The following is a 144,179-nucleotide window of genomic DNA, read 5'->3' as shown; positions in this document are numbered from 1 at the left end:
GGTCTAATATGCGAATGGACATCTTGGAGCCCATAGAGGCCTATAGCTAAAACCAGAATATCCTGTGATAAAAACTGGAAAGAAGCTATCTGTAAAAACGCTCTGATATGTGTGGCTAAAACAAAGAGTTAAACCTTTCATTGATTTAGCAGGTTGAAATCACACTTTTTGGAGAATCTGCAAAGAAACTTTTGGGAGCCCATTTAGGTCTAGAGTGAAAAACCTAATATCCCACAATAAATAATAGAAAGAAGCTATCTATGAAGACCCTAGGCATTGTGTAGATTCTTCTCAGAGAGTTAAACCTTTTTTTTGGATTCAGCAGGTTTGAAACACTCTTTTTTAGAATCTGTGAATGGACATTTAGGAGCCCATTGAGGCCTACAGTGAAAGACTGAATATCCCACGATAGAGACTAGAAAGAAGGTATCTGTGAAAACACATTATGATGTGTGGCTTCATCTCAGAAACTGAGATTTTTTTTTTAACATGTTTGAAAAACTCTTTTTGTTGAACCTGTGATGGCACCTTTTGGAGCCTATTGAGGCCTAAAGAGAAAAACTAACTATCCTATGATAAAAACTAGGTAGTAACTATGTGTGAGAACATTTTGCAATGTTTGGATTCAACTCACAGAGTAAAACATTTCCATTGATTCAGCTGGTTGAAAACACTCTTTTTCTCAAATCTGCAAAGGGATATTTGGGAGCCTATTGACTTTTATAGTGAAAAATACACATCCAGTGATAAAACATAGAAAGAAGCTATCTATGAAAATGCTTTGCAATGTGTGTATTTATCTCACAGAGTTAAGCCTTTCTTTTGATTCAACAGGTTGGAAACACTTTCTTTGGAGAATCTATGAAGGACATTTTTGAGCCCATTGAGACCTATAGTGAAAAACTGAATATCCCATGACAAAAACTAGAAAGAAGCTGTCTGTGAAAATGATTTGCAGTGTGTGGATTTATCTGACAGAGTTAAATTTTTATTTTGACTCAGCAGACTGGAAACACTTTTTGTAGAATCTACAAAAAAACATTTGGGAGCCTGTTGAGGCCTGTAGTTAAAAACCGAATATCCTGAGATAAAAACTAGAAATAAGCTGTCTGTGAAAATGGTTTGTAATGTGTAGATTCATCTCACAGAGGTAAACCATTATTTTGATTCAGCAGGTTGGAAACTCTCTTTTTGTAGAATCTGTGAAGAGACATTTGAGAACCCACTGAGGCCTATAGTGAAAAATAACACACGATAAAAAAATACAAAGAATCTGTCTGTGAAAATGCTTTGAAAAGTGTGGATTCATCTCACAGAGTAAACCTTTCTTTTGTTTCAGCAGGTTGGAAACACTCTTTTTGTAGAATCTGCAAAGAAACATTTGGGAACCCATTGATGTCTATAGTGAAAAACCGAATATTCCATTATAAAAATTAGAAAGATGGTACCTGTGAAAACGCATTGCAATGTGTGGATTCATTGCACAGAGATAAAGCGTTCTTTTCATTCAGCAGGTTGGATACACTATTTTCGTAGAGCCTGTGCGCAGACATTTAGGAGCACATAGAGGCCTGTAGTGAAAAACTGAATATGCTACAACAAAAACTTGAAAGAAGCTGTCTATGAAAATGCTTTGTGATGTGTGGAATCACCTCACAGAGTTAAAATTTTCTTTTGTTTCATGTGGTTATGAACACTCTTTTTTTTAGGATCTACGAAGGGACATTTGAGAGACCACTGAAGTCTGTAGAGAAAAAATGACTATCCCGCAATAAAAACTAGAAAGAAGCTATCTGAGAAAATGCTTTGTAATGTGTGGATTCATCTCACAGAGTTAAACTATTCTTTTGATTCAGCAGATTGGAAACACTCTCATCCAAGAATCTATGAAGGACATTGGGTTCTCATTGGGGCCTATTGTGAAAAACCATTTGTTTTGTGATAAAAACTTGAAAGAAGCTTTATTTGAAATGACTTTATGATGTATGGATTGACCTCACAGTGTTAAACTTTTCTTTTGATTCTGCAGTTAGAAACACTCTTTTTGTAGAATCTACAAAGGGACATTTGGGAACCCATTGCAGCCTATAGAGAAAAACTGAATATCCTGCAATAAAAACTAGAAAGAAGCTATCTGTGAAAATGCTTGGTGACATGTGGATTCATCTCACTGATTTAAACTATTCTTTTGATTTAGGATGTTGGAAAAACTTTCTTTGGAGAATCTATGAAGTACATTTGGGAGCCCATTGAGGCCTATAGTGAAAAACTAAATGACCCCCAATAAAAACTAGAAAGAAGCTATCTGTGAAATTGCTTTGCAATGTGTGGATTCATCTCATGGAGTTAAATCTTTTGATTCAGCAGGTTGGAAACACTGTTTTTGTAGAATCTGCATAGGGACATTTGGGAGCCCATTGAGGCCTGTAGTTAAAAACTGAATATCCCATGATAAAAACTTCAAAGAAGCTATCTGTGAAAACGCTTTGCAATGTATGGATTCATGTCATAGAGTTAAAACATTCTTTTGATTCAGCACGTTGTTGTGAACACTTTTTTTGTAGAATCTACGAAGGGATATTTGGGAACCCATTGAGGCCTATAGTGAAAATCTGAAAAGCTGGTGATAAAAATTAGAAAGAAGCTATTTGTGAAAAAGCTTTGTGATTGTGGATTCATCACACAGAGTTGAAAGGTTTCTTGGTTTATCAGGTTGGAAACACTCTTTTTTCAGAATCTAAAAGAAACATTTTGGGGGCCATTGGTCTATATCTCTGTTTTGATACCAGTACCATACTGTTTTGGTTACTGTAGGCTTGTAATATAGTTCAAAGTCAGGGAGCATGATACCTCCAGCTTTGTTCTTTTGGCTTTGGACTGTCTTGGCAATGTGGGCTCTTTTTTGCTTCCATATGAACTTTAAAGTAGTTTTTTTCCAATTCTGTGAAGAAAGTCATTGGTAGCTTGATGGGGATGGCATTGAATATATAAATCACCTTGGGCAGCAAGGCCATTTTCACAATAGTGATTCTTCGTATCCATGAGCATGGAATGTTTTTCCATTTGTTTCTGTCCTCTTTTATTTCATTGAGCAGTGGTTTGTAGTTCTCCTTGAAGAGGTCCTTCACATCCCTTGTAAGTTTGATTTCTAGGTATTTTATTCTCTTTGAAGCCATTGTGAATTGGAGTTCACTCATGATTTGGCTCTCTGTTTGTTGCCTATAGTGAAAAACCAAATATCCCCCGATAAAAAATATAAGGAAGCTATCTGTGAAAACGCTTTGTGATATGTGGATTCATCTCACAGAGTTAAACCTTTCTTTTGATTTAGCAGGTTGGAAACACTCTTTTTGTAACATCTCTGAAGGACATTTGAGAGCCCATTGAGGCCTATGGTGAAAAATCAAGTATTTTGTGATAAAAACTAGAAAGAAACATGGTGAAACTGATTTACGATGTATGCATTCCTCTCACAGAGTAAAACTTTCTTTTGATTCAACAGTTTGGAAACACTCTTTTTGTAGGATCTGTGACCTAAAACCATAAAATCCCTAGAAGAAAACCTAGGCAATACCATTTGGGACATAGGCATGAGCAAGGATTTCATGTCTAAAACACCAAAAGCAATGTCAACAAAAGCCAAAATTGACAAATGGGATCTAATTAAACTAAAGAGCTTCTGCACAGCAAAAGAAACTACCATCAGAGTGAACAGGCAACCTACAGGATGGGAGAAAATGTTTGCAATCTACTCATCCATTAAAGGCTAATATCGATAACCTACAAAGTACTAAAACATATTTACAAGAAGAAAACAAACAACCCTATCAAAAAGTGGGCAAAGGATATGAACAGACACTTCTCAAAAGAAGACATTTATGCAGGCAACAGACACATGAAAAAATGCTCATCATCACTAACCATCAGAGAAATGCAAAACAAAGCCACAATGAGATCCCATGTCACATCAGTCAGAATGACAGTCATTAAAAAGTCAGGAAACAACAGGTGCTGGAGAGGATGTGGAGAAATAGGAACACTTTTACACTGTTGGTGGGACTTAAATCAGTTCAACCATTTTGGAAGAAAATGTGGCAATTCCTCAAGGATCTAGAACTAGAAATACCATTTGACCCAGCCATCCCATTATTGGGTATATACCCAAAGGATTAGAAATCATGCTGCTATAAAGACACATGCACAGGTATGTTTATTGTGGCACTATTCACAATAGCAAAGACTTGGAACCAACTCAAATGTCTATCAATGACAGACTGGCTTAAGAAAATATTGTAGGGTGGAGCAAGATGGCCGAATAGGAACAGCTCCAGTCTCCAACTCCCAGCGCGAGTGACACAGAAGACCGGTGATTTCTGCATTTTCAACTGAGGTACTGGGGTCATCTCTCTAGGGAGTGCCGGACAATCGGTGCTGGTCAGCTGCTGCAGCCTGACCAGCGTGAGCTGAAGCAGGGCGAGGCATCGCCTCACCTGGAAGCGCAAGGGGGAAGGGAATCCCTTTTCCTAGCCAGGGGAACTGAGACACACAACACCTGGAAAATCGGGTAACTCCCACCCCAATACTGCGCTTTAAGGAAACAGGCACACCAGGAGAATATATCCCATACCTGGCCGGGAGGGTCCCATGCCCACGGAGCCTCCCTCACTGCTAACACAGCCGTCTGCGGCGATCTATACGCAAGGCAGCAGCGAGGCGGGGGGAGGGGCGCCCGCCATTGCTGAGGCTTAAGTAGGTAAACAAAGCCGCTGGGAAGCTCGAACTGGGTGGAGCTCACAGCAGCTCAAGGAAGCCTGCCTGTCTCTGTAGACTCTACCTCTGAGGACAGCGCACAGCTGCAGTCCATTAGGGGAAAGAGCAGGGCCGTTGCAGACGTGAATGACTCTGTCTGACAGCTTTGGGGAGAGCCGTGGATCTCCTAACGCGGAGGTTGAGATCTGAGAACGAATAGACTGCCTGCTCAGGTGGGTCCCTGACCCCTGAGTAGCCTAGCTGGGAGACATCCCCCACTAGGGGCAGTCTGACACCCCACACCTCACAGGGTGGAGTCACCCCTGAGAGGAAACTTCCAAAGAAAGAATCAGACAGGTACACTCGCTGTTCAGCAATATTCTATCTTCGGCAACCTCTGCTGCTGACACCCAGGAAAACAGGGTCTGGAGTGGACCTCAAGCAATCTCCAACAGACCAACAGACAGTCCTTCTGATTGTCAGATGGAAAACTATCAAACAGGAAGGACACCTATACCAAAACCCCATCAGTACGTCACCATCATCAAAGACCAGAGACAGATAAAACCACAAAGATGGGGAAGAAGCAGGGCAGAAAAACTGGAAATTCAAAAAATAAGAGCACATCTCCCCCTGCAAAGGAGTGCAGCCCATCGCCAGCAACGGATCAAAGCTGGTCAGAGAATGACTTTGACGAGATGAGAGAAGAAGGCTTCAGTCCATCAAACCTCTCAGAGCTAAAGGAGGAATTACGTACCCAGCGCAAAGAAACTAAAAATCTTGAAAAAACAGTGGAAGAATTGACAGCTAGACTAATTAATGCAGAGAAGATCATAAACGAAATGACAGAGATGAAAACCATGACACGAGAAATACGTGACAAATGCACAAGCTTCAGTAACCGACTCGATCAACTGGAAGAAAGAGTATCAGCGATTGAGGATCAAATGAATGAAATGAAGCGAGAAGAGAAAACCAAAAGAAAAAAGAAGAAAAAGAAATGAACAAAACCTGCAAGAAGTATGGGATTGTGTAAAAAGACCAAATCTACGTCTGATTGGGGTGCCTGAAAGTGAGGGGGAAAATGGAACCAAGTTGGAAAACACTCTTCAGGATATCATCCAGGAGAACTTCCCCAACCTAGTAGGGCAGGCCAACATTCAAATTCAGGAAATACAGAGAACGCCACAAAGATACTCCTCCAGAAGAGCAACTCCAAGACACATAATTGCCAGATTCACCAAAGTTGAAATGAAGGAAAAAATCTTAAGAGCAGCCAGAGAGAAAGGTCGCGTTACCCACAAAGGGAAGCCCATCAGACTAACAGCAGACCTCTCGTCAAAAACTCTACAAGCCAGAAGAGAGTGGGGGCCAATATTCAACGTTCTTAAAGAAAAGAATTTACAACCCAGAATTTCATATCCAGCCAAACTAAGCTTCATCAGTGAAGGAGAAATAAAATCCTTTACAGATAAGCAAATGCTTAGAGATTTTGTCACCACCAGGCCTGCCTTACAAGAGACCCTGAAGGAAGCCCTAAACATGGAAAGGAACAACCGGTACCAGCCATTGCAAAAACATGCCAAAATGTAAAGAACATCGAGGCTAGGAAGAAATTGCATCAACTAACGAGCAAAATAACCAGTTAATATCATAATGACAGGATCAAGTTCACACATAACAATATTAACCTTAAATGTCAATGGACTAAATGCTCCAATTAAAAGACACAGACTGGCAAACTGGATAAAGAGTCAAGACCCATCAGTCTGCTGTATTCAGGAGACCCATCTCACATGCAGAGACATACATAGGCTCAAAATAAAGGGATGGAGGAAGATCTACCAAGCAAATGGAGAACAAAAAAAAGCAGGGGTTGCAATCCTAGTCTCTGATAAAACAGACTTTAAACCATCAAAGATCAAAAGAGACAAAGAAGGCCATTACATAATGGTAAAGGGATCAATTCAACAGGAAGAGCTAACTCTCCTAAATATATATGCACCCAATACAGGAGCACCCAGATTCATAAAGCAAGTCCTTAGAGACCTACAAAGAGACTTAGACTCCCATACAATAATAATGGGAGACTTCAACACTCCGCTGTCAACATTAGACAGATCAACGAGACAGAAAGTTAACAAGGATATCCAGGAATTGAACTCATCTCTGCACCAAGCGGACCTAATAGACATCTATAGAACTCTCCACCCCAAATCAACAGAATATGCATTCTTCTCAGCACCACATCGCACTTATTCCAAAATTGACCACATAATTGGAAGTAAAGCACTCCTCAGCAAATGTACAAGAACAGAAATTATAACAAACTGTCTCTCAGACCACAGTGCAATCAAACTAGAACTCAGGACTAAGAAACTCAATCAAAACCGCTCAACTACATGGAAACTGAACAACCTGCTCCTGAATGACTACTGGGTACATAACGAAATGAAAGCAGAAATAAAGATGTTCTTCGAAACCAATGAGAACAAAGATACAACATACCAGAATCTCTGGGACACATTTAAAGCAGTGTGTAGAGGGAAATTTATAGCACTAAATGCCCACAGAGAAAGCAGGAGAGATCTAAAATTGACACTCTAACATCACAATTAAAAGAACTAGAGAGGCAAGAGCAAACACATTCAAAAGCTAGCAGTAGGCAAGAAATAACTAAGATCAGAGCAGAACTGAAGGAGATAGAGACACAAAAAACCCTCCAAAAAATCAATGAATCCAGGAGTTGGTTTTTTGAAAAGATCAACAAAACTGACAGACCGCTAGCAAGACTAATAAAGAAGAAAAGAGAGAGGAATCAAATAGTCACAATAAAAAATGATAAAGGGGATATCACCACCGACCCCACAGAAATACAAACAACCATCAGAGAATACTATAAATGTCTCTACGCAAATCAACTAGAAAATCTAGAAGAAATGGATAATTTCCTGGACACTTACACTCTCCCAAGACTGAACCAGGAAGAAGTTGAATCCCTGAATAGACCAATAGCAGGCTCTGAAATTGAGGCAACAATTAATAGCCTACCCACCAAAAAAAGTCCAGGACCAGATGGATTCACAGCTGAATTCTACCAGAGGTACAAGGAGGAGCTGGTACCATTCCTTCTGAAACTATTTCAATCAATAGAAAAAGAGGGAATCCTCCCTAACTCTTTTTATGAGGCCAACATCATCCTGATACCAAAGCCTGGCAGAGACACAACAAAAAAAGAGAATTTTAGACCAATATCCCTGATGAACATCGATGCAAAAATTCTTAATAAAATACTGGCAAACCGGATTCAGCAGCACATCAAAAAGCTTATCCACCATGATCAAGTGGGCTTCATCCCTGGGATGCAAGGCTGGTTCAACATTCGCAAATCAATAAACGTCATCCAGCATATAAACAGAACCAAAGACAAGAACCACATGATTATCTCAATAGATGCAGAAAAGGCTTTTGACAAAATTCAACAGCCCTTCATGCTAAAAACGCTCAATAAATTCGGTATTGATGGAACGTACCTCAAAATAATAAGAGCTATTTATGACAAACCCACAGCTAATATCATACTGAATGGGCAAAAACTGGAAAAATTCCCTTTGAAAACTGGCACAAGACAGGGATGCCCTCTCTCACCACTCCTATTCAACATAGTGTTGGAAGTTCTGGCTAGGGCAATCAGGCAAGAGAAAGAAATCAAGGGTATCCAGTTAGGAAAAGAAGAAGTCAAATTGTCCCTGTTTGCAGATGACATGATTGTATATTTAGAAAACCCCATTGTCTCAGCCCAAAATCTCCTTAAGCTGATAAGCAACTTCAGCAAAGTCTCAGGATACAAAATTAATGTGCAAAAATCACAAGCATTCTTATACACCAGTAACAGACAAGCAGAGAGCCAAATCAGGAATGAACTTCCATTCACAATTGCTTCAAAGAGAATAAAATACCTAGGAATCCAGCTTACAAGGGATGTAAAGGACCTCTTCAAGGAGAACTACAAACCACTGCTCAGTGAAATCAAAGAGGACACAAACAAATGGAAGAACATACCATGCTCATGGATAGGAAGAATCAATATCGTGAAAATGGCCATACTGCCCAAGGTTATTTATAGATTCAATGCCATCCCCATCAAGCTACCAATGACTTTCTTCACAGAATTGGAAAAAACGGCTTTAAAGTTCATATGGAACCAAAAAAGAGCCCGCATTGCCAAGAGAATCCTAAGTCAAAAGGACAAAGCTGGAGGCGTCACGCTACCTGACTTCAAACTATACTACAAGGCTACAGTAACCAAAACAGCATGGTACTGGTACCACAACAGAGATATAGACCAATGGAACAGAACAGAGTCCTCAGAAATAATACCACACATCTACAGCCATCTGATCTTTGACAAACCTGAGAGAAACAAGAAATGGGGAAAGGATTCCCTATTTAATAAATGGTGCTGGGAAAATTGGTTAGCCATAAGTAGAAAGCTGAAACTGGATCCTTTCCTTACCCCTTATACGAAAATTAATTCAAGATGGATTAGAGACTTAAATGTTAGACCTAATACCATAAAAACCCTAGAAGAAAATCTAGGTAGTACCATTCAGGACATAGGCATGGGCAAGGACTTCATGTCTAAAACACCAAAAGCAACGGCAGCAAAAGCAAAATTGACACATGGGATCTAATTAAACTAAAGAGCTTTTGCACAGCAAAAGAAACTACCATCAGAGTGAACAGGCAACCTACAGAATGGGAGAAAATTTTTGCAACCTACTCATCTGACAAAGGGCTAATATCCAGAATCTACAAAGAACTCAAACAAATATACAAGAAAAAAACAAACAACCCCATCAAAAAGTGGGGAAAGGATATGAACAGACATTTCTCAAAAGAAGACATCCATACAGCCAACAGACACATGAAAAAATGCTCATCATCACTCGCCATCAGAGAAATGCAAATCAAAACCACAATGAGATACCATCTCACACCAGTTAGAATGGCAATCATTAAGAAGTCAGGAAACAACAGGTGTTGGAGAGGATGTGGAGAAATAGGAACACTTTTACACTGTTGGTGGGATTGTAAACTAGTTCAACCATTATGGAAAACAGTATGGCGATTCCTCAAGGATCTAGAACTAGATTTACCATATGACCCAGCCATCCCACTACTGGGTATATACCCAAGGATTATAAATTACTCTACTACAAAGACACATGCACACGTATGTTTATTGCGGCACTATTCACAATAGCAAAGACTTGGAATCAACCCAAATGTCCATCTGTGACAGACTGGATTAAGAAAATGTGGCACATATACACCATGGAATACTATGCAGCCATCAAAAAGGATGAGTTTGCGTCCTTTGTAGGGACATGGATGCAGCTGGAAACCATCATTCTTAGCAAACTATCACAAGAAGAGAAAACCAAACACCGCATGTTCTCACTCATAGGTGGGAACTGAACAATGAGATCACTTGGACTCGGGAAGGGGAACATCACACACTGGGGCCTATCATGGGGAGGGGGGAGGAGGGAGGGATTGCATTGGGGAGTTACACGTGATATAAACGTCATGCACATGTACCCTAGAACTTAAAGTATAATAAAAAAAAAAAATAAATAAATAAATAAAAGAAAATATTGTACATATACACCATGGAATACTATGCAGCCATAAAAAAGATGAGTTCATGTCCTGTGTAGGGACATGGATGCAGCTGGAAACCATCATTCTCAGCAAACTATCACAAGAACAGAAAAGCAAACACCACACGTTCTCACTCATAGGTGGGAATTGAACAATGATAACACTGGGACACAGGAAGGGGAACATCACATACCAGGCCCTACTGTGGGGAGGGGGGAGGGAGGTGAGATAGCATTAGGAGATATAGCTAATGTAAATGATGAGTTAATGGGTGCAGCACACCAATATGGCACATGTATACATATGTAACAAACTTGCATGTTGTTCACATGTACCCTAGAACTTAAAGTATAATAAAAAATAAAATTTAAAAGAAAAAAGAAAAACTGATTATCTCCAGATAAAAACTAGAAAGAAGCTATCTGTGAAACTGCTTTGCAATGTGTGCATTCATCTCACAGAGTTAAACCTTTCTTTTGATTCAGCAGGTTGGAAACACTCTTTTGTTAGAATCTGTGAACTGACATTTGGGAGCCCATTGAGGCCTCTGGTGAAAAATGGAATATTCCTTGTAAAATGCTAAAAAGAAACCATCTGTACAAACGCCTTGCAGTGTGTTGATTCACATCAAAGCATTAAACCTTTTTCTTGAATCAGCAGGTTTAAAGCATTCTTTTTGTAGAATCTGTGAAGAGATGTTTTGGAGCCCTTTAATGCCTATAGTGAAAAACTAAACAATATGCGATAAAAACTAGAAATAAGCTATCTGTGAAAATGCTTTATGATGTGTGGATTCATCTCACACATGTAAATCTTTATTTTGATTAAGCAGGTTGGAAGCACTCTTTTTGTAACATCTATGAAGGCCATCTGAGAGCCTGCTGAGACCTATAGTGAAAAACTGAATATTTTGTGATGAAAACTAGAAAGAAGCTATCTGTGAAAATGTGTTATGACGTATGGATTCATCTCACAGGGTTAAACCTCTCTTTTGATTCAGCAGGGTGGAAACACTCTTTTTGTGGAATCTTCGTGAGACATTTGGGAGCCTACTGAGTGCTATAGTAAAAATCCGAATATCTTGTGATAAAAACTTAAAGAAGCTATCTGTGAAAAATGCATTGTGATCTGTGGATTCATCTGATAGTGTAAAACCATCCCTTTTATAACGGAGTTTGGAAACACTCTCTTTGTAAAATCTACGAAGGACATTTTGGAGCCTATTGAGGCCTATAGTGAAAAACGGAGTATTTCATGATAAAACCTATAATGAAGCTATCTGTGGAAACACTCTGCAATGTGTTGATTCATGTCACAAAGTTAAACCTTTCTTATTATTCAGCATGTTGGAAACCCTCTTTTATTAGAATCTGCAAAGGGACATTTGGGAGCCTATTGAGGCCTCTGGTGAAGAACCTAATATTTTCCCCAAAGTGCTGAACAGAAGCTATCTGTGGAAACTCTTTGCAATGTGTGCATTCATCACACAGTGTTAAACCATTTTTTTGAATCAGTAGGTTGAAAGCACTCTTTTAGTAGAGTCTGTGAAGAGACATTTTGGAGTCCATTGTATCCTATAGTGAAAAAATGGAGGCTATGAAACAAAAACTAGAAAGAAGCAATCTGTGAAACAGTATGGCGATTCCTCAAGGATCTAGAACTAGAAATACCATATGATCCAGCCATCCCATTACTGGGTATATGCCCAAAGGATTATAAACCATGCTGCTGTAAAGACACTTGCACACGTATGTTTATTGCAGCACTATTCACAATAGCACAGTCTTGGAATCAACCCAAATGTCCATCAGTGACAGACTGGATTAAGAAAATATTGCACATATACACCATGGAATACTATGCAGCTATAAAAAAGGATGAGTTTGTGTCCTTGGTAGGGACATGGATGCAGCTGGAAACCATCATTCTTAGCAAACTATCACAAGAACAGAAAACCAAACACTGCATGTTCTCACTCATAGTTGGGAATTGAACAATGAGATCACTTGGACTCAGGAAGGGGAATATCACACACCGGGCCTATTATGGTTGGGAGGGGATGGCATTGGGAGTTATACCTGATGTAAATGACGAGTTGATGGGTGCTGATGAGTTGATGGGTGCAGCACGCCAACATGGCACAAGTATACATATCTAACAAACCTGCATGTTGTGCACATGTACCTTAGAACTTAAAGTATAATAATAATAAAAGAAAAAAAAGAAAATATTTTGTGATATGTGGATTCATCTCACATAAGTAAACCTTTCTTTTAATTCTGTAGGTTGGAAACACTGTTTTTGTAGAATCTGTGAAGGGACATTTGGGAGCCCATAGACGCCTATAATGAAAAACAGAATATCCTGTGATTAAAAACTAGAAGGAAGCTACATGTAAAAATGCTGTGCAATGTGTGGATTCATCTCACAAAGTTAAACCTTTATTTTAATTCAGCAGTTTTGAAACACTGATTTTGTAGAATCTGTGAAGGGACATATGGGAGTCCACTGAGCCCTATAGTAAAAAACTAAATATTCCCAGAAAAAAACTAAGAAGAAGTAATCTGTAAAAATGCTTTGCTTTGTGCAGATCTAAGTCAGAGAATTAAACCTATCTTGTGATTCAGCAGGTTGGAAACACTCTTTTTGTAGAATCTGCGAAGGGACTTTTGGGAGCTCTTTGATGCCTATAGTGAAAAACCAAGTATCTCATGATAAAACCTAGATAAAAGCTATCTGTGGGAACACTGTGAGGTGGAGATGCATCTCACAGAGCTAAACCTTTCTTGTTATTCATCAGGTTGGAAACCTTCATTTTTTAGAATCTGAGATGTGGGGTTTGGGAGCCTTTTGAGGCCTATAGTGAAAAACTGAATATCCTGTGGCAAAAACCAGAAAGAAGCTATCTGTGAATACACTTTCTAATGCGTGGATTCATCTCATGGAAGTAAACTTTATTATTATTATTATTATTCTTCAGTCGGTTTGAAACACTCTTTGTAGAATCTGCAAAGGGATGTTTGAGCGCCAGAATATTCTGCAATGAAAACTAGAAAGCAGCTACCTGTGAAAACCTTGCACTGTGTGTCATATTTTGCTGGGAATAATGCTCAAAATCCTAAGGAGATTAAAAACTCCAGCAAAATATTCTTAGCAAAGCAATTTTACTTTTGTGCAGAGGGGTGCTTCTCCTTGGCCAGTAGCCATGGATCACAACTGAACATTAAAGAATAAAGGATTGATCAGGCTATTTGAAGAGAAACCTCATCATATCCCACAGCTTTCCCCTTCTTTTTGTTTTTTAAATAACTCTTTCCTTTCAAATATTTTTTAGCATAATTTGGTTCTGTTGTTCTACTTGATCTTCTAGAAGGAAAAGGTCATTTGAATGAGGGGTAGGAGGATCATAAGAGGTTTCAGTGAGAGCTGTTTTAATAAATCTTTGTATTAATCCTCAAACACAGCGTATAGTACAGCATCCTACAAGAATAAGCAATCCTATTCCGATGGCCAGAGAGATGAGGATTGAGGACATAAGTCCCTTCCATCTGTTGAACTAACTTCCCATTAAATTTGGGAAGGAATCATTTAGTCCAGAATTTTTGGCTAGCTCGTTTGATAAGGCAGTAAGACCTTGTAATGCTTCAGTTACGGTCCCGCCAGGAGCAGTATTATTAGGGATATAAGTACAGCATTGGGTCCCAATCATCACACAAACTCCACTCTTCTTTGCTAGTATAATGTCTAATGCTATGCTGTTTTCCCAGGCCATTTGACTGGTGGGTCCTAATTTTTTAGCTATCCCTTTAATAGCATCTCTAGTATAATTAATAAATCATTGTTGACTGTAGTAAATGTAATTTATCCAATTCACACTTTTATTTACAGTTAACCACCATAAGAACATAGTTTCAAATCTGGCTGTTATTTGATTTAGGGCTCTAAATTCATTTGGCACTCCTCTTGGGACCCTAACGGCATCTATATAAACATGAGAATCAAAGGACCCACGGGGGGCTTCTTTTGTTTCACGATGTTTGGTTCCTACCTTTTCTGGTTGATGATATGTCAGAGTAAAAGCAATGGTCAATTGAATTAGAGAACAAATTTTGCTCCAGTTATTTGGCAGAGTGTCCTGTATTGGCCCCTACCACACATCCGCTAGAGGACAGCTAAAGGCAAACTGATAGGTAAGCTCGTGGAAGGGCTTAAGCTCACTGCATCCCGTTAAGGCTCCCAGAAACGCCAAGTTTTCTCTGTGTAGTGAGAGACACGAAGTAAAATTGGCATTGGGAGATGGACGCTGAATGGTCCTTGGGGGCTGACCCAAAGGGTGTTGAACCTCAGGGAACAGCAGAGAAAGAGCTTGGCATGATTTGTTGCCCCAGGCTGAGGGGTTTTGGAAGAGAGCTACCATACAACTCATGCCTGGTCAACTGAAGACCATCCAAATGGATAGAGGAAAATCTGGGCCTCTCGTCTACCTTGTGCACAAGTATAACATTCACTTTTGTTTAAAGTGCAGATGGAATATCTAATCCATTCCATCCAAGCATCTGTATCTTGATAGCCTGTCTCTAGAGCTATAGTTGGCCTTAAGTTTTCTTCCTCCACAGCTGTTGCCTTGGCTGGGTCATTTTGGAGATGCAAGGAAGACATTGGACTCACTATACTTGGCGAGAGCATTGGGTTTCACGTGTCTCCTGGACTCTGGGTCTGAATTCCCTTATTATTATTAACCAGTGGTTTAACTAACCTTAGAGAGAAGATTCCTATTGGGTCCTGTCCTTCAATGTCTGCTCCTAACCCATACCACTCAAATATAGAGGGTTCTTGGGCCATTGTCTGGGAATTATTTATAATCAGCAACAAGGGGTTACAGTGTAATGGCTTACAATTGGTGGGGTGGGACCATGGACTAGTTGGAGTTTGTTTTTGTCCCCATAACCTGTTTGAAACAGGAGGCTTGACTGTCCACCCTTTGTACTTAGTAGTCCATCAAACATCTGCCCAGTCACTACAGGGATCTTTTAAAACTCCATACTTCTACTTGATTGACTTTGCAGTATGAACATAGATACTTAACAACATGGGATAGCTTTCTTTGAGCTTTTGAGCTTGGTTATCTCCACACGGGATAACTAAACAGGCATTGAACTGAAGCGTTAAAGGACGGCTAACCGAGTTACATTGCTGACATGATGACCTTCTGTTCAAAAGGAAAAAGAAAATAAACAAGTGATTATGAGGCTCTTTATAGAGTTAGTTTTGTGGGGGTGAGCGCTGGAGTGACAGTCCATGATTCTGGAGGTGGTGGCACCTTTTTGACTCCAGTGTGATGAGTACTTCCTCTTTCCACTGTCCAGACTGCAGTCTCAGTAGTTAGGGGCACTAGGTAGGGACCTTCCCAGACTGGTTCAAGTTTCCCTTCCTTCTGCCCTTTGATGAGGATGTGGTCTCCAGGCTGATGCTGATGTGTTGGAAACTCCAGGGGTGGCACCTGTGCTAGGAGACCTTTAGTCTTAAGGGAAGAGAAAGTAGAGGATAGACCAAGTATACAATTTTTGAGGAACTGATCTTTTGTTTCAAATGTAGGGATGTCATCAGTGGAGTGTATGTAGGGCAATCCATAAAGCATTTCATAAGGGGAAAAGCCAATATATCTCCAAGGGTCAGTCCAGATTCTTAATGAAGCAATAGGAAGACATTTAATCCATGGCAATTGAGTTTCTAAAACTAATTTAGTTAAGAGGTTTTTTAGAGTCTGATTCATCCGCTCTACCCTTCCTGAGGAGGATGGATGACTGGGCTAATTTCTTAATGACATGTGCACTGAAATGGGTTTCATTATCTGAATCAACATTTTCTACTAGTCCAAATCTGGGTACGATGTTTTCAATTAACGCTTTAACTACATTATTGGCAGTTGCACTTGAGAATGGGATAGCCTCCAACCAGTGGGTAAAGTAGTCTATTATTACTAATAAGTATTTTAGGAGACCAATTGGGGGCATTCCAGTATAATCAATCTGGACACTTTGAAACAGTCTCAGCCCCAGATTCCTTCTTCCAAGGGGTGATTTCCTTAGAATCTGCTTATTAGTCCTTTTACATATTAAGCAACTATCTACAACTTATTTAGCCAGGGTGTAAATTCCTATACATCCATAATCCTGGAGAACTGAATTGCACATTGCTTGGGGTCCCCAGTGGGTCCCCTGATGTAATTGAGACAAGACCTCCCTCATGAAAGGCTTTGACAACATCTCCCTTTGATCTGGTAATATCCATTTCCCTTCTGCATTCTCTTTAGCTCCTATTCTTATTAACTTATCTTTTTCAGCGGAAGACAAAATGGGAGCTACAGTAGGAGAAGGAAGGCATGGAGTTAAATGAAAAACATGCATTTTGGAAGAAATGGCAACTTGCTTTGCTATCTGATGTGCAAGATTATTTTCCCAACTTGTGAAAGGCAAGTCTCTTTGATGCCCTGAGACATGCACAATAGCTATCTCTTCCCACAATTGGAGATTGTTAAGGACATGGACAATTAGTTCTCCATGAACTAAATCTCTGCCTCTACTATTGAAAAGACCTCTCTCCATCCAAATTTTTCCAAATGTGTGTGCCACCCCAAAGGCATACTTACCCAAAAGGCATACTTAAGGTCAGTATAGATAGTTCCTTCTTGGGGGTTGCAAATGTTCTGAAGCTTGGCTGAGTGTGAACAGTTCACACGTCTGGGCAGACATATTATTAGGCAGTCTTCCTGATTCTACTTCTTCAAGCGTTTCTCCATCAATCACTGAATACCTATTATGTCTTTTCCCTTCAATTACCCAGGAGGACCCATCTATGAATAAGTGCCGCCCTGTTTTGAAGAGAGTTTCTCCTAAGTCTGGTCAAACTTTTGTATGATAATAACATCTAAAGAGGTGTGCTCTATTTTTAAGTTTGGACCCCCATTAAAAAGCCTGCCAGATTAAGTGAATTATCAGTAGTTAATATTAAATTATCCTTTTCCAATAGGACAGACTCATATTTAAAAACCCTTGAGTCATTGGTCCACCTTCCTGTTTTCTGATTTAAAATATCTCTAACTTGGTGGGGCATGCTTACTATTAATTTTCCTCCAAAGATTAATATCCTACTTTCTTCAACTGACACTGCTGTAGCTGCGATGGATTGGATACACTGGGGACACCCATGAGTGACTAGATCCAAGACCTTTGACAAGAAGATCACAGGTTGTCAATGGCCTCCATTCTCTTGGGTAAGCATTCTTAGAGATACCCTCTTTTGGCCGGGCGCGGTGGCTCAAGCCTGTAATCCCAGCACTTTGGGAGGCTGAGATGGGTGGATCACGAGGTCAGGAGATCGAGACCATCCTGGCTAACACGGTGAAACCCCGTCTCTACTAAAAATACAAAAACTAGCCGGGCGAGGTGGCGGGCGCCTGTAGTCCCAGCTCCTCGGGAGCCTGAGGCAGGAGAATGGCGTAAACCCGGGAGGCGGAGCTTGCAGTGAGCTGAGATCTGGCCACTGCACTCCAGTCCGGGCCACAGAGTGAGACTCCGCCTCAAAAAAAAAAAAAAAAAGATATCCTCTTTTTTATGTTAACAAAAAGGTGAAATGGCTTTTATAGGGAGGGTAGAGGTAGAACAGGGGCATTAATGAGCATTCCTTTTAATTCTTCAATTTGCTGGATATCCTCAGAAGTCCACAAGAGACAATCAGGCTTCTACTGGGCACGTTTCTCAAATAGAAGTTTACCTTTTTGTTTGTTTGTTTGTTTGAGATGGAGTCTCACTCTGTTGCCCAGGCTGGAGTGCAGTGGCGCAATCTCAGTTCACTGCAAGCTCTACCTCCCAGGTACATGCCATTCTCCTGCCTCAGCTTCCCAAGTAGCTGGGACTACAGGTGCCCACCACCACGTCTGGCTAATTTTTTGTATTTTTACTAGAGATCGGGTTTTATCATGTTAGCCAGGATGGTCTCAATCTCCTGACCTCATGATCTGCCCACCTCGGCCTCCCAAAGTGCTGGGATTACAGGTGTGAGCCACTGCACCGAGCCAGAAATTTACTTTTTAATATATATAAGTCAATCCATGAACGGCAATATTCAATTAGTCCTAAAAATTTCTTGAGTTATTGTTTAGTTTGAGGCAGGGGTAAGGAAACAAGTCTCTCCACTCTTTCAGATTTTATTCTTCATTTACCTGCACTGATTAGGTGACCTAAATATTTAACTTTAGGTTCTGCATACTAAAGTTTCTATTTTGAGACCTGCAATCTCTCACATTGCAAGTGATTGAGAATATATGTACAGAAGTTACCTATTTCCTTTATATCTTTACCAGATATAAGAAGATTATCTATGTACTGAAGCAGGCATATCTGCTTAGGGACTGTAATTTTCTCTAGTACTTGCTATAGGACCTGACCAAAGAGATTGGGAGAGTCTTTGAATCCATGAGGCAAGACAGTCAATCAACATTGTTGTCTCCACCCTGAATGGGGGTCTTCCCACTCAAAAACAAATATATCTCAGCTATCCTCAGCCAAGAGGCATGCCCAGAATGCATCTTATGAATCTATCATAAGATGATTGTATAAAATTTTGCTAAGAATGGTGTAAGTGTTAGGAACAATAGGGTGAGTAGTCTGGACTATTTGATTAATAGCTCTAAGGTCTTGTATTAATTGATACAACCCATCTGGTTTCTTAACAGGCAGCATTGGAGTATTGTAAGGAGACATACAGGACTCAAGAAGCCCATTTTCAATGGGACTCTCAATTATAGGCATTAGCCCTACTCTTCCCTCTAAAGGTATGGGGTATTGCTTTCTCCTTACTATTTCCCCAGGAGTTTTTGTTTTGATATGTGTTGGAGGGATTTGGAGTTGCCCTCTATTTCCTTCCTTTGATCAGACATCAGGATGAAAACATTTCTCATCCACAGCAGTGAGTAAATATAGTGAAGTAAGGAATCCATTAGGGCCCACTTGAAGGCCTATGCCTAGCCTTAACATTAAGTTCCTTCCTAATAGAGTAGTTTCTGCATCAGGAATTAATAAAAATTGAATATGAGTAAATCTATCTTGATATCTGACTTCTCTGCTTTCAAAAATTTTTGTCTTAAATCCTTCTTCTTTTACCCCAGAGACTAAAAGTTCTTCTTAAGAGCAGGAAAGACCAGGTGGAGGGAAACAAATGGAGGAGCATGAAGCCCCTGAATTGACTAAAAAGGTGATAAATTCACGTTTAGGTCCCACTTCCAAAATTATTAAGGGCTCCTAGTAGGACTCAAAATAAAAGGTGGAGACCCTGACTCCCCTATTGCTCTTCAAAAGTCATCAGTGTGAAAGTTTCTCTCTCTTTCTTTAGTTCAGGACATTCCCTCTCGAAGTGACCTGTTCTTCCTCATCTGTAACACTTCCATAACATCTATCTTGTCCTTCTTCCTTCTCAGTCTTAGCATTATCTCCCCTTGTTCCCCTATACTCCTTAGGGGGCTTATCAAATGAGGGCCTCAACCCTCTGGATGGAGGCTTGGGTCCCCTCAAGGAGGGATTAGGCCCCTTACAATCTCTGGTCCCTTGAAAGCCCTGCTTAGGGATAGATGGATTTGGAGCTATCTGTTGGAAGGTGGATAACTAAGTTTTGCCTTCTTACATATAGTTTTTGAGCCTCCCTGAGCAGTTTATTCAGGGATGGTCCTCCCAATTTTCTATCTTTTTAAATTTTCTTGAAAGTCTGGCCAACTTTTAGTAGTGAAGTGAAGTTGTAACATTCCTTGTCCAAGGAGGTTTTCCAAATCAAGGCCTGCATATTGTCTCATTTGCTCCCTCAATCTATTTAAGAATCTAGCGGATCCCTCATCTTTTTTCTGTTGAACATCAAATGCTTTAGAAAGATTTTGAGTTTGGGGTACTGATTTTTGTATTCCTTTTATTATCATCTCCCTTGGGTCTTGCATATTTTCCCAGTGATTTGCATTGTTATTGTCCCACTAGGGATCTCGAGCGGGAAATTTATAGTCCACAGGAGGAACATTTTGACCGGGAGGGTGCTCATGTTCCCAAACCACCATAGCAGCCCTCCAAATCATACTTTGTTCCTCCCCAGAAAAGAGGATGCCCAAGATGGACACCAATTCAGCCAAGTGTATATTTGAGGCCCTAGAAATTTATCAATTTGATATTTTACTCCATAAGCATCATCCAGTAGTGGCTTAAGCTCCTTTTTAAAATTCTGGACTTCTGAATTAGTCAATGGGGCATTTACAAAGTCAATAGCCCTCCCCTCCCCTCCCCTGTGGTACCTCTCTTAGTGGAAAGAAAGTCAGATCTGGTTCTCCAGGTGTGGAGGGAAGTGGAAAGTTTTGAATTTCCTTTTTACATTGCTCTCTGTCATGGTGAAGCCCCTTTAATGAGGGATACTTAATAGGTTGGGGGGAGGGCAGGCTCACAAGATGGTAATTCCACAAACTGGGGATTATAGGGAGGGAGAGCAATATGAGTAGAGGCACCACAAGCCGGGGAGGGATCCGCAGCAGCGGTTGGGGGAATAGAACACCGGCAAGTAACACAGGCAAGGCAGTGCCTTGAAACAGCCGAGGAGTAACCCGAAACCGCAGCTGGAGGGACAGCACAGGCTGGAGCATGGCCTGAAATGGCTAGGGAGTAACCCGAAACCGAAGCCTGAGGGATGGCACAAGCTGGGGAGTGGCCTGGAATGGAAACCGGGGGAGTGGGATCTGGGACAACTGGAAGAGTAACGCAACCAGGGGAAGGACCTGAAACGGAAATGGGAACCAGAGGGGAGGGATCAGGGACAGCTGGAAGAGGGATGCAAGCAGGGGAAAGACTTGAAATGGAAACAGGAACCGGAGTGGGGGCCGGGGGACAGCCAGAAGAGGGAGGCAAGCAGGGGAGGGACCTGAAATGGAAACGGAAACTGGAGGAGTGGGATTGGGGACAGCCAGAAGAGGGACAGAAGCAGGGGAGGGACCTGAAATGGAAACTGGAGGAGTGGGGTGGGGCACTGAATGAAGATGATCTAGAGGATCCCATGTGTCAGTGGGTGTGGGTTGTCTAGCCATGGGGACTCTTTCCCTTCCAGAGAGGTTCGTTTCTGCCTTTCTCCCTGCAGATTCTAAAGGGTAAAGGAGGACAGGCCCCTGCCACCAACAGAAGGTGGAATCTATTTCTTCCCAGGAGACAGGGCTCTTATCATTAACATGCTCGATTAAGAGCTGACAAATTTGCTCCTCATTAGACCCAGCTTTTGACCAGAAAAGTCAAGGTTTAAGGATGGGTTCTTAAACCCAAATAAAACAACAATATTTTATCGTGTGCTGTTTTCGTTTATACCTGGTTCTCTCATTATTTTTCCAATACTTCAGCATAGGCCCCAAGGGGTTATCAGAAGGAATTTCATCACTATCTAGATTCCTTAGTTTTCCTGTCTTAATTGAAACATTCCCCACCCTACAGGTTATGGGGGTGGGGGGCTCCAAACTCTCTTATTAGAGGTGTCTAACCCCCTATTTCTATAGGCTCACTAAGGCTTTTAAGAGGGTGTCCAACCTCTTGTATTAGAGGTGTCTCACCTCCTGATTTCTGGAGGCTTATTGACATTTTTAAGAGGAGGTCTAATATCCCAAGATAAAAACTAGACAGAAGCTATCTGTGAAACTGCTTTGTGATGTGTGGATTCATCTCACAGAGTTAACCCTTTCTTATGATTCAGCAGGTTGGAAACACTCTTTTTGTAGAATCAGTGAAGGGACATTTGGGAGCCCATTGAGACTTATAGTTAAAAAGCAGATACCTGGCAATAAAAACTAGAAAAAATCTCTCTGTGAAAATGCTTTGCTGTGTGTAGATTCATCTCACAGAGTTAAACCATTTTTTTTGATTCAACAGGCCTATAGTGAAAAACCAAATATCCCACAATAAAAATTTGAAAGAAGCTAGCTATGAAAACACTTTGCAATGCATGAATAAATCAAACAGAGTAAAAACTTCTTTTCGATTCAGCAGGTTGGAAAAACTATTTTTGTACAAACTGCGAAGGAACATTTTGGAACCCAAAGAGGCCTGTAGTGAAAAACCAATATCCCACAATAAAAACTATAAAGAAGCTATCTGTGAAAGTGTTCTTCAATGTGTGGATTCATCTTACAGAGTTAAAACTTTCTTTTGATTCAGCAGGTGGGAAATAATCTTTTTGTAGAATCTGTGTGGGGCCATTTGCGAGCCCATTGAGGCCTATAGTGAAAAAAGGAATATCTTGCAATAACTAAAAAGAAGCAGTCTGTGAAAATGCTTTGTGATGCATGCATTCATCTCACAGAGTTAAACCTTTCTTTTGATTCAGCAGGTTGGAAACACTGTTTTTGTAGAAACTGTGAAGGTGCATTTGGGAGCTTACTGAGCACTATATTGAAAAACCAAATATCCAGCAATAAAATCTAGAAAAAAACTATCTGTAAAAAGACTTCACAATGAGTGGACTCATCTCACAGATCTAAATCTTTCTGTTGATTCAGCAGGTTGGAAACACTTTTTTTTGTAGAATCTGCGAAGGGATACATGGGAGCCCATGGAGGTCGATAGTAAAAAAATGAATATCCTGCAATAAAAACTAGAAAGAAGCCATCTGTGAAAACGCTTTGTGATGTGTGAAGAAATGAAATGGTTAAACCTTTCATTTGATTCAGCAGGTTGGAAAAACTTTTTGTAGAATCTGTGAAAAAGTATTTGGGAGCCCTTTGTGGCTTATCGTGAAAAACTGAATATCCCATAATAAAAACTTGAAAGAAGCTAGCTGTGAAAACACTTTGCAATGTGTGAATGAATCAAACAGAGTTAAACCTTTGTGTTGATTCAGCAGGTCGGAAACACTCTTTTTAGACAATCTGTGAAGGAATATTTGGGAGCCCATTGAGGCCTGCAGTGAAAAACAAACATCCTGTGATAAAAACCATAAAGAAGGTATCTGTGAAAGTGTTGTACGATGTGTGGATTCATCTCACAGAGTTAAAACTTTCTTTTGATTCAGCAGGTTGGAAACACTCTTTTTGTAGAATCTGAGCAGGTACATTTGGGAGCCCACTGAGGCCTATAGTGAAAAAATGAATATTCTGAGATAAAAACTAAAAAGAAGCAATCTGTGAAAATGCTTTGTGATGGATGGATTTATCCCATGGAGTTAAACCTATCTTTTGATTCAGCATGTTGGAAACACTCTTTTTGTAGAATCTACGAAGGGAAATTTGGGGACCCATTGAAACCTGTAGTGAAAATCAAATATCCGCGATAAAAACTAGAAAGAAACTAACTGTGAAAACGTTTTGCAATGTGTGAATTCATCTCAGAGAATTAACCCTCTCTTTTGATACAGCAGGTTGGAAACACTGTTTTTGTAGAAATTGTGAAGGGACATTTGGGAGCTTATTGACACCTACAGTGAAAAACCAAATATCCAGTGATAAAAACTAGAAAGAAGCTATCTGTGAAAATGCTTTGCAATGATTGGATTCATCTCACATAGTTAAACCTTTCTGTTGATTCAACAGGTTGGAATCTTTTTGTAGAATCTGCGAAGGGATATTTGGGAGCCCCTAGAGGCCTATAGTGAAAAATGTAATATTTTGCAATAAACACTAGAAAGAAGCTATCTGTGAAAATGCTTTGCAATGTGTGGAAAAATCACACAGAGTTAAACCTTTCATTTGATTCAGCAGGTTGGAAATACTCTTTTTGTAGAATCTGCGAAGGGACATCTGGGAGTCTATTGAGTCCTACAGTAAAAAACTGAATATCCTGCGATAAAAACTAGAAAGAAGCTATCTGTGAAAATGCTTTGCTGTGTGTGGATTCAACTCACAGAGTTAAGCCTTTCCTTTGATTCAGCTAGTTGGAAACACTCTTTTTGTAGAATCTGCAAAGGGACATTCGGGAACCTATTGAAGCCTATAGTGAAAAACTGAATATCCCATGATAATAACTAGAAGGAAGCTATCTGTGGAAACACTTGGAGATGTGTGGATTCACCACACAGAGTTAAGCATTTCTTTTGATTCAGTAGCTTGAAAACACTCTTCTTGTAGAATCTGTGAAGGGATATTTGGGAGCCCATTGAGGCTTATAGTGAAAAACTGAATATCCTGCGATAAAACTAGAAAGCTATCTGTGAAAATGCTTTGCGATGTATGCACTCATCTCACTGAGATAAAACTTTCTTTTCATTCAGCAGCTTGGAAACACTCTATTTGGAGAATCTCTGAAGGGACATTTGGGAACGCAATGAGGCCTAGAGTGAAAAACCAGTATCCCGCAATAAAAACTAGAATGATGCTATCTGTGAACATGCTTTGTGATGTGTTGATTCATCTCACAGAGTTAAACCTTTCTTTTTATTCAGAATGTTGAAAACATTCTTGTTGTAGAATCTAACAGGAGCATAGAGTCACAATGATAAATAAAATGGGCTTGAGATATTAAAGGCATGGGAGAAAGACCTTACAGATATCTTTGAGAGTGGATGAAATAGGATTGACAATTCAACTAAGAAAATTGAGAGTGATATCCCCTTCAAAATAAGCCAGTTGACAGAAGAGGAAGCAGAATGAATTGTATATCTAAAAATCACACACTTACATAACAATCCATTCGTCAGTATGTGAAACACAGTGGTGGGCATTTAGTTGAGAATTAAAAGAGAAATAGTAATATTTTCATGGGAGGGCACTTTATAATGTCTTGACACAGTTAGATATATACTAGTAGGTTATTTATATCTTAAATGCCTATGTTTTAATGCTTTATTTTGTTTTTATTGAGGTGAAATTCACATAACATCAAATTAACCATTTCAAAGTGAACAATTCAGTGTCATTCAGTACATTCACAATGTTGTACAATCACCTCCTCTATCTAGTTCCAAAACATTTACAGCACCCTACAGTAAAACCCTGTGTCTGTTAAGCAGTTACACCCCACCCCTCCTGACAAATACCAATCCATTCTTTGTCTCTATGGATTTACCCATTCTGAATGTATTATATAAATGGAATTATACAATATGTGACCATTTGTGTCTCGCTCCTTTCACTTAGCAAAATGTTTCCAAGGTTCATCCACATTGAAGCATGACTTCATTCCTTTTCATAGCTGATAATATTCCATTGCATGTATATCTATCTTACAATTTGCTTATTCATTCATCCATCCATGGACATTTGGGTTGTTTCTACCTTTTGGCGATTGTGAAAGTGCTGCTATTCATGTAAAAGTAATTAATTGAGTGCCTGTTTTAATTTCTTTGGGGTATGTATCTAGGAGTGAAGTTGCTGGGTCAAATAGTAATTCTATGTTTAAATTTTTAAAGAAATCCCAAATTATTTCCCACAGTGGCTGAACCATTTTACATTCTCACCAAGAAGAGATGAGGCTTTTAATTTCTTTACATCTTTACCAACACTTGTTATTTTCTGGTTTTGTTTTTGTTTTTGTTTTTGTTTCAGTTATAACCATCCAAGTGGGTATAAAGTGGTATCTCCTTTTGGTTTTGATTTGCCTTTTCCTAATAACCAATAATTTTGGGCATCTTTTCACTTGCTTCCTGGTTGCTTGTATATCTTTCTTAGATAAATGTCTATTCAATTCCTTTGTCCATTATAAAATCTGGTTGTCTTTTTGTTGATGAATTATAAGAATTATTTATGTATTCTGGATACCAGGTCCTTATTGGATATGACTTGTAAATATTTCCTCTCATGTGAATTGTATTTTTTCTAAATAAATTAGATACATTTAAAATTATCTTTATATTAACCTCAATTTCACTCCCTTGTATTTTCATATTCACACTCCTAATCTTAATAAGTCCTTGGGAACAAGTTGCTCATGGGAACATTAAATTTTTACATGTATTATGAGAGAAAAATGATTGAGAACCACTTTTTTAGACCAAGTGTCTAGATTCAAGAATAGGATTATGTCTTTCTTCTTCCTGGATACTAAAAACTTGTACAGAGTTATGAAATAATAGCAATGAAGGATGCCAACTAACCTAACATGAATAGGAAGTCTCCTGTAATTAAAATGATAGTATTTGAATAGCCTTCAACACATCCTGCTGACATTTCTATCAGAAGTTAAAAGTATTAAGGGAAACTACTTCTGTAAACCTTATGGCTTAAACTGCATTGTTTATAACTGTTTTTATTGCATTAAGACTCTTAAATCCCAACCTAACGTACTAAGTTCTCAATTATTTCATTTGGATGCAGTTTCCTTCTCTCTATCTCTTCGCTCTGCCCTCTGGTGGATTGACTTCTTAGACAAGTTCTCCTTCCTAAGTGCAAGATGGCTCAGGTAGCTCTCCCAGGTTTAATACAGAAGGAGAGATGAAGACTCCAGTACCTCAAATACATGCTGGCTCTGACTGACTTAACTTAGGTCATGTGCCTGTCACTGAACCAATTACAAAGGCCAAAGAAATTCAATGAGCTCATTGACTTAGGCCCGGATCTAATTCTCTACCCCTGGAGGATGGGTGCACTGCATCCTCACCAGCATTTGGTATTGTCAGATTTAAATTTTTTAATTTTTATTTTAGTCGTTCTGATAGGTGTGAAGTGATAGTTCATTCAGGTTTTGGTTTGCAAAACCCTAATAACTAATGATGTTGAACATCTTTTCATGTGCTTGTTCATCATTTGTACATCTTTGAGATGAAATCTATTCAAAGGCTTTGCCCAGATTTTCATTGGGTTGTTCATATTTTTATTGTTGAATTGCAAGAGTCCTTTACATATTCTGGAAACCAGACTTTTACATGATGTGCAAATATTTTCTCCCATTCTATGGACAGTCTTTTCACTTTCTTGGTAGTGTCTTTGATGTGCAAAAAATCTTAGTTTCAATGAAGTTTGTTATCTGTTTCATTTTGGTTGCTTGTGTTTTTCATGTCATGTGTCAAAGTCTCATTTCCTGACCAGGGTTCTGATGTTGGCAGAGCACACTTGCCTTGGTTGAGAGTTTAATCTTCTGTGAAGCTCTGTCATGGTTATAATTAAGTCCTGATTCTGCTCCTCAGCTTTCTCTGACCTCCAATTGCAGGAGATGAGAGGCTCTTTATGTGTTACCAAGGAGGTCCTCTGACATTCACACTGGGCTTTCAATTGCCAGTTAATCACGCTTGGCCCTTCTTTATCCTTTTTCAAAGTGTCAATTAGCCACCCAGTCCCCCTGTCTTTATAGTTTCTTTCTTCTCCCCATCCCATATTTCCCAAATGCCTGCTATGTATCTCACCAGCTAGTACTTTCCTTCCCACCAATATGTCTTCTGGTTCACCAGTATATATGTTTTAACTTTTGTGCTACTTCCTTGTGCCAGCTGCTACCTGTGTTTTATCTAGCACAAGTGAGGGGGTCCTCTTTGCCAGTCTGGTAGTGAGCCCTTCAGCTTCAAAGCCCAAGCTCAATCTGCTTTCTTATACCACCCTTGTTACCAACTCTCCTGAGTTGGGTTCCCCAGGAACCAGACCCTGAGAGGGAGATCGGTGTGCACAGGTTTATAAAGGAGTGCTCCTGAGATTTGCACCAGTAGAAGGGAGGGGAGGAAGCAGGGCAAAGAAGAGGGAGATGTTAAGCTACTTGCAGTTTGAATGAAGGTCTTGGCTCTGCAATTGTAATGACCCTTCAGAATTGTCCCTCATTGGGATGGAGGGACTGGGAGTTTATATCTCTCCATTGACAAGTCATTCAATGTGGGCTACCCTGGGACATTGACTCTGGGCAAGGCAGTTCTCCTTAGCCATGGTAATCCTTAAAGAGAGCTGACAGCTGAGGGCCATCTGCCACACTAGCACTGATATCAGGTGGGGAAATAAGTTCTATAACTCTGAAGGAGGATCTAGATGATGCATCACAGCATTCACTGTAACAGCAAGATCGTTCATCATCATTATCAGTAAAATTCAATTATCATGTATCTTTTGAGAAGCCCTTTATATAAGAGCTTTTAAATCTAATTTTATCTCTCCCACTAACCCACCTGCCTTGGCCTCAAAAAGTGCTGGGATTACAGGTGTAAACCACTGTGTGTCTGGCTAAAAAACCCTATTGCTGTTAGCCATCACTTCTTCTCTCCATCCTCAGAGGCAATGAGTAATCTACTTTCTTTCTCTGTAGATTTGCCTATTATGGGCATTTCATAAAGTATGAATTATAGAGTATGTGCTTTTTAAGACTGGCTCCTTTTAGCATAATCTTCTCAAGGCCCATATCGTAGCAAGTATAAAACACTTCATTCCTTACCATTAACTTTTCATTATATGGATTGATCACATTTTATTTATCCATTCATCAATTAATGGATATGAATAATGTTGCTGTGAACATTCGTGAAAGTTTTTATGTAGACATATGTTTTCGTATCTCTTGGGTATAGACCTAGGAGAGGAATTACAGGGGCATATGATAATTCTATGTTTAAACTTTTGAAAAACTGTTTTTTAAAATTTAACTCTTATTTAAGTTCAGAGGCACATGCGCAGGTTTGTTATATAGACAGGTAAACCTGTGTCATGGGGGTTTGTTGTGCAGATTATTTCATCACTCTGGTATTATGCCTAGTACTCACTAGTCATTTTTCCCAGTCCTCTCCCACCTCCTACACTCTACCCTTTGATATGCCCCAATATATGTTGTTCCCCTCTATGCGTCCATGCGTTCTCATCATTTAGCTCCCACTTCTAAGTGGGAAGATGTGGTATTTGGCTTCCTGTTCCTGTGTTAGTTCGCTAAGGATAATGGCCTACAGCTCCATCCATGTCCCTGCAAAAGACATGTTCTTATTCTTTTTTTATGGCTGCACAGTATTCCATGTGTATATGTACCACACTTTTTTTTCATCCAGTCTACCATTGATGGGCATTTATGGTTGATTCCATGTCTTTGCTATTGTGAATAGTGCTGCAATGAATGTACACACACATGTGTCTTTATGATAGAACAATTTAAATTCCTTTGGGTATATACCTAGTAATGGGATTGCTGGGTTGAATGATATTTCTGTTTCTAGGTATTTGAGGAATTACCACACTGTCTTTCACAATGGTTGAACTAACTCACAATCCCACGAACAGTGTATAAGCATTCCTTTTTCTCCACAACCTTGCCAGTATCTGTTATTTTTTTTTTTCTTTTTTCTTTTTTTTTTTATTATACTTTAAGTTCTAGGGTACATGTGCATGATGTTTATATCATGTATAACTCCCCAATGCAATCCCTCCCTCCTCCCCCCTCCCCATGATAGGCCCCAGTGTGTGATGTTCCCCTTCCCGAGTCCAAGTGATCTCATTGTTCAGTTCCCACCTATGAGTGAGAACATGCGGTGTTTGGTTTCTCTTCTTGTGATAGTTTGCTAAGAATGATGGTTTCCAGCTGCATCCATGTCCCTACAAAGGATGCAAACTCATCCTTTTTTATGGCTGCATAGTATTCCATGGTGTATATGTGCCACATTTTCTTAATCCAGTCTGTCACAGATGGACATTTGGGTTGATTCCAAGTCTTTGCTATTGTGAATAGTGCCGCATTAACATACGTGTGCATGTGTCTTTGTAGTAGAGTAATTTATAATCCTTTGGGTATATACCCAGTAGTGGGATGGCTGGGTCATATGGTACATCTAGTTCTAGATCCTTGAGGAATCGCCATACTGTTTTCCATAATGGTTGAACTAGTTTACAATCCCACCAACAGTGTAAAAGTGTTCCTATTTCTCCACATCCTCTCCAACACCTGTTGTTTCCTGACTTCTTAATGATTGCCATTCTAACTGGTGTGAGATGGTATCTCATTGTAGTTTTGATTTGCATTTCTCTGATGGCCAGTGATGATGAGCATTTTTTCATGTGTCTGTTGGCTGTATGGATGTCTTCTTTTGAGAAATGTCTGTTCATATCCTTTCCCCACTTTTTGATGGGGTTGTTTGTTTTTTTCTTGTATATTTGTTTGAGTTCTTTGTAGATTCTGGATATTAGCCCTTTGTCAGATGAGTAGGTTGCAAAAATTTTTTCCCATTCTGTAGGTTGCCTGTTCACTCTGATGGTAGTTTCTTTAGCTGTGCAAAAGCTCTTTAGTTTAATTAGATCCCATGTGTCAATTTTTGCTTTTGCTGCCGTTGCTTTTGGTGTTTTAGACATGAAGTCCTTGCCCATGCCTATGTCCTGAATGGTACTACCTAGATTTTCTTCTAGGGTTTTTATGGTATTAGGTCTAACATTTAAGTCTCTAATCCATCTTGAATTAATTTTCGTATAAGGGGTAAGGAAAGGATCCAGTTTCAGCTTTCTACTTATGGCTAGCCAATTTTCCCAGCACCATTTATTAAATAGGGAATCCTTTCCCCATTTCTTGTTTCTCTCAGGTTTGTCAAAGATCAGATGGCTGTAGATGTGTGGTATTATTTCTGAGGACTCTGTTCTGTTCCATTGGTCTATATCTCTGTTGTGGTACCAGTACCATGCTGTTTTGGTTACTGTAGCCTTGTAGTATAGTTTGAAGTCAGGTAGCGTGACGCCTCCAGCTTTGTCCTTTTGACTTAGGATTGTCTTGGCAATGCGGGCTCTTTTTTGGTTCCATATGAACTTTAAAGCAGTTTTTTCCAATTCTGTGAAGAAAGTCATTGGTAGCTTGATGGGGATGGCATTGAATCTATAAATCACCTTGGGCAGTATGGCCATTTTCACGATATTGATTCTTCCTATCCATGAGCATGGTATGTTCTTCCATTTGTTTGTGTCCTCTTTGATTTCACTGAGCAGTGGTTTGTAGTTCTCCTTGAAGAGGTCCTTACATCCCTTGTAAGCTGGATTCCTAGGTATTTTATTCTCTTTGAAGCAATTGTGAATGGAAGTTCATTCCTGATTTGGCTCTCTGCTTGTCTGTTACTGGTGTATAAGAATGCTTGTGATTTTTGCACATTAATTTTGTATCCTGAGACTTTGCTGAAGTTGCTTATCAGCTTAAGGAGATTTTGGGCTGAGACGATGGGGTTTTCTAAATATACAATCATGTCATCTGCAAACAGGGACAATTTGACTTCTTCTTTTCCTAACTGGATACCCTTGATTTCTTTCTCTTGCCTGATTGCCCTAGCCAGAACTTCCAACACTATGTTGAATAGGAGTGGTGAGAGAGGGCATCCCTGTCTTGTGCCAGTTTTCAAAGGGAATTTTTCCAGTTTTTGCCCATTCAGTATGATATTAGCTGTGGGTTTGTCATAAATAGCTCTTATTATTTTGAGGTACGTTCCATTAATACCAAATTTATTGAGCGTTTTTAGCATAAAGGGCTGTTGAATTTTGTCAAAAGCCTTTTCTGCATCTATTGAGATAATTATGTGGTTCTTGTCTTTGGTTCTGTTTATATGCTGGATTACGTTTATTGATTTGCGAATGTTGAACCAGCCTTGCATCCCAGGGATGAAGCCCACTTGATCATGGTGGATAAGCTTTTGGATGTGCTGCTGAATCCGGTTTGCCAGTATTTTATTGAGGATTTTTGCATCGATGTTCATCAGGGATATTGGTCTAAAATTCTCTTTTTTTGTTGTGTCTCTGCCAGGCTTTGGTATCAGGATGATGTTGGCCTCATAAAATGAGTTAGGGAGGATTCCCTCTTTTTCTATTGATTGAAATAGTTTCAGAAGGAATGGTACCAGCTCCTCCTTGTACCTCTGGTAGAATTCAGCTGTGAATCCATCTGGTCCTGGACTTTTTTTGGTGGGTAGGCTATTAATTGTTGCCTCAATTTCAGAGCCTGCTATTGGTCTATTCAGGGATTCAACTTCTTCCTGGTTCAGTCTTGGGAGAGTGTAAGTGTCCAGGAAATTATCCATTTCTTCTAGATTTTCTAGTTGATTTGCGTAGAGGCATTTATAGTATTCTCTGATGGTTGTTTGTATTTCTGTGGGGTCGGTGGTGATATCCCCTTTATCATTTTTTATTGCAACTATTTGATTCTTCTCTCTTTTCTTCTTTATTAGTCTAGCTAGCGGTCTGTCAATTTTGTTTATCTTTTCAAAAAACCAACTCCTGGATTCATTGATTTTTTGGAGGGTTTTTTGTGTCTCTATCTCCTTCAGTTCTGCTCTGATCTTAGTTATTTCTTGCCTTCTGCTAGCTTTTGAATGTGTTTGCTCTTGCCTCTCTAGTTCTTTTAATTGTGATGTTAGAGTGTCAATTTTAGATCTCTCCTGCTTTCTCTTGTGGGCATTTAGTGCTATAAATTTCCCTCTACACACTGCTTTAAATGTGTCCCAGAGATTCTGGTATGTTGTATCTTTGTTCTCATTGGTTTCAAAGAACATCTTTATTTCTGCTTTCATTTCGTTATGTACCCAGTAGTCATTCAGGAGCAGGTTGTTCAGTTTCCATGTAGTTGAGCGGTTTTGATTGAGTTTCTTAGTCCTGAGTTCTAGTTTGATTGCACTGTGGTCTGAGAGACAGTTTGTTATAATTTCAGTTCTTGTACATTTGCTGAGGAGTGCTTTACTTCCAACTATGTGGTCAATTTTGGAATAAGTGCGATGTGGTGCTGAGAAGAATGTATATTCTGTTGATTTGGGGTGGAGAGTTCTATAGATGTCTATTAGGTCTGCTTGGTGCAGAGATGAGTTCAATTCCTGGATATCCTTGTTAACTTTCTGTCTCGTTGATCTGTCTAATGTTGACAGCGGAGTGTTGAAGTCTCCCATTATTATTGTATGGGAGTCTAAGTCTCTTTGTAGGTCTCTAAGGACTTGCTTTATGAATCTGGGTGCTCCTGTATTGGGTGCATAGATATTTAGGAGAGTTAGCTCTTCCTGTTGAATTGATCCCTTTACCATTATGTAATGGCCTTCTTTGTCTCTTTTGATCTTTGATGGTTTAAAGTCTGTTTTATCAGAGACTAGGATTGCAATCCCTGCTTTTTTTTGTTCTCCATTTGCTTGGTAGATCTTCCTCCATCCCTTTATTTTGAGCCTATGTATGTCTCTGCATGTGAGATGGGTCTCCTGAATACAGCAGACTGATGGGTCTTGACTCTTTATCCAGTTTGCCAGTCTGTGTCTTTTAATTGGAGCATTTAGTCCATTGACATTGAAGGTTAATATTGTTATGTGTGAACTTGATCCTGTCATTATGATATTAACTGGTTATTTTGCTCGTTAGTTGATGCAGTTTCTTCCTAGCCTCGATGGTCTTTACATTTTGGCATGTTTTTGCAATGGCTGGTACCGGTTGTTCCTTTCCATGTTTAGGGCTTCCTTCAGGGTCTCTTGTAAGGCAGGCCTGGTGGTGACAAAATCTCTAAGCATTTGTTTATCTGTAAAGGATTTTATTTCTCCTTCACTGATGAAGCTTAGATTGGCTGGATACGAAATTCTCGGTTGAAAATTCTTTTCTTTAAGAACGTTGAATATTGGCCCCCACTCTCTTCTGGCTTGTAGAGTTTCTGCCAAGAGGTCTGCTGTTATTCTGATGGGCTTCCCTTTGTGGGTAACCCGACCTTTCTCTCTGGCTGCCCTTAAGATTTTTTCCTTCATTTCAACTTTGGTGAATCTGGCAATTATGTGTCTTGGAGTTGCTCTTCTGGAGGAGTATCTTTGTGGCGTTCTCTGTATTTCCTGAATTTGAATGTTGGCCTGCCCTACTAGGTTGGGGAAGTTCTCCTGGATGATATCCTGAAGAGTGTTTTCCAACTTGGTTCCATTTTCCCCCTCACTTTCAGGCACCCCAATCAGACGTAGATTTGGTCTTTTTACATAATCCCATACTTCTTGCAGGCTTTGTTCATTTCTTTTTCTTCTTTTTTCTTTTGGTTTCTCTTCTCGCTTCATTTCATTCATTTGATCCTCAATCGCTGATACTCTTTCCTCCAGTTGATCGAGTCGGTTACCAAAGCTTGTGCATTTGTCACGTATTTCTCGTGTCATGGTTTTCATCTCTGTCATTTCGTTTATGATCTTCTCTGCATTAATTAGTCTAGCTGTCAATTCTTCCACTTTTTTTCCAAGATTTTTAGTTTCTTTGCGCTGGGTACGTAATTCCTCCTTTAGCTCTGAGAGGTTTGATGGACTGAAGCCTTCTTCTCTCATCTCGTCAAAGTCATTCTCTGACCAGCTTTGATCTGTTGCTGGCGATGGACTGCGCTCCTTTGCAGGGGGAGATGCGCTCTTATTTTTTGAATTTCCAGCTTTTCTGCCCTGCTTCTTCCCCATCTTTGTGGTTTTATCTGTCTCTGGACTTTGATGATGGTGACGTACTGATGGGGTTTTGGTATAGGTGTCCTTCCTGTTTGATAGTTTTCCGTCTGACAGTCAGAAGGACTGTCTGTTGGTCTGTTAGAGATTGCTTGAGGTCCACTCCAGACCCTGTTTGCCTGGGTATCAGCAGCAGAGGTTGCCGAAGATAGAATATTGCTGAACAGCGAGTGTACCTGTCTGATTCTTTCTTTGGAAGTTTCCTCTCAGGGGTGACGCCACCCTGTGAGGTGTGGGGTATCAGACTGCCCCTAGTGGGGGATGTCTCCCAGCTAGGCTACTCAGGGGTCAGGGACCCACCTGAGCAGGCAGTCTGTCCGTTCTCAGATCTCAACCTCCACGTTAGGAGATCCACGGCTCTCCCCAAAGCTGTCAGACAGAGTCGTTCGGGTCTGCAGCGGCCCCGCTCTTTCCCCTAATGGACTGCAGCTGTGCGCTGTCCGCAGCGGTAGAGTCTACAGTGACAGGCAGGCTTCCTTGAGCTGCTGTGAGCTCCACCCAGTTCGAGCTTCCCAGCGGCTTTGTTTACCTACTTAAGCCTCAGCAATGGCGGGCGCCCCTCCCCCAGCCTCGCTGCTGCCTTGCGGATAGATCGCCGCAGACGGCTGTGTTAGCAGTGAGGGAGGCTCCGTGGGCGTGGGACCCTCCCGGCCAGGTGTGGGATATATTCTCCTGGTGTGCCTGTTTCCTTAAAGCGCAGTATTGGGGTGGGAGTTACCCGATTTTCCAGGTGGTGTGTGTCTCAGTTCCCCTGGCTAGGAAAAGGGATTTCCTTCCCCCTTGCGCTTCCAGGTGAGGCGATGCCTCGCCCTGCTTCAGCTCACGCTGGTCAGGCTGCAGCAGCTGACCCGCACCGATTGTCCGGCACTCCCTAGAGAGATGACCCCAGTACCTCAGTTGAAAATGCAGAAATCACCGGTCTTCTGTGTCGCTCGCGCTGGGAGTTGGAGACTGGAGCTGTTCCTATTCGGCCATCTTGCTCCGCCAATCTGTTATTTTTTTACTTTTAATAGCAATGATTCTGACTGGTGTGAGATGGTATCTCATCATGGTTTTGCTTTGCCTTTCTCTAATGATCAGTAATGTTGAGCTTTTTATCATATTATTATTGGCCACATGTATGTCTTCTTTCGAAGTGTCCATTTATGTCCTTTGCACACTTTTTAATGGGTTTGTCTGTTTTTCTTTTCATTGTAAATTTAAGATCCTTATAGATGCTGTATATTAGACCTTTGTCAGATGCATAGTTTGCAAATGTTTTCTCCCATTCTGTAGGCTGTCTGTTCACTCTGTTGATCATTGCCTTTGCTGTGCAGAAGCTAGTTTAATTAGATCCCACTTGTCAATGTTTGCTTTTGTTGCAATTCATGTCTTTGTCAAGAAATCTTTTCCCATTCCTAGGTTGAGAATAGTATTGCCGAGGTTATGTTCCAGAGTTTTTACAGTTTGGGTTTTACATTTAAGTCTTCAATCCATCTTGTGTTAATTTTTGTATATGGTGTAAGGAAGGGGTCAAGTTTCAATCTTTCTGCATATGGCTAGTTAGTTACCCCAGCACCATGTATTGAATAGAGAATCCTCCCTTCATTGCTTATTTTTGTTGAAGATCAGATAGTTGTAGGTATGAAACCTTATTTCTGTGTTCTCTATTCTATTTCCTTGGTCTATGTGCCTGTTTTTGTACCACTACCATAATATTTTGGCTACTGTAGGCCTGTAGCATAGTTTGAAGTCAGGTAGTGTAATACTTCCAGCTTTGTTCTTTTGGCATAGAATTTCCTTGGCTACTCAGTCTCTTTTTTGGTTCCACATGAACTTAAAAATATTATAGTTTTTTTCTAGTTCTGTGAAGAATGTAAATGGCAATTTAATAGGAATAGTATTGAATCTATAAATGCTTTGGGTAGTGTGGTCATTTTAGTGATATTGATTCTTCCTGTTCATGAGCATGGAATGTTTTTCTATTTGTTTATGTCATCTCTGATTTCTTTGAGCAGTATTTTGTAATTCTCATTGTAGAGGTCTTTCACCTCTCTGGTTAGCTGTATTCCTAGGTATTTTACTTTTGTGTGGCAGTTGCGAATGGGATTGCATTTCATATTTGGCTCTCAGCTTGACTGTTGTTGATGTATAGGAATATCTGAGGCATTTGCACAATAATTTTGTAAGCTGGGACTTTCCTGAAGTTCTTTATCAGCTTAAGGAGCTTTGGGGCTGAGACCATGGGGTTTTCTATATATAGGGTTATGTCATCTGCAAATAGGGATAGCCTGACTTCCTCTGTTTCTATTTGGATGCCATTTATTTCTTTCTCTTGCCTGATTTCCCTGGCCAGGATTTCTAATACTGTGTTGAACTGGATTGGTGAGACAGGGCATCCACATCTTGTCCTGGGTTTCAAGAGGAATGTTTCCAGCTTTTGTCCATTCAGTATGATGTATGCTGTGGGTTTGTCATAGATGGCTCTTATTATTTTGAGGTACGTTCCTTCAATACCTACTTAATTGAGAGTTTTTAACCGGAAAGGTGTTGAATTTTATTGAAAGCCTTTTCTGCACCTACTGAGATAATCATATGGTTTTTGTCTTTAGTTCTCTTTATGTGATGAATCACATTTACTGATTCATGTATATTGAACCAGTCTTGCATCCTAGAGATGAAGCCTACTTGATCATGGTGGATAAGCTTTACGATGCACTGCTGGATTCAGCCTGCCAGTATTTTGTTGAGGATTTTTGCATCAATCTTCATCAAGAATGTTAGTTGGAAGTTTTCTTTTTTGTTATGTTTCAGCCAGGTTTTGGTATCAGGATGATGCTGGCCTCATAGAATGGGTTAGGGAAGAGTTTTTCCTTCTCAATTTTTTGGAATAGGTTAGAAAGAATGATACCAGCTCTTCTTTGTAAATATGGTAGAATTCAGCTGTGAATCTGGGCTTCAGAATTCAGTTCTGGGCTTTTTTTGGTTGGTTGACTATTTATTACTGACTCAATTTCAGAGCTCATTACTGGTCTGCCCAGGGATTCAATTTCTTCCTGGTTCAGTCTTGGGAGGGTCTATGTGCCCACGAACTTATTCATTTCTTCTGGATTTTTTCTAGTTTATGTGCATAGAGGTGTTCATAATATTCTCTAATGGTTGTTTGTATTTCTGTGGGGTCAGTGGTAATATCTCCCTTGTTGTTTCCAATTGTGTTTATTTGAATCTTCTCTCTTTTCTTCGTTATTAGTCTAGCTACTGGTCTAATTTATTAATTTCTTTCAAAAAACCAGCTCCTGGATTCATTGATCTTTTGAATGGTTTTCCGTTTCTCAGTCTCCTTCAGTTCAGCTCTGATTTTGGTTCATTCTTTTCTTTTGCTAGCTTTGGAATTTGTTTGCTCTTGGCTCTCTAGTTCTTTCAGTTGTGATGCTAGGTTTTTAACTTGAGATCTTTTAAGCTTTTTGATGTGGGCATTTAGTGCTATAAATTTCCCTTGTAACACTGCCTTACCTGTGTCCCAGAGATTCTGGTATGTTGTAGCTTTGTTCTCATAGTTTCAAAGAACTTCTAGATTTCTGTCTTAATTCCATTATTTACCCAAAAGTTATTCAGGAGCATGTTATTCAGTTTCCACGTAATTGTAGGGTTTTGAGTGAATTTCTTAGTCTTGATTTCTAATTTGATTGCACTGTGGTCTGAAAGAGTAGTTGCTATGATTTCAATTATTTTTCATTTGCTGAGAAATGTTTTGTATCCAATTACGTGATTAATCTTAGAGTATGTGCCATGTGGCTGAGAGAAGAATGCATATTCTGTTGCTTTTGGGTGGAGAGTTCTCTGACGTCTATCAGGTCCATTTGATCCAGTGCTGAGTTCAGGTCCTGAATATCTTTGTTAATTTTCTGTACTGATGAGCTGTCTAATATTGTCTGTGGGACACTGAAGTCTTCTACTACTGTTGTGTGTGAGTCTAAGTCTCTTTGTAGGTCTCTAAGAACTTGCTTTATGAATCTCAGTACTCCTGAGTTGGGTGAATATATTTGTATAGTTATATCTTCTTGTTGAATTGAACTCTGTCATATAAGGCCCTCGTCTTTTTCGATCTTTTGAAAAAATGTTTTCTAAAGCTGCTTTATCATTTTACATTTTCACTAGCAGTGTATAAGGGTTCCAATTTCTCCAAGATGTGTTGGTCTGTAACACTTTTGCCAAGACTTTCTTATCATTTGTCTTTTGATTAGAGTCATCCTAGTAAGTATGAAAGGGTATCCCACTGAGGTTTTGAATTGCACTTTCCTAATAAGTAAGATACTGGGGAAACTTTTCATGTGCTTATTAGACATCTGTGTATATTCTTTGGAGAAGGGTTTATTCAGGTCCTTTGCCCATTTTGAAATTGAGTTAGTTGTCCTTTTAAAGTTGAGATGTGAGAGTTCTTTATATATTCATAATATCAGTACCTTGTAAGATATATTATTTGCAAATCTTTTTTCTCATTGTGTGCATGGCCTTTTTACTTTCCTCATGGTGTCCTTAGAAGCACAAAAGTTTTTAATTTTGATGAAGTTCAGTTTATTTGCATATTTTTTGTCACTTGTGCTTTTGGTGTTAAATCTAGGAAACCATTACCTATTTCAAGTTCACAAAAATGTATGCCTTTTTCTTATAAGCCTTTATTTACAGTTTTAGCTCTTACACTGAAGTCAATGATCCATTTTGAGTTATGTTTTGTATATAGTGTGAGGTAGCAGGGCAAATTTATCCTTTTGCCTGTGGATATCCAGTTGTCCAGCACTATTTATTGAAAAGACTATTCTTTCTCTGATGAATTGCTTTGGCAGCCTTGTCAAAAATCAATTAACCAAAAATGCTTACATTTTTATTTCTGTGCTCTGAATCTTATCTTATTGATCTACATGTCTATTGTTATGCTAGTAACACATCATCTATATTACTGTAGACTTGTAGTAAGTTTTAAAATCTGAAAGTGTGAGCTTCCAACTTTGTTGTTATTTTTCAATATTGTTTTGACTTTTCAGTGTTCCTTGAATTTCTATGCATGACTTTTTATCTGTTTTGCTAATTGCTGTATTCCTAGAGTCTAGCACAGTGCATGGTACATAGCAAGTGCTCAACAAGTAGTGTTAGAACAAATGAATGCATTGTCATAAAATAACAATAATAAAGTAGACATCTTTAAAAAAATTTCCTGCTTAGCATTTCTTTCCTCGATTCTTCTGGAAACAGCCTCATGTCTTCTTTTGAGTACTGCCCCTTCTTTACTAACTTTATGTTGTTCCTTTGGGGCTCCCAATCCTAGTATCCAATGGCCCCAGAACAAGTTACATGATTCAGTCCTGGCCTACTCTAGTCCATCGCCTGCTATGCCATAGGCTTAGATATAAGCACATGATTTAAGCCCTGCCAATCAAGATCCTGAGATCACACATTTTAAAGAATGACCCTAAACTGCAAGATAATATATCCTTACCAAAATGAGAAGTGTGTGAAACCACACACAAAAAAAATACTCAAAACCACCATCACAACCAAAACAAGTCAAAACATACATAGAAGTGGAAACAAGACAGTGAGAGGAGTCCCATTGAGTTCTAGTTCCTGGATCAAGTTGACCCTGAGGCTAGATTATGTTTGTGGAACTTGGCAAGATTCTTGGTTGCACACAACAAAAGTGACTCTGGTTAACTTATACAGATGATTCATTTAGTGGGAAAGCACTGGGGAGTTCATAGAATGTATGGAAAGGTTGAAAACCCTAGCTTATGCAAGAACCAAGCAGTTTAGAGCATAATTTAAGTCTTGCCACAGAGATGGGCCACTTAGGATGCTGCCACTGACACCAGGCCAGTGCTCCAGACACTTCCTGCACAATGCTGGACTCTGCTACCTCTGAATTCTCTGCTTTTCCGTTAGACCCTCAACTTTGCTGGAGTCAAGTGACTATCTCTAATACACTCTTGTACCTTTGCACCACATTGTAAAGGTGCAAAGTCCTGGGCAAGAGTATCTGCTTTTTTATTACATGGTCCCAGGCAAGCCACTGAGGCCCCTTTCTCAGTGTCAGGGCCAGTGCTCAATAAATACATTTTCTTCTATTAGTATACCTGCTTTGCCTTGTTTTGATTACTCCTTTTTTTTTCTTGCCTAAGCTATATAGGTTGAACTTTTATCATTTACAACAAAAGTAATCCGACTAAAGGAAACAAAAATAATACTGAAAGCCACAGCAACTTATGAAATTTTATGAGGTACCTGAATAAGCGTTTTACATGCCGTATTAATTTCTTATGACTGCTATAACAAATTACCACAAATTTTACTGGCTCAAAACAGCACATATTTATTGTCTTATAGTTCTCGAATCAGAACTCCAAAATGGCTCTCATGGGATTAAATCTAGGTGTTGTCAGGGCTGTGTTCCTTCTGGAGGCTCTAGGGTAAATCTGTTTCCTTGCCCTGTTCAGTTTCTAGAGGTCACCATGTTCATTAGCTCTTGGCTCCTGGCTCCCTCCAGAGATCGCCTTACTCTGACTCTATCACATCTTCTTCTCTGATTCCCTCCTTCACTTCTAAGGACACTTGTGATTACATGAGGCCCACAGTGAGAATCCAGGATAATCTCCCCATCTCAGGGTCCTTAATCACATCTACAAAGTCTCTTTTGCCATTATTCTGTCTTTCGTATTATGAATTGTCTGCTTAAGTCCCCACAACAGGCCTGTGAGGCAGGTGGCGCTATTGGGCCATTTTAGAGATAGAAAAACTCTTGCCTAGAAAGGCGGTATAACAATGTCCTCTGTTGGGTGGAAGAGCCAAGTTCAAACCTTGGCTATTTCATTGCAAAATCTAGGTGTAGCATCTTTTTGCAACCCCCACCACCTGGCTTCAATAGATTTGCTGGTTCTATAGTTTTGGGGGAGAAAGTGTGAATAGAATCTGATGGATGCATTGTTTTCATGTTTATCCTCTTATAGGATGAATTGTGAAAAGAACGACAGATACTCTCAAAACCCTTGGATCCCAAGATGCTGGGAAGAATAGCAACCTAATTCTATGATTCTTATGCCCAAATATTGGTTTATTCAGCAGCCTCTGTAGTCTAGCCTGGGTCTCAGTCAATAGAGTCTGGCTTATTAAAAAGGGACATGAGTCTCAAACACCAGCTCAAATATCAGCCTCAAATACCAGCCTTTTAAACAAAAAGCCTCAAACACCAGCTTCTTTAACAAAACTAATAGCAATGGTGGTGGCAGCAGCAGCAACAGCACGAGATGCAGCAAGAAGGTGAAATTCTTCAGGCCCTGGAGTTGCAGGGGAAGGATATGCTGCAAAGAGTGATTGCTTTTAGTATGAGAATAATACAAAGACCAATGGGAAAGCAGACTGTTGCTGGATGACAAAAACCACAGAGGATTTTGAGTTGCCTGACACCTCTAGACAGGGCCCTAGTGGATATTAAGCACAGAGTGAAAGTCATCTTTAACATTCAGCAATAGACTTTCAGATCTGAAAAGCATCTTAACCTAAAGGGGGCCCACTGGCACTCAACATACTGAGACAGAATAAAAGCTGCAGACTCTTTTCCTCATGAAATCAACCCCTCTAGCTATCCATAGACAAATTCTAGAGTCATCAGACTCAAATCGGAGTCATCTACTAACGTAAGTATAAGCCCGAGACTGCATATAGAAATACTACCAGTAGAAGCCTGTGGATGAACTTGGAGGGTGATGAGAGAAGTACAGAAAAGCCAATCTATCCCTCACTATTTCACCACATCATCCAGCCACGGTGGATGAAATGACTACTGGCAAAGAATTTGTCAACTCTTGATTTGTGAAATATTTACTGAGTTTCTATTATCTGCTAGAGACAGTGCTAAATCATTAACGATAGAGTTCTTGCTCTAAAGGAGAGGGAGTCATACAGAGTAGAAGTTTCTATCATGGAAGTATGAGGTCTGGTAGAGACAATGGAGGCTCCCTGGACTTTGGAGGAAGGAGAGTTGGACAAGCTTTGCTCTATGAGCTGTGACTTTCCTGGTTTCAAGGGACAGAAACCTAACTTGAACTACAGAGGGGGAAGGATTGCCATGAGACCAATGCCCTGGAAGGGCAGAGAATTGGCCAGGCCTTGGGAGTGATTGAAACCAGAGGCTAGAAAGTCATCATCAAGACAAGGCCATTGCATGGGCTGTTCTCTGTGTCTGGAAAGCTCTTTCCTCCAATTTAGTTTATCTTTTGCTCATCGTTCATGTGATTCCAGTCACCTCCTCAGTGAAGCCTCCCCCTCCTACCACTCAACTCCCTGACTGGATCACACCCAGATTCCTGGCTGTTCCACTCAAGTGTTTGGGCAAATTAGAAAAAGGTGATCCCTTTGGCTAGACAGCGCCAGTATGGGAAAAACAGAGTGCCCCCTTTTCTAAGCAAACACAGCTTCTCACCAGGGTTCTTGGCTTGATGAGCAGAGTATAAGTAACATTTCAGCCTGCTTGGCCCCTTTGCTCATGCTGTTTTGTGCAGTGCACAAATTGCACAACTGTATATAGCAACTGAGCCAGATTCCACATCTCTCAAAAAAACTGTGCACTTTTTCATCTCACTACTTGTTAAAATGGTAGTTTTACTTTGCTTACATGATTATTTAAGGCAAGCCTCATGAAGGCAGCAACTGGGTACATTCTTGCTCAATGTACAATGTCTAGAGCCCAGGACAGTGTCTGACATATTGAAGGCCCTGGATAAATAATAGTTGTTTCATGAATGAAATGAGTATGTAAGGAAATGAGTGTTTCTGCCTATTTCTCTTAGACTAGCTTTTTCTATGAGGTGGGAGCCATAGTTGTTGGTAGCTATGAGCTCATAGCCAGAGAAGGTTGCTTCTCCTTAATTCTAATTTTTAGAATTCCAGGAAAGGATATTTATTGGTCCAGCTGAGATCACATGCTCTCTGGGAGTGGGAGTCTCCCTGACTGGCAACCCCTAATAAAACTTAGTTGCATAAATGGTGGAGTAAACAGTTTCCAAATAGATAAAGGAGTCCTTCTCAGCCACAGATGGGAGGGCTAAACAGAAACAACTCCAGATGTCCCCCAAACAGCCCACATATGTCCACAGGCTGGCCACTTCTGTGTCTTCCTTTCCTCACCTGTGAAAGGAGAGAATGTGCTGAGCTGACCTCTGAGATTATCTAGCCCCAAGATTCCACTCCCTTTTGTTCTGGTTCTGGTTCTCCAGCAAAATTCTGTTCTAGTACTGGAGGCAGTAAGTGGAAAAAGACATGACTGTGGGGAGCCTCAGTGAAGGAAGGCTTAATGGAGGTGAGCTTTAAGCTATGGCATCAAGGTGGAGGAGGATTTGTATACCGAGAGTGGAAGGAGGGGAGATTTTGAGAGTTGGAGCCTGGCTTGGGGAAGTATATTAGGTTTTGGTGTTGAGCCATTTGTTTGTTAGGAGTCTCTCTCTCTCCCCCCTCCCCCACCCCCGTCTCTCTCTTTTCTTTTCTTTCTTTTCTTTTTTCTTTTTTTTTTGCTGTAAATGTGTTTGTAAGGGATAATAACTTGTCCATATTTTTCCCCTAACCAAGAACGGCAAGCCAATCATTCAAGGATCTGAGGGAATGAGACACTGGAAAAGCAAGTTTTGATAAGGGCAAGTTAATCAAAATAGGTCCTAAATACAAATGTCTCTAGGGTATCTGAATTAGGCTGTTTCCCTTGAGGTCTATACTTCGTATGTGTGCTGGGGGTTTTGGAGGGCAGTAGTTTGTGCTCCAGTAGCACAAACTGAGAGCGCTTCAGGGAGGCAGGGAAGAAAGAAGCATCTCCATTTCATGATGCTAAAAGGACATGAAGCTCTTACACATACACAACTGGCCCTATACCCTTCCCTAGATCATTAAAATAGAATAATTTTGGCACTCGTCTATTCTCCTTCTGAGTCTTCAGGCTTCTTCTCTGTGGCTTTCTTCAAGGATGTTGCTCAAGCTCTTTTTAATCTTCAGCCTATTCACAAGATTAGGGAACAAAGAGTGAGGTTTGCCTTTACTTGCTGAGAATGGGCCTTGTCCCGAAAATGGGAGCAGTCTGTCCAGGAGGGCCACCCACCAGGAGCCATGGTCAGAGGCCCTGGGCACCTGGGACAGGAATCTGGAAAGGGAGGCAGAGGCTCCCAAAGAGGATGTGGGAGAATGGGAGCAAATGATACACTTCTGATCCATGCACAATGGCAATCCTTTAAAGTCGCGTTGCCTGCAACTACACTTTGCTACTTAGGGACCTACTCTTACATATACCAACTTGTGGTCCTGTTTCCAGATCCTCTAATCTGCTTATCAAGGAAGAGAATAAAGGCCCATACCCTGATACTGGGGAAACTGTGTTTCATGTTGCCCCTAATGGGGGGCAGAGAGAACACAGGAGATTTGCCGTGGACTCCAAAGACTATGCTAGGTATCTACTGATGCTAGAAAAACAAGCACAGCTTTCACATTAAAGAATTTGGAGTCTGTGCTGGGGATGCAGGTAGCGGGTGGCCAAGCAGCCCTTTGTAAAATGTTATCAAAGAGGCAACACAGCACAGTGAGTAAAAATACCGATCTGAAGCTGGTGTGCTAGGATTTCATTCTCTGACTTCCACCACTTACTAGCTGTGTGTCTTTGAGAAAGTTACTTTACCTCTCTGTGCTTCAGTGTTTTCACCTATAAAGTGGGTTTTACAAAAATATCTACCTCTTGGGATTGTTGGAAGGATTAATGACTTAACATAAGTACTTGAAACAGTACCCTGGTACAAAGTGAGTGGTACACAAAATATTTGCCAATATTTCTATTCCTCAATCTGTTATCTGTGGATTTGAAATGTTTCTCAAAGCTAAAGTTATAAAATGTGAATGGAGGTTCAGGAACCACTGAGGTTGTGGTGATGGTGCTTTGAAGTCAGAAAAAGTGCTTGTGAGATAGAAGAGTAAAGAATAAGAGATAAGTTGTTGTGGGGGCCCAAGGCTGGACTTGCAGGCTAAGATTAGCCTGTGGGGTGGGGACAGGGTAGCTGGGAGGTCTGGAGCATTTCTGGGGCTTGAGGAGCTGCTTGAGGCCTCAGGTTGAGGGTGAGGGGATGCCATGATGAGATGAGAGAGATGGCAAAGGGAGACCATGGGTGGGGGTACCCAAGTCTGGGTGTGGGTGGCTGCACAAGAAGTAGTTTTGACTAGACCCCTGTTTGGAACTGTAAGTGGGTAAAATTTGGAAAGAGATGAAATCTATTCTTGGCATTTCGTCTCCAAGAGCTCTTCTCCTCTCTTGCTTCATGTCCAGTACCTTCCCACTGCCTTAAAATGCTGGCCCCCAAAGCCAAGCCTTCCTCCTCCCACTGCTCTACAGCCTGAAACTGTTCACTTCACCCACCAGCCCCCTAACGGAATTCCCATCATTTGAGTGCAGGCTCGGATGTCGACCAGACTCGGAAGGAAAGCTAACAGAGTGGAACTAATCTCTCACTAACAAAATTACTGATAGCCATGGATTGTTCCCCAAAGCCCCTGGCTTTTAAAAATGAAATACTTGTTAACTCAAATGTTTAATCTAGGAATTCTTAACTCAGGAGCCGGTGGGGTAGGCATGAGAAGGTTGCAGGCCTCTGATAATCATCATTGTGAATGATTATTAAAAGGGGTCTGTGACCCCTGAAATGTTAAGGGCCATTTGCTTGGCTGAGGCAGTATAACAAAGTAAAATGTAAGCATTCGGGTTAGTTGGAAATAAATATTTTTCAGTGGGGTAAGCTAGTGGTTTGCATGTGTTTGTGTGCATGCCTGCAAATGAACACATGTGTGTGTCTCCAAATTTATTTCTTTTTCAATTTTGGAACCATAGATTTTTCTTCAATGCTTTGATTCATTGCATTTCTCCCACCAGCATAGCCCCTGTGGTAGATTCAGTTGGGGTTCAGATCTGAGTGTTGGGCAGAATGGGGTGGATGAGGTGGCTGTAACCTGGTTGTAGGGTCTGGAATCTGCTTACTCATGGGTTTTTGACGTACTGCATGTTCTTCCCCCCTAGGACAGGAAGTTCTTACGTCCATAACACATTATCATCACCAAGGAAGTGAGCACATATTTTCCACAGCTCCCATCCTCCTTTCCCCTACCCCATTTCCTATTGCTGTCTGCCTTCCCCACCCACTTCCCTGAATGCTTCACTTTGCCATAATGAGATGCTCAGCTGCCATGCAGCCACCGACAACCAGAGATGGATGGGGTCTCCTGTACTGCCCTGAGAGGGATGTTAGAAAGACACTGTATTCATGGTAGCAGGCTAGAGAAGGCAAGGAGAAATGAAGAGCCCGATCATACACAGATACCATTATTCAAATAAAATGATTATTCTTTCATGCAGCCCCTGCTAACTGGAGTAATTGAAGCAATGCTATATTTATGGAAAACACTATAAAGGTCACACATTGTTTAGACTCAATTGGAAAACTGCACCTTCTGAGATCAAATTTAATGCAGCATCATTAGGACTTGATTAGCTCAATGCAGAATAAGGTGAAAATACTCAATTCAGAGAAGAACATGTGGTAATGAATGATATATTTTTATTCAAATACTTTGTTAATTCCCTAGGCAGGTGTGATTTCCATAAAATAAAAGGTCCTGAGTAAAAAGGAAAAAAGTCAGTTTAAGAATTCTATGGCTGTACTGGAATAAAATGTTAGCAAAAAGACTTACTAATGCTACCCTGATAGTGATGTGTTTAGAAATCTTAGAAGTTAGAAATAATTTACAAATAAATGATATTTTCTCCATATCCAGGAGAGGCAAAAAAAAAATTGCTAAATGAAATTAAAATTGAAACACAGATGTCACATCTAAGTATAATTGGAAAATTCTTAGCTTTTCTAGAGATTTCTAAGATGGCTTCTTTCTAAAGAAAGAAATCAGAATTTTTTAGAAAATTTAAAAGTATAAGGCTAGGTGCTATTGCTCATACCTGCAATCCCAGCACTTTGAGAGGCTTAAGGCAGGCGGATCACTTGAAGTCAGGAGTTAGAGACCAGCCTGACCTACATGGTGAAACCCTGTCTACTAAAAATATTAAATTAGCCAGGCATGGTGGCACACGCATGTAGTCCCAGCTACAGGATGAGCCACGAGAATCACTTGAACCCAGGAGATGGAGATTACAGTGAGCCGAGATCATGCCACTGCACTCCAGCCTGGGTTCTCAGTGATATGTCAAAGGTGAGAATTTATAACATTCAGCAGAGCTTCATTAAACACACTGAATAAATAATCTCATTTGCTGTGGGAATAAGGCCAAAGGGTAAAATAGATAAGAATTTAGTAACCTGGAAGTAATCCTTCTGACCCATACTTTTCATTATATACATCTATAAAAGGAGTCTGAGTGGCTAGATGTTCATCCTAGAAAGAGGCCTAGTTTCACTTTATTTATTTATTTATTTATTTATTTATTTGAGGCAGGGTCTCATTCTGTCACCCAGGCTGGAGTGCAGTGGTGTGATCTCAGCTCACTGCAGCCTCCACCCGTAGGGCTCAAGGGATCCTCCCACTTCAGCTGCCCGAGTAGCTAGGATTACAGGCAGCTGCCACCACACCCAGATAAATTTGCATTTTTTTGTAGAGATGGGGTCTTCCTGTGTTGGCCCAGGTTGGTATCAAACTCTTGAGTGCAAGCGATCTGCCCACCTCGGCCTCCTGAGGTGCTGGGATTTCAGGCATGAGCCACCAGTCCCAGCCTGGTTTCACTATCTTTTGAGAGCATAATAATCTCTGAGGTGTATAGGGGCATATATTAACCTGATTAAAAAGAGAAGGAACTGGCCAGACGTGGTGGCTCATGCCTGTAATCTCAGCACTTTGGGAGCTGAGGCGGGCAGATCACCTGAGGTCAGGAGTTCGAGACCAGCCTGGCCAACACGGCAAAACCCCGTCTGTACTGGAAACACAAAAATAGTCAGGTGTAGTGGCGTGTGCCTGTAATCCCAGCTACTTGGGAGGCTGAGGCTGGAGAATCACTTGAACCTAGGAGGCAGAGGCTGCAGTGAATGGAGATCCCACCACTGCACTCCAGCCTGGGTGACAGAGTGAGACTCCATCTCGAAAGAGAGAGAGAGAGAGAAAAGGAAGGAAGGAAGGAGAGAAGGAAGGAAGGAAGGAAGGAAGGAAGGAAGAAAGAAGAAGGAAGGAAGGAAGGAGGAAGGAAGGAAGGAAGGAAGGAAGGAAGGAAGGAAGGAGGAAGGAAGGAAGGAAGGAAGGAAGGGAGGGAGGGAGGGAGGGAGGGAGGGAGGGAGGAGGAAGGAAAGAAAGAAGGAAGGAAGGAAGGAAAGAAAGAAAACCAGCAAGAAAGTAAGCAAGCAAGCAAGCAAGCAAGAAATGCCCAGCACAGGAATGTTAAAAACAGGGAGTCTGGCTACTTAGGGGCATGTTCACTTATTAGCTGGACAGCAAGTTACCAAAGCTCTTGAAGCTTCAGTTAACTTATCTGTAGATTGGGGATACTATTAGTTATTAGTACTCCACTGGATTGTTGTGAGATTAAGTAGATTGGTTCACCAGTACAGTACTATCAGAGTAGTGCCCGTCACATAGGAAGCATTAAGAAAGAATCTGTTGTCACTTGGGACAGCAAATTCAATTGGTCATATTTGGAGAAAGAAAACTATCCTGCCCTTTATGGATAAATTCTCCTTTTTGAGGGGGTTTATTTTCATTTCCAAATCCTAGAAACTCACCTAGCCTGACTTTTTATTACTAAAGGAGTTCCGCCAACTCTCTCACTGTAATCTAAGGCCAAATTAATTCCTCCCTGTACTGTGTTCTTTCTTATTCTTTTTAAATCTTACCAGGAACACATTTATCTGTCTGTGCAGGCCCAACTTAATTTCAGTCTTGAGGACTATGCTATTTTTCCTTCTACTCCCAATCCCAACACACACAGGAAAAGCATGCTACAGTGGGCTTAGCAGAATTTAGGGGAAAGCTTAACATTTGATTGAAGAGCTCTGCTGTTTTTTTTTTCTCTTACTAGACTTCTCCATATCACATTCTAATCTAGGCTTAGGGCATTTCAAAATATATCTGATTAAAATTAATATTGTACAACTAATAAAGTAGGAAAATTCCAATTAAATTAGGTATCATTAACATGAAGTAACTTGCTTCAGTATTACCCTAAGGCACTAACTGGGTGAAATGAAATAGCATAACGACTGCATCTCCAAATATCTCTACCCATCACAGTCCCAAGATATTCAATTATTAATTTTCTTCTCCAGGGATTCAAATATAAATGTACAGAAGTATAACATTATTATCTCAGTAAACCTCTCCATGGGGATCATGTTCTTTGGGGATACTACCAATGAGAAAAAAAAAGTAAAGTATTGAATTATATACTGAAAAAATCCTGAATGAAATTCATAAAAAAGAAGGCAACATTTCCACCATGAAGCAGACTTGTATTAGATTGGCATAGTAACTTTCAGATGGGAAGGGAGAGTAGTTTACCTATCTTCGGAATTTGAAACTTTGATATTAGACAGTGTGGTACAGAGGATAGACCCAGACTAAGAGTTGGGAAACCTGAATTTAAGCACTGTTTTGTTATCAACTAGCCGAGTGACTCAGATTAGACATTTAACTCCTTTGGACCTCAAGTCTCATATTTTTAAAACGAGGACATTGGATTTGATAATCACCAAGGTTCCTTTCCAGATCTAAAATTTCATGTATAGTAAACATTCATTTTAAGGGGTATGGTTAACCAGTGCCTACTACAATATTTGAAAGCATTGTACTAGGTGCTAGGCAAATAAAAAAATAACTATAACAAGTTTCCTGAACTCAAATGTTTATATGGTATGGATTATTTAAATGACCAGCTAATATTTGCAGAGCATTATGTAGTCATTTTACTATACTTCATAAAATGTGGCGGCAGTGAGGCTCAGCCGACTAGGAATGAGCTTCGCCTCTTAATCATTAGGCTGTAGCTGACTCATTATAAATATAATATAAATATAAATATAAATATATAATTTACCCATATAAAGATCTGGGTAAATTACCTCTAAGTCTGTTTTTTACTTGAAAATAATCATACTGACTCAACTGAAAGCAATGTTGAGAAATAACAGGTTGTACATTCCATAAATTTTTGTGGACACCATATATATGCCAGGCCAGTGTTGGGAGCCGACCCATCCTTCATCTAGCTTAACTCTTATACACATTATTATAAAGTATGCTGCAAATAAATTAAATAGCAAATGGCTAGCTATAATTAATTGTGGGCTTATTGTAAGTTAGAGGTGTCACGAAGGAAGCCTTTTTCTGTGCAAAATAACGTGTCTCAGCCTTTGAAATACCATAGTAAACGGTAAAAAAAAAAAAAAAAACACATAAATATTACACATACAAAAGATCTGAAACTTGCATAAGAAGACATATAATTTACTATTTCCTAGATGTAGATTAAGCTGAAACATAAATAGAAGAATGCAGAAGCAGCGTCCCTGCTCAGAGTAAAGGCGGATATTCTTACTGCTAGATCTGCCCAACAAGCAATCCACTATCTCAAGAGTTTCAGAGGTACCTACCCATCACTGTGGGGCCCCGCTGAGGCACTGTCGTGATAAAGGTGATCAATAAGGATGTTCTATGAGAGATTATTGTCTTGAGAAGGAACCTGAAGTAAATAATAAATAACTTCAGGTACAGTTCTGAGATTCCTAAAGTGATCCATAAATGTTTGAATGATAAAAATACAATATAAATAAAATTATAAGGATGTAATTTATTAAAGAGAAATTAGAGATTAAGATGGAGGGAGCGTTTTAGCATGGGAGTGCTGTGGGACACAGAAACTGGTTTGTCTGAGCCCCTTCCAAATAGCATAACATCTGTGTCCTGATTTAAAATCTAAATTTCAGAGCCTCGAAACCCAAAAGCCTTGGCTGTAGAAATCTAAAACCAAAAAGACCATGCGTTCTGTTACCTGTGATTTGTGGTGTCACCTACTCTTTGAGGTTCCCAGATGGGGCAGGGCCTTGGGATATGGTGATGCCTTGTAGGTATGTTGTTGTTGCAGTTGGTGGTGGGGATGGGGATGGAGGCAGGGTAGGGTGGGGGTGGGTTGGGGTGGGGGGAATCCTCCGTTAATATCTCGAAATATTATTATCTTGCCATAACGCAGTGTGTTAAGTTAGTTTCAAGTATTTAAAAACCAGGGCAGAACTCGTGGAAATGGTGCAAATTCTTGACTTAGGGTCAGAAGAATTCACCAAAATTAACGTTTCTGTGTGCCAAATAACAGCCAGTTTCAATTTCTGGACGGCCTCTCCGCGTGAGTGACAGGTTTTCTTAGATGCCGCGGGCGGTCTTTCGCGGGCTGGTGGCCTGTCCCCTGGACTCGTCCATGTGTCAGGCTGAGTCCGCAGCTCAGAGCGCGGCCCTGTATGTCTGTCTGATGTCTGGAACATACAGATATGTGTGACAGACAATGCTCGTGGCATTCGAAACCTCTTTAACAGATGTTTGTGACTAGAGGAAAGAAGTGTGCGAACTCTGGGAAACAAGTGTGCGGACTCTGGAAAAGAAGTGGATTTCGAAAGTGGAGAGGGGATGGATCTTCGTAGGAGAAATGGAAATTTGCTCCTCACCAGAGGGTTTGCTGGAAATGAAGACGCGGCAATTCTTAATGCAGTTTCCTGCGGTAGGAAACAGCGGGCAAGGGAAGTCCCAGTTCAAGTTCGGAGCGAAGTGGGCTCCTGCAAGGAGCCGCCCGGAGGCGTGGGACAAGTGGCAGGAGATCTGGCCGCGTCGCGCCGGGTGCTAGGGACGAACGCACTTCCCTACTTCCAGCAGCGGGTACGAGCCGCCCCAACTGCGCTGCCCTGCTCGATTCTTTGGGAAACACTTCGCGAGCTTTGTTTCAGACGCCGACCCATCTTTCTTGGTGGGTCTGCAGCTCCACCAATCCCGCCCGCCACTGGGCGGGGTTTCAGGGTCAAGGTGGACCAATTTTCCAGCTTCGCCTCTACACGCGCTCTCGGACCCCTGGGGATGACTGACAGCAGCCGGACCCAACCCGCTGCTCCGGAGCGTGGCCTTCGCCAGGGGCGTTACGAAGACAAGGCCCCAGGACCAATCGTATTGGCCCGTGGGGGGCGGGGCCTCGCTGCCAGCTGCAGACCGGCGCTATCGGCACTCCTTTTGTCAAATGAGAGACGCGGCGGGGCGGCCCCTCAGCTGCGGTTTAGCCAATGGAGAAGGCGAGATGGGCGGGCTGGGAGTGCCTGGCGGCGGGTCCTCAGCTCCGAGCCGAGGTGCAGTGAGCTGGTGGGGGGACCGCGAGGCGAGCGCGGAATCCTGGGCGGCGAGCGGGGTGTGAGCTGCCTGAAAATGCACTCGGATGCCGCCGCTGTCAGTGAGTAGCGGAGAGCCAGCCAGCGGGTCGGGGCCAGGCGGCTGCCAGCACTAGCCACTCGCCCCATGCCTCCGGTCCCGAAACGCGCCGGGAGTCCTTACCCGGGAGCCACCCCTTCCCCTCCCGGGGTCGGGGCGGGCGGTGACGCTGCGGGCGGGCGGCGTGGGGCGGGGGCGGGCGTAGGGGGAAGGGGCCGGCCTGCGGGGAGGGGGGAGGTGGGGGGGGACTGGCTCTGTTTCAGTGTTGGGGGAAGGGAGGGCTGGACTTGCGATGAAGGGCCGAGCCCGAGTGTCCGGGGTGCTTGGAGATGGAGGCGGCGTTGGGCTCTAGCGGGCAGGGCCGGGAGGGTGGCACCGGCGAGGGGAGGGAGGGAGCGAGCGAGCGAGCGAGCGAGCGGGGCACAGGGGTGAGGATTTCCAAAGGCCTGAGCGGTGGTGCGGGCGGCTCAGTGAGAAAGGCGGGTGAGTGAGAGGGAGTCGCGGGGTCGGGGACAATTGGAAGAAGGGCTGGTTGGCGGGGGTGGGGGGAACAATGGGGTGGGGGAATGGGGGCAGCGACAGAGTGGGGCAGGAGGGCGGGCGTGGGGATGAGGGCTGATGTAACGGGAGAGCGAGGTGGTGGGAGGGACTGGGGTGTAATGGTAGTTGGGGAGTCCGGCGAGGCGGGAGGGGCGTTGGAAGGGCGGTGGGTAGCGGAGAGTGGTGGGAGGGGAAGATATTGAGGTAATGGGATGGGGCAGGTGTACAACGGTAGGGAGATTGGGAGGAAGAGGAGAAAAAGGTGGGGAGGATTTAGGGTGGCAGAGTGGGGGCAGGGGTACAGAATATGAAGTGGGGGTGAGGGGCTAGTCGGGGAGGAAGAGGAGGTGGGGCGGAGTTGGCCAGGAGGAGGACTGTCATGTCCAGATTCGGTCCGGAGCCGGGCTATGGGGGTGTCAGACTGTGATTAGGGGAGGTGCTTCCTCTCCCCGTCGAGGCAGGGTCCCTTGAGGGGGGATTCCAAGCTTCAGGGTGCGGAGAGAGAAGGGGGCGGGGCTGAGGTGGAGGGGGTGGGGCTGAGGTGGAGGGGACCAGGTAAGTGCCCCAAGGTTGGAACTGGCCGCGGTTCCCCTGGGGCGGCGGGAAGCGAGGTCGGCGCTGGTGCGGGCTCCGGCGGTGGGACTAGGAGGCGGGGCAGGGGTGCGGGCTGCGGGTTTTCTGCCGCAGGAGCCGCAGGAGTCGGGCCCTGAAGGCCAGGTCCAGGGCTTGGCGCGGGGGAGATGTCGGGGTCCCTGGCAGTCCGTGGGTTTGGTAGTCTGTGACGCAGTTGTCTAATTTCTGGCTATTAGGTGTGGGGGTTGGTACCATGAAACCAGCTTCCCTGGAGGGATGGCTGGGCCCTAGGCCGCGTGCCACGCCCGGGGGGCGCTACTTCTCCCAGGCGTGCTGGGAGGGCGCTTGAGGGGTTTCCTTTAGGGTTTGTCTCCAGTCAACGGGTGTGGAGGGGAAAGGTGGTCCCGCGGAATTCTGGGACTTGTAGTCGCGGCCGCGCCGGACCGCGGTTGGGTTGGGTGCACGTGGGTAACTGTGGAAACGAGTCCCGGCCTGCAGCGCGCCCTCGGAGCCTTCCTGCTCGGCGAACTTGTGCTTTATTCCCCGGCCAGCCCCTGCGCGCTCTCGGGAGGCGATTGAGTTCCCAGAGACGGAGTGGCTCCCCAGCCATTCTCCCTTGCGAGAGGGAGAGCCCAAGCCAGGCGCAGCCCTCTCAGGCTTGGGTTCTTGATCCCAAGTGAATTTCCCCCTGCATTTTGTTGGCCTCACTCGCGGAATAAACGCTTGGTCTTGAACCATCATACGCACAGGTTGTGGGAAAACATTCAAGAAGCAATACAATGTAAAGCAACCTTTAGAATGGTGTATTTAATTATGGCATCCAGTGTATGTAAGCACTGGGTTCAAACATTGCCTTACATAAATACGAGAACACAGTGGAGGTAGATGTAACCCTCGTAAAGATAATGTAGACTGTGTGTTGGTATTTCTTGGGGTGTTTGAAAAAAACCCACTTGAAATGGATGATGGAGGTGGCTTAATGGAATTTAGGGTGGAAATACGAAAGTGAGCAAAGGTGATATGTGATGTCTTCAATTTTCGAAGAAACTTGGAAAGCAAATGGGAATAGAAGAAAACTGTAAGAAGTGGAGAACCGTAAGACTTTTTTTTTGTTTGCTTGCTTTGTTTTTAGCTGCAGGCTGCAATTCCTTCTCTCCTTAATATTAGAAACCTTCCTCTCCTTAGGTAGACTCCCTAAACATCACATCCTTCACCAGTTCGCTTTACTGTTTGCAGAGAAGGCACTCCAGAATCTGTAATGTAGAAGGCTAAGATTAATGCAGAGATGATAGATTTTTGTATGTAAAATATAAGGTATTATGAAACTATTGGCAACATGGTCATTAGAAGAATATTGTAATTTTTCTGATGATAAAAATATTACCAAGAAGTCCTAAGGTTTGTAAATCTTTTGGTGTGATTACAAATATACTGAACTTGGATACTTGATTGTTTGATGGTTCTTTTCATGATGAGTGAAAAATTGGGCAATGTGTGTGGTGTTCTTGTGGAGATCATTTATATCTATCTGTCGTATTTTACATAATCTTGTGGTGAAATATCCAGGAAACTCTTGGTAGTATATAAATATGTACAAAAATGTGCATTTAACTCTGGAATTTTTTCTTGCAGAGGGTAAAGTGATGGGTTGAAAAACATGCAAGAGCTATAATTGTCTTCAAAATGGTGTTTTTAAAGAAAGTATGAAGCTAGTCATAGCTTTCCCTTTTTTTTGTTCTGTTACATCCCAAAAAGCAGGTGCTTTTTATACACATACAGCCCACCTCCCTCTATTCCCCAAAGCCCTAGGCTCCTACACAGTATCACTGTACACTTTCTGCTCTGGTTTTTAGGTTCCTTTTTGATTTTTGGCCCTTGGGGAGGGCCTTTATTTTCTTGTGAACCTAGCTGTTCATTTAAACAGGTGGTTCTTACACATTACCTAGAATTTTTGACTGTTTTATATTAAGAAGGATTTTTAGGTAATCTTGTCTGTAACATTGCCAGAAAAGAAGGCCTGCCTCATTTTCTCTATCTTCTTCTCTGTTCTTAACCTCTATGTACCTCTACTGACACTTAATCATACTTTTTCAAACTTTATCATTATCTCTTTTTCTGTTTTTATGTTAAGTTGCTCCCAGCAGCTCTTCTTGGCTTATTACCTTCTTCCTGGCTACATGTTTACATTATTATCTCAATCATCATCATCTGCTAATTATAACTAATAATATCTAATAACCCTTCTAACTCAGCAGTGTAAAGATCAACCTGTGAGAAACTGACCTCATCATGATCTCTTGTTGTATCAGTTAGGATGCCTTTGCCAATACAATGTTCAAATTAATGGCTTAAATAATAGGGCTTATTATTGTTCAGTGGCAAGAAACCTAGAAGTAGTTGGTTCTAAAGCTGGTGCAATGGCTTAATAATGTCATTAATGATCTAGCCTCTTTGCATCTTTTTCTTCTTCTAATTGTTTTAGCTTTTATTCCTCAGGCTCATTTGCCTCATGTCTGCAGTATGATTGCTCTAGCACCACATATCATGCCTGGATTGGAAAGCAGGGAAGGTGCATATTTCCTTATAACTCCCTGTTAACGGAGAAGTCTTTTGCAGAAACTCACTTTGGAGAGTTCCATTTCAGTGTCATTGGATCGAACTGATCTCATGCCACTGCTAGCGGTGAGGGAGGCTGAGGCAGTGAATGTCTGGCATTTTCCAGCATCTCTTGTAGGATATGGCCTTTGATAGGGTGGAAGAAGGGTGAGAAGAATGCGCTGGGTTGGCAGCTTGCAGGTTATATCCCTGAACCAGCTACTTCGGCCAGCTGTCTCTGGCTTGGTCTCAACCTTTATGTTGATTTAATTTCTGCCTTATTCTAAAAAGAATGAGGGGTGACTTGCTAAATATAGATAAAATCCTATCAAGAGAAGGAAAATTTATATATAGACTTATAAGGTACACAGAAACACTTGCCATATGTTAGAAATATTTGGCACTGAGCTTCTTAATAGTCAAAACAAAGAAGAGAACAAAACTAACAAATTTTATTCATTTGGTAAATGAAACTACAGTAATTTTAATAACCCACACTGAAATCCTGGACATTTCTTATCCTCTTCTTCCCTGGTCAGTGGCAAGGAGAGATTGCATCTCTTCCCATGCCCGGCCTCTCTTTCCCATACCTATTGCGATGGCCTTATGTCTGAGACAGCCTTTCTTACCGTGTTACAATAACCAGCAATACATTTGTCTTCCTTTTTTTTTTTTTTTAGAGGTGGGGTCTTGTTATGTTGCCTAGGCTGGACTCGAACTCTGGGCTCCAGGGGTCCTTCCACCTCAGTCTCTGAGTTGCTGAGACTATAGGTGCACACCACTGTACCCGTCTCCAGCTGCCCTCAGTGCTGCTGTTTTAGAATTTTTCTTTACTGTGCTCCCTCTCTGGCAGACTCTCTCCTTCCATGGAATCTCTGAAGCAGTGCTTCCTTCTGTTACTCAGTTTTGTGTTACATAACAATAACTGCTTGTTTACTTTTATTTACCTTCCCCAATTAGATTATTACTTTTTTGAGATCTGGGACCATGTCTTACCTAGTATCCACTTTAGCATCTAGCATGATGCCTTGCATAGGTCCCCAAATATGTATTGAATTGAACTTAAATGATCAACTATTGAATAACTTGTGCATTATGTAGGAAAAGTAATTCTTCTTGCTGCTGTTGTCTTTCATTATCTTTAGATTTTTCTTCAAGGAACACAAGCTTTCACCTATTCATTCTTTGCATTTTTTAGACAAAGTCAGTTATATGCAAACTAGTATTTCTTTTTCAAATATATGCAAATATCAGTTTTAGAGAATGTGGCATGGGGAAATTCTCAAGGAGAGAGTAAAATGCTGGTAATGTGCTGAGGGAACAGAAGGAGCGTTTGTGAATGTGCACACATCCATTTCTGGTCTCTCGTGTCAGCATCCTACCTGCAGAAGGTGAAGGCAGCATTAACAGGTCTGATGTTAAGGGGCCTAGAGTGTCCTTTATTTTATATCCATATTCTGGTCCTAAGGATTTATTTCTTAAGTTAACAATATAGTGAGATCGCTGAAAGTCTTTCTTCATTTAGACTGTAAGTTGAAGTTCAGATTTACACAGTAAAATTTTCTTTGATGAATCATAAATGCTGGTAAGTTTTTATAGTTGGTCAACTTCAATTGGTGTTAATTCTTCTCATAGCTTGCTTTTTTCTTTTGAAATTTACATTAAGAAAAGTACCTCTTGAGAAGTATTCTAAGCAGAACATGTATTTAAAAATGTGTTTTAAGAAGAAAAACACTGAAATACATTTTAAATAGAATTAGGTATTTTAACAATCATTGTATGACAGTTTTAGATGTAGCAAAGTATTTGCTACTGCAGGTTTGAATTGCTTTTAATCAGAAAATGCTGTTAATGAGTTATGGTCAATCTAGGAAGATAGGCTTGTCGCTTATAACTAATGTACTGAGTAAAGCACTAGATATAAAAAAGACCCCAGCCCTCTTCAAATAGCATTACCTGAGGTATCATTTATTCTAGTTCTGCCTTTGAGGATTTTTTTTTTCCTTGTGAAGTCTTTTGCTGGCCTGTATTAGTAGATTTGCAGAGATGGGGAGTAATCCATTTATATCTGTAATGGACACTGTCAGTCTTGTGGGGCCCTGACTCTTTGTCTGGTTGAAGAATTCTTACCCTAGCAGGCAGATCTTCTCAGACACACTCACCTGAGACTGTGAACCTGAGGCTGGAGGCAAGGAAAGAAGAGTAGCCCATGTGACCATTTTCTGGAGGGATGCACAGTGGTGGCTGCCGTGCTGCTTCTAGAGGCAAGGTCTAGTTGTGGCTGCAATGATGATGCAGTCTGCTGTGTGCCCTTATAACCAGGGGGAGATTCTGCAAACTGTCTAATAGCACTCCCCCTTTTTTATAAATCCTTTTTTGTTTAAATTAGCTAGAATTAGTTTCTGATGCTCTCCACTAAGAATTCTAATACTTCAGCATCCAGACTTGTCACTGTTGCTGGTCAGATATGTGGTTGAAGCCCTTGTGAAGAGCAGTGATGTGTTTTTTTTCATCCTGGCTGCCTGTATATTCTGGTCAGAGGTGACCCAGAGGACTGGAGGAGGACACGGTCGGTACCAGCTGTGGGTGTAGGAATTGTGTTTGCTGGTGGTCAGGCAGGACTCCGAACCACACACTAGCCCAACACACTGGGTCTCATCATGTGCCACTTTTTACTGCTGCTTTTTCCTAATTCTTTGTCTCCCAAAAGTTGGGATGCCTAGGAGCTAATACGTAACTCCTTGTGCATTTTTTTTTTTTTTTTGGCTCTATGGGAATATTAGCTACAGAAATATGTGTGTGTGCGTGTGTGTGTGTTTTAGTGGAATGTTTATTTTGTTTAGCCAAAAATTACATCTGATGTACCAAATACCTTTTTAGTCAACGTTATTCAGGTATAATATTATGTATTATAAAATTGTACTCATTTTAAGTGTTGTTTGGTGAATTTACTAAAGATATAGAACATTTCATTACTCCAAAAGTTCCCTTGGGCCCCCCTGTAGTCAGTGCTTCTCTCCCTGCCCCACTACCATAATTGTTGGCTTTTAACATATGTCGTCTTAGGCCTCCTCCATGTTAGTTGATGAATTGTCCCTTTGCTGTTCCTGAGGATATTACAGTATAATAAAGGCATGATAAATCTCTCATTTTTACTGAACTATGACATCTAAAGGAAAACTATCAGTGCTGTATAAATTATCAATCTGATAAATAATACTTTGCCGCATGGAAGTGTCTTGAGTTAGATGACTTGTTCTGGTGAGCGGCTTTCCAGTGGATGGCTTTTCTGGCTTCTCTGTGGCCTGTAGACATGCAGGGCTCGGGTTTTCTCCATGGATGTGATGATGTCTTTTAATTGTTATTTGGGTCATGTTGGGAGGCAGGAAAGCCAAAATGGCTGGATTCAAATCCTTGCGCTGTCATCTCCTAGCTGAGGGACTGGAGGAGAGTTACCCAGCTGCTCTGTGTGGGCTTCAGAGCCCTCACACCTAGAAGTTACCTGTTGAAGGCTGTGGAGTTGTTCAGTCACCAAGTGTTTATTGGGTACCTACTACGTACCTGCTCTTCATCTTTCAGGAAGTTTTCATTCTAGTGTAGGGGCCCTGCTCTTCATCTTTCATGAAGTTTTCATTCTGGTGTAGGGGAGGGGGCAGATAATAACAAGTAAATTGTGTAGTATGTCAGATGGTGATAGGTTATGTAGAGAAAAACAGCAGGGAAGGAGTGCATGCAGGCACCCCTGTGTGCGGGCGTCGGGTGGGGTGGAGGGTGTTGTAATTTTAAATAGCGGAGCCAGGAAAGGCTTCACTAAGGAGGTTTTAAGCTAAGCCCTGATGGAGGTGAGAGGCCATTCCAGGCAGAAAGAACATAAATGCAGAAGCTCAGAGTGGAGAGCAGGCCTGTATTTGAGGAACAGTAGAGGCTGGGGTGCTTAGAGTAGAGATGTGGGGGCAGGCGGGGGGAAGAAAGTAGGAGGCAAGATTATAAGTAGTCCCAAGGATTAAATGAGATGAAACACATAACATGTTTTTGTTGCTTGTAATTACTGTGTGATGACAGTCTCCTAGGTAGACTTTAAAAAATAACTCTTGAGAAGAAAAGAGGTTATAAGAAAGAACAGAACCAAATGAGGCATTCCCTCACTCAGCCATTCAGCAGACATTCAAGGGTTTTTCTGCTGCCAGGTGCTGCTGTCACAGGCAGGACTGCGTTGGGGAGACCGGGGCTTCAGGAGCTTCCTTCAGTGAGTTCAGTGTGGAGACAGAGAAGGAATTGGATGCATGGTATGGTGATGCCTGCTAGGTTAGATGGATGCCCAGGGGGGCTTTGAGAACATGTGGGGAATGGTTAGCAGTTGTCATGTGAGTTTTAGCTTTTGACGTTTTATGATGTGAAGAACAGGATCTGTGTGCATGTGCAGGTGGCACATGGGGTCAGGTGGGAGCTTTCCAAGGCCAGCGACAACATGGTGGGGACAGAGAACTGTAGCAGGAGAGGGTGGGTGTTTCGTAGGCTAGAGTGGAGGGGAAGGTGAGGTGCAGGGCTAGGCAGGAGCTGGTGGCAGGGGTGGGGTGGGGGGCGGTGGGAAGGACTCAAAAGAGGCACCAGGAAGAGAGTGTATGAGTGGAAAGGAACTGAGAGAAGAAAGCTCTGAAGTGGGGCACAGGGAGGGAGGAGGAGCAAAGGGGAATGGGGAGGGACTAACACGAATTCAGTGATAATCTTGGATTTGCCTCATCTGCTTTGCCTCCATTAACTCATTTAATCCTCACAGCAGCCCTCAATAAGTTAGGTACTGTTATTATCTCCATTTCACAGATGAGGAAGCTGAGGTGTAGAAAGGATAACTCACCTTTTCAAGGTCGCACAGCTTATAAGTGGTGATTTGAGATTCTAACTCAAGCATTCTGACTGTGGTCTTGGTAACCCTTTACTGCCACTGAAATCATTCTTAACATTTTGTTTGTGCTTTTCATTGAACCCTGATTGGAACACTCACTGCATGTATATTGGAATTCTTTTTTTTTTTCTTTTGTCACTGGCCTATGAATGATGATCAACAGAGCCAGTTGATGTGATTATCTCTTGGTTCTTTTCTTCTTGGAATGAGTCTCAGCAGGATCAGGATCTGGGATTTCTGAGTCTCTTCTTTCCCATTCTTCTTCATCCCCTCTCATTTTTGCTGGTTTGCTTATAATGAGAGTAGGCATTTAAAAACTGATTTTAAGTGGGAAACTGAAGAATTGTGGCAAAGTATTTGCATACTCTTAACTAATGAAATAGTCATTTTTAGTTTTCCTAGATTTTATTTAAATAGACTTGTTATTTTTAAATATAGGAGATCTCAATGACATTGCAGCAAAACTAGAAAACAACTACTAACATCATTTTTGCTTAACATTTTTGAAATTATTTTTCTCTTTTTTTTTCTGTAGGTTAGAGTAAGTTTAATGTCTTGTCCTACATATGCAGTTCCCAAAATTAAACCACAGATCACTTCTTAATTATTAATTAAACAGGAAACGGGATAGTTGTACATTTAAGTCCAATAGCTAGTGAATTAGTAGTTTTAAACACCATCACCTTGTGATCTCTTCTGCCCTGTCTTTTTGCAGTTCTAGGTTCAGTCTGTCTCAGTGTTTTCTACGTTCTAGTAATAATAGGGATGAAAACAATTAACCTTGGTTGGCACATAATATGGACCAGCACTGTGCTAAGTGCTTGACATGCACCATCTCATTTAATAATCCTCACGGTAGCCTCACAAAGATGGTTCTGTTATTTCGGCTTTATGGATGAGGACATGGGCACAGTGAAGTTTGGAAGCATGTACAGGGTCACTCAGTTAGGACTCAGTTGGAGCTCTGACTCCAACCCAGGGCTTTCTGTTATCAGAGCTGATTGACATTCTTTAACCAAAATCTGGGCTCATTTAACATTAGTGAAATGAAAGGATTTTTACTCTGAACTACCCAGTGATTCTGTGTTCTTCAGTGGGTAGCACAGATTATTTGTGCTCACTTAGGGCCCTTTGTACCATGTCACATTGGGAGTGCAGCCAGACTGGGTGTCCTGAAGTGACTGAGTCCCTTGGGATAGCACCAGCAGGCACAGGCAGTGTGGTGGGCGATGGATGGATGCTGCCTCCCTTGGGCGGATGGTTTCTTCTTGCAGCCCCCTTTTTGAGTCCTGCAAGAGGAAGAAAAAGCCAGCAGCATTATGCTTGGATGGCTTTAATTTTGGATCTGTGTTCAGTGAAAATGCTGAGTCACTTTGAATGACCTGCTCCCTTATCAATTTTCTCCCTTGGCTTTTGGCTTTTGTGCCTTGTAAATAGCAAATATTTATTGATGAGGAGAATGAAGTTAGTTAACACCTTCCTCACCTGCTACTTTCAGTTCTTTCGGTTTTTACCCTGCTTTTCAGCTCTGCAGTCTTTTTCCTGGACCTTGGCCTTTTCATCATGTGCTGATAGGGTATGGTGAATGAGTTAGATTCCTGTCTAGCGGTGCTGAGGTTGTTCCAGGAGTGGATTGGCTACTGGCAGGCCAGGGATTGAGTTGAGAGTCGGGGATAGAATCTACTTCTCTGGTTACATGTTAGAATCACCTGGGCTGCTTGAGAAGCACGTGGTGCCCCACACGCATTTTTATTTGATTGATCTGGATTGGGACCCTGGTATTTGGTGTTTTTCAATCTTCTTAAGTGATTCCACTGTGTAGCCAATGGTTTCATTTAAATATTAATAGCTTAATTAGGGAGCTGGGTTTATTTTGGGCTGTGGGGATGGGGCTCAAAAGATGCAACAGCTCCCCCATGGGCACCGCACTGGGCAGATTGCACAGACCCTTCCTGCTCGCCTATGACATAATAGCCAACACTTGGTAGTGCTTCCCCTGTGCCGTGCACTGTTTGAAGCACAGTGCAGCATTAACTCATTTAATCCTCATGATATCCTTATGAGGCAGGCACTGTGATGATCCATTTTGTAGAACAAGAAATTCCTACTTGTAGCCATGAAGGACATGTAGTATGAAACTGACCCATAAACCTAGGTTTTGGTTTTTCCTAGGTTTACAGTATAGAAAACATTTCAGATCTTTGTGTTTTAATAATTTAGTCTCAAATGTGAATGTATTTGTTTTTACAAATGAAACTGAGACCTGTGCCATGTCATATAGCTAGTGACTATCAGTTAATATACAGAGTTGTAAATTGGTATTGTAAATCATTTAAAACACTACTTTTTTATGGTTTTGACATAGATTTTACTTTATGGTACATTTTATATTTCAGGTTATTTGAGATGTAACTCATTTTTAATGTGATCTTTTTTACTTAAAATTGCATTTTGTACTTTTTGAAAACATATGTACTATGATCTTTGAGTGTGTATTAGATCTTCACTGACTTGTGATCTGACCTGCCTCTTCACATTCTGGCTACTGTAACTCTCCAGGATACTAAGCAAAACTAATAGCAACATTTTAAGCATGCTCAAATCTGGCCATGGTAAAACCCAAACTCAGCACTCCTTCAAACCCCCATGCATTTCTAGTCTCCCCTTTATAACCAACTTACTGAGCAAGTTGTCTTTGCTTGAAATAGTCTTGTATTTCTTCATCATTCATACTATTCTCAGCCCACTTTGTTCTGGTCTCAGTTCTGTCATTGCAGTCTTCTCTGAGGTCACGGAGTAACCTTCATGTTGCTAAATTTAGTAACTATTTTTAAAGCATTTATTCCCCCGTTTATTGGTACCTGCCTTGTGCTAGGTTTGCGCTGTTGTAGGTACAGGTTGAATACCCTTTATCTGAAAATATGAAACCCAAAATGCTCCAAAATCTGAAACTTTTGAGTGCTGACATTACACTTACAGGAAATATTCATTGTAGCTTTTCAGATTTTTGGATTAGGAATGCTCAGCTGGTAAGTATAATACAAACAACAAAACCTGAAGAAATCTGAAATCCGAAATGCTCTGGTCCCAAGCATTTCTGATAAGGGATACTCCAAAATATATTGGGATAGAGTAGTGAATAAAGCAAAAGGAAGTCCCTATCCTCATGGACTTTGGGCTCTAGGAAGAGTGACAAAGACATAAATAAATATATAATATAATGTCAGGATCATGGAAGACTTCCTGTTGTATGACTCTACTAATATAAAATGTCTAGAGTAGGCAAATCTAGAGAGACAGAAAGTAGATTAGTGGTTGCCTAGGGCTGAAGAGGGGTGAAGGGAGAAATGGGGAATGACTGCTAATAAAAAATTTTATAATTAGATTGTGGTGATATTTGCACAACTCCGGATATACTGAAACAATTGAATTTTACACTATAATGAGTGAATTGCATGCTATGTGAATTATATTTCAACAAAGCTATTAATATCAGGAAGGTGTAAGTGCTATGAAAAAAAATCTAAATCCACTGGGAGATGGAGATACTATTTTGCATAAAGAAATTAGATGAGACGTCTCTGATGAGGTGATATTTAAATAAATATGTCAGGAAAGATAGCTGTTGAGCCTGTGAACATCAAGGGTCAAGGAGACCGAGGGGCACAGTAAATGCAAAGGCCCCGAGGTAGGAATTCACTTGAATATCCACGAGTTGTGTGGCTAGAATGGAGTAGGCAAGGATAATGTATTGGGATGACTTAGGTCAGATCGCGTAGAGCCTTGTGAGGACTAGAATTTTTTTTTTTTTCTTTTATGCTGCAATAGCAAATACAACATCTCAGTGATTCAAGTAAGTGGTTGTTACGCATCCTTTGTGGGTTGGAATGGGTGTCTGCTCCACATCGTTGACATTCTCATCCCTAGTCTGTGTGAAACTCATGGGAAAAGAGGGCATGTATTTCTAGAAGGAAGGAAACAAGGCAAATCTAAACAGTGGCTCCCAACCACAGTGCACCCTTGGCTTTAACAATTTTTGTTTTCTTTTCCCATATCACGTTATAAAACTGACTTTTCAGGAGCCTGAGCCATGTGACCCATGGCTTGAAACACCCTTAAGCTAAGCATTCTCTGGTGAATCCCAGTTAGAGAGGCAGATCCCTGTACCTCAGTTGTGTTCTTGTTCTGTTCCAGAGACATTTAGATGAGTGCCGAGGTTAGACGGTAACCTTTAATTTTGTCCAGTAATGTTTTGCTTTTTTGGCAATAACATGGTCATGATTTTGCCCTTTCCTTCTGCCACCTTTACAGGTTTATTTCGTCCTTTTCATCATCATCAAAAAGCATTTATTAAGACCATAATACTATTTAAAACTTTTATACCTGAGAGAATTGCTCAGCTGGAGTTTAATAATAAAACACTTTGATGACGCTTTAGTGACCAGAAGAGTGAATTGTGCTTAAAAATAGAAATTTAACATTGATGTTAAATCTTTTCTGTACCATTATTTCCCTGGGGGGAAAATGGTGAATTGTTTTAGACTCAGCCAGTTTAAAAATTTTTTTCTGGCTGGGCGCGGTGGCTCAAGCCTGTAATCCCAGCACTTTGGGAGGCCGAGACGGGCGGATCACAAGGTCAGGAGATCGAGACCATCCTGGCTAACCCGGTGAAACCCCGTCTCTACTAAAAAATATATATATAAAAAACTAGCCGGGCGAGGTGGCGGGCACTTGTAGTCCCAGCTACTCGGGAGGCTGAGGCAGGAGAATGGCGTAAACCCGGGAGGCGGAGCTTGCAGTGAGCTGAGATCCAGCCACTGCACTCCAGCCTGGGCGACAGCCTGAGCGAGACTCCGTCTCAAAAAAAAAAAAAAAAAAACAAAATTTTTTTCTTTAATATTAAATTATTTTAAATGTGTGCTTGCTTATTGGCAGCTTTGGGTAGGAAATGCTGCTTTTTTCATATTACAGAGTGTGAAGATAGATTGATATTTTTGCTTTGATTGGAAATAATTTAGAATGGAAGAAGTAGCCTTGGATTGGAAGTTAGAAGATAGGAGTTTTGCCCAGCTTGGCCATAGCTAGCTCTCTGACTCTGCTCAAGCTAATAAAATGAGAATTGGACAAAAGAACATGAACCATTGAGTGCCTCACTCGCTCTCATCTCTCACGTGCAGTCCTGTTAGTTTTTCCTTACACTGCAATCACATTTTATATAGTGATTGGTTCTAAAGTCCCTATGTAAGGTGAAGATCATTGGTGTTAAAAATACCATTGGAAACACTTGCAGAAGATTCCCCTTTGGAAGCTGCCTCAGAAGAATCCAGCACAGCCCATTCCTTCCTCCAGCATTGGAATAGATCGCTGGCTGTTTATTTGAGCACCAGTTGAGCATCTGGCCTTGGCTTCAACTTCAGTTTAGGGACCATGTTTTATGAAAATACATCACTTTAAATACTCAACTCATACCATATTGTGAGATGCACAAAATCTGATTGGCATGTGGAAACAGACCAATGGAGTGACTATTCACGTGTCACGTCTCATGCTCATTAAGTAGATGAGGGGTGGGCAGTTAATGAGACAACTGAAATTTCTTTTCATCTTGCTTCTTCCTTTTTTTCTGACCAAATGAGAAGAGTTGAATTTGTGTGAGCTAAATGTCTATTTTCTGTAACTCCAGTGTACTCAGAGTCTCTCCTCTCCACTTTTACAGCCACTGTCTAACGGCCCTAATCCTTTCCCACCTCAGTCACTTCTAGTCATCTCCATAAATGGCCACTCTAAATTCAGATCACCCATCATCTTTGCTGCACACTTGTCCTAGAGTGATCTTTTTAAATAACTCTCCTGATCAGAACACTTCCATGGCACCAAGACTCACAGGAGTGCTTCTCAGACTTCCCACCAATGTTTTCTTGTGCAGAGTTTGGTGAATTAACTTGTCTCAGGGTTCCGGGAGCACAGCTTGATGTGGGAATTATGTTTGTTCTCATGTAAGATTGTCATATTATTGTTGATTAGAATTGATATTGCTGGAATGTGCCATGCCTGTCATTACGTTTGCATGGTCTCTGGTGCCCCTGTTCGAAGTACAGATCCTTAGGAGATGAAATCTAAATGCTCAAGCAGGATTCACAGGCCCTTGTGGAGCTTACATTCTAATGGGAGAGGATGATGACAAATATATAATGTCAGATGGCATTAATGCTGTAAAGAAAAGCAAAGCAAGGTAAGATGATAGAGTGAAGAGGGGGCTCTGTTGATCTGGCAAGGTTATGTGAGGAGCTGATTTTTAAGAATTTTATCTTAATTGACAAATAATTGTATATATTTATGGAGTACAATGTGATGTTTTGATATGTGCATAATTGTGGAGTGATCAAATCAGGCTAATTAACATATCCATCAAAGGTGATATTTAAATGGAAACCTGATGAAGTATGAGAGCAACCATATTATTATTAGGGGGAAGAGGACTCAAGGTAAAGAGAACAGCACGTACAAAGGCCCTGAGGTGGGAGTGTTCTTGGAGTGTTAGTGAAACAGTAGGAAGCTCACTGTGGCTGAGTAGAATGAACAAGGGGAAGATGGGTAGAAGATGAGATTGGAGAGATTAGTAGATGCAGAGTGTACAAGGCCCTGAGCCCATAATAAGTTTTCTTTTGCTTTGAACAGCTTCCCCTTCCATCTGTAACTGTTGGGTGAGGTGGAATTAATTTTAATTTGTTCTACATGCTAACCAGTTGCCCCTCTGTTTACTGAATTATTGTCTCTTCTCCATTGAGTTTGAAATGCCACTTAATTATATGTTGTGTATGCATATTTATACGTATATGTTTGTCAGCTTTCTGTCATTGATTTTTCTTCTTGCACACATAGTATAACATTTTAATTACTGTACCTTTATACCAGGTCTTGGCAGACAACGAACGACCCATGGGGCAAATCCAGCCTACCACCTGGTTTTTATAAATGAAGCTTTATTGGAAAGCAGCCATATTTATGTATTGTTTATGGCTGCTTTTGAGCTACTATGGCAGTGTAGTTGCAACAGAGACTGTATGGGCCAGAGATCTGGAAATATTTACAATCTGGCCCTTCACACAGAGTTTACCGGGCTCTGCTTTATACTGTGTATTGATACCTGATAGGGCAAGTTCATCCTCATTCTTCTTTTTCAACAATTTCTTGGCAGGGCTAACATGTTTATTTCTCCAGATGAACTTTAGAATCAGTCTTCCAAGCTTGCCTGACTTCCTTCTTTTCCCCACCTCTTTTCTGGGGTGGAGAACTGGGGAGCCAGCAGAAGAGGAATTTTGATCGCATTAATTTGTGGTTTAGTGAAGAGAGAAGTGATTGCTTTACGTTGGGTCTTTCTATTCCAGAAATATCTCTCTATGTGAATATCTTTCAGTAAACTTTTATTGTTCATTTTGAACAATAAAATCGTACATATTGGAGTTTATTCCTATATGTATTATTGCTTTTTGTTGCCATTATAATTGAGATCTTGTCCCAGTTATATTTTACAAGTGACTATGGTATAAAGGGAAGTTTTTGCTTTTTATCGATTTAAATTCTGTTTCTAACCCTCTTATGAGAGTAAACTATTAGGACTGTTAATTTTTGTTTCTTTCAATTGACAGTCATTGTCTGAACTTATCAATAATTGTTTTATTAATGTTTATGTCTCTGCCTATATTGTGGAGTTCTCTTACCTAGAGTAGTTTGGGGGAATGGACCTTGACACCCTCAGTGGCATTCGTTTTTTTTCTTTTGTGTAGGTCACAGCAAATGGTAGTTAAAACAAGCCAAAAAAACAAAAAACAACCAGATAACCCAGACAAGTTTATGCCCAATCTGCAGTTGTTGTTAGTTTTAAGAAAGTCCGGAAGATAACGTAGACAAGCTATTTATCAAGCAGGCTCTGCCTTTGCAGAGCTGATTGCTGCTTTTAATACAGACTATAGAGTTGCCGTGTCACACAGGAGAGTCAGACTCAACATTGCTTTACTTTGGAGAGCCATTTGATCATGGAATGCAGTCAAAACCTAGCATTTATCCTTTGGAATTGAAATATGAGCAGAAGGAGATTTTTATGTATCAGTTAGTGCTTTCCAGAATACATTCTCGGTAAAGCATTTGATCTTTATCCTTAACATCTATGCCTTAAGGAGGTGAAATCTACTTTAGATTTCAAGGTCTATTACTTGCCATGAGCATTGAACACATGAACTGTAAATCCAATGTGTGTTAACCTTTGTGAATCTATCTTTTAATGCCAATTTTGTCTTTTTTTCTCCTGAATTTGTGTCTTCTTAACTTTTCCTTATGTTGATGAGACAAAAGAAAAATTATCCATGTTACTGGTTTCATTTTTTCCTTTTCCTTTTTGTTTTTTTGGTTGAAGTGATGATGGTGTGGTAGCAATAGGGATTGGATATAGAAATGGAGAATTGCCGACATATATTATGTATTTGTAAAATGAACCTGTTTACTCTTGTTGCCTTTAAGTAAAGTAAAACTTCATATGTGGAACCTGATTTTAAACATAATATCTGTATTTTTGTTCCTGTGTGTTGTGATTATCTGCAGTCAACATTATGAACATCAGTTGCTGGTATATAAGTAGCAGTGCCATTCTTGCATTACTATAAAGAAATACCTGAGACTGGGTAGTTTATAAAAGAAAAGAGATTTAATTGACTCACAGTTCTGCAGGCTTTACAGGAAGTATGGTGCTGGCATCTGCTTGGCTTCCAGAGAGGTTTATAATCTTGGAGGAAGGTGAATGGGGAGCAGGCACATCACATGGTGAAAGCAGGAGAGAGAGAGGGTGAGAGGAGGTCTGACACACGTTTAAATGACTGAACCCCGTGAGAACTCACTGACTGTCTCAAAGACAGCACTAAGCCATGAGGGATCCCCCCCGCCGTGATCCAGACATCTCTCACCAGGCCCCACCTCCAGCATTGAGAATTACAATTCAACATAAGACTTGGATGGAGATATATCCGAACTCTATCACCATCATAGGCTATAAAGATGTACCAGGCCACCTGCCTCAATTACAGAGGAAGCTCTGACCTTGGGATCATTGATGTGAGGCGAGAATTGGACTGAGGAAAAGCTAGAGACTATTTTAGACAGCTGTGTGGTATGGAGAATGGTATAAGTAAATATAGTGGGAATTGATGTCTTTTATTGAGCACTTACTATGTTCCAGGTATTGTAATGGGTACCTGACATACCTAGGCATTGTAATAGGTGTCTGATAAATATTTTCAACCATACAACAACATTAGGAAGGAGAATTTTTTATTCTCATTTTACAGATGAGAAAATTGGGAATTAGGTTAAATAACTGGTAGACCTGAGAGTTGAACCAGCTGTTAAGACTCCAGACTCAGGTTGTCTGGAGTCTTAACAGCTGGTTCAAATCTCAGGATCTAGAACTAGATGTACCATATGACCCAGCCATCCCACTACTGGGTATATACCCAAAGGATGATAAATTATTCTACTACAAAGACACATGCACACGTATGTTTATTGCAGCACTATTCACAATAGCAAAGACTTGGAATCAACCCAGATGTCCATCTGTGACAGACTGGATTAAGAAAATGTGGCACATATACACCATGGAATACTATGCAGCCATAAAAAAGGATGAGTTTGCGTCCTTTGTAGGGACATGGATGCAGCTGGAAACCATCATTCTTAGCAAACTATCACAAGAACAGAAAACCGAACACTGCATGTTCTCACTCATAGGTGGGAACTGAACAATGAGATCACTTGGACTCGGGAAGGGGAACATCACACACTGGGGCCTATCATGGGGAGGGGGGAGGGGGAGGGATTCATTGGAGAGTTATACATGATATAAATGATGACTTGATGGGTGCTGACGAGTTGCTGGGTGCAGCACACCAACATGGCACAAGTATACATATGTAACAAACCTGCACGTTATGCACATGTACCCCAGAACTTAAAGTATAATAAAAATAAATAAATAAATAAATTAAAAAAAAAAAAAAAAAAGACTCCAGACTCAGGTTGTGAAGCAAAGTGGATTTTTGACAGGAATAAAGTGGTTGTGTGTGTGTGTGTGCGCGCATGTGTGTGCACACATTTGAATTATCTTGTGTGTAGGAAGGGCAGTGAGCAGAATATAGGGTTGAAAGGAAGGGTTTTGTGGAGTGGGGTGGTGAAGATGTTTGGAGTATGAGTTGGGCCCAGCCCACAAAAGTCCTGGAATTCCAGATTGAGGATAACTTGTTTCTTGTCTTGTCTACTTCTTCCATATTTATATAAAGGAGGGAGAAAGATACAACAGTTTTGGTTTATTTAGATTCTCTTATGGAAATTTTGGGAGTTGAATTAACAGCAGGGTGGTGAAATGACAAAAGCATAGCCTGGAGAGTTAGAAGAGACTTCATTGCTGGAATAGCTTTTAGCAAGCCCCTTTTTCTCTCCCCTCCCTTGTCCTCAGTGAAAAGAGAATGCAGAGCCTAAAGTTTTCTGTTTTTGCTTTTTGTCTTTTTGGTAGCCCAATAGTTTAACTTCATATTTTAAGGTGATAATGGAATGTATCATTTGTCTTCCTATATTTAATCTGAGAGAGTACAAAAAAGGGGCTACGGCTTGGTAGTAGATCAGGTGGGGAGGTGCAGGAGTTGGATGTTCAACCTCCTCAGCACCTCTTGCTGGTCCTGAGATGCCTCTTGCTGGCAAGAGGGTTGTTGCTTCTAGCTTCTACCCCTGTTCTTGTTTAGTAAATATAAATGTAAATAAATAAGTATACAATGCACATACTTTTCTAAACCTCTGTGCAGTTGTATTTAGATGAAAAATCCAGATTCTGAGCCACATTATGTCATCATTTACCTTAAGCATGGCTAGGCTATTCGGATGCTAAGAAATTCATGCATATCTGTATTGGAGGGCCATTTAGAGCTTGAGGCCCTGCTCTGGCTGTCTCTCAGCACAAAACACTGGTTTTTGGTACCATTCTAGATGGCTATGACTGTGAACAGTGCACATGCACGTGTATGTATACAGGTATGGCCTGCTGTTCCTGACACCGCATGTGAATGTCAGGGGCTCTGCTTCCGCCAACCCCTCTGCCCTGCAGACCTACTCAGAACTGGATGCCCAACAAGCTTTAGAAGAGAAAGTAAAGCTTTCTAACTGTGAACAGGGAAGCCAGCTTGCTTTCGGGGTTCAGAGTAGCAGCCCAGAGGATCCAGCCCACGCACAGACACCTGATGTTGTAGCACCTGCTCTTTGGGTCTGTTCTTTGGATCTGATACGTGTCCTAAATAAAATGTTTCAGTAAAGGGTGCTTTTTTTCTTTCTTTCCCTCAGAGTAGTATAACTTAGAGGGTTACAATATCTTTTCATGGTCATTTTCATACTAACCTTTACTAATAGGAAAGAAGGAACTAATGTAAATCCTGATATTTTATGAAAATACTTCCGGTGGTGCTTACATATGAAATTAATAATAAACTTTCAGCTTACATTTTTATTGCCTAATATGTATGCAAACATACTTTACTTGAAGTTGAGGATGCATGTGGTGGCCCACACCTTTAATCCCAACATTTTGGGAGGCTGAGGCAGGAGGATCACTTGAACCCAGGAGTTCAAGACCAGCCTGGGAAACATAGAATGACCCTGTCTCCACAAGAAAAAAAAGAAAAGAAAAATTAGCCGTGCATGATGGTGCACACTAGTAGTCCCAGCTACCCTGCAGGCTCAGGCAGATCACTTGAGCCTGGGAGGTTGAGGCTGCAGTGAACCTTGATTGCACCACTGCACTTCAGCCTGGGCAACATAGTGAGATCCTGTCTCGAAAAAAAAAAAAAAGAAAGAAAAAGAAAAAAGAAATACTAATGAGATGCTTTTCTATCATTTTCTTGCCATGAGCTTACTTAATTATACCAGTAATTCTGGAGAAGAGAGGGGAAAGTGAACATTTCATTTGAGACTAATCTGTTTTTATGATTTGTTTAATATGCTAACATTGATGTCTTTCTATTAAGTTCAAGCTCACTGCTGACAGGATTTTACAACTACTGAAGTATTTTTTGTTTTACTTTAGAATTCACATGAAAATTTCATGAACTTTAACATTTGGTTGGGAATTTAACTTTGTTGTCAGACTATTTCTAGGAGGTAGGTCACTAATTGCATGTTTTTAAAACAATTTAGTGTCAAGTTAATTGAGATAATATTTAATTATATCAAAACATTTGCTTGTTTTCTGAGTTTTTTTTTTTTTTTTTTACGGTATTGGAAATAAATGAGGCTGACATTTTTCCTTTTTCTTTTCAAGATTTTCAGCTGAACTCTCATCTCTCAACACTGGCAAATATTCATAAGATCTACCACACCCTTAATAAGCTGGTAAGTCATTCTTTTAAAGACAAAATTACCAACTGTTTAAAGTAGTCATTTTGTGTAAGAGTATTTGATAAAAATTTAGATTCTAGATACTAGGGTATCAGTTTATCAAAATGCTAACAGTGTGTGATTTCTTGATAATAACAAACATATTTCTTTCAGAACCTAACAGAAGACATTGGCCAAGACGATCACCAAACAGGTATCTGTAAATGCTAACACTACTTAATTTTAAATAACTTCTTAATATAAAATTAGGAAAGAGAAATACTAGCTATGAATGCGCTATATTGTCATAATGTACTCCATTAACAAGTTGTTCCTTGGCTGAGGTTGTTTTTCAGGGAGTAATGAAGGCAGCCATGTTATAGCTTCTTCCCAGTAGGAAACTTCTTCTGGAAGCACTTTTTAATGCCTTTAAAGAGGCTCGGGATTTTCTTGAATAGTTGTTTCAAGATACCATTTTTTCTCTACTACAGTATTTTCATTTATACTAAAAAGGTGCTACGGTAATGCAGTTTGGAAGGTATTCCACAAATATTTGAGAAATTGAGCTGAAAAATGATTTAATGTGTATGTATGTATGTGTTTATAGTTACTGAGGATTTAGGAATCGGAAAATTGAAGGTTGATTAGTATAAGGTGTCCTCTAAGTCTGTGGTTCTCAGAGTTTAACTGGCATTATAATCACCTGCGGGGAGACCTTGTTTAAAGTACAGATGTTAGGTTCCACCCCAGAGTTTCTGGTTCTGTAGACTTGGGGTGGGGCCCCAGAGTTTGCTCCTATGTGGTGCTGATGGAGCTGGTGTGGAGACCACAATTTGAGAACCACTTCTCTCAACTGTTAGTAATCATAAAGTTCAGAAACTTGCATTTGATCTATAGTTACTAAACTCCCAGCAAAAATTATTAAAACACATTTTAAAGTGTTTGAAAATGGCCATAGTAATAGATAAATTGAAATTTGTCTTAGTCTGGGCTGCTGTAACAAAATACCTTAAACTGGGTAGTTTATAAACAATAGAACTTGATTGTTCATGGTTCTGGAGACTGGGAAGTTTAAAGTGAAGGCACCAGCAGATCCTGTGTCTGGTGAGGGTCTGTTCCTCACTGATGGTGCCTCTTGCTCATTGCAGCTTAACATGGCAGAAGCAGCAGGCACCTTCCTCACACCTCTTTTGTAAGGCCACTAATTCCATTTATGAGGGCTCTACCTTCCTGACCTAATTGCCTCCCAACTCTGCCTCTTAATACTAAGAGACTGGGGGTTAGATTTCAGCATGTGAATTTTGAATGGGCAAAAACATTGAGGCCATAGCAGTGCTTGTTGGGGAATTTTGAATAGCACAAAAGTAAATAGAGTGAAAAGTGACAGTTGTCTTTTATGTCTTCTAATCCTATCACTATCTGCCAGCACACGGTTTAACATTGGTTCTTTCAGACTTTTTTTTCAAAGCAAAAACTCTTTATTTTTTAAGAAAAAGGTATGATTTCTTATTTTGTATTCTTAGCATAAGTTTTAATTCTTTCCAGTGGAACCCAAACCTTCTGAACCTCTTTCAGTATCATCCAAAGCTTTGAACTTCTATTTCTGGGTAAATAATTTGTTCACAGATGAAGTGCAGTTCAATCACCTTTTTTGACTTCAGACTTTTCTTTACCAAAATTAAACAGTACAGCACCAACATTTCCTCTGTAATCTTCCTCTATGACACCACCTCCTACATCTATAAAGTGTTTTGCAGTGAAGCCAGTGTGGAGCTACTCTTCCACAACACCTGGAAGGAGGAGCTATCTAAATGTCTGTTCACAAGAACTTTCTCCATAGGTGGTATTATATCATCATAGGCACTGTACAGGTCATAGCCTGCAGCCTGTGCAGGCCTTCAGGTCAGGCTGTGGTATGCTTGGAGAGTTGGGCAAGGCAGAGCTGCATGCTGACCTCCTCCACAGGCCAGAGAGCTTGCTGGGGGAAATGGCAGGTATCTCTTTAGAGAAGGGCATGGCAGTACAAGAAGGTAAGCGAAGGGGAGAGCCGAGGGAATGAGAGGGTGCAGGATCCTTTCTCACATTTGTATGCATGCATATATGTTTATAGTAGTGGTTTTTTATTTAGCATCAGTGATATACTGTACATGTTATAGTATGTTTTCCTTTTTCATATAATGGTGCCCCCATTCTTCTCTAAATTGGTTCAAAATCAATTGAAAATTAGGTGTAAGATGGAGACTGAAGTAACAGTGTTTTTTGAAAACACAACTTAGATGTGCAGCAAGAATGCACAGGACTTTCAGCATTTCACCTGAATCACTGTCACAACTACATAAGCACAAGCCAGCACACCTGCTGACCCTTCACACCCTGCATTATGACTTTCAGCTTGCTCCACTCGCAGGCAGATCTGAAAGGGAGTTCGAGGGGTTAGGCTCTTTGCTCATTCAGTCTCTCAGCACTTAGATCAGGTACTATTCCTTCCAGGGGAAAGGAGTGAGACAGAGGGGCAGAGACTGCGCCAGGAGTGTTCTAGGAGTTCAGGGGTACTAAGGGTCCCTTCACCTGATCCTTCCGTCTTGGCAAATATAGATCAACTCAAGGACAGTCAAAATCAATTTATTTAATAATTTTAAAAGCAGTATGTCCGCGTGGTTTTGAAAGAAGTATTGAAAAAATATAAAACAAAAAGTGAAGATTTCTGTCCCAGTTTATCACCCCTAGCTTCCATCCCCCACTAGTAGTCCACGTTTGACTTTCCAGAGGTAACTTAAGTTTCTTCTGTTTGTTAACTAAATGATGATGATGATGATGTATTTTTTCCTTAAATACAAGTGTATATTTATATTTACCGCTTTTTCACTCAGTATGTCTTCGAGATTTTTTCATATTAACACATTTATAAAGTATCTGCTTTCTTTTTTAATGGCTGTGTAATTTTCCAATCAATGGATATTTTATAATATGTTCCTTCCTTCTGTTGATTTATGTACACGTATGTGTTTAACTTTTAGCCACCGCCAGTAATGCAGGAATATAACTTTTGGACCAGTTTTAATAGTTACTTTTGAACTTTTGAATTAGATAATTATTGTTACTATAGTAATTTTTCATGTAAATATTTAACCCAAAGTGTGGCAGTTGAAATTCAGTTAAATGAAAGTATACTTGGACTCATGCCTCCACTTTTGCTTTGGTTACAGTGGATATGTTCAATACTGGGAGTACTTTTCATTGGATTCTTGGGTGTTGCTTCGCCAGCCAGAAAATTCTGTGGCTGGTGGCACCCTCTGCCTGAGTATTGCCTATATCTACTGGGCTCCTTCCACCCACTTGGCCAGGCAGGCTGCACTCAGCTCGCACTACTGGCCTGGATCCCACACCTGCCAAGTGCGAGTTAGGCATGGAGTGGCGAGCAGTGTGAGCGAGCGAGCACCCGGTCCAATCACTGCACACAGCCAGGAATGCTGGCTGCTGCAGTGGGGCAAGTAGAGCCAGGTGCCAGCACGGGCGCCAGTACAGGCACCAGCTCTGTGCGAGGCTGCAGCTGGACCAGACGTACTGCATGCACCTGCACCTGGACGAGGGGAACAAGGTGGCGCCCAGAAGCTTGGAGACTCTAGGAACCACAGAACCCCAAAGAGGGTGTCACAGCCCTGGCTCAAGGAGCCCCTAGGTCTGAGCTCCCCAAAGGGCTGCAGCTCTTCTCTCTTCACCGCCCACAATGTGGCAAGTGGCAAGGGGTGTGTTTCAGCCCTGTTAGTGTTACAGTTCTTTTAGTCCTGCCATTTGGCGGAACCTGAGTTCTTGTCCCACATCCAGGAAGAATGAGGTATGCAGACAACTAGAGGGTTAGCAAGGTGTAGAGGAGCTTCATCGAGTGGCAGAACAGTTCTCAGCAGACCCAAAGTGGGTAGCTCCTTTCTGCAGGCAGGTCATCCCGACATCTATGCAGCCCTCAGCAGAGAGGAGACCTGGAGTGAGTAGCTCCTATCTGCAGGCAGGTTGTCCTGTCCTCTGCCTGAGTCTGGCCGAGTCTGAGATTTTTAATGGGCTTCAGAGGGGAAAAAGTGTGTGCTGATTGGTCCACGGGCGGCTATGAGCTGGCCTGGAAAAAGCACAAGAAGTTCTCACTCTAGTCCCTGGAACTGGCAGCCCAGCCTCCAGGCTTCAGGCCATTCCAGACTTGAAGGTGGGGATTTACCAGAGACCCACCCCTTTCTGCCCAGAAGCCTGTCTGCTTCCTGCTGCCATCAGCCTGCCATCCATGGTGCACCTGGCGCTCAGGCTGTTCGTGCCAAGCGGCACCTGCAGGTCTGCGCCAAGCTGCTCTCAGCACCACCCCCCCCAGCCTCCCCTTCATGCTTGTTGGTGCCCAAAGTTTGAAGGGGGCTGAGGCGGCCGGGGGCTGGTGTGTTAGTGCTGCCCCAAGCATGTGCACACCTGGTTAGGTCACAACAGTGCCTGGGCTCAGCCTCAACTTTATTCTGATATTAGACAAGGCACCTGGAGTGGGGAGATGCCAGGAAGTAGAAGCAGTCGCTTCTGAGGCTGTGGGGGCAGGGAGCTTTCCCAGTCCCTGAGAGTGCAGGGATGCCTGGGTCTGCAGCCATGGTTGGGCGGCTGCAGCTGTGCCTGGAAGGGCGAGACTCCTGCCCCCACAGCTCAGAACGGGGTGGGGCTCCTGCCTGTTCCCAGCTCCGTGGAGTGTGCAGCACCTGCTGCTCCTCCTCCACTGCAGCCCACCTCATGGCAGTGATTGCTCCAGACGGCTGCTGCTGCCATCAGTATGACGTGCTGGTTTATTGCCTGGTACCTTGTAAGTGCCCAGTCAATGTCAGTTAGTGTTAGTAATTTCTTGGAGTAGTCAACTTCATTAACATTTCCCATCTGGTTATAGCATCACTTGTGATTCCTGTACCCAACGGAGTATACTTTAAAAACTGAGCAACATAAAATCTATGATGTTTAGAAATCTGAGAAAATTGAGTCATTGTAGTATTTCTATGAGTCTCTCGACCTAACAGTAGTCTGGGCAATGCTACTGTGTGCAGAAGAGCCAAACCTACGTCACAGAGGTTGGGTATCTTCCTGCTCTGCCTCCTCTCACGCCTTACTTTTATGTGTCCCAGTCTTCATCCCACCAAAAGGAAAAAGAGAAAATGAATTAGTGGCTACTTTTGGAGAAGGAGCACAAAATAGTAGTGAATTTTAAAAAGCCAATCAGGCTAGGTGCGGTGGCTCACGCCTGTTATCCCAGCACCTTGGGAGGCTGAGGCTGGTGGATCACGAGGTCAGGAGTTCAAGACCAGCCTGGCCAACATGGTGAAATCCCATCTCTACTAAAAATACAGAAACTAGCTGGGCATGGTGGTGCGTGCCTGTAATCTCAGCTACTCGGGAGGCTGAGGCAGGAGAATTGCTTGAACCTGGATCCGGGGGGCCGAGGTTGCAGTGAGCTGAGCTCACGCCCCTGCACACCAGCCTAGGCTACAGAGAGAGACTCCATCTCAAATAAAAAATAAAAAATAATAAATAAATAAATGAGTAAGGATGATGATGGATGTCAGAAGTATTTAAAGAGAGGAAAAAATTCTTTTGTCTTTAGCAGTTCAATGATCTGTTCAAGAAAATGAAATAAAAATATTAGCTACTGGTAAGATCTTAAGAGGCAATCTATTTATCAACTTAAATAACTATCTTTGTTGTGACATTGTTCAATGAAAAGTGAGGTGAAATAGCTATATAAAAAGTACTGAAGTGGCAGAATGAACTCTGTAAAATGTTAGTAAATGAAACAAGGCTATGATACAATCAGCTCACTAAAATGAAACATGAGACAGTGAGATTTTTGTATTGGCACATCTATTTGTATTAAGTTTGGAGAAGTAAAATATTCTCTAGTTTTGTAGACCTCTTGTATTCTTTTTTACTTGAGGACCACGGAGCAGAAAGATTTAAAAAAAAAAGGAAGTGAAGCACATATTTAGGCACTATTCGTTAAGAAAAATGTGCTATGTAATTAAATTATTATGAAAATAGCAAGCTGGATAGATGATAAAGGGCCTTTAGTCTGAACCAGATGAACTCAAGTTGCCCTTTAAAATGGACTTTCTGTCATAAATACTAGGATAGACCTGTTGAAAAAATGTTGGCAGTATTTCTGATTAATGTGGGAAGAAAAGCTATATTCATTGACTGATTTATTTGAAATCAGATGGGGTCCGTTAAAAAATATTTAATTTGTTCTCTTGAAACACTGAACCCAAAAGAAATGAACCTGAACTTAAACAGTAATCTTTGGGCAAAAATTGCACACAATTTTGATTGCTTTCGTAAGTGTCATGTAACACCAAAACATTAAGAAAGAGCTTCTAATGATAGGAGGATTGATTTCAGATTCACTAAAACATCAGCCTTAATGTCTTGCTTCTACCTCTAATGCCAGATGTTTGTACCTAAGTAGGTACTTTAAAATGCTTAAAATAGCTCATTTTCCGAAGCAGATAAATATTCCATAACATTCTTGTTTATGTTATTTGTATATTTTTTGTAGCTTAAAGATAAACTTGTAAAGTCAAGTAATGCAAAGATACAAGTTCTGAGTCAGTGAAGTCTAAATTTAATGATACAAATAAATACAAATTTGTAGAAATTATTTCTATTTAAGTATTTTTAATCATAAAAACATCACAGAGTTATTTTAAGAAGCAAACATTCATTGAATATGTCTTTTAAAACCTATCTGCTAAGAAACTTAAAGTTCGTGACACAGGGAGAATAAATATGAAATGATGGTGTTTTATTTACTCATAGGTGTTTTAAGTCTCTGGAAATGTACTTTTTTTTTTCCTTTAGCAGAATCTGATTTATACATGTTTTAGGAGCATTTATTCAACAAATATTTATTGAGAGTCTACCATATGACTCAGTAATGGATGTATCTTATTATTACTGTAATAAGATACTGTATTAGCTGCTGAGTGTGCACAAGTGAACCAAGCAGGACCCCGCAAAGCAGTATGTGCCATTGTACGTACACTCGAGAAATCCTAGTTGTTGCTCTTGCTTAGTTGGGATCCCTGCAACTATTAGGGGAACAGATTTGGGGCAAACAGACTTGAATTGGGTGTTTTCTGTGTATTTTGTTGATTTCGTTCACTTTGGCAAATTACTATTTTAAGTAAAGTTGTTTTCCCAAGCATTAAAAAGTTGCTTTTTTTGTAGCCTGAATGGGTTCCAGGGAAACTACCTTGACGAGCTGTGCTGTGTGGTCCTCAGTCAATTCCCTTCCCTTTCCTGGGTCTGAGTTTGCCTCATCTTCCTTGTCAGCCAGCTGTGTGAGAGTCAGCGAGTCAGTGCCTGAACTTAGATGACTGTTGGGGCAGGTGGATAGACACGGTTTCTTTGTGAAAAAATGACCCCTTAACTGTCACTTGCTTATGCTAATGATTAGAGTGAAGAGATTTACAAAAAAAAAAAAAAAAGTCATGCCTCTTAGGAGATAAAAAATTTAATAAATGACAGATCACTTGCTCATCTGGGATGATTTGGAGCTCAAAGATGAGTAAGTTTTCCACAGACACAAGAAAAAAGTATTTGTGAAACTTTTAATAGAAAGCATTTATCAATAAGAAAGAAACATAAGAGAAAGCTGAAAATGTTAGTTAACTTATGATGTTTGTGTATTTACCAAAAACATGCTAATCTTGACAAGTAGGATTCAGTGGAAACCAAATGTTGTACCAGTGTGTGTCTAGGAAGAAGCAGGTGGTAGAGGAGCTAATGAATGAACTTTTATTGGTGAATATTGGTGTAGACATTATTTTAAACAGTGTTCCTCTTCTTATGCATTGAGGAGACAAATGCATTTTCTTCTGTGTTCTGCACATGTGAAAGGGAAGGGATTACTGATAGACCAGAAGCTGGGAACCAAACCATGACTGCTACTGGAAGAAAATGTCTTTTCTTCCCACATATACCACTAAGGAGGGAGACGCCAGCCTTGAGGATCAGGACAGACTCTTCATTTCTGGGCAGTATAACACGCTTTACAGCTGAGCAGGGCATGTTTTTCATTCTGCAAGCTCTGCCCTAGGGCATTAATAGATATGAATAAATCTTTGTTTTTGTATGTTGGCAATCTGCAGAAGCTTGGGTCACTGCAATTCTTTGGACCTTTTAGTATGCTTTAGTGGTGTTTGTGAACGGGGCAACATTTTACAGGGAAGATGAATGGGGTGTGTGGGGTGGTGGGCAGCACTCTCCCTGACTCTTTCTTTTCCAGTTCTCATCGCAGGTGTGGGAAGAGAGATATGGGAGTGCCTAGTGTCTCTGAAGAGCCCTCTACTCCTATCCTTGGAAGGAAAGAGCCTGGTTGGGTCCCCAGGAATGTTGACTGAGGGTCATCTCTTTAGACCTGAACTGGTTTTTTGCTGAAGGAGCAGGCAGGATCCTTGAGCCTGGGCACTGTCCAAGACTGGGGTCTGGGAAGGACCCTCATCTGAGCTAGAATCACAGTTTATAATGGAAAAGGTGCTTTGGACTGTTACGTTGCTGAAGCATGTCACCCCAGGAACTTAGCACAGTGATAGAAACCCAGATATGAACTGGGATTTGGGTTTCAGCTCTGATCATTGCTCTTAGCAGGGTTGTGACTGTTGGCTGTTGACAGCTCTCTCTGCCTTCAGACCAGGTATCTGGAAAGAGCTGTTCACATTCACTGTGTCCACTTCCTCACCTCACTTCTCTCCGCAGTCCGTTACAATCTGGCCTGCACTCCCACCAATCCATGGACACTGTACTTGATTGCTAAATCTCATGTGTGCCTTCACTCCTTAGCTGAGTTGACCTCTGTGCTGCAATTGGACACTCCCTTCTCAAAGCATGCTCTCCTCCTTTGGCTTCCAGGACATGACACTCTCCTGGATTTCCTCCCTGCCTAGGTTTTACCTTCTTTTCCCAGGGCTCTGTCCTTAGTTCTCTGCTTCTCGATTTCCACTTTTATGGCCTCATAGAGGTGACAGCAAATGGCTGAGAGCTTGGGCTTTGCTGCTGGGCTGCTTGGATTCATACCTTGGCTTTACGTGCTGCTTTCCAGCTGTCACTTAGTCTGTCTCTGCTTTGATTTCCCTGTTTGTTAAAATATGTTACATGCTGGTGAATCGTGTCCTGAGAGTTCAGTGAATGCTGAAGGCCGCCATGAGATCAGTGCGCATGCCTCCTTCCACGGTGCTGCTCGGAACCAATTTCTTTATTTCAGCAACACCTGAACATAGCACTTGGTGCCTAAACACTTACTGAATGGATATTTTTTTCCTTCATAAAAATCCTGAGACGTAGCTATATAACAATTCTCATTATTCAAATAGTGAATGAGAGACCCCAGGTAGGTTAGTGACTGACAGAACCCCGTAGGTAAAGAACTGGAACTCACTCATTGACTGCAGATCATTCAGTCCCCAGCACCCTTCACGCTCTCTTGTCCTCATCACTCCCTGAGAGCCGTGGGCCTTCAGCCAAGGGCTTGTGCAAGGAAGAAAGGCATGGGATTCAGAATTCACCACTTCTCACTCCTAAGACCTCAGGAGGTCACTCGAATGTCTAAGCCTTAGTTTTCCCTGTCTGTTAAGTAGAAATAATTATCTTTGCCCTGCCTATCATTCATGATTATTGTAGGAACCAAATGACATAATATATTTGAGGGTACTTGTACCAAGATGAGGTATTTTAATCATCTTAGGTATTTCAATCAGTCTTGTAATTTATAATTTAAGACGGCCTGAAGCAAGAGCTTTGCCATTTACCTAACCCCCCTCCGCCTCCGTAAGTGTTCAGAGGCTATTATTATCTGTTATTACATTTTAATATCAGACAGTTACCAAATGCAAGTTATGTTTCCTTACTGAAAACCCTGACTGAACATGGCAAAATCTTCAAGTGGCAGAAATAAACAAAATTGTTGTGGACATTTTGCTGAAGGTCATGTCAGACTTCTGCCTAAAAAATTCCAAATCATGTGTTTTTTAAAATCAGGTATCTCTTGAAGGTTAAGAGTACTGGGACTGTTGTGCCTACATGTATTTTAGAGTCAGGGTTACTTGTTGAGCTGACCTTGTTTCATGAAGTGTGTACATGAGATACCTCTGTAGTTCGTTTTGAGAGAACATTGACATAGGAGAAACAGAAAGGTTAAATGACTTAAATTAGTATTTTTGGAGAGTAAATTGAAATTATAATAACTTCTATTTCTGGTGTGATTTGGGTTGGTGGACGTATTAACTTATTTGTGTCATCACTAGGTTTATTTCTTGACCATAACGTTTTTTTCAAAAAGGAACTGAAAGCCCATCTTTTCTTTAACATCTAAATTCTTTACAATACAAGCTGTGGAAGTGTTTAATTTAGCAATACTGTTCTTTGGAAGTGCAAAGTTAGGATGTGGCATACCTTAATTTTGTGCTCTTTGAATTTGTTTTGTAGGAAGTCTGCGGTCTTGCAGTTCTTCAGACTGCTTTAATAAAGTGATGCCACCAAGGAAAAAGAGAAGACCTGCCTCTGGAGATGATTTATCTGCCAAGAAAAGTAGACATGATAGGTATGATGTAGAGACAGTAGATCAGAATCAGTGATACATATGTCGAAGATGCACATTTTTACCTAATTTAGTGTGGGTCTTCTAAGTGTGCAAATGTCAAGTGGAATATTGTTTTGGCTTTGCCAGTCGATTTTTCAAAATGTAATTATTTGATCACGTTTATTTTGTGTTTTAGTTTAAAAACAAAAAAACAAATTTGGTAATTTGAATTCTTAGAAGTTAAAATTTTATCTTAATCCATTGATCGCCCAAAACTGGTGCAGAGTTGATTTCTTTCCTTTTAAAGCCTTACTGTCTGTGCCTGCTGAGGACCACAGAATTGGTCTCTTGTTCTTTAAACGGGTCTCACTCATTCACTTCAACCACAGAGCTGGAGAGATCTGCCTGTACTTAATGGTCTGTGCCTGTCCAGAATATCAGCTAAGCTGAGGTTTATTCTCACATGGATGAGAATTTGATAGAACTGTGAAAAACAAGACTCTTTAAATTGCTTCTCTTTCAGATAAGTGAACTTGCTAATTTTGGTAACTCCAAGGGCGTGTTAGATTCTTTTATTTCAAACATCTTTATTGTTTCACCCTAAATCTAGTAAGTAGTTTTTTCTTCCTTGTTTTAGAAACAATGAACAAACATTATTATCTAGTCTTTTCTACCTTTCTCCATCTTTCACCATTCTGGCTTTGTGGGTCACATCACTAATGGGCCTGAATTTCCACATCTGTTAATCCAGGGAATTTAAGTGGGATTTTTCTGTTTCTTTTGTGCTGTGATTCTTTGTATGCTACAACTCAGAGGAATAAGAAAGACTCTGAAAATGTAAAAATAATGTCACTGTTTATATCTCAAATGAATAGAAAATATTATCTAAAAGAAGCTAGTAGTGATTTAGAAAATAATCACCAGCAATCTTTAGGCCAGTGATTTTTCAACCTTACGAAGGCAGGCTACTTTGATACTCTTTTGGTGGTATGGATGTTACTATCAGAATTGTTAAATTCTGACAATCACACAACATTTTGTGACTTTATAGTATTTAGTATTTTCTCACAATAGTCTAATAAAATATAGTATGATAAAGCCAGATTTGAAACTGACAGTATAGTTGCAGTTTCTGAATTTCATTCTTGCCCTTTCTTTTATAAACAACTTTATTTACATACCATAAAGTTCATCCATTTTAAGTGCACAGTTTAGTGATTTTTATTAAGTTAACTGAGTTGTGCACACCATCACTACAAACCAGTTGTAGAACATTTCCATTATCCCAGTAAGATCCCTAATCCCCATTCAGTCACTCCCAGCCCCAGACAACCACTAATTTACTTTGTCTCGACAGATTTCCTTTTTATGGATATGGTCTTTGCGTCTCGCTTCTTTCACTAAGCAGGATGTTTTTGAGATTCTTGCTTGAAATAGCATATATCAGTATTTCATTCCTTTTATTTGCTGAATGGTATTCCATTGTATGCTCTTGGTTCTTTTTTATGTATTTTTCAATAATTAATATAGCGTCTCCAAGTTATTGACCAGTTACAGGCTTCAAGCTGAAATAGGAATGTCTGGGCCCAGAATTAGAACATATCTATTTGAACACTTGGCCGGTATCCACTTTTGTTTCCAGGTGGTATGGCTACCTTTTATAGAAACCAGAACTGCTGGTTTGCAGTTTCAGTAACTTAACACCTTATTATAACCATGTTGTTTTTTTGGTGTTAAAACCCAGAAACTAATCAGAGGTATATACTGATAATCAGGTGAGTGTCTAGATCATGAATCAGTGTTCAATAAAAGAGAATTATACAGTTGACTGTTGCACAATACAAGTTTAAACTGCACGGGTCTACTTATGTGGATTTTTTTCAGCCGAGCAGAGATAGAAAACATACCACTGAGGGATGTGAAACCCTACCTGTGTGGAGCACTGACTTTTGGTATACACAGGTCTTGCAGGGCTGACTGGGGGACTTGAGTATGTGCAGATTTGGGTATAGGTGGGGGTCCTGGAACCAGTCCCCTGCATATACTGGGGAATTAACGAATATTACTTTCATATTCTTACATACTGTGTAAATAAAAACTGTATTTATAAATGCTTATATGCACAACTAGGTAATTTATAAATAAGGGATACAAAAATGTATATACTTACAATTTTTATATCCAGATCATCATTTTAAAGCTATTGCCTCCTCTTCCCTCTCCATGTAGGGAATATCACCTTCCTCAGCCCCTGGTTATTATGAGTATGTCATTTTTGTGGAAGGTCACACTTGCAACAGGAGGCTGCTGTGCTTCCTGATTCAGTTCTCCAGTTTATGCTGGGCTGTCCACAAGGCTAGAATTTGAAGAAAAAGGCAGAAGCTGGATTCTCTATACTTCTGTCTCCTGAGGTTTCTAAGATTATACTGATCAAGAAACCACCCAAGGGACGTTGTCTTTGTCAGCCTTACATCAAAGTTTATTTTTTTCCTGGAAGCTTGGACATGATTTGATGTTTCTTTTTATTTGCTTAGCGTTCTCTTGAGTTGTCTAATATTGAGAGATTCTTCCTTAGACTGTGTTCTGTGCCCAGCCTAACTTGTAAGACACAGAAGTCAGACATGAGTTGTAGGCTTATTAATTGCAGAAAACACCTTAGACATTTCTTGCCATATCCCACCATTATTTTGTAGTTAGTTCTGGCTGGTGAGGTAGAAGGGAGTATATCAAATACCTGTTCTGTTCAGTTCTTACTGATTATTTCTTAATCAGAGAAAAACTTGTATTAAGTGCTTACCACTTCTATATTAGGAGTGACTGTGTTTAAACACCGTAGTTAAAAGCTGAAGCCTGCAAATGCAGGAAATAAAATGTTTAAAGTATACTTAAAATACTGACTAAATAGATGTCTGGTTTGGGTAAAAGAATATAAATTATCTGCTACTTAAAAGAACTCAGTATCTTTAAATAACTTAAAACTGCTTTTTCAATTTCTAGCATGTATAGAAAATATGATTCAACTAGAATAAAGACTGAAGAAGAAGCCTTTTCAAGTAAAAGGTGCTTAGAATGGTTCTATGAATATGCAGGTAGGTAATCATTTGTATCATCTAAGACTGATCCTTATGACAATAAGGAGTACCTTAGAGGTGATTAAAGAATTTAAAAATGTATACATTTCAAATTTGTGTGTGTGTGTGTGTGTGTCCCTATTAGAGGGAGAGAGGGACATAGCTTTAACAAATCACCAAATGGCCTATTTTTATAGCTAGCAGCTAAGCCAAATAATTCAGAACACTAGAAAGGAACTGAAAACGTAAAATGACTTGGGAGAAATACTTTGGATTGCTAGGAAAACTATTTAGAATGCTGATAATGGGTGATTATTGGACAAAGCACCTGTGTTAAAATAAGCGTTGCTGCTTTGAACCCCTAGAGCAGTGAAATTTCTTTATATTAAGTGTTTCTATTTGGAAAGATCATTTGGCAGAAAACATTTGTTTTGTCACTTAAAATGTCTTAAATTTAGTCTTTCTGTTTACAACTTACTATAATTGGTTGGATAATATAATGTTGCAACCTGGGGCTTATTATTGTGACTTTGTAAGGTGTAAAAAAGAAAAAGAAAAAATTTTCAAACAAGCTCAAGCTGAAGACTCTTTCACCTTTCTTCTTTTTCACCTTATTTCAGGTTCTTTTATAACTTACCAACTGGCTATTCCAGCAACCTTCAAACCAATTTTCCTGTCATCAATCTCTTCTCCAGACAGCCTGCCATGTGCCACTGTTGTCTTATTTTTTTAAAACTAAGCTGAGCAGATCATACATGCATTCCTTAACAAACCCAACCGCTCCCCTCCAACCCCAAACCTATCTCCTGGCCAAAAAAATCCCTGCTATCTGCAGGATAAAAGAAGTGAACTCCCTGTGCTTTTGCCTGAAGTGATTTTCTCCACTTTTCTATCTGGCATGCTCTATACATCTTTTAAACCCTTAATTAACTTAGTAGCCTTTTCTGTACTTCCACAGGATAATGTTTATAACTTTTTTTGGTTCCCTTTTATTAGTATCAAAATGAGGAATTCCCCCTGTAGCCTGATCTGGCTATTTTTCTCCTCTTCCCACCCAACCCTTTTTGTGATAAGAGTCTTGCCCCTGTTGTCCACAGAGATTGTTCTAGGTGACTGGCACATAACCCAGACCAGGACAGTCAGACAAATCTTCCCAGGGATTTTCAGACTGAAGCTGGGAGGAGCATGTCTTTCTCTTCTGGTGGAGGACTCGAGAGGCTACAGTTCCGATTCCTGTAGTTCTTCTTCTTTGGACCTTTGTGAGCTACCCCAACATCTTTCTAATGAATTCTCCGTCATTCCTTTAACAACTTTGATCTGGATTTTGTTCGCGAGGCATGAACACTAGTACAAACACATAGATGCTTTTAGCATTTGTCTGTTTTCAGGTTTACAGACAAATTAAACATGAATTTGTTTGATTAATTGAACCCAAATCTCTTGGAAACCTTTAGAATTTCTAGTAAAAGTGATTGACGGCTGGGTGCGGTGGCTCATGTCTGAAATCCCAGCACTTTGGGAGGCGAAGGCAGAAGGATTGCCTGAGTTCAGGAGTTCGAGACCAGCCTGGGCAACATGGTGAAACCCTGTCTCTACTAAAATACAAAAAAACTTGTTGGGCGTGGTGACATGCACCTGTAATCCCTGCTACTCAGGAGGCTGAGGCAGGAGAATCACGTGAACCTGGGAGGCAGAGGTTGCAGTGAGCCGAGATTGTACCACTGCACTCCAGCCTGGGCGACAGAGCAAGACTTTGTCTCCAAAAAACAAAAGTAATTGACACTTTGCCAGGTATTCTGTATATTTACAGGTTCTGAATGAATGAAGAGCATTCTCATATTCTTATCACATTGATTATGAAGCTCTCTTGCTTTCCTATATTGATTCACATTTATTGTTATGAAAATGTTTTATAAGAAGGAAATTTTAAACAAAAAGTACAGTTAATCCCATCACCATAGCATAGTTATTCTGATCTTTTGGTGTACCTTCCTTTATAAGCAAACAGATTTTTTCATAATAGAAGCTAAGAAAGTAGCAAGGGATGACTTTTCTTCTTGTTTGTCTTTGACGGCAGAAAGGTGACATTTTGGACATAAAGATTAAGCTACATTATTTAGGTTCCTTGAAATCCCTGCTAAGTCGTTCGTTTTAACTCATCCCTTCAAGAAATTTGTGTGGAGGTGACTATTACTATTTTTAGCCACCCCTTTCTTTTTCCCCCTTTTGCTATAGCTTGTCCGTGGGGAAAATAACTGGCATTTGGAATAACTGAAAGGCCCATTGGCATGTGTTTTCATTTTGTGTATTCTCAACCACATGAACTGAAACTGTAGGTCAGTATTAGTCAAGAAAAATGAATTGGGAGAAGAACCAGTGTGACTAACAAGTTGTGCTGTTGGATGAGTCTGTGGGAGCAGGCTGTGAGACCACTGGTCCCCTAGATAACAGCACAAAGAGGGCTTATAAGTGAACTTGAGCCATGTTCGTTTTCCGTAGAAGAGAGCAGGCTGGTTTGGGCTGAGGATAAATGCTGACTCCTTGCCTTTTAATTTGGAGGACAGTGGAGTGGAGGGGCAGCAGGGGCCTGGTGTGTGATTATTTCACATGGATGGACCTTCAGCTCTTTCCAGCATTCTCAGTTCCACTTTGTAGCTTGCCCTCTGCTTTACGTGGCTCCTGAGGCCTGAGCCCAGCTCCTCCAAGCTTATATCTGGCCAGTTAACCCCAGTCGTCCACTGCATATTCTAGAATGCAGCTTCTCACTTTCTAAAAGCTCCACCAGCTCAATTTCTGATCTCCAGAAATGTAATAAATAAACCGTTCTTCGCTGGGGGTTTCCCTCCTGTTCTCTGATTGTAGATTTACTCCCTTTTACACTTTGGTACTTTAGCTCTCTGTGACTTTAGAAAGGATCGGCTGGGAGGTTCAGGGGAAGTGTTTATTTAGACCTTGATCTGAACCATTTTGTTTCATTAGAGCGAAGGCAACCAGGCCAGGCATGGGGTCTCACGCCTGTAATCCTAACACTGAGAGGTCAAGGCGGGTGGATCATGAGGTCAGGAGATCGAGACTATCCTGGCTAACATGACGAAATCCCGTCTCTGCTAAAATTACAAAAAATTAGCCGGGCATGGTGGCATGCGCCTGAGGTGCCAGCTATTCGGGAAGCTGAGGCAGGAAAATCACTTGAACCCAGGAGGCAGAGGTTGCAGTGAGCCAAAATTGCGTCACTGCACTCCAGCCTGGGCAACCGAGTGAGACTCTGTCTCAAAAAAAAAAAGAATGAAGACAACCAGTTTACATAATTTATCTAATAACTTCCACTTTTTGAAATGTATCTAAGAATAATGAATTAAACCAATTACACAGGTGCCAACATTGGTTTTACAGTTACACCAAAGCTCACATACATAGGTCATAGTAGTTTTACAAGTTCTGACTGTAGGCCCTTAGTCTATTTTGGATTAAGTTCTATAGCAGAATTGTTTGGTTTACCAGAAATAAAGTCAGTCATGGACAGTTGCAACAAATAATAAACTAGTCTGATAGCGAAGGAAGAGATGTTAAAAACTACTAAAGAGACCATGTGGGCCCCATTTGCCTCCGTGATGTGGCATGCTGTAATTATGGGGCCATCATGAAAAGGTCAAATACCTTTAGTTAGGGGCCCCTGCTTAAGATGGCAGGGAAAGTGGAAGGACCACTTCTTTCTGGATTATTGTCATATCAGCCTTAGCAGATGTACCTCCAGTATCTTGTCACCTAGGGCATTTTATAGCTTATTATTTTAGATATAAGTTAAAAAAAAAAAAAAAACTCAAACTTCACTTCTAACCTACTTTGTGTTAGCCAGTGGCATATTTGTTAGCTTGCTTGACAGAGGCAATTACCTTAATTCTACAGGTAAATTTAGTGTAAAATACAACTAGAATCCCAACAAATCATGTGATTACAACTAGATTTAAACGTGTGCATGGGAAAGATGAGAAGAAAGGTGTTAGGGCTGGGCGCAGTTGGTCACACCTGTAATTCCAACACTTTGGAAGGCTGAGGTAGGAGGATTGTTTGAGCTAAGGAGTTTGTGACCAGCCTGGGCAATATAGTGAGACCCCATCTCTTAAAAAAAAGTGTTAGATGACAGGGTTATTGGTAGCATTTAAATAATGTTGATTGGCAAACTGTATTTTAACCTATTGTGGATATTACTTTTGACAGTCATGCCATTGCAAATTATACTCTAAAATCTTGCTCTTCTAAAACACAGACATGTGTATATATAAGTAGTACAACAACACTGTATAAAATTGGGAAAAAAGAAAAAGCATGAATAACTTACATAACCACTGCAAAGTATACCTCAGCAGACTTTTGTTGAGGTCTTGGGGTGCAGTCAGCAGAAGCACTGTGCTCAGAGTTCATTTTTCCATGTGGCAAACAGGCAAATAAGTAGAGAAACAGGCCGGGTGCGGTGGCTCAAGCTTGTAATCCCAGCACTTTGGGAGGCCGAGACGGGCGGATCACGAGGTCAGGAGATCAAGACCATCCTGGCTAACACGGTGAAACCCCGTCTCTACTAAAAAAATACAAAAAACTAGCCGGTCGAGGTGGCGGGTGCCTGTAGTCCCAGCTACTCGGGAGGCTGAGGCAGGAGAATGGCGTGAACCCCAGAGGCGGAGCTTGTAGTGAGCTGAGATCCGGCCACTGCACTCCAGCCTGGGCCACAGAGCGAGACTCCATCTCAAAAAAAATAAATAAATAAGTAGAGAAACATTATCTTTATAGTGAACATAGACAGAAAGAGACAGCGGTAGCAAAGTTGGAGGAAGCACGTGGGGGAGGGGAAGCCGGGTAACACCCAAGCCCTGTGCAGAGGCATGGCAAATGCAGGCGGCTTGCTAGGCTCAAGAATAAGTTACACAGGCCGGGCACGGTGGCTCACACCTGTAATCCCAGCACTTTGGGAAGCCAAGGTGGGCGGATCACGAGGTCAGGAGATCGAGACCATTCTGCCTAACACGGTGAAACCTCGTCTCTACTATTAAAAAATACAAAAAATTAGCCGGACATGGTGGTGAGCGCCTGTTGTCCCAGCTACTCGGGAGGCTGAGGCAGGAGAATGGCATGAACCCAGGAGGCAGAGCTTGCAGAGAGCCGAGATTGCACCACTACACTCCAGCCTTGGCGACCGAGCCAGACTCCGTCTCAAAAATAAATAAATAAATAAGTTGTACAGAAAGAGCTTTTTTAAATCAGGAAGAATAGAAACCAAAGAGAATTTTAAAAGAATTACAAAGTAACTTGCCACCAGCTCTATGCAACTACTTCTCAATAAGCCATATCAGTAGATACCAAAAAGTATCTGTTGCTAGAAACAACACAAAATAGGAATAGATGAATATTTCCTTATCAGAATAATTATTCTTTAATCTCACAGCCTAAATACTTTACAGTAGTAGAATGATGAAAAGAACTTTAATTCATATAAATAAACACACATATATACACTTACAATGGGATAACATAAAATGTATTAATATTAGCTAAGAAGAATGAAGTAGATGTATGGGTCCTGTCACAGGAAGATTACCAGACACAGTCAGTGAAAAAGGAAAGGTGTAGAATTACAGGTACCTCACAAACCTATGTATAAATTTGAAAACTGCATTTTAGTATATATTTGCCCATATATAGCAAAAAGGTCCAGGAGGATACATGTCTATCTGGTAAAGAAAGGGAGAAGGCAACTTTCTTATTTAACTGTGTATTGTACTCTGTGTCTTCTCTATTTGAATATTTTATCATGTGAATGAATTGATGTGTCGTGTGTCTAATACATACATGAATGTGTACATGTGGATATATGCACTCTCAAACCAAAGAAAGCAGGCAATATATTGTATGATAAAATGCTAAATGTCCTATATGAGACAAGAATGAGATAAGAATGTCCACTCTCACTACTCTTATTTGCCATTGTTTTGGAAGCTACTAGCCACTGCTGTTAGACAAGAGAAAGGAGTGTAAATATTTGAAAGGAGGAGACAGAAATGATCGTTGCAGATGAAATGATTAAATTACTTTACACTTGGAAGGCCAAAGAGAATTGCTTGGGCAAACTTAGAAACACTAAATAAATATGTATACATTCCATGCCTATACAATTCTATGAGATGGCTTATTTTGGGAAGTGTTGTTAAAGAAGCTCTTTAATAAATAGTTGTCTCTGCAGAGTAGAGAGGAGTTAGAGGGGGAAAACTTCACTTTTGGAACATCTTTATTTTTTATTTTCAAATGAAACTTTTTATCATGTTTATGTATTAATGTACAAAACTAAAATATTACTTGGTTTTCTTCTGATAAGAAAACTAGGAATATAAAAATATATATATATATAAATTTATATTTTTATATTTATGTTTATACATTTATATAAAAAGGGGGATAAAAGGGGACAAAATCCCAGAAAAAAGTAACAGATTTAAATATATGAAGCAAAACATTGTGTAACAAAGTAGAACATTTGTGATTAAAAGGAAAATAATGGCAACGAGAGAAAAGTATTTGCTTTGGCCAGATTATGAGGAAGGGCCTGAGTTTGAACTTTAGGGAGAGCCAAGGATTCGAAGCAGAAAAATGACATAAGACTTTCCAGCAGGAGCTTCTTGTGACTTTAATGTTCCTCCTTTGTTAAGAACAGCCACCGTATACTTTGTGTTAGTAAAAGTCTTGTTACTTTGTATTGAAGTTACTCCTGTGCTTTGTCTCCCTTTCATGGAGGGCAGGGACCATTTGCACCCTAGGCAACTACTGCAGTGCATAGCTCCAGGATGTGTCTAGTAAATGTTATGGTAATGAAATGGATACATTCTAAGATGATGGATTCTGCTGGACTTGGTGACTTGCTAGATCTAGAGGATATGGGAGGATTGTAGAGCAATTCCTATATTCTGGTATTCAGTCATTCATTTATTCATTCAGTTTTCATTGGACCAACTACTCTATACCAGATGGTATGCTGAACTTGCAAGAATAAAAGAACTGCTCTTGAGCTTAGAAGGAAAGACAGATGAGCTGGGACTTTGAATGCAGTGTGCTAAATGTGTGAGAACCATTCCTAGCATTGCGAGGGGTCACAGGACTGCCTGACCCAGCCTCTGCAGGTGGGGAGATTGAGAGGACTGCCCCTTTGCTCTCAGTCTTATAAGGTTGAATAAGTTAGCCAGGGGAGTTGGGGAAAGGGAGAGGAGGGGACAGGAAGGGGACTAGAGGAAAATAGGCAGAGACACAAAGAGTAATACCATGCTGGGTGTGTGTTCGGTGGTGGTGCAGAGTGAAGCCACATTTAAGTAGGTGTTTCTGGACCTTAATTTTTACTCATCCAGCAATATTTATTGATTCATTTATTTCTGATAAACTTGTTTTACAGTTAGAAAGATAAAAGACTGAAGAGGGAAGAAAGGCACTAGATCATAGAGAACCTTATGTGATAAGCCAAACACTTTGGATTTTATCTTTAGGCTCTAGGGAGCCACTGAAGTATTTTAAGCCAGCATGGGATTGCATTTGAAGTGGATCCCTTTGGTGGCTGTTTGCAGGATGGGTCAGCGGGGAAAGACTCTGGAATTAGGAAATCATGAGGAGACTGCTGTAGTTGTCAATAATGAAGCTTTGAAAGAGCACGATGCAGGAGAGGCACAATTAAGAAATAATTAGAAGGTAAAATTGGTAGTACACTTGGTAATTGATTGGGTGTGGGAGAAAGGAGGAATACAGGATGACTCCCAGGTTTCTATTTCTGGGTGTGCCACCAGCTGGGACAGCATACCAGAGCATAAACAGGCCTGATATGGAGAGACATTGGGCTCCGTTTTAGTGAGGCAGTGTTTGAAAATGTGAAATTCAGGAGGAGTAGGTTTGAAGCAGAAGAAGAGTGTAGTTACGGCAGTTAAACAGGAGGTAGAGCAGCTAGTGAATAGAGTGGCAAGTAGTTCAAAAGTAAGGGGAAAGTGTGGTCTAGAAAGACATTTGGGTAGGACCTGAGACCTTGAGTATGGTTGAAATTTCCTGAGAATAATGTATATAGCAAGCACTAGAAGAGGTTTAAGGATGAATCTTTGCACATCAAATTTAACCATCTGGGAGAAGCAGAAGAACCCATAAAGAAGCCAAAAGAGGAGAGGAAGCAGGAGAACCAGATGAGAGAGGGTGCTTCCAGAAGCCATGGGAAGAGACAGTTTTGTGAGGAAAGAACTGCTTCAGATTTTCAGATATCACAAAATGGTCAGTTAAAACAAAGACCGAATTTGTCTGTTAGATTCGACATTTAGGGGGTTATCAGAGACCTTGACAAAAAGAATTTCAGTGGAGAGCTAGGAGAAGGTAAGAAACCAAATTCCAATGGTTGCAAAGTGAAAGGGAGATAAATTAGAGATGGAATGTGTGGACGGTTCCTTCAGGAAGAATCAGAGCTAATGCTAGAACGGAAAAAGGGGACCTTACTGACTTTATCAAGAACAGAGTGATAACTTGATTTTTTTCTATGTAAAAGAAACATTTATGTTTTTTTTTATTTAATTTTATAGAGACTATTATGTGGTTCTTTGCTGTGTCTCCAAAAATTATTTTATGTATTGAAATTTTTACCCAAGTAAGAGTTGAAGATTAAGCTGTTTTAAAGAGGAGGAATTGAATTCAGCCTTAACTTTAGACAAATGGTATATACCATATTCCAACGATTGAAGGATATTGTGATAAGTTGATTTAAATGATTGTACAAAGTAGAGTCCTTCAGAGATACTGAAATTCCACAATACTTTTCAACTTATACTTGATTTTTTTTTTTCCAAAAGGAGTTAATGACCTTTAAGTCTTACTTGTTGACAATATATTACTACTACAGTGGTTAGAGTAGTGTGCATGGTCAGATTTAATTTACATAAGATTGTATTTCACAGGAACTGATGATGTTGTAGGCCCTGAAGGCATGGAGAAATTTTGTGAAGACATTGGTGTTGAACCAGAAAACGTGAGTCTAACTTACTGAATTGGGTGAATCCGTTGGTTATTTTTCTTACTTAAATCTTTGTTCTTTAGCAAATAAATAAATAAATAATTAAAAACTAATCGTATGTTAGTTTTAATGAAGCAATCTAAGAAATAAGTTCCAATTCTAGTTTGTCCTATAAGCAGATTTTCCATTCTTGTAAGTGATATGGTATAACTATAGTTATTTTTTCTCTCATTTGATTTCTTGTATGTAAAAGGTACAGTAAGCCAGATGCTTACAAAATGGTGTGGCCACATTTGCCTACAATAATGGATCAAGTGGAGGCCACATTGTACACTGTGTACCTTCCTGCCCCTCAGTAGTTGTTTCAGCTTAATGTAGAGTCAATGTAGGACTTATAATTATTCATCATGATTTTGAGTAGATTGTAATTATCAAGACTTTTTCACAGATCTTTTACTTCCAATTGAATTTAGTTCAGAAAGTGATTGCTTTTTTTTTTTTTTTTTTTGAGACAAAGTCTCACACCATCACCAGGCTGGAATACAATGATATGATCTCGGCTCACTGCAGCCTCCGCCTCCCGGGTTCAAGCAATTCCTTTGCCTCAGCCTCCCGAGCCGCCACACTTGGCTAATTTTTTTAATATTTTAATAGAGATGGGATTTCACCATATTGGCCAGATGGTCTCTATCTCCTGACCTTGTGATCCACCTGGCTCAGCCTCCCAAAGTGCTGGGATTACAGGTGTGAGCCACAGCACCCAGCCATGATTGCTTTTTATAATGTAAAAAACCCTAGATATTTATTTTTAATTAGAGTGATTTTTATAGGCTTAATTATTTTTGCCTAATTCTTATCATGTTATTGTTGAATATTTTTTCTGTTCCCACATCACCTCTTTTATACTAAAATGAAAATCTATGCTTATACACATGCGCTGCCTCATTAATTGTGCAGTTTAATATTACATTAGCTCCAGTGTAACAAATATGTCCAAGACCCTAAGTGAATTTATGATCTGGAAGAGATCTCAAGAGATCATTCCCTTCATTCAGGCTGTTTCGAAGATATCTGGTGCCCAGGCGTGTATATCATGCTTTTAAAGAAACTAGCAAAATTCACATTTTTTTGTTTAAACTTTTTATTTTACCCTTACCATTTTTGTGCTTCTGTCATCTACCTTGGCCCCCAGCAATGCTTTAAATTTTCTAAAGAGTCTTTGGAATGTCTTTCACTTATTACATAAATTTTTATCTGTTTTTTTTTTTTTTTTTTGTAATGTATTCCAGTTCAGGTATTTCAATAAATTACCCAACTTGGCATGAAGGTTTTGGGACACCTGGATCAATAGTATTTTACCATAGACTGGGCCCCATAGGCACAAGAAAAGACCATTACATTGAGTTTAAGAAGGAAGTTTTCTATGAGAGCTGGGCCAAGCTTGGCAGAGTGTTTTCTAAACAGTGTAGTCAGAGGGCTGAGAGTGAGTTGGGCTTGAGAGGGGCTCTGGAGGTTCCACATAGGGTACCATAATAAGTATATGACAGAGGAGTGGCAGCAGGGCCTGGGCTTGAAATTAGAGGCTGAGAAGATTGGGAGACAAAGGGCTTGCTGGTATGTGAGGGATTAGCTGAGCATTTAGTCTCAGAGGCAGAAAAGCCTGTCAGAATGGGAGAGCACTGATGCTGATTCTAACTGAAAAAGAAAGGGAGGCCCAGCTCTTCAAGTTTCTTCACCCCCAAATACCAGTACTCAATAAAAGATAGCTATTGTCATTCTGTTTTGGTAGTTATGAGTCCTTTAGAACTCTGTTTCTGGCCTGGCATGGTGGCACTCATGCCTGTAATCCCAGCACTTTGGGAGGGCGAGGCAGGTGGATCACCTGAGGTCAGGAGTTCGAGACCAGCCTGGCCAATAAGGCGAAACCCCATCTCTACTAAAAATACAAAAATTAGCTGGGTGTGGCTACTTGGGAGGCTGAGGCAGGAGAATCACTTGAACCCAGGAGGTGGAGGTTGCAGTGAGCAGAGCCAAGATCATGCCACTGCACTCCAGCCTGGGTGACAGAGCAGGACTCCGTCTCCAAACAAACAAAAAGAACTCCATTTCTGTAGGAATAGAAATAGCCTTAAAATTTAGAATCATATTAAAGACTAAAAGGCCATATTATCCAAGTATGTAGGCCGGGCGTGGTGGCTCATGCCTGTAATCCCAGTACTTTCAGAGGCCGAGGTGGGTGGGTGGATCACGTGAGATCAGGAGTTCAGACCAGCCTGGAGAACATGGTGAAACCCCATCTTTAATAAAATACCAAAATTAGCCAGGTGTGGTGACGTATGCCAGTAATCCCAGCTACTCAGGAGGCTGAGGCACGAGAATCGCTTGAGCCCAGGAGGCGGATGTTGCAGTGAGCTGAGATCGTACCACTGTACTCCGTCCTGGCAACAGAGTAAGACTCTGTCTCAAAAAAGAAAAGAAAAAGAATATTATCCAAATATTTACACTGTATGGACTTCAATTCCAAGCTGTCACCAATAGAAGTTATTTTATATCACTAGGAAAGAAGAAGTGTTGCTAAATAAATTCTGACATGCTATATCAATTGTGGATGCATTCCCATTTCAGAGACATTAACGTTTGTAAACCAAGTGGTGAAATACGGTGTTTTCAAGCCTTGTCTGCGTTGATAGGCAAGCATGTTTAAAGTATTTAAAACCCTCACCTTACCTGATATTTGTAGCTTATGAAATTAAGCAGGCTTGTAAAATTCAAGTCTACGTTCGTTTACCAAGATAACAGCAAAATTCTTTGAGTACTTAGCTTTCTTGTTAGTTAACTTATGAAAGTCTCTTTTTTAGGAACTTTCCCATTATGAGTATCTGTTTTAGCTGTTTAGCCATGTTTCATTCATACTTGTGTGTGTGGGTTCTTGCACCTCACCATTTTTTTTTAACTTAACAAGTGTTTATGTAGAATTTTTAAATCTTTTTGGTAGAGAGTAGAATAGAGATGGTTTGAGAATACCTAGTTTACATTAGAAAATGTGAGCTGGTTAGTTGTCCTAGGTAAATTGATATGCAAGAGTCAGAATTCCTAGACACCTGAGGGATGAGGAGAAAATCCACTAATGTGTGAATAATTTGAAGAACTGTAACCCCATCGTTTTGGGAAATTCTTAGTAGCCCCTCCGTCTCTTAAGTCACCACTTTCTAACTTATTTAACAGTCATATTTTAGCCTTGTAAGCAATCATTACTAATCAGTCCTAGTGATTTACCTAGTAATCTAAATGTTTTAATCTAAAAAAACCTAATGACTTTCAAAAATTCATATGTACTAATTTATTTGATTAAAGATCCTAAAAATTTCGTAGGTTCTCACTGATACTAATTTCCAGTGAGGAAAACCATAAAGCATCAAGAGAAAGCTTCTCCTTACTACTCTATATGTAAATTAGACAAAGCTAGAGATTTTTTAGCCTACAACCTAGCTTATTGGCAGACAATTTAAGAAGAAGAGCTTCTGAATCTCCTAACTACTCTTGTTCTAGAGTTTTTAATGGACATGTTGGCTCTCGGAGGCTCAGAAATCATTAAAAATGATTTCTTGCCTCATGTTTTATGTTTTTATATCATCCTAGTTCCTTTTACCACAGCCATCATCTGACCCAGTTGGGCACAGGGATGGTGTTTTAATGGTTTTGAATGATTCTTTCAGTAGCTGAAATGAAGCCTTAGGTTTATGTAAAGAGATCGAATTAACTGCCAGTGTGGGGTATCCTAGTCCTTGGAGAAACATATATATCTACCCATTGCCTTTTTCTGTTTCAATACAGAGAGAGAGCCTGTTAACAGTGTATACCTGATCCCCATTTTAGGACTTGGATGTTCCTTATATATGAATGACCGTCCAGAGATAACCAGTTCTACAGAGTGGCTGGCAGAATGGTCCTAAGAAGGCCCTGTCCCTCCTCTTTACCTTTTTAGGACTGACATTCTTTTTTAGTTACTTCTCACCTCTTCTAGGATCTTTGAGGTAGATGAGAAGGAAGGCTTCCTCCTCTTGTCCCAATCACACATGGCCTCAGCCCTGTCCCTATGTAGCATTCCAGATAGCTTAAAACTGGGTGCACCTTTGAAATGTCATTTTGTTTTTACACCTTCAGGTATTTATTAAAACTCACCATCAGTTCTCTGTGCTATCTTTTCTCTAAAATAGCTAAGTGAAACAGTAGCAAGCAGTGGCATAAACTGCTTTTATTGTCACCGTTGTCACCGTTTCTGAAACCTGCGTGGTTTCAGAAGAGTCACAAAAGCACAGGTGGCACCTGGGGGCCTGACCCTCCTTTACAAGTGATGGGACCATGCCACAGACCCTGGGACCACTCCAGACATAGTGCTGTCTTAAGTGGAATGTGGGACTACTTTAAAATAATTTCCAACCAGTGTATACAGTGAATTCACAAACATTAAAGTATGTGTGCTACAACTCCACTGTGTGTCTCCTTCTGTCCACCTTGTTATGTTTTAATACACTGTTCAACACCTTGCTGTTTCACTTAATATATCTTGGAGATTATTCCATATTTGTCCAGCTAGTTCTACTTCATTCATCTTAGTGGTGTCATAGTATTCCTTTATATGGAATGTATTCAGCAAAGAAGTATTTAACCAGTCCCTTATTAATGGACATTTGGTTGTTTTCAGTCTTTAACTGCTACAAATTGTACTGCAGTAAATACTGTTGACTAGTCATCTTTGTGTCTGTTTACAGGTAGACCTATAAGATAACTGCGTAGGTGGAATTGTCAATAACTGGTTTTACATTTGATACCGCCCTCTGGAGAGGGTGGTCACCCTACACCTCCACTATTGTACATCAGGAGAATACATGCTTCTCCAAACTCTTGTCAGCAGACGATATTGTCAAATTTTTTGGATATTTGCCAAACTAGAACTCATTTTTGAAGTTAACTCTGCTCATATTTCAGTGACTAAACTACTGTAAACAGATGCATTCGGCAAAACGTTAATGTATTAATGACAGATCTGTTTGTTTATTCTTTTTTAATTTGTCTAATTTTTTTTTAATTGTGTATTTTTTTTAACAGGTAGTTATGCTTGTCCTAGCTTGGAAATTGGATGCACAAAACATGGGTTATTTTACTCTACAGGAGTGGTTAAAAGGAATGACTTCTCTCCAGTAAGTCCTAGGCTGCACTAGTGGGGTCCCTGCCCTTCCCAGGTGGTTGCCTCTTCCTGGGACTTCAGGATTCAGGTGATTGAGTGAGTGGAAGGAAGTCAGGTGGTCTGGCCAAGCTTTCGCAGTGGCCAAGGATGTAAAGACTAAGACCCATTTTGAGGACTATTCTGGGCAAATTTATAAAGTGTCTATACGTGTATGTAGAGAGACAGAGTGTGTTGGTATTCTTGTAGAGCAGCTCTCTGCAAGAGAAATAGACCAACATTTTCTCATATGAGAAAGCCACCTATGTAATTTAAGATTTTTTAATAGCCACATGTGAAAGTAGAAACAGGTAAAATCAGTTTTAATCTATTTTATTAACCCCAAACAATCCAGCATATTTTCATTCCAATATTTAATCAGTGTTTTTAAGAAGTCAATGAGATATTTTTATATTATTTTTTCTCATGGTTAGTCTTCAAAATCTGGGGTGTATTTTATGGTCCATCTCCATTTGTATTAGCCACATTTCAAGTGGTCAGTAGTCACATGTGCCCAGTAGCTATTGAGTTGGACGGTGCAGTTTTAGAGATTAAAAGGCAAAGACTTACTGGCATCTGGTTTATAGTTAGTGAGAAAAAGTTGAGTAACATATAACTTGTAAGTTAAAATATTTGATATCTCTTTATATATTCTGATTTTAGGTTTGGGTAAAATTAAAACTTCATTACTCCAGTGATTTAAAAAATTAATAAAGATTTGGTTTGTGTAACCTGACCCAGGATAAGAAAAATCAATGGTTTTATGTATTTGCCTTGTGCATGCAGTATGTGCGTGTGTGCATGCGCCTGCGTGTTGTGTGTTTGCTCAGTTTCATTCAAGAAAACAAACTGTCATTCTATATTAGGCCTTGAAAGATGCAGTTAAAGTGGATGACTAAATGTTTCAAATAGCATTGAAGATGAAGTGCTAATTCTTAACATAGTAATTTTAATCTAAAGTAGTTGGGATGACTTATCTTTTTCTTTTCACTTTAAGAATAATAGATCTTGATTTTTACTAGATTAAAATTGGAGTCGAAATGGTTTTATTTAAATAATTTTGGAATTTGTCCACTTTTAATGTCATTGTTCATTTATTATTGTTAAGAATGCTTTCACATTGTGCTTTAGTAGTTTATGAAGACTTTTCACTGTTCTCCCATTTGAATGCCTCATAGCTACTTTGTGAAGAAGACAGATCAGATTTTATCCTGAACATTTTACAAATGAGGAAACTGAGGCAAAGAGGGGATCGGTGATGTGTGAATGTAGCAAGGATGGGAAGAACACTTAAGACTTCTCATTCTTAAATCATATTCTTCCTTCTAACAATATTATCTGATGACAAATGAGTTTTAGGTAAAAGCCAAACCACCCTTTTCACCCTTTTACAAATATACTTTCCTGTCAGAGTGTGTTCTAGAATTTTAGAGTTAAATTCTCTGAAATCTTTTAAAACTTGTTTGTCCTTTTGGGGGAACATCTCCTTATGATTTTAATCCTATTCACTCTCTTTCATTATTTTTCTCACTTCATTGCTTCCTTTTTCTTTTCTTTTCATTTCTTTTTTTTTTTTTTTGAGACGAAATGTCCCTCTGTCACCCAGGCTGGAGTGCAGTGGCGTGCTGTTGGCTCACAGCAACCTCTGCCTCCTGGGTTCAAGTGATTCTTGTGCCCTAGCCTCCCGAGTAGCTGGGATTACAAGAGGGCACCACCACACCCGGCTGATTTTTGTATTTTTAGTAGAGACGGGGTTTCGCCATGTTGGCTAGGCTCGAATTCCTGACCTCAAGTGATCTGCCCACCTCAGCCTCCCAAAGTGTTGGGATTACAGGCGTAAGCCACCGTGCCTGGCCATCATTGCTGCGTAGAGCAGCCGATGGCTCCATTTTAAAGTGTCCTTGTGATGATGAATGCATGGGCATATCAGGATTTTATTTCCAGCCTTCAGACGAGGCACCATCAACATTTTCAGGCCCATTTTTATTTGTCTTAAGAAGGTGTGATACCCAGTTTGTATAGTACTAAGTTCTTTACAAAAGAATGTCCCTCTGCAAAAGAATATTACCTGATACCAGACCTTGCCCGTGTGTTTTGAGGGCCATGTCTTCTGGGAAGTGAGAAGCAATTTCCTGGAAGAGGTCTGCATCCGCGTTTTGAGTGCAGGGTACTCCTTCAGGCTGTTTGTTGGGAACCTTGCTTGCCACTTTGTATGATGCAGGTGGTGGCAGGTGGGTTCTCAGGATGATTGCCACTTGATCCTTGCAATTCAGGGTTTAGTGACAAGCCTGATCCACTATAAAGGCATGGAGGAACTGCTTGCTTTTTTGATGTGAACTCTGAGGTTGGTGTCCTCATCAATGAGGTGGAGATAATTATTCAGAGTAACTTTTAAGTTTCTTTGTAGTTCAAAAATAGTCCAACTTCAAGTTTGAAGAACCTCTGCCTACCCTCCCACCCCTACCTTCCAGCCTTTCTAGATTAGTCATTTGTTCAGCAAATGTTTGAATGACAGTGATGTGCCAAGTGTAGTATTCTAGGCCCTAGGGAAACAAAAACCATGAGTAAGATAAAGTCCATTAAGAGGAGGGGCTTATAAACAATATTCAGGCAAAAGATCTAAAAGTAATAAGGTCACTTATCCTTATGCCAGTAAAGTAACTAAATAAGCATTGTTTTTGTGAGGTATGTGCACCTAGTACTCAAGAAAACCCAGAGAGTAATCGTTTATATGCTCTAAAGGCAGAAAGTAATCTGTCTTTTAAACTATTTTGTCTTCTGTTTTGGATTTCTTTTCTATATTTGCTCATTTTGATTTTATTAAACCAACTAATGAAATATTTTGATCTCAAACTGGAATTAACAAGCATACAACAAAATCTTTATTTATATGTATTCATGTCTTAGGCCATTTAGGCAGCTATAACAGAATGCTTTAGACTGGGTGGCTTATAAACAACAGAATTTTATTTCTCTGGAGGCCCAGAAGCTCAAGACCAAGATGCCATAGATTTGGTGTCTGGTGAGAGGTGCTTTTTAGTTCATAGATGGTGCTTTCTAACTGGGTCTTCCCATGTTGGAAGGGGCAAACAAGCTCCCTTGGGTCTCTTAACTAATCTCATTCATGAATATTCTGCCCCCAGAACCTAATAATCTCACAAAGGCACCACTTTTTGATACCATCGTCTTGGGGGTGAGGATTTCAACCTACGAAGTTAGGGAGGATACAAACGTTCAGACCATTCATTATATTTAGTTAAAATGCTGCAAAAAAGAAAAAAAAAAAAGTTACTGTGTGGTGGGAGTGTGGTAGAAACAGAAAGCCCATGGGCTGTAAAACCAGAGTTTTCAATCATTTCTGTCATTTCCTGGGTGTCTCTGGTAGCATCATTAAACTAGGGTGTTGAAGTATGGCTTATGGCTTATGCCTGGGCTCTCAAAAATTAATCTCCTTGATGCTCTCTAGAGGAATTGTGTGCTTGGCTTCCCTAGGGCCTGTGAACCTGGAACAGGAGGTGGGTGGTGTGAGAGTTTGGTCTTAGGCTGGCAGCTGGTAGGGAACATCTATCCTTGCACTCCCGAGATCATTCCTCTGCCAGAGAAGACACAGCTCCTGTTTTGGTCTGATGAATTAAACTAATTGTGGTGCTTAAACTTAAAAAAAAAAGTGAGAATTGTAACTACAATAAACTGATGATGGGCTGGAAAAATACCTTTGGGACGACTAAGGGAAGGAGCAGAGGCCTTTTTCCTGGGTAATAGGGGAAAGCTACCTTTGATTTTATAAACTTTGAAGATTACTGTGTTGATTTCTGTCCTTACAAATCTGTTACAGCAGCAAACTCAAAACATTGTGTGCATTTTTTTGTGCTGGGAAATGGTGTTCCTTAGAAGCATGGCACTGTCACTGTGACTTCTACAAGTTTTTTTATACATGGTACATAGAAACATGTTGGAAGACTTGAGTTGAAGATGTGGCTGCTTTCTAAAGTCACGTTGGTAGCTTACATGTCCCAAGCCAGGCTCTGTTAGAACTGAGTCCTCTGAAGATGTGCATATTTACTGGCCACTAGATGGCAACCTGTGGTTCTGGACAGGGTGACTCAGTGGCCTATTTCACTATTGGGGGCCAGTCCAGGGGCTTTGTGTGTTCGAGACCCCCTTTAAAGGAGATTAAACTCTGTATTGGCAATATTAGCTCCAACCCCAGGTTTGTAATGGGTACATGAGTTAGTAATATTACTTGTGTATTTTATGTGTAAAGCACAAGAACTGTTCATTTCCTGCATTTCAGACAGGATCTCTGAGCATCTTTCAATCATAGGGACAAGGTGTTGGACTTGCTCCCAGGCATGCTGTAGAACTTCACATTTCTTCTCATAGTAGCTCTGCCTGGAGATTTATAGCTAACTTTATTTTCTTTTAACTATGGGGTAGTTATCTAAATTAGTGCTTCCTGCTCTTGAATCTGTTAAAACAAACAGCTGCTCTTCTTCTTCTTAGACAGGACTAAACTAAACTGCCAACCAAATCTGTGGCTTTGGTCCTTGACCCTCTTTCCAGTGAAGAACAGGGACCTGGACCTTATGTTTTTGGGTTACCCAGTTTCCCTCCTTTTTGACCCTCCCCCATTATTATTAATATTATATTATTATATACACACCATTAAAAACACTAACCCTGTAGTAGAAGCACCCAGTGTAAATTCAGCCCTGCCTTCCAGACTTAACTCCTGTTTACTGCTTTCTTGTGTATCTTTCTAGTCCCTGTGACCCCCTCCTTGGGATTCTGGCACTAGATCTCTAACTGGCTCTTCATATCTCTTTTCCTTCCCCCCAGTCCTTCTCCATGGAGATCAAGAGTGAGCTTGTCAAGATGCAGCCCTGATCATGGTCTTTCTCATAGTGGCAGGTGCCCTCCTTTGTTCCTAGGATGTAATTTTAAAAACCCTCACTCTGGACTACAAAAACCCTTTATGAGCCCGACCCCGTGTTCCTGTCAGCATCATCTTATAGCTCTTTCCATCTTCCTCTATACCTTCCAGCCACAGTGGCTGTCTTTTAGTCTGTTGGACTTAAACCATACTCCCATCTGCTTCTGGGCCTTTGCATATGCTGTTCCTAATAGACAGAGAGCCTTTCTCACCTCTCCAAAATATCTAGTTCCTGCTTATCTCTCAACTCTTAGCTTGTGTGTCATTCTCTTGAAGAAGTGTTTTCTGACTCCAAAATAACCCAATTTTAATCTTTTTTACTTTTCACATTAGGAAGAAATAAAGGACTTTCTAAATTGTTCTGTTTCATAGAAATTAAACATTTAGCCTAATTGCAGGCTTTTAGATAGTTTATCATCTCAACAAAGAGATCATGAGGATTTATTTGTAGTTAGGTACAAAGAAGCAGCAGATTTTAAAAACATTTGTTTTTAAAAATAGATTAGTATGCTCTATTATGAACCATTTTGGTTTATATAGTATATAAAATATATTGATAATACTTGGTATATGTATTATCTGTACTTAGTAGGTTAAAGATCTATAATAGAGAAACACAATACATATTCAGCGTTGAAAATCTTTAATATTGCTGGTGAAAATGGTGGCTCTTGATTCTCCTTTTTAAGGGCTAGATATTGCAAACAGAAAATTAGTTTGTAAAAAGAACCAGTCAGTCTGCTTGCTTATGAAAAGTAAACACTGTATCACTTACTGGTAAAAACAGGTTATCATCACCAAGGCTCCCTGGAGAAATGGCTGATTTCAAGTCTGGAATAGGGTAAGAATAGGGTGAACTGTAACATCTTGTGCCAGAAAGTAAGGCAATGCTCAGAGACTTGGGGGGGGACATGTCAGAAGGAAACTAGAGCCAGCTTTAGGGGGCTACTGCCCAAATGAGGAAATTTTGTACAATCAAGAAGAATAATGACAGTAACAGATTATAATACACTGAATTAAACGCAAAAAATCCTAAGTCCAGAAAATAAGAAGGTCATGTGTGGAGCTCTTCTTTAAAGAAGAATTATAGCCAATAAATGTAAAAGGAATGATAGGATTAGAAAATCACGATCTTGGATCTTCAGATGTTACTGATTCAGGCAGGTATCACCAATGGATGCTATAACCATTGTGTGTTGTCAGGAGTATGTCCTCCTTGTGAGGTCTTTAAAGATAATTCCAGCATGGCCACAGAACTTCCACTGAGAGAGGCATAGGAGATTAAAGGATTTATTTTGTTCTCAGGTTCTCAAGAGGGAAGCATGGCATGCCACACGGAGCTATATGGGAGAAGCTCCCAGGGAGTGGGCTCTGCTAAGCAGGTGGGGAACCTAGAGAGAGTGAGGACCCATGGGCAAGTTCCTTCCCTGGATGTCAGATTGGTGGGTGTGGATGTCACTCAGTCATAGTCAGGGGAGGGCAAGAAGGGGACCTTGTGGCAGGGGGCAGACTTATCACTAGTGGACCCGGTCTCTTGGATAGGATGTTCATTGCTTATTTGTGGGGATATTGAGACAGGAGGAAAATAGGAAGTTTAGTGTACAATACACATTGAGTGAAAGGTTGTTAGGACTGGACATTTATAGTCTCAAGGTATCATCCTGTAGATACTGTTTCAAAGAGGAAGAATTGCTTTTCAATGGAAAATGGTAGATACCACCATAACAATAGGAATCCACCAATAATGGGACAGGGATAGACAGACATGATGAATGTTGTTGTTGGATCTAATATAATCATAGGGAAATTCTGATTTCCCTATGATCATATATAGTGTTGGAAGTGTGGGATCTAATATAATCATAGGGAAATTATCTGACAGATGGACATTCTGCAAAAGCAAGTGGTCTGGTCTCCAAAAATGACATTATCAAGAAAGAAAAAGGCAGGGCACTCTTCTAGAGACTAAGGAAATATGACAGCTAAAAGCAGTGCATGGTCCTTGATTGGTTCCTGGTTGAAAACAGCAGCTATAAAAGAAATTGGGGAATAACTGGGAAATTTGTATGTGGATTGTATATCAGCTAAGAAAGTTAACGTTGATACAGTCATAAGACTGATGATGGTTTTAAAGTGTTTAGGGATGAAGTTTCATTGTGTTTGCAACTTTTAAATGGTATAGAAAATGTATACGTATATGAGAGAGTGCATAAATAGAAAAAAAGTTAATTGCTGGATCAAGGGGATGGTATATGAGTGGTTATTTACTATTCTTTCAACTTTTCTGTACATTTAAAAATTTTTTAAGTGTAGAAAAAATAGATTATGGATGGGTTTCAACTTCAGGGTTTATTCTTTCCTTTGATATTGAGTTTATATTACTGCCTCAATTAAAAAAATTAATAAATGAACTCAGTTCGTAATTTGCTTTTATTTTATTTTTCTAGATGTGATACAACAGAAAAACTCAGAAATACTTTGGATTACTTAAGATCATTCTTAAATGATTCTACAAACTTTAAACTTATTTACAGATACGCGTTTGACTTTGCACGGGTGAGTTCTCTGGAGCCTATCCAGATGTTTCCCTCTCTTCCCTCCCCTTTTAAAATTGCCTTATGAGGTTCATTTTTACATGCCACAGCAAAAAATCTTGAATAAGTTACTCCCAGGATGCTAGTTAGTATTTCTTTCTACATGTATGCTTTTGAAAATGAAGTTTGATTCTGGGCAAACATTTTAGAGGTCAGCAGAAAGCTCTAGTGGCAGACGTTTACTGACTCTTGCTATTGGCTTAGAAGTAACATGAGCATGCAACACACACTGTCTTAAATGTCTCTTAGATAAGGTTGGAAAAGCTTTCCTTCTCACAGAACAACAAACCTTCTCCTGTTGAATTTACTAGAATAAGCTAATCATATCTAACTCAGATTCACCCTGGGTGCTATTATTGTATTTAGAAATCATGTGAATTTTAGACCTAAGCTACTTTCAGTGAACATTACTCAAATGTATTTTTCTAATCGTTGTTTTGAAAAGCAATTACCCTGTTTCTCACATAGTGAGTCAAGTCGAAGTATGTGAAAGTGGTTCCCTTGGAGTGAAATAAAAGTCTTACTTTTCAGCCTAGTCACCATACGTAGTGAATTTTGAAGCACCAGTTGGCATCATACTCAATTCAAACAAAATCTATATCCCATACAATTATAGTTTATTCTGAAATGATGTTTTCTGTTAAGTCTGTTTGTTTAGTGGATTCAGGTGACTAGGCTTTCTTGTTTGATTGTATTTTTTTTAATGATTTTTTTTTTTAAGGCAGAGAACTCAGTGACAAATGATTCTTTTTTCCTTACCACCATATTGATTTTTTTCACTTTTTACTCTCTTTGGCTCTGCCAGTTCAGCACCAAAGGTTTATTTGATAGTGAATTTTGATGCATCTTGCAATAACGTTCTCTGTGGTGCCCTCATTCATGCGTTTTCCCATTATTACAACCTTCTAGTAAAATCACACCATGCATAGCAATGTATTGATGTTAAAAATGATGAGGTAAAATTCAGATACAGTGTTTGATAAAATGGCATTTGCATAATAGTATATAAAAGTTACATGCCAGGCCAGACACAGTGGCTCATACCTGTAACCCCAGCACTTTAGGAAGCTGAGACAGGAAGATCACTTAAAGCCAGAAGTTTGAGACCAGACTGGGTAACATACTGAGACCCTGTCTCTATAAAAAAAAATTTAAAAATTACCCAGATACGATGCCTGTAGTTCTAGCTACTCAGGAGGCTGAGGTGAGAGGATTGCTTAAGAACAGGAGTTCGAGGTTAAAAAAAGAAAAGGGAAGTTATTTGTCAGATGCTTTTTTTGCTAAATGCTTTTAGAATAGTTAACTGGTTTCTAGGATTAAATAGTTTATTTCATGAGCTTTTTTTTTTCCTCCCAAAGTCAGCTGTTTCTTATAGTATGGGTAGAAATTCATTTAGAAACATCATACCTTCTCTACTCAAATCACCTCTATTGTCTAACTTCCTTGATTGAGGGGGTCACAGTTCTCCCAGATATTCAATGTGCTTTAGATCCAGGTTCTGCTTTACTCCTCCCTGGCTTCCGTCCCATTCTGGGGCAGTCACCCTGGCCCATCTCATGAGTGCTCCTTTGGCCACCTTTTTCTTGGTGCCTCCACTGCAGCCTCACCGGTGGAGGCCGTGCTTCTCCTTACCAGCACTCTTCTGGTAGCCTCATGTCCACATTCTTTCACTTCTTACCCAGTGCTCACATCACTAGGGTGTCATTCCTCTTCTTTCAGCCCCTGGGTCACTCGGCCACCTTCCTGCTCCCCACAGCCTCTAGTACCTCCCCACTGTCTTTATATCAACCCAACACTTCCCTGGGTATATGACACAGTTGTTCCCACGGCAGCTCTGAGGGACAGCCAGGGATGGTTTCAGTCCACAGAGTAAGAAAGTGCACTTCAGCAAAGGGGAGAAATGGCCACGTTGTTCATAGTAGATCCATGACTCAAACCGAGGCCTTCTGTCTCCAGATCTAGTGTGTGGGTTACTCCACACCCTCACAACTAAGTCCCAAGCTTCCCCACACAATGCCTGCATTGTGATGAAATTGCATTAATGGTTGCTCACTGGCCCTGTTTCCTGGCATCTCTGCATTCTGCCTTTGGTCATGCTGGGCCCTTGCCTAGCACCCCATTTGCACTAGCATAGTTGTATCCATCCAGGCCCTGGGTCTGAGCCACGTACTTCTGCTTCCACACAGCCTGCCCCTCAGCCTGTCAGGGATCATCCTGTCAGGGTGGGATTGTGCTGGTTTCAGTTACATACTCCTGGTGTCTCCTCTGCTTAGCTTTGAAGTTTGAGTACAGACCTTAATTTTTCCTGGTAGATTGAGGGACTCTGTACTTTCTTTCTTTGTACGTCCTTTGTTTTAAAGGAGTCTCAGTTAATATTGATGGATTAAGCCCTTTCACATAACAATAAATAAAAACAACCATATTTAATCATTGCCTGATTACCAGATAGAGTTTAGCTAAAATATGCTCTAAGATAAATTTTTTAATGGATCCTATTCTTTTTTGCTTTGTTTTGTTGAGCTGTATTTTCACCAATTTTGAGATGTTTTATTTTCATTTTCATTCAGTTAAAAATATTTTCTAGTTCCCCTTGTGAATTATTTTTTGGCCCATTGATTATTTAGAAGTATGTTATTTTCCAGGTATTTAGGATTTTCCAGATATTCTTTCTATTATTGATACTCAGTTTAATGCTGTTGTGGTCAGAGAACATACCCTGTATAATTGTAATCTATTTGATTTATGGTCCAGAATATGGTCTGCTGCAGTGAATGTTTTATGCGTACTTTAGAAGAATGAAATGTTCTACTGTTGTCAATGGAGTGTTCTATAAATGTCAATTAGGTCAAGTTGGTTGATAGTGTTGTTCAGGTCTTCTGGATTCTTCCTTATTTCTGTCTACTTGTTCTGTCAACTACTGAGAGAGGAATGTTGAACTCTCCACCTGTATTTCTTCTGTCACCTCTATCACTTTTTTGCTGCACGTTTTGAAGCACTGATACTAGGTTTAGACATACTTAGTATTGTTATATCCTCTTGATGAATTGAGTACCTTTTTACCATTAAGAAATGTCTCTCTTTATCTCTAGTAATATTCCTTATACTGAAGTCTACTTTGTCCAATACAAATGTGTTCACTCCAACTTTCTTTTGATTAAAGTCTGCATGCTGTATCTTTTTTAAATCTTTTACTTTTAACCTGTTTCTTTACGTTTGAAGTGGGTGTCTTATAGATAGCATATGGTTGGGTCTGACAATATGTGTTTTAACTGGGATGCTGAAACTATTACATTTAATGTAATTATTGGTATGGTCAAAATTTATATCTCCTATCTTGCTATTTTTTCTCTATGTATCCCACCTATTTTTTGTTCATTTTTTCCTCTTTTCATGCCTTCTTTTTAGATTGATTTTTTAAATCATTCCATTTTATTTTCACTATTGCCTTATTAACTTTTTTGTCCTAGTAGTTGCTCTGGGCGTTCCAGTATACATCTTTAAATTTCACAGCCTACCTTCATATAATATTATGCCACTTCATGTATAATGAAGAATATAATATAATGCAAGAATCTTTACAACAGTATACTTTCATTTTGCCCTCTCATACTTCATGCTGTTTTTGTCATATATTTTATTTAGGCTGTAAATCTCACAATATGCTGCTATAACTTTTGCTTTAAATTGGCAAAAATGTCTTTTATTGTTACTCAGATATACCAAATATATCATTTCTATGCTCTTCATTTCTTTTGTGTAGATCCAGATTTCTATCTGGTATCATTTTCCTTCTGCCTAAAAAACTGTCTTTAACATTTCTCATAGGATAGATCTGCTGGTGATGAATTCTGTAAGCTTTTATTTTGCCTTCCACTTAGAAAGAGACTTCTCTGGGTAAAAAATTCTAGATTGACACTTTATTCTTTCAGTACTGCAGTAATGTCTCTGCATTATCTTTCATCATGTGTAATTATAAATCTGGTGTCATTCTTATCTTTATTCCTCTAAATATGTCTTTTGTTTTCTGACTTGTTATTCTCTTTCCATTGTTTTTTAGCAAGTTTATTATAATATTCCCTGGGATAATTTTCTTTATGTTTATTTTGGTTAGGGATTGTTGAGCTTTTTGGATCTGCGGGTTTATAGTTTTTAATTAAGTTGGGAACTTTTTCTGCTGTTATTTCTCCAAATATTTTTTCTGTTCTCTCTCTGCTCTTCTGGGACTACCGTTATAACTGTGTTTGGTTGCTTGAATGTGTCCCACAAGCAACTAATGCTGTGTTCCTTTTTATTTTTTCAGTTTTTTCCCTGTCTCATTTTTAATAATTTTTATTACTATGTCTTCCAATATTAATCTTTTCTTTTGCAGTGTTTAATCTGTTAATCTCACCCAATATATTTTTCATTTCAGATACTATATTTTTCATCTTCAAAAGTTCCATTTGGGTCTTGTTTATGTCTCCAGTTTATCTCCCCATCATGATATTTTCTTCTGCTTCCTTGAACTTCTAGAACTTGTTTATAGTAGGTATTTTTATAACCTTATCTTCTGGTTCCATCATCTGTCATTTCTGTGTGTCTTTCTGTTGGTTTATTTTTCTCTTGATTATGTGAGTCACTTGCCCAGCTTCTTTGCATTGCTTGTATTTTTTTTTTTTTTTTTAATTGGAGCTGGGTATTGTGAATTTTATGTATTTGGTTGCTGTGGGTTTTGTTGTATTCCTTTAGATAGTGTTGAGTTTGTTTTTTAAGTGCATAAATTACTTGGAATCAGCTTGACCCTTTGGAAGAGCTGGTCCAAAGCAGTCTTGATAGGGATAATTTGGCCCCACTACTAAGGCAATATTTTTTTTGAGGATTCTACCCAATGCCCTGTGTACTATGAGATCTTTCTGTGCTGACTGGTGGGACTACAAACTGTCCCTAGTCCTGAATAAACCCTGGGGACTTCGGCTCACTCATTTGCAATGTTTCTTTTCAGACTCGGGTTGTTTCCTCTCACATGTTTATATGGCCAAAGACTCAAGGAGACCACTCTGGAGACCTTCACATCTCTGTGTAGTTCCCACCTCACTAGTATTTGGCTGCATAAATTATAGTTATCTTTGCCACCTCGAACTCCAAGCTGTGTCTTGTCCAACTCAGCAAGATTGCTGGGCTCACTTTCGGGTTCCCTCTCCCTTGCTATGGCCTAGAAACCACCTCCACAGAGTAAGCTGGTATCAACCTAGGGCTTACCTTATTTATTTTCTTTTTCTTGGGGATCACAGTCCTGTGTTGCCTGTTTTTCATCATCTAAAGCCATCATTTCATCTTTTTGTCCAGTTTGCTGGTTGTTTTTAAGTGGAAAGGGAAAGCTTGCCTGTTAGCCTATCTTGGTTGGAAGAAGAACTCAAACCTCATTTCTTTCCCCCTCAAATCTTTTTTTTTTCCTATTAGAAAAGTGAACTCCTGGAGGTAAAAACTCAATTAACCAGCAGTGAACCTTTTAAAAATCACACTTTAATGAAAATTGAGCTTTATGATATAATTTTAATATCCTAAATATTATATTGCAACTAACAATGGTGATATATATTAATTATTCTGAATTCTGCTTTAATATGCCTGGAAAGAAACTGCAGTACAACACCAGAAAATGATAAAATAGCCCCTTTAACAGCTCTCTACCAAAATTGCAGCCCCAAGGGGCTGATCATTTTTTTCTTTCCCTTTGAAACTTGTAGCCAATTTAAAATAGTACTTGGCTATAAAGTTGTGTTATTTTTTCTCCTAATTTATCTTTGACTTGAACTTATAGTTGAAAAGGATCCTCAGAAGTCATCTGGTCCAGGCCTATCAATGTAGGATGATGAGATTGAGAGCCAGCGAGGAAGGGCAACAGCAGGGCCCGCATCTGCCCTTGACGTCCAGGCCAGTGTCCTTCACAGAGCCACATTGCCTTTCCCTCCACAAAGCTCTCCTCCCCCTGTAGAATCTTGCTAGAAAAAGACGGTGGGATATACACAAGGGCCAACATGATCAGTTCTCTTCTACAGTTGGAATTTTGCCTCAGTATTTTTATGCATAGGGTTTTTTGCCCTCAATGTAAATTTTATTATATAAACAAGTATTGTTGTATGGATTCTTTTAAATAAAACAGCCACTTTTCCTTGCTTCCTTTTTAAAAAAGGACCTAGTGAAAACAAGATTAGGTGAAGAGACTAGACTAAAATACTATATAATTTTTCATTGATCTGACACTAGTTATAAATGTCAGTCCATTGGATGTTTTACCTTCTCTGTGGTGGAGACAAGCTTGCTGGTTCAAGGGTTGTGCAGAGGCTGGCGCGTGGCATTTGGAGGAGGGTGTGTGTGGGGTTGAGTGGGGCGCTGATCAGCAACATTGAGGGCCAGGTGAGAGCAGAGACCATGGATTTGCAGTGCTATTGTTCTCCACAGAGTAGGATGTGTTTCCAGCGTTGCAGTCCTGCCTTGATGCAGGAAGGGACAGATTTAGAGTGAGAAGTTTGAGAGGAGCCCTGGTGGAGTGATCGAAGTGAACCAGACAGGATCAGGAAGGAAGCAAAGTTAGGAGAAGCTGCTAGAGAGGAAGAGAAAGGGAGGCCTTTCAGGAGAAGGGGAACAAGTGAAAGGGAAGATGGGAGGAGGGCACTGGAGAGGTCGCCTTTTCACTTTTGAAATAAAACCTTAAAGAAGTTGCATGAAGAGTCTTGTGGAGGCAGAACACTCCAGTGGGAATGGCTTTTACTGAGAGGTGGCAGGTTAAAGAGCAAATCTGTCAGCCCCTCCATGTACTCTCTTTCCCAGCAGAACGTGCCGACTGCTCTTCTCCAGTGTTTCTGAGGCCATGTTTCAGGAAACTGTAAGCAACCACACAGGTTCAAGCTGATACACTGTCCTCTCAGTACCACAATGGCCAAACCAGAAATGATTATGGATGTTACTCATAGAATTCACCAAGGAAAATTTTGCTAGGTCTTGTGTTCAACAACCCCTGTTATCAGAGAAATTTTCTCTTGAAGCTTAACTTAAATCTCCTGCAATCATTTGGATTCACTTCCTCTTCTGATTTGAGTCAGCCTTTCATTTGTTAGTTGATGTATTCGTCCAATTTCCTTCTCCACATAACGCCACCACCCAAATGTGTGTCCACGTGCACACTCACACACTCTCCTCACACTTTCCCTCATACTTCATTGTCAATTACAAAGAAAACAGAAGGTAGACCTGGGTCATAGTAAGAATAAGAATATGATGGAGTCATCTAAGCCCACGTCTATTACACTGAAAATCTTAGTTTTATCCTTAAGATTCCTCTTTAGTTGTTGCAGAGCAAGGCAAATTTGCTCAGTAGTTATTGGTAGAGCCCACTAGCCTGTATGTTTCTTCATATCGAAATCTCTCTTCCCTCCTTGCTTCTGAGGGAAGCAGCCTGGTAGGCAGTGAAGAGCTCCAGCTTGGAATCAACTTCCTAGCTCAAGTTCCAGCTCTACCGTTTGTTGACTATATTTAACTCCTTGTGCCTCAGTTTCCTTATTTATAAATTGGGGATTATAGTAATCCCTGTTTACTAATAGAGGTGAAATGAGTTTAAGTGTAAGGCACTTAGAACAGTTTCTAACTTGAAGTAAGTTCTCAGGAAAAGTTAACCATAGAATTAGAAAAATTGTTGAATTCTTCACTGATATTACTTAGGTGTCTGCAGATGTCGTTTCAAATAATGACATTTTTTGAGAGTAGTGCTTACAGTAGTAGAATCAGATTGTACCAAATAAAATAATAATGAACGCCTGTGCCAGTTGGCAGATGTTTTCCTTTTGTTTTAAAGAAAGTGTCAAGAATTGAGCTTAATCGATTGCCTTGCAAACATTGTTATCTCTAAACTAATGTTAGCTAAGTTCTAAGAGCATAATTAAACTCCCATTCAAAAAATTGTTTTGCTATATTTTTGGTTTCATAAACTGAGCCACAATATTTAAGATATGAGCTCTTTACAGCCCTCTATTTTTATCTTTTGTTTACTTAGGTAGCTGGGTTAAGGAGGACTGCATTTTCTCTATGTCTGTTTTTCTGTGGCCTCAATTGAAGCACCATGACACATGTAATAGGTCTTCACTTTTAAGGCCTTTTGATTTCATGTACCAATTTCTGACTTCACCATTTATGTTTGGAATTGTGATTGCCTGTATATTTCTTGATTCTAGCTAGTCTCTCTTGAAAATCTTCTGGGTTTTTATTTTTCCTGTTGAATTTTTTTCTTTGTAATTTTAATAATTCAGGGTTCCTCATTTTCATATGTAAGTCTTAAGCTGTAAAGTTTGGTATAAATTGGAAATACATCTTTTGAAATAGTTAGGGGCCTTTGATTTAACAGATCTGGATACTCCGATGTTTAAATGTCATTTTTGTAATATATTTGTATTTACATGTTTACAGTTAACTATTTTGTTTCAGTTGTTAAGTCATTTGTGTCATCTGAGAAAAAAATGCTTAATTGTCACCTCTTACAGGAGGACCTGTATGGAAACAGTATTATGTAAACAAAGGCACTGGTTTTTTATTTCATACTAGAGCTCTAAATCAGATTTTAATAAAATTTCACTGTTCTTTACACTAGCTGGTATTAGTCTTTAGCTTACGGAGTATATTTATTCCATTTATAAAACATAATGTAGAATATTTAGAGTAGGATCCTTTGGTTTTGCAACTGTACTATATCATTCTATAACTTCTATTTTTAATCTACATTAAGGAAGACCACAAATTAGAATCTAGTTGTATATTGTGGGGGATTGGTATGTCTTTCATGTATGGAGCCTGTTCAGTTTGTATTACTATTTGAAAAATGACACAAAATTCTTTTTATCTCAGTAAATTAAAGTTTATGAAATACATACACATTTTGGGTCAAGAGGTGGGTAGGGAGAGATGTTTTCATTTCCTTCTCCTTTAACCTTGATGGGCCTTCTAGGGATGCTGGTTGGCTCTTGGCATGCTCTCAGGGTACCTTCTGTCTGATTCTGACCTTGGGATGCAGGAATCTATTGGTCTGCCCCTTGCTCCTTGGTGCTCCATGAGCAGAGGGTCACAGGATTGGTGTTGACAGCGTATAATTTTAATTTCTTACAAAGAGCTTTTGGATGTCTTTACTGTACTCCTTGAATTTGTTATGGTGATTTTTTTAAAAAATGCCTATAAAGTCGATGGCTGCCTGATAGCATCCTGGGAGATTCATTTCACTTTTAATTGGGAACTCTTTTGCAGAGAATGTCATTAGGATCATTGTTGTAGAGAACCCCCTGCGAGTGTCTCCAATTTTGATGTTTATTAGATGTTTGCTGTGGGAGCTCTCGACTCTTGTTCCCGGGAATTTTGAGTGTTTCCAGTCATGGTCATTTGCACATAGCCACAAGTCCACTCACAGGCAATGTTGGTTATCAGTGAGATGCCACTGTTCAGATTGTGAGTGCATCCATAATATCTTTCTCTTATTTGCTAGGCCGAAGATGGTGTTAGTGATTGAGAGCTGCTGGCTGGCACCCTTGCAGAGCAGGAGTAAGTGAGTGCTGTTCAGCTTTCCAGTCCTGTGAGTCTGATGCCTTTCCTCCATGTTTTGGCATCACTGCCAAACATATGCATTGAAATCCTTCATGATCATCAGTTTGTCAGATGATTATATTGTTGCAAAGAGTCTGTCCAGGTCTTTTGTATCTTTTTTTTCTTTTTTGTCACCTTAGTGTATGTCCATTGTGACGGGGACGTAGGCATTGATGATGATGATGGAAGAAGGCACAATATGTATCACAGCAAGACTAGAGATTTGGGGTTTAGTGAATGATTACAAACTCGGCAAAGGGAAAACTTTTCCAGAGCGCCAGTGTCGTCAGCCCAGTGCTGCATGAGCTGTTGTTCAACAGATGGACTTTGGCCCAGTCCTGTGGTGCTGCGTGTGTTTCTCAACAGTTTACTCGTTTATCTTGTGGATTGCTTCATAGTATGGTGTGCTGTTGCCATCTGCCACACCTATGTTACAGGGTAAGAGGAAGTTTTGCATTTGCTTGCACAGTGCATCACAGAAGTGTAAGCCCTTGAAACACAACAAATCAATGCAGTTTGGCTGGCAAAAGGCAGGCAGTCTCTAGATCACCTCTTCTCCTGTCCTCTTCTCCATTGGGAGTGCGTACTGCAGCCCTGAGCAGGACAATACATATGGCCAAGGGGCAGGCAGAGAACCCTGTGGAAAGGAGGTCCCACCTGTTTGCATAGAACTGTGGAACTGAGATACACCTGCCCTCATCAGAATTAAGTTATGTGACCTCTGAAAGAAGATTGATGCGGAGCCATCTGACCTGGTCTATTCATGGACAGTCGTTACACTTCACAACCTAGACCAAAAGGCCAGATCTATTGCACATCTTCCTTAGGCAACAAGTTTCCTTATCTTCATCTACCTTGATTGTTGTTGTTAAGTGAGGCCCTTACATTTGCTATATTATGTCCCAATTCAGGGTCATGGCTAGAAATGGTGTGCTAAAGAGTACCTCACTGTTAAGAGTCCTTGCAGTGATGATTTATTTTATCAGGAGGTATATATGGCTGCATATGTGGCTTAAGGTGGTGGTCACAGCATCATCCCTTAATTTGAACATTTAGATTCCATTCCACTGGACTAGCCAGGCACTTTCTCCCTTTGTAGAAAAATACTTTTACAAATTTCCACTGTAGTTAAGATACCATATGAAAACTAGCTTTGGATATGTAAGGTACGCTTATGGTCACAGGCCCTCTATTCCTTTCCATGGAAACTGACCACTTGTAGTTCTGGAATGGAAGCATATAAGAAGGACGGGAATGAGAAATTAGGATCCTTAATTGCAAATGTAAGTGGAATGAGCTTACCCTGCCCATATTTAGGTTTATGTTCTTATCTTTTTTCTGGTGTCCTTACGGAATGTTGTCTTTCACTTGGTTACTAGTTAGGTGTATTCTACTAGGAAATTTACATCTTAGAAATCTATCTATCCATCTGTCTATTGAAGGACTGTATTGATAGATTTCCTGCCTTCCACCAGAGTGGGTAGATGAATATATCCTTTGATTTAGAGAGACACTTCAGAGCCCTAGCATTTGGTATGAACTGAAGTTAAATCCAGCATGTTTAGGTTCAAGAAAAATATTTATCAATGAAATCAAATTGTTGAAAAAAATGTTTTTATTAAGGAAACCTGATTCCTAATCATAGGTATCAAAACCTTTAAGCTCCGTTAAGTTATGTTAAAGGCTTTATGGTCAACAGTTAGGATTTTGATAATTATCATAAATGTCAAACAAGCAAGTGATTGAGTTACAAGTTTTTATTAATCCCATGAAAAGACTGTAGAAACTGCTACAAACATAACTAATTGATTTTGCGTTAGGGTGATCATTCAGTTGACATAAATCTTTCTCACAGTAAATTTATGTAATATCACAATGCCCAAGCCTTCCATTGTGTTTGACTACCTCCCCTCCCCAACCTTAGTCTGGATGCAGGGTCTTTAAGGTGTGTGATAAATGAGCTGTTTACTAATTTCCTGTTGAAGTGAATACACATTTGCAATTATTGGAATTTATTATTTGGGGGCATCTGGCTCATCCTTGTTTTTGTTTGTTAAACAGGAAAAGGACCAGCGCAGCCTAGACATAAACACTGCCAAGTGCATGTTGGGACTGTTATTAGGAAAAATCTGGCCCCTTTTTCCAGTTTTTCACCAATTCTTAGAGGTACCAAATTGTTGTTTTATAAAATGTATGTTTGCTTGCTTAGAACTACCAAATAATTTTATTTACCCATTTTATGTAATTTTTTGTTTGTTGTACTTTTCTGTCTGTGTAGGAATTATGGTGACATAATTGCTGTCAGTCAGCAACTGCCTATCTTCTTGGAGTGCATCTGTGTATGCATTTAATGTTGTGTTGCTTCATTCCACATTAAAAATGCATCCAAAACAGCCACAGCTCTGTCCTTTTCTCTCTTTTCTCATCCCCACTTTAAAGCTTCACTTTTGTTTAGATTTTCTGTTCTTTATAACAATAGAAAAAGAAGATTTACTTTCTTTTGACTTTAGATGAACTTCCACTTTTATTAAGCAGAGGTTTAAAAGACAGTCATCTGCTTTCTTACCAAAATTAGTTTGTAATCTGTTCTTATCTACTCTTATCACCAAGTAACTTGAGGACCTTAGATCAATCTAAGTATTAGGCAAACTGACAATATCTCCTTCAGTTTAAATTGTCTTCAGATCAGTATCAAAACAGTCCAGCACTTTATTCCATCATTGTTTGTGTGCTTTAAGTATTGATGATCAGAAATTCTGAGCTACTGGTTTTGTTGAAGTGTCATTCTGTGGGACCTGGAAGTATATGGGATACAAGTTTGAGTTACTTGGGTTGTCATATATGGCATCCTCCTTTCCCTCCCACCCCAAGCCCTTCTAAAAACGGTCCTTTGTTTGCAAGGAATGAGGGTGTTGGGTCTTTGAGAAAATGCTGGGCTGTATGATGACTCTGGCTTCACTCTTGAATAATCTTTCTCACAACTTACTTTATGTAATAGTCCAGAAAATTTTAATATCTGATAGGATTCTTTGAGAACTGTTATTAAAAATTTCTTTTAACATTACTAACTGGGACTCCTCAAAAATTTAAAAACTAGTTTTATGTAAGTATCTGTTTACCCAGTAGTCCATATCGACATATAATCTGTTCTAATTTCTCTGACAATCCGTTGAGATGAGTTAGCATTATTTGGAAAAATAAATAGAAATAGTTCGCTATTTTCAGAGAGTTTTTTATTTGCACCTGCGTGTAAAGAGTCTTAAGCTGGAAGACCTGGCCTGGAGGAAATCTGACTTTGCATAATTCCAGGTGCATCATCAACTGTTTCAGAACTGGTTTTTGCTTTTACTTGCTTAGAAAGTTAAACTTGTAGTCTATGCTTTGTTCTCTTATATTAGTTTGCATTTTTCTTTAAAAAAGACAGTATTCCTCTCATTTCAGCTTTTCTTGTGTTTGCATCCTCAAAACCATTGGTTCAACTCTCTTTGCTTTTTATGTACTTGTATTGTTTTACTATGTTTCTGATTTTAGTGGGGAGGATTTAAAAATCATTGGTTCTGGATTTTATTTATGAATCTTTGTACAGGGATACTGTATTTTTAAATAGATACATGGCAAAGTTCTTGTCTAAGAGGAATAGAAAAACTATTTCACAGCTATTCTAGTTTCTTTTATGATCAGATTCGAGTTTTGAATTATTAGAACAGTAATTTTTTTCTGTGACAAGAATACCTAGTTTTGAGACCACTTGCAGCACTTACTGGATCTCATCAAGTAACCTGCTGCTGTGTGTGCTTTAAGCCAAAGGCTTGGCCATGGGCAGTGCTGGTTATGTGAGGGGTTATATTAATGGGAGCTACTCTTTATTTAGCACTTACTTTGTGCCAAGCACTGAATGAAGTGTTTCACATAAATTAGTAAATTACCTCTTTTAATTCTTACAATATCTTTATGAAGTAGATATTATCCCCATTTTATATAAAACAGCTTTTGCAGTTTAGAATTTTCACTTCTGGGGATATATAATCATGTTATTTTGATGTGCTTTCCATTTTGTATTGAGACCCTATAATATTTTTGTAATGACAATTGTCATCTTAAATTCAACTCTTTACTCTCCCTCACCATCCTCCTAGATTGGTGCTTAACAAACCTCAAATGCAAAGAGTTAACCTTACATGAACTTAAATGTTGATTCATAGAGCAATTGAAACCGTCCCATTTGTTCAAGTGTCAGTAATTCATATTACTTTTCCCTCCATCAGCAATCAAAATACAAAGTTATTAATAAAGACCAGTGGTGCAATGTCCTAGAGTTTAGCAGAACAATTAATCTTGACCTCAGCAACTATGATGAAGATGGAGCATGTAAGTACTGCCGCTACCCTTCTGCCATTCATGTACCTTTCTATATCATCTTCATTGGGAAAAGCCTCGGCTACATTATTACTATTATTATTATTATTATTATTATTACTACTACTACTGTTTCTCTCTTTCACTCCAGGGCCAGTTTTGTTGGACGAGTTTGTGGAGTGGTATAAAGACAAACAGATGTCCTAGGACTTTGTGCATAGCAGCAAGAGAGTCACTGTTACCACAGTTATGTCACCCATTAGCCATAAATTGCTGTTTGTATCAAAGCGCATGCTGCTTTTCTTGCACTGTTTCCCTTTCGCAGGAACATGTTGGTGTTTGCTATTGAATTGGCCAGCTCTGCTTGCTGTGTGGCATTGTTCTCTTCGAAGGCTGCTTTGCAGTTTGTATTTACACTACGGATTGGTGAATTTGCCAATGTCCTCACTGTGATTATGTGTATATTGCTGTTTAAATTTTGTATATGTGTATAAAAGGAAAAATCTTCACCTAGAGATTATTTCTGAAAAATGTATTGTAAAAATAATTTTGTGGCATTTCTAGTCCCTTTTTTGAATGAATCAATTATACTTTATTTGGTCTCCTATGTAGCATATCAGAAAACACGACAAAACTGTTACCATGAACAAACATTGCCAGAATTAACCTTACTGTTTAAGAGGCCAACTTCTGGAAGGAGGTAAGAGTCATAACTTTTCAGAAGCATATGCCAAATATCATTTGGTATATTTAACAATATTAGTGTTCTAAAATGATGAAAGTTATAATTATTTGAACATATAGATACGTAACATGCCACAAATTATTTCCACCACACGAGGTATATAAGTTGTTTATTTTTTAGTGTTAAAACTATAGTAGCTTGAATGTAGGTACCAATGAACAAATTCAAATTGCACCTCTTTTCTTAAAAGAATGGGATTTAAACTCTTGTAAACATTCTTTAACTTTTTTGCTAGTTTTCTTTTTTCCTTTTCCATTCTTCTAGCCAGTGATTGATCTGCTAATGCTTTCTTTGCCACTCTTAAGTAAAATTTATTTTGCCTCCTCAATGAAAACCTCATGGTTTTGCCGGCTATTTATAACTGTATCACACTTCTAGTTGTGGCTTGAATTTTCAGTTAAGCTTTCATGGTATGTAATTTTCCAGCCTTTTGAGAAAACAAGCATACTATAAGTGAGAGCTGTTTTGTTTTCTGTTTTGTTTTCCTTGTTTGTTTGTTTGATGCTAGGCTTTTCCTGGCAGCATGTCCATTGCAGGCAGTGGACAAGAAACCACCAGCATTGAGCTAACCCAGTACATGCTAGGACCTGTCCTAGAGGGGCCATTTTTCATTACCTGAGTTATTTGTACAGAAGGGTGATGGCCATTATTTTTGTGGATGAGGAAACAAGAATAAACAGAATGGTATTTTTAGGTTTGTATTTTGTCTTTTTTTTTGCCATTCTTGAGGAAATATAGAGATGACATTTTCACCCCAACTATCTGGTGCTATTGAATGACTAATTCAGTCCCTAAAGTTCTGTGAAAACACAAAAGTCTAATGATTTGAGTGAGTGGTGCATTTGAAGAAGTAATTGCTGTCATGGTCAGCAAGATCTGTGATTTAAGCATGTGATGATTGGAAAAGGTTTGGGTTATTTGGAAGTCTGGCTAAAAATTCTTTTGGGTGACGTGATCCTTTAAATGGTATTAAGTGAATAAAGCACACAGACAATGCTACTCTTGACCACTATTTTACCATTTCTTTGCAAACAGTGTTCACATTTTCATATTTTTTCCCTAACTAAACCACCAAAGAAAGAAATTTTGTATGTATATACAGTGTGTGTGTATACAAAATCATGATATAGTAGAATGCAATGACTTTCTTTTTCTACCAAACGAAAGGTTTTATTTGCTGTGAAATAAGCCAGAAGTTTAAAAAACCCTGTAGTGATTAAGCATACGTTACCACTCCTTGTTTGCAGTTTCACTTTCAACCTTAAAAATTAATACCAGTTTGCATAAACCAATATCTTAAAAGAATAGAACATGTTGATGGCAAGCAACAGCTATTAAAACTGATGTGATGGATGCATTTGTTTTGCAGTGGTGGCTGGCCTAGGCAGATGTGGATCTGTGAAGAATTGATTCATTTTCAAAATCATTCCATAAAGTGAAAAAATTACACAGTTCTTTAAATTTGATCAACTGTAGCTTTATTTAAAGCAAATGTAAATCATAGATGGAGTTATTTTAAACATTATGTTAGAATATAGATTTTTTTAAAAATGCTAATAAGCACAGTTAATTCTAAAATGATAGGATTGTTACAAGAGGGAGATGTTACAGTTAATCCACAATCAACATGTTGATGGTAGGGAAAAAACTGTAAAAACTATTGCATTATGTATGATAAGAAAGTAAGTATTCCAAAGGGATAATCTTGCATATTAAGAAAACTCCAAATAATCTTTAAATTGCCTTGAAAAGTAAACCTCTGTGACCGCTGAGTGGCAGAGTGCTTACCCTTGGTTTTCTTGATTTATATAGTTATTTCTAAGGGGAGAAAAAGGGGTCAGAGTAATACAATACATTTTCTTAAAAACCTCTCTTAAGTTGCACAAAATTGAACAATCATCAAGCACTTATTTACTGGCTACTGTTGAATAAATTAGGGTGCCTTCATCTGGGTTTTCTTTAATACCTAAGTCTACAACCCTTTCTCTTTTTCTATTGTGTTTTGAACTCCATATTGCAATACTCTGTTGTCATGGAATACAACCTTTAGATGTTTGCTGCTGAAGTAGGTCAGAAATTTTATTACTTGATTTGCCCCAAACGTCCACTGTAATGTTACATGCACCTTTTTTGAAGCATGAACTCTGGATTACGTTTTTATAAATCTGACTAGACAAACCTAGATTCTGGTTTCACAATAGATTTATTTTGTCTCTCACTCTCCATTTTAACAGTGCTTTTGAAGTTTATACAGAAAGCTTTAAAAGTTAGTTTGTACCCTTAGTTTTTATTATTACAACTGCTAAAATACCTCTGTAAGCCTCATCCTTTATTCCTTCATATGTTGTATAATAAATGTATACATTTCATTGACTAAAATGTTGGGTGTCTGTAAATGAGACCAAAATGTGGGTTGCTTTTTTCATAAAATAATTTCTATTGGGTGTTACTGTTCAATGACAGCAGGTAACCTATAACTGTGAATGCTTCATGTCGTCAGTATTTGCATTACATTCATAAAAGTGTGCAAGTCCTGTGACTCCCAGCTTATGCCACCTAACTTGAGTAAAGCAAACTGGTTTTAGGTTTCAATGAAATTGATGTAAAATGATATCCCATAAATAAAAAGTATTTGTGTTTGGTTTCAGAACAGATGTGTAAATTTTTTCTTCTCTTCTGACTTTCTCTTCAAAAACCGTTTAAGGTAGTCTTTAAAGCATTTTTCATCTTTTTTTGTTTGTTTTTTCCAATTTTCTATTGAAAATTTCCAAAGCTACAATAATATAATGAACATCTGTGTACCTGTCACTTAGATTTTTCAGTTGTTAACATTTTACCGTATTTCCTGCCTTACTCTTGTGCTATACATGTGTGTGTACTTCTCACTTTCTGTAAATAGATTCTGAAAATAAATTACATTATGACACTTCACACCTGATATTTTGGAATAAGGGCATTCTCCTATGATGCATGATACAATGATACAATGATCACACTCAAGAAGTTTAATGGTGGTACAATACTATAATAAACTGTGCAGATTTAAATATCCCCATTTGTACCAGTCATGGTCTTGATAGCTGTTATCTTTTTAATCCAGGGATAAGCATTGTATTTAGTTGTTACACCTCTTTAGTCTCTTCTAATCTAGAAACAGTATTTTAAATGTTTTGATTAAAGATAGTGCAGTCACTCCTCAGCCAAATCGTGATTTTTTAAAAACCCACCGTGTTTTGTGTATTTTTACACATTGAGCTAAGAAGAATTATGCACATACTGTGGGCCACAAGCCAGGCAGGAATGACCACTTTTACTGCCCTCCAGGCTGCCACCCAATTGGTCTATAAGTGTGTATTAGCCCTGGCTACCCCTTTCTAAAATTGTCTTACACTATACTAGAATGTAAGCTTTCTGAGGGAGGACCTCTGGCCACGTAGTGGATGGCCAGAAAGTGGAAGGAAGCAGATAACAGAATTTCTTCTCTGGGCAAAGAATTGTCAGGACCTAAGAAACATGTAAAGGTTAGAAAATCCAAGAATAAATCGAGGACGATTTTGATTTTTATAAGCTTGAAAGCAAGAGAGAGGAAGTAGAAAATAAGATTCCTTAGAATCCAGGTGCACACTGTTAAAATTGTCAGTGTGGATGATTCTTTAAACCATAATTTGGGCCAAAAGCTGAGCATCACACCAAGAAAATACCTCTGCTTCTAGACATCAAGAGAGGTGGAGATAAAGGAAAAAGCTTGATGCCAAATTCATAGGAGTGACAGGCAACAAACCTTAGGACAGGGAATTCCTAAGGTGGTGGTTGTTGTTGTTGTTTTTCTAGCTATGGTAAAGTCCCAGAAGCAATTTTTTTGTAAAGGAATCAAAAGCTTTCATCTTTTGCTTACTCTTCATGTAAGGATTTGGAGGTAACATTCCAATAACTCATTTCTATTTGATGCAAATAAGTAGAACAAACAGAGCAAACAGTAGAAACTCATGAGACATGTTATCCAGTAATAGAAAATAGGAACATGAGATTTATTCCACTGGACAGTACTAGGGCTCTACATGTATATTCATGGGAACTGAAATAAAGTTCTCTGGTGTAATTGGAACAAGATAGACTGAGGAGAGAGTAAACCAAGAATGCTGGCTCAAGACAAAAAAGCCCAGCAGAGATGCATTGCAGACATACCCATGAAGGAAAAACTTACACAAGGTCACCCTAAAGGAAAGACATTGTTAAGCCCTTTGAAATAATGGGGTGGAGAGGAAAGTGAACTGAAAAAATGAAAAACACCCACAGGAAGAAACTGAAGACGATTGGGTCAACCCCAGGGCTACAGAAGTGAGGAAGAAAGTTGGCTGTTTCCAGATAGTGACTTTCTTAATTTGTTGAGCATACATGAAGGCAGGACATGCTTTTTCCATGGTCGCTGGTTGCATCAAATAGAAATGAGTTACTGGAATGTTACCTCCAAATCCTTACATGAAGAGTAAGCAAAAGATGAAAGCTTTTGATTCCTTTACAAAAGAATTGCTTCTGGGACTTTACCATAGCTAGAAAAAAATATATATATCATGCGAGGAAATAACACATCAAGCTTTCTGGCCCGGTAAGGCAGAAGGTAGTTCAAAATCGGCATGTTCACCACTTTTGGCACGTTCAGCAGAAAAATGTTTAGCTTTTTCTCTGCCAGAATTTGTTCCTAGCATTTATTTCCAGTTGCCTTAACAAAATAAAATCATCCCATGTATATAAGTACTTGCTTAGAAATCATGGTGAATTAGTATGTAGGCTGTGCTGAGAATAATAATTGGAAACTGAAAAACAAAGATTGACTATAGTAATTAAATGGAAACTTTAAAAACCATCATTTAAAATGTGAATCTCTTCTCCAGTACGTGTATTCGGTCCTTTGAAAGAAATTCCTTTGCAATCACTCTCTGAAGAATATAGATTGTAAAGAATCCTGGCTGTGAGAAAGGAAGCTGAAAAGGGTTTGTTTTTCCCTCTGACACTTTGCAGCAGAGACATCTCAGAATTGCCTAAGTGTGAATATCTAAAATTACAAACTAGTGTTCTCTAGAAATCTTAGGATACATGTGTGATGGTATAGAAAGCTACAGCTGTACTCATTACCAGTGAAATAACTCATGAAAAAGTTTTGGGCCAACTTTCAATAGCATGTTGAAAGTCACTGCATTTTCTTTGTCTCTACTTGCTTATTGTTCATTTTAGCTTCATTACCTATGGTGACTTCTACGTATCCCATTGTGAGAGTACGGCCTGGACAAGGTTTGTAATCCTATCACATTTCCAAAATTATTGAATAAAATAATAGATGCCTTCTAGCAACCCGTTCTGTGTGTCTGTGTTCTGTGTGTCTCAAAGTGCTCATAAATCCTTCAAGACCTTATTTTGCCTACATCAGGTTTTCAGATTCTCAATATAATCATTGTATCAACAAACATTAATTGTGTGTTAGGCAGAATTCCTATGTGAAATTGGTAATACAGGCATTAAAGTTTACAAGCGTGCATAGAGGAAAATGGAGTAAAAAATCAAGAGACTGAAGAATTAGGAAAGACCTATGAATGGGAGGCCTTATGCCCACTGAATGTCAGTGCCTCTAGACACTTAGAAATGGTAGACCAAAAACACACCAACTGGGTTAGAGCTGAGAGTTCCTTTTGGAGAGTATGGTATAATAGGGAGAGATCAGGAATCGGTGTAGGGCTGTCCTTAGATGCCACTTTGCATAGTCATGGATCTGGTTTTGTTAGTTGGTGCTCCGACACCTGGATGGGTCAGCAAGCTCTAATGGATTTTAGAGATGTAGTCAAGAAGACCAGTTGGTTGCTTATTGACATCATTTAGCTCCTTTGAGAAAAAGTGTCCAGCCAATGTGCTTTACACTGACCTTGAACACCTTTCAACACTTACGTGAAGTATGTAGAGGAACCTGAAGTAGAATTTAAGTAACTGGTCTAAAGTCAACATAGCTGGGAAGTTGGGAAGCTGAGGTTGAAGCTAAAGTCCGTCTCCACCCCAGCGCCTTGGGGAGCCCCAAGAAATAAAAGTCTGAGAAGAGCTAAGAAGATTGAGTTCTGTAGGTCTGTATGCTGTCTGGCTCATTCAAGGTCTCCTAGTGCCCTTTACAGGAAATCCCCTCTCTCCAACCCAAGGCCCTGGCATCCACTGAGTTCTAATTTTTTCTCGTTTGCTGGGATGTCATATAAATGGAATCCTATGTTATGTAGCCTTTTGATTTTGCTTCTTTTACTTGTAATGCTTTTCAGATTTAGCCATGCACCATTGATGCATTGCTTTTTATTGCTGAGCAGTGTTCCATTGAATGGATGTGCTATGAAATGTTGGTGGACATTTGGGTTATTTCCAATTCAGGGCAATTATTAATATTTTTGTGGACATATGCTATTATTTCTTCTGACCATTTTGGGATCGAATAGGATTGCTGGGTCAAAGGATAAATGTATGTTTAATTTTGTAAGAAATTACCAAGCCATGTTCCTAAGTCATAACCATTTGGCATTTCTATCAACAATGTATGAGAGTTCTAGTGGCTCCCTATATCCTCATCAGCATTTAGTATTTTCAGTTTTTAAAATTGTAGCCATTCTCATAGGTATGTACTGAATGCTTTCTGACTTGCAAAATATATCAAATACATAGTGGTGAGCAAATTAACCCAGGGTTGGTAAGCTCATCTATGGTTTGAGCAAATTCAGTTTTCTATAACAAACATATTCTGCAGATTAACCGAATAAACACAGTATCCTGTAACATGTTTTACAAGGTCTGTAGTAACATGTTTCCCAGCTAATGGTTACAGTCTGTTACTTCAGAGTATAGTAGTTGAGTATTTTGGAATGTTTCTTGCTCCTTTTCAGCTCTTGTGAAGAAGAGCTATAATTTGATAACTAGAGATTGTCCACATAGATTTCAATGTAAATAAGATTTTATATTCACCTATCTGGTCCACTTTGTTCACTGTGTCCTTCTAGCCTCCTCTTCCTCATTGGCTCACTCATACATATTTGGAATTCAAAGGCTGTCACTAAAATTCTTCCCTCTTTAATTTTTGAAAACTTCTAAGGATAGATCCATTTTGAGAGGCTTATACTTATATTTCACAGTTGACAAAGTGCTTTTTACATAGTCTCATTTTAGTCACACAACCACCCGATGAGATAGATTTTATTATTTTCATTTAACAAATGAAAACAAAAACCAAAGGGGTCTCAGAGTTCCAGTGACTTATTCAAATTCATGCTTAGTAACTGAAAGAAGTATGCCTGGAACCTGCATCTTCTAGTTCTGAATCCTATGTGCTTTATTCCATACCACCCCAACCCCATGCCCTGTGCTTTTGCAGCTTTCCTCTGTGATTAGTGCTAAAAGCCATAGGCCAAGTCAAATGTTGAAGGCCAATTAAGGATGGCCAGGTCTAGCCCTGACATCCTGGAAGCTGCCTTTGGCTCCACTAGGCCCTACTTTGAAAGAGCTTTGGAGGATCTCATTGCCGCTCTGAGGAGACGAAGGGCAACATCACTCAAAGGAGCAGGGGAAATGCACAAGGCAGCCCCCAGTATAGTCTGGCCGAAGCCATCTGGGAGCCAGCACAGAAATCTTGACAGCCAAGTACTCAGCAGGCAGGAAAGCAGAAAGTGAGCCCTGGAGGAACTGACTGTGTGTCAGGCAGAGGGTTAGCGACTAGGGATAAGACCTGGTCCCCGCTCTTAAGCTTAGACCCATGGAGGAGCTCTGAATGGTTGTACCCTGTTAAGTCAAGCTTAGAGGATTCAAAAGGTGCTGTGAGGCTGGGTGGGTTTTACTAGTATTCTGGAGAGTAATAGAACCAATAGTGCTTGTGTGTGTTTGTACCATATGTAGGTAGAGGGTGGGGTTAAGGAATTAGCTTATGCAGTCATGGAGGCCGAGAAGTCCCAAAATCTGCAACCACCCATAAGTTCCAGTTTGAATCTGAAAACCTGAGAACCAGAACTGGATGTAGTTCCAGTTCAAGAGCCAGCAGACTCAAAACCCAAGAAGAGCCAATGTTTCAGACCAAGTTTGCAGGAAAAGATTCATGTTCCAGCTCAAGCAGTCAGGCAGGAAGGGTTCCCTCCTTCTCTACTCTTCTTTTCAAGTCTTAAATTGAGTGGATGAGACCCATCCGTATTATTGAGTGCCATCTACTCAAGTCTGCAGATTCAAATGTTAATGTCATTCAGAAACATCCTCACAGACCCAGAAAAATGGGCAAATGTCTGGGCACTCCATGGCCCAGTCAAGTGGAAACACAAAATTAACTATCACAAGTCCACCCTTTGTCAACTTGGAACCCATACACATCTCCTTAAACCATAAACTCCAAATAAAGACAATAACAATGTTGTGATTTCACCTCACGATAATTAACTACCTTGCATACAACTGAAAACACACTAACTCCTTCCCCAGAAGATGAGGTATTTGAGTGATATTTACTCTTCTCCATAATATCCCATTACTTAAATAATATGATATAAAATTAATACTTAAATGTTATTATATCAATACATCTATTACAAGGTAAGAGAATAAGAGAAGGTAGAAAACAAACATATAGAGTGTGTTAGGGACTGAATGTTTATGACTCTCCAAAATTCATATGTTGAAATCCTAATCCCCAATGTGATAATATAAGGCCGTTTGGAAGGCACTATGTCATGAGGGTGGGGTCTGCAGGAATGTGATTAGTGCCCTTACAGAAAGAGACCCCAGAGAGCTCCTCAACCTCTTTCTGCTATGTGAGGATATAAGGACAAGTCAGCAGTCTACAATCTGGAAGAGGGCCCTCACCAGAATCCAGTCAAACTGGTACGATCTCAAACTTTCAGCCTCCAGATCTGTGAGAAATACATTTCTGTTGTTTATGAGGCACCCAGTCTATGGTACCCTGTTACAGCAGCCTGAACTAAGACTAAAACTGACACAAAGATCCATGACAAGATAGGGAGGAAATACTCATGAGAATTAGTCTTCATTCCTCTTACTAGTCAGGTGGTCATAGGTAGTACTTGTGACTGACTACTTTTTTCCACTACTCATGCTTTATTCCCTTTGCCTTAAGCAAGCACCTTAGCTGGTCAAGGTTCTTTACCTGTCAGGGTGACCCAGTCTGTTTCTGAAGGGTCTTAGCCACTACTTGGCCAAGTCATCTTGCCTGGATTGAGTTGTACTTTTCCATCGATCTTAATCACAGGACTTGGTAATACTAAGATGCTTTAGGGGATCTCCCATGTTTCAGACATACTCTTCCTTGCCTCCATTCTGGAACAGAAGTATAATTTCTCCTTGGTAGGCAGGATCAGTCACCCTAGCTGACATTGTAACTCCCTTCTTTGCCTGTCGATTCAGAGACATGGGGAATCCAAAGTGGCTCAGTGGCAGTCTTAACTGTCAGTTCAATGGAATCATTGTTCTGTCTCCTGATGGAAGCATTCCTCCCTTTGGCACAAAGATCTCTAGTACAGCAGAGCAAAGGGCACAGGAACAGGAAGCAAAAATTTTGCTAGCGGATCACTAGTGTGGTAGTGATTTGTGCCACTCCCATTTCCACCCCTTGATTCCTAGGCCAGTGAATCCATGTTATGGAAGAAATAACACCATGTATATAGGATGCTGATTCAGAAGATATAACCCTTCTGAAGAAGCTTGCCCCAGTCCTGCAAGGTACTGTGCCCACTTTGTGTCTTCAAAAGGCCACTCCATGATTCTATCAAGACAGCTGCTTCAGGGAGTGAATTCCATGAGCATGAGTTCATTGCTGCACATCTTTGCCTGTGAAATGAGTTCCTTGATCAGAAGCAGTGCTGTGTGGAATACCATAACAGTAGATGAGGCAATCTGTAAGTCCATGGATGGTAGTTTTGGTAGAAGTATGCAGGGAAGGCCAATCCATATCTAGAGTGTCTATTCCAGTAAGAACGAAATGGTGTTCTTTTCTTGATGGGAAGTCGTCCAATGTAATCAACCCATGGGCAGGTAGCTGGCTGATCACCCTGGGAATGGTGCCATATCAGGGACTCTCAATGTTGGTCTTTGCTGCTGGCAGAGTGGACACTCAGCAGTGACCATAGCCAGGTCAGCTTTGGTGAGTGAAAGTCCATGTTGCAGAGCCCACGCACAGCCTCCATCCATGCCACCATGGCTACTTCATTCATGAGCCCATTGGCAATGACAGGGGTGACTGAGGAAAGAGGCTGACTAGTCTTAGAACAGTCATCTATCCACTTATTCATGTCCTCCTCTACCGAGATCACCTTTTGGTAATAGCACACAACTTCCATGTTTTTTTCCCATTCAGAGACATCTAACCACATCCCTCTTCCCTATATATCCAGGGGAAATATGTTGGTTGCCAGTTTTCCAATCATGTTCCTTCCAAGTCCCTGACCAGCAAAGCCATTGGCCACAGTCTATGAATCAGTATATCACTGGCTATTGCTCCTTCCAAGCAAAGTGAATTATCAGGTACACTGGTTGGTGTCCTGCCCACTGTGAGGACTTCTGTCCACCACTGTCCTTCAGGGATGTCCCAGAGAGAGGCCATAGTGCTGCAGCTGTCCACTTTCATGTGGTGTCTGCATATTGTGTGGGATCACCTGTACACCAGTCCTGAATCTTCCTCTGTCAACTTATCATAGGGTACCCCCCCATGAGGCCTTAGGTAGAGGCTGGAAGAGAGAAGGCAGTGTAGCAGGAGTGTGAAGCATGGGCACTTGTCACTTCACGTAACTTACTCGTGCTATCAGGGCCTGCTCAAAGCCAGTCTCCCATATACACCACTTCCATTTGAAGATGGAGTACCTCTGTGTACACTTAGCTTTATGGATTGGTGGGACAGAACACCAAGTTCATGATGGACAGTCCAGGTTTCATGGTAATGTGTTGGCTAGTGGTTAACCATTCTAGGTTTCCTGAGGCCCGCTAGCAGGCCAATAGTGTTTCTTACAAAGGAAGTAGGTGTTGTTGTACCTCTTTCGGTTGCAGGAGATACTAGATGCAAAAACTTATCTTCCACTTTAGGAAGACATCTCAACAAGCCTCACACCACGAGACCCTGAAACATTTCACCAAGACAGAAGTCTCCTAAAATTTTGTTGAATTGTTTTCTGATCTTTGGGACACAGATGTCTTGCCAGTAAGTCTAGAGTAATTGCTACTTCTTGCTCACTAGGTCCAATCAACATAATGTCTTCGATGTAATGGACCAGTGTGATATGCTATGGAAGGGAAAAGTGATGAAGAGCCCTGCAAACTAAATTATGACATAGAGCTGGAGAGTTTACATACCTGGAAGTAGGACAGTGAAGGTGCATTGCTAACTTTGCCCGCTGAAAACAAACAACTTCTGGTGGAGATTATTGGCAGGGATGGAGAAAGGAATTTATCAGATCAATAGCTGCATATCAGATACCATGTCCATCTTTCAGACAGCCAACCAAACAAACTGTTAGAGACTTACATTAGTCAGGGTTCTCTAGAGGGACAGAACTAATAGGATAGATGTATATAAAAAGGGAAGTTTATTAAGCAGTATTGACTCATACTATCACAAAGTTAAGTCCCACAATAGGCTGTCTGCAAGCTGGGGAGCAAGGAAGTGAGCCCAAGTTCCAAAACCTCAAAAATAGGGAAGCCGATAGTGCAGTCTTCAGTCTGTGACCGAAGGCCCAAGAGCCCCTGGCAAATCTCTGGTGTTAAGTCCAAGAGTCCAAAAGCTGAGGAACTTGGAGTCTGATGTTTGAGGGCAGGAAGCATCCAGCACAGGAGAAACAAGAAGGCTGGAAGTCTCAGCAAATCTGCTCTTTCCAACTTCTGCCTGCTTTATTCTGGCAGCTGATTAGATGGTGCCTACCCAGATTTAGGATGAGTTTGCCTCTCCCAGTCCACTGACTCAAATGTTAATCTCCTTTGGCAACACCCTCACAGACACACCCAGGAACAATACTTTGCATCCTTTGGTCCAATCAATTTGACACTCAACATTAACCATCACAAGATCTAACTCCCAGAACTGCAACATTAAATGCAGAATCTCTGCCTAGTGGGGCTGTCAATCAGACACCAGAGGATGTGTTTTATGTCACCCCACAAAATGGGCTCACAGGCTCCAGCCCCAAACTTAAATTGACAAATCTAAAAGGCTTTGGACTTTGGATTCCTCTGACCTTGAGGATTTCTTCCTCTGTACAAGCTGCTGACACAACTCCACTTTGGGCATGCCTTCTGAGAAAAAAGGGAGTCCCAGCAAAACTATGTCTACTGGCTCGAATCATCATGTATCCTTGAACACTTGTATATACTTTGCATTGTTTATTAGGTGAAGGGATGGTAAATAAAATGGAAGTTTCCATAGTTAACTCCCCATTCCCATCAACCTTCAAAATCATTTGTATTAATTTGCTCAAGCAATGAAATCACATCTGGTACAGCAGCTGCAATTGCAATCACCACCTGGTTAAACTTATGATAATCCATTGTTATTCTCCACTATCTGTTGATTACTTGACCTCCATAATCCCCTACTGTGACTGGTGAGCCACAGTATATATAGATATTTTGGGTCTTCTGGAATTAGTGTCAGTTCAGAGTCAGTGTCCAGTAGTCCCACAGATGTTTGATTATTTCCTTTTTTCAATGCAGTTATCCTGGTAAAAGACCATAGCTCCTTTGGGGAAGACTAGGAGATTAATAGTGTAATTTTTTTTTTTTTTTTTTGAGATGGAGTCTCTATCACCCAGGCTGGAGTGCAGGGCATGATCTCAGCTCACTGCAACCTCCACCTCTGGGATTCCAGCAATTCTCCTGCCTCAGCCTCCTGAGTAGCTGGGACTACAGGCATGCACCACCATGCCTGGCTAATTTTTTGTATTTTTTAGTAGAGATGGGGTTTCACCATATTAGCCAGGCTGGTCTTGGACTCCGGACCTCATGATCCACCCACCTCGGCCTCCCAAAGTGCTGGGATTACATATACATGCGTGAGCCACTGCGCCCGGCCCTAATAGTGTAAATTTTTGACAGTGTACTGGAGTCCTTCCTCAAAGGGATTTAGTGTCGCCTTTATTCAAGGTGTTCTGGGTCTGTCACTAGGGTTAATAGTGAATTGTTTCACTCCCTTTTCTACTCTTTGACTCCTGGACCCATGAATCCTAGTTAGCTGAAATCTGGGAGTTGATTGAGTAGCTGTCATTCTCTGTTTTTATGATTCAGGTTAGATTTTTGTTTACCTAATCTGGAAGTTTTCTGCTTATACAGATGAGGTAAGAATTTAGTAGGTTCCTATCTATTTCACTTCTAGGCACACTGTGATCAACCAGTCAATAGCAGAAGTTAGTGAGAGTCAGACTATTCTGATTGCTTCTCTGACTCTGTTGTTCATTATGGTTTCCAGGCCCACCCACCTTTAGTCGTTGCCCCACCACTTGGCCCCTGCCTCCCTGGGATCCAATTATTCCCACTGCATTTGGGTTTCCCAATTCAGTGGCTGTAGTTCCCATGCTGAGGTCCCATCTACAGAGAACAGCAATCACAAACTTTTTCAAGAATGTTGGGCTCCCCACACAAATTCATTTCTCACGTTATTGATGAAAGGTATGATTTCTGAATCCTCCCAGGGTGAATGACTATGTCTTAAGTAACAAATCCATTCTAACATACCAACCTCCCTAAATCTTTGATTCCCTTCCTCTGCATTAAACCAGGGCAGGTAGGACACTTCCAGTTTGCTCACTGTGGGCCATCTTTTGGTCCATGTTTCAGATACCCAACCAAACCAATTTTTAGAGCTCCTTCTAACTCCCAGAACTGCAGCATTAAATGCAGAATCTCTGCTTAGTGAAGCTATCTCAGTAAATTTAACCTGATCCTTCTGTTCCTTCCACCTCCTTCTGTTCCTTCCACCATTAACCCACACCTTTTTTTTTCTTTTTTCTTTTTTCTTTCTTTCTTTTTTTTTCTTTTGAGTCAGAGTCTCCCTCTGTTGCTGAAGCTGGAGTGCAGTGGAGCAAACTCGGCTCACCGCAACTTCCGCCTCCCAGGTTCAAGCGATTCTCCTGCCTCAACCTCCCAAGCAGCTGGAACTACAGGCATGCACCACCAGGCCCAGCCAGTTTTTGTATTTTTAGTAGAGATGGAGTTTCACCATGTTGACCAGGCTGGTCTGAAACTCCTGACCTCAGGTGATCCACCTGCCTCAGCCTCCCAGAGTGCTGGGATTACAGGTGTGAGCCAAGGTGCCTGGCCCCCACACCCTTAATATCCATTCCCACACATTCCCCAGATGTCTAGCTGTATAAATTGGAAAACTGGAGTCGGTTTTTTGGAGTGTAGCTCACATCCTCATGGGTCACATTTTTAAGTCTCCTTTATGGGCCCACTGGGACTTGACTCTAGTTATAGGTCTAGAAGCAAAGAGGATTGGTAGGGATGGGTCTTGAGGAAACTCAGCATTGTCTTGCATGGCAACTGCCTCAGGAGAGACCATTGTAGTTTCTTCAGTCATTGCAAGGTTAATCTCCTCAGTCAGAGTTGAAAAGGCAGTGCCACTGGGGGTGGGGAGACTGCCTCTACTGGGGATGAGGAGAACTCTTACACTCCAGAGAAGACTCATCGGAATTTTGATGAGTCTTCAAACTCACTGATGAAACTCAATGTTCCCAGCTTCATTCATCAAGGTTATCCCACATGTCACTATTCCAATTTGTAGGATCTCATTGTTTCCCAATCCCAATCTACTTTAACGGTAGACACTCTTCAAGGCTGGGAGTTCAACTTGTATTATAATTCAGCCAGTTGCAGGATGAGATTCTGCATGTGATTTGATATTTCAATCATCTCAGCCTTGCGGCTACAGAAAATAAGGATCTCTTTCAGGAAACACACAGAGCCTTCAGATCATTTATATGGCACTTGAGCTGGAATATAAATCCCTGAGCTTTTTTTTTTTTTTTTTAACCACGTTTTCCAGTGTCATTAAGAGCAACCAGACAACCTTAGCATATTCATTAATTTTTGAAAAATGTTGGAAAGTATCATATACACAATTACCCAGCTTCTTGCTTATCATAAGCAGTGGATTAGGAATATCCAATGCAGGTATCTTGCATATCTCTATTGCCAGATTACAACATGGACAATCAGAGCTTTCTTTACTACTAGAAATATATTTATTAGCATATTTAAATCTAATCACAATAGAGAGCCGATTCTAGAAACTACAGAACCAATTGAGAAAACACTCTTTAAAAATTCTGTTCCTCTAGACCCACTCCTGGTGCCAAAATCTGTACTACTCAGGATTCTCTAGAGAAACAGAACCAATAGGAGACTATATATATATATAATATATATATATATACTTTATATATAGTTACAATGTTAGACCACATATATGTACACATATATATGTGTGTATATACATATAGTCTAATATTCCAGTCTCCCATATATAAATACATATATTTTATATATAGATTTATTTTATATATATTTTTTATATATGTATATATAAAGAGATTTATTTTAAGGTATTGGCTTCCATGATCCTTGAGACTGAAAAGTCTCACCATCTGCTATCTGTAAGCTGGAGACCCAGGAAAGCTGGTGATATAGTTTGAAAGCCTGAGTGCTGAATAGCCAATGGTGTAGATTTTGGTCTAGGTCTGAAGGCCTGAGATCCAGGAGTGCTGAAGGTAGGTGAAGATCCACGTCCCAGTTCAAGTTGTCAGGCAGAGACAGCAAATCCTTCTTTCCTCCACTTTTTTCATCTACTCAAGCTCTCAATGGATTGCATCATGCCTTCCCACATTGGAGAAGGAAATTTGGTTTACTCAGTCTACCCATTCAAATGCTAATATATTTTAGAATAACTACAGATACTTCCAGAAATAATGTTTTACCGGGCACTTGGCCATCCTGTAGCTCAGTCAACTTGACCCAGAATTTACCATCACAGGTCCCTATCATCTTTATGACTTCATTTAACTTTAAACCTCCCTAAAGGCCCTGTCTCCAAATATAGTCACATTGTGAGTTTTGGCTTCAACATATGGATTTCAATGGACATATTTTAGTCTATAATGGAGGGAGAACAGAGAAGACGGTAGAAAGTCCAAGGAGAGAGGTGAAAGTTTGGAAATGCCCTTGAAAAGAGTAAGAAAAGATAAGGAATAAACCTAATTGCCCAGACAGAAATAAAATGGAGAATTGAGACTAGGTATGTAACTATGGTACAGAATGAACTTATGAATTCAGAACCTGGACATTAGGTCAAGGTGACATGAGCTGATAGGCTCCAGTCCAAAACCTAAATTGGCATTAAAGGCAGGAGGATTTGGGCTTTGAACTCCTCTGGTTTAGAAAATGTCTCCCTCTGTACAAACTGCTGAGACCACCCAACTTTGAACATGCCTTCTGAGGAAATAAGGGAGTCACAATGAAACAGTGTTCACTAGTTCAAGCCATCATGTATGTATGCTTGAATACTGCATATACTTTGCATTGTTTACCAGGTGAAAGGATGGTAAACAAAGTGGAAATTTCCTTAGTTGAGCTCCTCTTCCCACCAGTCTTCAAATTCATACCAGCCCTGTGTCCAGCACAGTCCTTGCGGAATGGTCAGTAGGCTTGGGCAGAACGACCTCATTTGTAAGAAAGAGTATGGAAAGTCTGAGGCCAGCATGAGAAGCTTTCTAAGTTTTTGGAGTTGTGTAGTCTAGTTGGTAACTCTCCATAGTTTTTGAGCTGCAGGCCCAGTGAAAGTTGGGCATCTGTGGGATTATTATGGGGAACTGGAGGGGATGACCTGGTGGGTTAAAGCAGAAGAGTGGGACAAGCTTCATGCTGCATCTTAGCACTGCAATACCAGAAACACAAAACTTCTCACTAATTTGGAATAAACATCAAAAGAAGTCAAATTCTCCCAAGGATACAGTAAGCCTTAGGAAACGAGATGCTAAGGTAGAAAGACACTGTATGACCACATAGGTAAGGAGGACTCACCTAGTGGTACCCTCCCTTGGATCATCTCCAGGGCTGGATTCTCACTTGGCAATTAGGGGATCCTGAAGGGTGTTGTGGAGGATAGAAAGTGAGGGAAACCAAGAGTCTAAGCAGGTAGAAGACAACCACTCCTATTGATAGGTGACAATGTGCTAGCAGCCCTCACTCTCAGTGCCTCCTCGGCCTCGGCATCCACTCTGGTGGCGCTTGAGGAGCCCTTTAGCCCGCCACGGCACCGTGGGAGCCCCTCTCTGGGCGGGCTGAGGCCGGAGCCTCCTCCCTCTGCTTGCAGGGAGGCATGGAGGGAGAGGCACGGGCGGGAACTGGGCTGTGCTGACGGGCCAGTGTGAGTTTCGGAGCACTGGCTCGGGGGACCCAGCACACAGAGCGGACCAGCTGACACCACCAGCCCAGGGCAGTGAGGAGCTTAGCACCTGGGCCAGCAGCTGTGGAGGTTGCGCCCAGTACCCCAGCAGTGCTGGCCCGCCCGGCCGCACTCAAATTCTCCCTGGGCCTTAGCTGCCTCCCTGCAGGGCAGGGCTGGGGACCTGCACCCGCCATGTCTGAGCTCCTCCCTCTGCAATGGGCTCCCCCACTGCAGCCTGAGCCTCCCGAAAGGGCGCCGCTGCCTGCTCAGTGGCACCCGGTCCCCGTGGACAGCACAAGGGCTGAGGAGTGCAGGCGGGCTAGCTGGCAGCTCTGCCTGCAGCCCTAGTGCAGGATCCACTGGGTGAAGCCAGCTGGGCTCCTGACCTAGATGGGGACTTGGAGAACTTTTACATCTAGCCAGAGGATGGTATGTGCACCAATCAGCACTCTGTGTCTAGCTCAGGGTTTGTGAATACACCAATTGATACTCTGTATCTAGCTAACTAGCACTCTGTGACTGTGTCTAGCTCAAGGATTGTAAACACACCAGTCAGCGCTCTGTCAAAATGGGCCAATCAGCTCTCTGTAAAATGGACCAATCAGCAAGATGTGGGTGGGGCCAGATAAGGGAATAAAAGGAGGCTGCCTGAGCCAGCAGTGGCAACACGGTGGCGTCCCTTTCCGTACTGGGGAAGGTTTGTTCTTTGGCTGTTTGCAATAAATCTTGTCCCAACTCACTCTTTGGATGCACGTGGCCTTTAAGAGCTGTAACACTCACCACGAAGGTCTGCAGCTTCACTCCTGACAGCGAGACCACGAACCCACCAGAAGGAAGAAACTCCAGACACATCTGAACGTCTGAAGGAACAAACTCCGGACACACCATCTTTAAGAACTGTAACACTCACTGCGAGGGTCTGCAGCTTCATTCTTGAAGTCAGTGAGACCAAGAACCCACCAATTTCCGACACACTATGGGGAGCCATCTAGAAATGGAACTGGTAGAGAGTTGGAGGAAACTGAAGGATGGGTCTGTTGACTTTATCCCAGGACTGTGACATCAGAATAGCCATGGCAATGTATTTAAGAAACAGAAAGAAGCAGAGGTTGACCTCTCCTGTCATCATCCAACCCCATACTCCTCCAGACCTTGGAGACTACCTGGATGGACTCCACAGACCCAGGTTATCCTAATATCAAGTCCATGAGAAGATGGGAGGCTGTACATCAAGGTATTATATTAATAAAGGGGGTGGGTGGGAAAACATGTTCTAAGGGCTTCCTCAATATGAAAAGTCAAATGAAAGCCAGTGACCCTTGTTACTTTCTTTCTTTTTTCTTTTCTTTTCTTTTTTTTTTCTTTTTGAGGGAGAGTTTTGCTCTTGTTGCCCAGGCTAGAGTGCAATGGTATGATCTCGGCTCACTGCAACCTCCACCTCCTGGGTTCAAGCGATTCTCCTGCCTCAGCCTCCCAAGTAGCTGGGATCACAGGCATGCACCACTGCACCTGGCTAATTTTGTATTTTTAGTAGAGATGGGGTTTCACAATGTTGGTCAGGCTGGTCATGGACTCCTGACCTCAGCTGACGAACCCACCTCAGACTCCCAAAGTACTGGGATTATAGGCCATGCCTTGTTACTTTACAAAATGATCTCCTGATTGGTGAAAAAGCTCAAAGGACGCATCACAGAAGGCCCAGAGAGTCTATGAGAAGCACAGCCACTGTCTGATGATTATGACTGTGGGAGACACACCAGCCAGAATGCACTGTGGGGTTGGGCATATAATGAAACAGTAGGAAGGGCAAGAGTCTTTTTCTTTTCTTTTTTCCTCTTTTTTCTTTTTTTCTTACTTTGTTGCCCAAGCTGGAGTGCAGTGGCATAATCATAACTCATTGCAGCTTCCAACTCACAGACTCAAGCTATCCTTTAACTTCTGCTTCTAAAATAGCTAGGACTACAGGTGCACACAATCACACCCAGCTAATATTTTTCCTGTAGAGATGGGATCTCATTATGTTGCCCAGGCTGGTCTCTAACTCCTGGCCTCATGTGATCCTCCCACCTCAGCCTCCCAAAGTGCTGGTATTACAGGTATGAGCCATTGCACTAGTTGACAGTTTCTTACATAGAGACCCACACCATGGTGATGGATAGAGCCCACCCAATTTCTCAGTTTGCTCCAACTATCCCGTTAGTTTAACATTTGTTATTACCTTACCTCAGGCAGAGTGGATGAAGTCACAGCTCTTATTAAAGATAACATCAGTGGTTGTGGTGGGGGAAGATCTGTATATCACACTATACAACCCGTTGTCACATTCATGAGTTGCTCAGGCTGAACCTGATTTATGGCAAGAGCAGATAATATGCCACATTGACCTATGTTTTTAGAAAGCTCTTGAGAAAAACCATCAGGTGCAAT

General features: G+C 40.4%; 1 protein-coding gene and 1 pseudogene across 11 annotated transcripts; one reads left to right on the top strand and one right to left on the bottom strand.

The window, feature by feature from the left end:
- Positions 1 to 43,998: 43,998 nt before the first annotated feature.
- DCUN1D4 (defective in cullin neddylation 1 domain containing 4) lies at positions 43,999 to 126,968 on the top strand. 11 transcript variants are annotated; one of them, XR_004438025.1, is made up of 12 exons: positions 52,985 to 53,206; positions 74,148 to 74,218; positions 74,378 to 74,417; positions 84,689 to 84,803; positions 87,780 to 87,871; positions 96,811 to 96,881; positions 101,976 to 102,067; positions 109,471 to 109,579; positions 119,120 to 119,175; positions 119,358 to 119,655; positions 121,279 to 121,383; positions 123,483 to 123,512. XR_004438025.1 is itself a non-coding variant. In XM_033214706.1 (11 exons), exons 1-11 carry the CDS (start codon positions 44,035 to 44,037, stop codon positions 123,778 to 123,780), a joined length of 894 nt encoding a protein of 297 aa, XP_033070597.1. In that variant the 5' UTR covers positions 43,999 to 44,034; the 3' UTR covers positions 123,781 to 126,968. The 11 variants fall into 11 exon arrangements, 5 of the variants coding, with proteins under 5 accessions (XP_033070597.1, XP_033070595.1, XP_033070596.1 ...); XR_004438027.1 differs by having other exon boundaries at positions 119,120 to 119,179; XR_004438026.1 differs by having other exon boundaries at positions 119,120 to 119,206.
- On the bottom strand, positions 75,559 to 76,219 carry LOC117085631 (annotated as a pseudogene).
- Positions 126,969 to 144,179: the final 17,211 nt, after the last annotated feature.

This window comes from Trachypithecus francoisi, unplaced genomic scaffold (genome assembly GCF_009764315.1).
Source record: "Trachypithecus francoisi isolate TF-2019V2 unplaced genomic scaffold, Tfra_2.0 Lachesis_group1, whole genome shotgun sequence".
In the NCBI taxonomy this organism is placed as follows: Eukaryota; Metazoa; Chordata; class Mammalia; order Primates; family Cercopithecidae; genus Trachypithecus; species Trachypithecus francoisi.
Note: the sequence above shows the minus strand (reverse complement) of the source record. Positions and strands in the feature narration are given on the sequence as shown.

Coding starts and splice junctions, on each gene's coding strand:
- DCUN1D4 (XM_033214705.1), top strand. CDS start 53,514: ATGGAGGCGGCGTTGGGCTCTAGCGGGCAGGGCCGGGAGGGTGGCACC. Junction 96,882..101,975: donor TTGGTGTTGAACCAGAAAAC/GTGAGTCTAACT, acceptor TTTTTTTAACAG/GTAGTTATGCTTGTCCTAGC. Junction 123,586..123,724: donor CTATGATGAAGATGGAGCAT/GTAAGTACTGCC, acceptor CTTTCACTCCAG/GGCCAGTTTTGTTGGACGAG.